The following is a 144,179-nucleotide window of genomic DNA, read 5'->3' as shown; positions in this document are numbered from 1 at the left end:
ATCTGATTACCAAGGATTGATCCCAAGGTATTCAGCAGGTGATAAGGGCACTCTTCAGATTGTTCTTTAAGTCTACAGATATTTTTTCCTTTCTCTTTATTAACACTTGTGGGAAAAAAAGTATAGTATTTCTCAGAACTATTTAGGAAACAGTCTAGGTCATAGCAAGCCAAGCCATTCTAACGACTCACTGGTCACCTGCTCTTCTCTTCTCTTGGATATCAGTGCACTTTCATGTCATCAGTAGCCACAAGTCGTTAGTGACTTGTGGGTTGTCACTATTTTACCTGCTATTTCTATTTACCTGCTATTGTAATTTCTAATTTTGTTAAGTCATAGAATTCAGACCTTAAGACTAAATCCACTTTTGGAACTGGCTATCTTGGCACATCCTTTTCTCTGTAAAAAGGACAAACCCAACACATCACACTTTGAAAAGATTCAAAGAAACAGAACCTTAGATTCATCTCCAGTTAAGACACTCAGGCTGTGCATGAAGTAAATGGACAGATTTTAAAAATAGTAAAGGCAGAACAAAAGAGCCTTTCACTAAAATTTTCTGTAACTAACTCTCTTATCACAGAAGGATACTGTCACTTCATTACACTCAGAATAGGATTTAAATTGAATCATCAAATAAACTGCTTATCCTGATAGTGTAAGATTGATCTAGGGCACAGAACAAAGTAAGAAGCAGTGCTGTCTCACCTTTAGCTCTATCAACTCATACATTTAAGCAGAGATTGAAATCCAACTTGGTGCACTGTTTGCTTAAAATGCCTGTTTTATGAACATCTCAAAATTATCTGGCCAATGCTTTGGGAAAATTAAACAACAAATTATAAAACACAAGAAGCATGTAGTGACTCTGTGGTTGCATCCTGCAAACAAACACAGAAAAGAGAGTAAGTTTACTACAGCCCTGTATGAAGTGCTGAAAATACCTAAACGGCTATGTATTTTATTTGTTTTTTTCTTACAGGCACTCTGTATTTGATCCTATAATAAATGCTGTAGCTCTGCTGATGTTACTGCAACTCCACAAATGGTAAGTTAAGGCAAAGAAAGAAAATTGCAGACAGGAGATTTAAAATGTATGAACATACTATTCATGAGGATTTATTAATTTTAAGAAGTTATTGCAATTTCAAAAATGTTGTTACAATTGAGAAGACTATTTGCCCTGTAGTACAGGTCAGGCCCTGACACAGAAGGTGGCCCTTCAATTTTACTGCAAAACAGGTTGTTAGATTCACTGTTATATGATGCTAAGACTGCTGAAGACAATTTGTAAACATTGGGCTCTTGCAAATTGTAGTGCTAATAATTCTGGGTCATAAATGCATTAAGAGAAGAGTCACACACAGTTGACCCACATCAAAAAATTATCATCTCTGTGTGTGGTGACTTGTGTGGCTGCCACAAACTGACCTCAGGTATTGCATCTCTTTGTAATGATGAAGACTGTCTAGATAGTTCTTTGTATGAGTTTCTGAGAAGACTGACACATCGGGCTCTCTTACACTGCACTTTTCAAAGTCACCCTGCTTTGCAGGGGTATTTGTTTATGTTCTGAAAGATTTAATACTGTCTATAAGCCACTAACACATGACTATTGCCTTCTGGTACGGGCTGTTACTGAGTTAGTCCTCTGTATTCACAGAAATAAGCTACAGTAGGGCTTTTGTCCTGTCTTTCTGGGATGCACATCACTCTGAGCCAATCTTCTTCTTTCACTGATGGTATCTGGACTGTTCTGAAGTCTGGGACACTGCAGTTTTGTTTCCATTTCTCTGACTATATGCTTTGTGATGCTGTTTCCTATCAGCACTGCCTTTCCATTTTGGTACACAGGAAATTGGCCCCAGCGTATCTTTCTTCAGTTGAAGGCAAATTTTTACAAAATCTGTCCTGTTGCATCACAATCTTACTGCTCTAAAAATCAAGGAAGATCACATTAGTGTTCTGCCACTCAAGGAGAAACCACTGCAGGGACAGCCCATGAAACCTGGTTCACTGTCCCCCATCCTGTAGCAGGAATTATTTCTAACATTACATATACAGTGTTATTAAGGACAACTAAAACTTCCCCTTCTGATAGTCAACAAACTGTATGTCAACAAACTATGTCACTTACTAGAACAGAAAGTATATTGCAAAGATAATTTTCGCTAAAAGGTCCTGATCAGGGCTGAGCAAAGGATCTCCTAGGAGTCATCTGCTGTTTCCTAGCTGGTCCTGCCTTGTAATGATGGCCACATACCTGTGAAGGGCTTGTAATTCAGAGCTTGGGTGTATCACCATTACTTATTTTGATAAGCATTTCATTTTGATCACCAAAACAATTTGCTCAGTTAACAAAATAATTATAACAATTAAAATGACAAACCATGATTAGGAGGGATTCCAGCAATTCCCAATATGGCTGCAATATGAGTAATCTCCTGTAATTTCTAGGAAGTTACCTAGTTGATGAATCCAGTAAAGGCAGGATGTTTTAGCGTGTAGCTCAGTAGCTTAGCAAGTACCTAAAGGCATTAAAATTATCAAAGAACTGTCTTTATGTGAGGAAGTTCAATGCTAATTTCTACACATATCATGTAATTGTAATCATGACCCTTCATGGAGATTACAGTACAAATACACATCTTTTTGTCACTTTATGCACTGCAAAGATTTACATACACTACTAACCCATTTCTAAATAATCTATAGGACCGTATATGATTAAGTTAAAATATAAGCAATTGTCTGACAGCTGTAGCTACAGGACTTGACAGATGTTCTGCACATCAGATTTACAATTTAAGATGACAATGTCTGAACAGTAAAACCATCCAGAAAGTTCTCTCTTGCTCTAACCTATCTTGACAGACAAACAATAACATTAAAATAGTAAGTCTGGTTACCACCCTCAGAGTGAACAGGTGAATTTGCAATTGTATCTCCTCAGTGGCAACATGTTTTCCTTTCAACATTATTGTACATATCTAACACCTATTAGGCTCTTTCAGAAAAAACAAAAACAAAAGCAAAAAAACAAAACAACAAAACAAAACAACAAAACCTAGCAACCAACCAAAAGCAAACAAACCAAAAAACCCAAACAGCCAAAGCCCCCACCTCTTTTCATTTAATTGGAATTTTTGCATATTGTACACATAGAGAAAGTTTTCATTATCAGTCTCCACAAACAACAAACCTCTGATTTTGACCATATATTTCCAATCCATCAGTTTCCTTCCATAACCATTAAAAAAATCCCCAATATAGCCCTGCATAAAGTGACTTTCTTTGATAACCTCAATGCTGCAAAACTACATGACACTACACCAAATACTTTTTACTGTAATAAACATTTCTATAATTAACTGACTCACCTTTTGTTTCTTATAGTGATAACCCCAGTTCTCTCAGCCCTTAACCACTTCAGTATAAACAGCGGTTATTCGGGTACTCATTTTAAATGTCTCTTTTTCCTTTTTTGCCGCTGGTTGCTGTGCTGTCGATGTACATACTCCTCTCAGATCTCATTCATGCATGTGCTCACATATTTAATTGAAAACACATTCCTGGTTTTCATAATGCTACTATCATTAAGCTGGAATTATTTTTTAATTGTGATATTTCTTAGATTTGCTCACTTTAAATCCCTTATTTAAATTGGCTTAAATTTGCTAACAATTTGGAACTTTTTTGCTTTTTCTTTCATCCAAAACTTTTTGAAAGCCATGTTAGAGATTCCATGAATGAAAAATAAATCAGCAAATGAAAAGATATTAAAAAAAAAAAAAACAACCAAAAAAACAAGTGGTTTGTTCTTTCTTATACCTCAATTTTTTTTCAAAATTCAGAGTGGGTATCTTGTATCAGACTTCTTCATCAAGCTGCTGGATAGGTTATTATCTGGCAGCTAATATCAAGCAATATCCTAATATCCAGCAGCTTCCAAGGACTTGCTTGTTCATTTTTCCCCCCGTAATTCCAGTAGAATTGTGAGAGTGAGCCTTTCACAGTGGTCACACTGTAAATTTATGTGAAACCCTCAGGAAGACCCATTGCATAAATTCTAAATAATTCCTTTCTCTAGAGGTTTTCTTTTACTTGGTCATCCTTCTCCAGACTGGTATAGCTTTTCATATTTCTGTTAATAGTTTCTCCCACAGTTTCTCTCTTGTGCCTTTTACCCTAAGCATAGAGAGTAGAAAATTTATTTTCTTCTCTTGAGAGGTCTGTGTGTTTAACAGAAGACAGCAGCCTGGTCAGCACAGGAACAAGCCCGATCTTTCATGTGATTTACGTGTAGCTGATTGCTACTTAGCTGTTATGTGGCAAGTCAGAGTTACTAGTTTATTCCAGCTGCAGCAGCAAGTTCAGCATTCCAGTAAGACTGGAAATCTTAATTTTTCAATTATAAAATATATATACAAAAATGAGATGTGCCTAAATTTGAAAAACCCCAAACCCTGTGTTTTGGCTTTTGAAGGTAATTCTATCCCCATCCAATTAGGCTATTTTATTATTCATTGTCTCGCTCTCAAACCTTCAAATACACATTCAGAATTATTATGGTGCCAGGACTTTACTGGCTTGGCAAGAACAGGAACTCTCCCCAGTTCAGAGCTAAATGCCTCCTCTGCTCTCTGGACAGCATCTGGCAATCTTCTTTGAATAAGTCTTTCTCTTCTATCTTGTTGTCATAAAGAACACTGTTTACAACAAATGAGAAACATATGATATAATTTTTGTTGATACCCCTCCAGTTTGAAAAGTTCTGATCGTAGGCATAGCTGTGAAACTTTTCTCTGAAAATAAATTTCACAGCATGAAACTGTTTCCTGGAAATAGTTTCTGATTGATAAATTAATTAAGATTTCCAGTCTTACTGGAATGTTGAGCATCACTTCAGGGGGAAAAAAAAAGAAAATAAAAGGGATTTACAACCAGGTTTAAAAACAAAAAACAAAGTCAGGGCCTGTTTTTGTTTAGTGAACAGTTCCAGGTCTGGATTAAAGCAATTCTAGATACTGATGTTGGAGTTATGAGAAGACCTGTCCATGCAACATTATCCAGTCATGACTATAGGTTATTTATCCTTTTAAAGAGATACAGATAAAATACATCTTAGACAAACCAACTGGATGAAAACATAACTAATTTAAATGCTCTAATGTGGTGGTTCTTCTGGTTTTATTTGGAAATATGCCATGAACTGTGCTTCTGTGATCAGAGATCACTTTGGTCCCCGGCAGTCTTCATTGCAAAGTCACAGAGGTAAATCTGCACGCAAAGACTGAGGCCTGTTTCTGCTGTGTGTTACCAGCAATACCTGAGTGGGCTTGACTTGTTGTCCATCCTGGGGAGCACAACTGGAAGGACTCCTGGTGGGCTATGTGGCCTGGAGAGACATAGTCTGCCAGGATCGTATTTCTCTGGATACCCATTTACCTCCAGAGCTTCCATCTAAACCCTCCAAGACAGAACAGCTTGTGCCTCAAGACTTAAAATGCCATCCAGGAAGTACCTGATGACAGAGGACTCTGCTGAAAGACGAGAAGAATGGAGAGTCATCATCTCAAACCAGATGGCTACCAACAAGCGTACCAAGGCCTGGCAGAAAAAATTACTGTAGTCACTCTGGAAATTAAAATCACAGTGTCAAACAATGCTGTTAGATGCTATTTCAATTAGTTCTTATTGACACAGCACTGGGACAGACAAATGAACCTCAAGGCAGATATTTGTGGTGGAAGATGAAGGACAAGAGATCCCTGCCCAGATCCAGAAACCTCTTCAGACAGATGTATCCTCTGTACAACTGGACTAGCCAAATCCTGCAGCCCACAAGGAAAGATGAACCCTTAAAGCTCATCTTCCTTTTCCTTACTAAAGTGCTCAGATATCTGGTAAATGGTGCATTTAAGTCAGGAAAAGCTCTGCAATTGGCTCCAGTTGAAAATATCATGTACTTACAGTTAAAAATCTCAAATCCATTATGAGAGGGAAAAAATACAGTGAAGAGGATTCTTTTGTGGATGCCATATAGAAAATTAATTGCTTCCCATAATTTAGCAAACCACATTATTGGACTGTAATAACCCCTGTAAAAAGTAGAAAATCTGGCAGGTGGCAAGGACTCAACCTTTTAATGAAGTTTCCAGTTCACCTCTATTTTCAGATCAGTGAGGAGCTGCATCTCTTCCAAAAGCTACCGGTTTCAAGTCTTTAACTTTCAGCAGCTCACCTTCTGGAATCATGAGAATTACTTCTATTTTCAGTAAGATATCATAAAAAACTGTTAAGTGATATCTTCAGTAGTCAACATAGTGCAAGAAGAGATCAGCACACAATAATTCACACCGTCTGTGTGATCACCCACTAACCTGTTCCCATTCTTCAACTGCCTGTACCCTTCCTATCTCCCCTTCCTTCCTCCCTTCTTTCTTCCTACCCTCTTTTCCTTCCCACGGTTTCCATCACCCTATCCTCCCTGTGGTTTAATCCCTTATTCTCTATGCCCCTTTGCTCAGTTTTGCACACCACATAAATCCAGACTTCCCATGCATGAAGCTGGAGTGAAAAGCCTTAATAAAGAGCCAGTCATTTGTCTTAATTGTCTGTGCTTTTTGCTGCAAAAGTTTACAATTTGTTTCAGCAGTTAGGTTTTTCCCCTGATATTGAACCTTTGTTTTCATGGGAGAAGAAAAGGGGCTGCTTGCTTATGAAGAATGGTGAAGGAGGACTCCGCTGAACTCCCCCATTCCCCCAGCAAATAACATCTCACTGAGAACACAAAGATGTTGATGAGGGTATCAATGTGGCAAAGGATAAACCACAGTGGTAGCATAATAGGCAGACAGATTTTCAGTTAAGGAGCACATTGATGAGTGTGAATCTGCTTGCACAACATGCTCACTACTCAAGTGCTCAGCACCCAGCAGTGCAGGAAATATCTGTGGGCAGCAAAAATGACAGTGAGTGCTGCTCAAGTGGGCATCCATCTCAGGTCTAGTAGCTGCTCCAAGAAAGATGTTTCTGGTTTAATCAGTGCCATACTTAAATGACTTTCACTGATACTGTCTTCTTTGACATGCACATGTCTGTCCTTCCTCCCTACCCAAGTCCAGCCACACTGTTGGTGTGTGTCATAGAGATTGCAAGGAGCAGAGGATGGGGAGGAAGGTGGGCACACTCATACCTCAGATATGCCGTCTCCTTATATCTCCTTCCACTTACTTCTAGTTGCAGCTGGTTCCTGCCCTGCCACCTTCCTCAGTAGCCTTCTTCCCAGCTTTCTCCACCTGTCCCACTGCTGTCAGTAGCAAGTCTCAGCCACTGTCTGGAGAAACAGCATCCAGAGGTCTGGCCTCTTTCTAGTATGATAAAAGTCACTCTAGGGCAGGTTACCTTTCCATACTGGCTTGTATTTGCTCATGTACAGCCAAAAGACCAGTTGCATCCTGCCCACAAAGCCAGACTCTGGGTATCCTTTCCAGCATCAGAAATTGTTAATTCTTTTATCCCCAGGTGCAGAGATTCAACTGGAAGGTGAAGTAAGTCACAGACTAATGGTTAGTCCAGTCTCCAAAAGAGATGGGAGATGTGAAATGGAGGTTGTTAATGCTCCCAGGCAAAGAGAACTGCAACTCTGGGGCAAAAGTAGTCATGGTGTCAAACCACCCTGAGTGTGATTAAGTAGAATTCGTAGCCAAGACTGTGCCTAGTGGTGCATGAGAGACCTCCTGAAGCAAACCACAAAGACACCTCAACAGGGAAATGCTTGTTTCTGAATTCTGGTGAGGTACAAGCAGTTCATGCATGAGACAGAAAACAATTTGCTGAGCCATGTTGAAACTGAAGTGCTTCTGCAAACATCCAGAGGCTGAACCATCTGAACCTTTGAAAAGCCAAGGATTTTATATGCCTCCCAGCTGAGGTCATATCCAAGCCCTGGTCTGAAGGGTAACAATTTCAGGTGCAGGTGTTCATGGTCCACTATGAATATCAAAGTTATTCACATGATCTGGTCTTTTAGCCTTAGGAACAGATGTAACCATCAATATATGATGTTTCATATTTGAAAATTCCAGGCCAAATTACAACAGTACGTTTGAATCCAAATCAATTATCATTGAAAGAATATGTCCCTGCTACAGAAATCAGGCACCATTTTGGACATATTTTGGCTTTGTTCCTGGGTTCTATCTTGTAAATCTGCTTCTGTGAATAATAGTGGAATTGCTTAAGAGCTTTGGACACTCTTTGGAGTGTATGGCATTTAGCAACATACAGTACCTGCAGACTTTAGGTTTGCTTTTGAAACTGCTATTCAAAAATAAGCAATACTAATAAGGGCAATTACAGAGTTAGAGCATAAGCTTATTGGCACCTGGGGTTGGATATGCCAGCAAGAAATTTAGCACAATGATTTAAACAGCATCTTATATAATAAATACATTAACACACAGTTTGTTCCTCACACATAGCCAAGCCTATATCCAGCTTTAATTACTCAATTGTAGCCAACATGGACAAAGATGAGGTTAGTTCTGACAAAAAGTACACGTACTCTCTGCTGTCACGACACTTTCTGGCTTCACCTAATTTTAAACTCATAGCTATGCTGTGATCCCCACCAAAGCCCTGAAATTCATTATAGGTTCTGCCTTTATCTCCCTTTGTAGTGGAAAAATTGGTAGTACGTTATTTCAATGACTTCATATCTGTATTCTAATTGAGTGTTCAAGAGATTGGCTTAAACACACATTCACTGTTCCCCAAATTCACTTCTTTTTACATGAACTGCCAGCAGCAATCACTTGATGTGCTGTAATTCCCTTTTCTTCTTTGTCTGTTGGAAACAATAATCCACAAGACTGAATTTGTATTTTTGTGGATTTGGGAATCCAATGAACTATACAAAGATTTGTGTTTTACCCCATCATCCATACATACTGGTGTTTCAATTCCACCTTTCTGCCATAAAAGATGAACTTCGGAGGGAATGCAGAAAGAAAACAAGGACTGATGTCCAAAGGTTACTGGATCAGATAACAGACACAGAGACCGCTATCACCAGTGAACTCTTACCTACCCAAGCAAGTTCAGTATGGGACAAGGTATGCACTTCAACAAATGCAGCACATGGAAATAATTACTTTTCTTTAAAAATTGTAGTTCCTTTAAAATTTGTGTTTGAGTCATACTAAACTTAGCCTAAATACATCTACTTGTCTATTCTGGTGCTCTTAGAATAGTGTGATAAGTAATATTTTTACACTTTAGCAATGTTTATTATTTTCCAAAGGCTGAGTAAATAAAAAGGAGAACTTGAACCCAAGACACTAGGTCTGTATGTAGGATTAATAGATTTACAAGTAAATGGGACTTTCTAATATTTCACATATAGTCGTTATAATCACAGTAAATATAGATGTGTAACTGAAATATTCCCACGTATTTCTAGTAAAATAAATGGTTAAAAATTGGAGTGTTTGGGTGTATTGAGACTCAGTGATGAACATTTCCCACACCTATACAATTTTGGAGTTTATAAACAGCTATGTTAAATTATTGGACTTCCATTTTCCACACAGGCTGACAAGGTTGCCAGAGTTTCCAAGGTTTAAATGCAGCACATGTACGCTTAAAACATCTCTATGGGTCTATCAAAAATCATCAGTCACCAAATCACTTAATTTAGTTCTGAAAACACAGTCAGTAGATAAAGAGCTATAGAGGTTTGTTATTGCATGCAGGTTTGGCGAGGGAAGGCAAATTAGGGGTGTGGAAATGGTGAACGCTGGTTTTTAGGGAACAATGCAGTGCACTTGGACACGGATGGGATTTTTCCAATGACTCCTTTGCTCTTGGCTGCCCTCAGGGAGATGTTAAGGAAGGACTGTGACTCTGACTGCACCAACAGACCTGCACTTTTAGGTGTTCTGGACTCTGTTTTACTCCCCTTTCACAAGGACAATCTTATCAGTAAGAGCAAAATACAGTCAAAATTTTGGTGCCAGTTGTTTTCTCTAAACAAAAGAATCCAAGAAATAGAGCTGAAAATTGTGCTGAACTTTTGCTCCATTCAAAAATAAGATGCATGGATGGTTGCATGGATGGATGGGTGGGTGGGTAGAGATGCACTAACCATTTCACCCCGTACTGGAAAGCTAATGAAAAGCACATTTTATGGCTTTGACAAATTAACAGAGCAGAGCAACCTAGTTTTATATTTTCTTATTTCCTGTTTTTCTAGTGAGTTTTGGCCTGGAAAACAAATGGACTACTTGTGCACAGATGAGTAACGTGTTTAGCTTTAGATTTGGCCAGAACAGGAAATCACGGACGATCTTTTCACTTGGATGGAAATAATGTATATTACTCTGATGTTTCTCTATGGGATTCAGTTCTGTTGCTGCTTTTATAGCTGATTGCAATGTGCTAATGTGCTAGGGCCAAATCTCAAATGACTTAGTGAAGTCAGTGGGAGTTCTGACAGAGTCAAATTTAAACGATATCTGAAGAAGGTTGTTAGGACTTGCTTTGTCACCGATTTTCACTGGCACCTTAAACCCCTTACATCCAGAAAAAAAAAAAAAGGAAAAAAAAGAAAGGTTTTTTGGAAGAGTCTTAAACACTCTGTAACTGAGATGGTTTCTAGAACACAGACAGGCACTCAGGAAAACAGCTGTAGGACTGTTTTCCAGTAACCAAGTCACAGTGCAAAGGGCATTAGAAGGACAGAGTAGAGTTGTAGCACACAGCACTGATGTCAGGCAAGCTCTCAGGGTGAGCAGGGGAGCATGCAGAAGGCAGTCAATGTCAGACCCATCCATCCTCTGATGACTTAGGAAAGAGGGATGGTCTATAGAGCAGGATCAGGAATTCACTGTTTCAGAAGAGAGCAGCAGCTTTATTCTCTCTTGAAATTTCTGTTAGTAAAAAGCAGAAACTCATGTCTTAGGTTTTGTGGGTTTAACTATCATCCTCCTGTAGAAGGTATTGATCTGAGTGGACTAAAACTCCTGAGACTGACTCTTACCAGGTCCCTTTTGCAGTGTCAAAGCTCTATTCATCATTATAAACCCAAGTTCATAGTTTCATTGGATTATACAATGGCCTCAGTTGCTAACACCTTTCCCCAACTCTTCCCGCCTTCCAGAGCTCAACTTCACTCCTAAGTTTTTACCTCTGCCCCACCAGCAGTGCAAGCAGATGGGGAATGGGGGCTGTGGTCAGTTCATCACATGTTGTCTCTCTGCTGCTCCTTTCTCCTCAGGGGAAAGGCTTCTCATGCTGTTTCCTTACCCTTATGGGAGGTCCTTCATGCAGGAGGCAGTCCTAGGCAACATTCTTTACCATAAGTCCTTCCTACAGGCTGCAGTTCTTCATTAACTGCTCCGGGGTGGTTCCTTCAGGAACAAACTGCTCCAGTGCAGGCCCCCACAGGGCCACAGGTCCTTCCAGGATACTGTTCCAACCTGAGATTCCCACAAGGTGACAGCTTCCTTCTGGCGTCCACCTGCTCCAGTGTGGGGACCTCCACGGGCTGTAGGGCCACAGCCTGCCTCACCATGGTCTTCACTACAGGCTGCAGAGGAATCTGCTTCAGCACTTGGGCTTCCTCCTCCCCCTTCTTCACTGATCTTGGTGCCTGCAGAGCTCTTTCTCTCATGTATTTTGACTCCTCTATACTCTGACTGCAATTGCTCCTGTGCAGTAACTTCTTTCCCCTTCCCAAATACATTATCTCCAAGGCACTTCCAGTTGCCGAGGTGCTCAGCCTTGGTCAGCAGCAGGTCCATCTTGGAGCCAGCTGGCATTGGCTCTGTCAGACATGGGGAAAGCTTCTGGCAGCTTCTCAAAGCTGCCAAAACATTGCCACACAACCCAAATAAATGCCAGCATATGCACATGCATTTTTCACATTGAGGAGTCAAACTGGAACAGGTTTTCCAGAGATGCTGTGCAGCCTCATCTTTGGAAGTTTTCAAAACTCAATGGAACAAGCCTTGCATAACCTGGTCTGAACTCACAGCTGGCACTGCTTGCAGCAGCAGGCTGGGCTGCACACTTCCTGACATCCCTTCCAGTTTCAGTTACTGTGGAATCCTATGATACTAGGAATAGGTAGTAGATAGACAGAGATATATTTTTTTTTCCAGTGGCTTTGGAGAAAAAAATGAAGTAATCTACACGCTATTACATTGTAAGTCCTGGCTGTGTAAACCAATGAAATCAATACAATAGTCTTGTTTTCCTTAAGTTACAGTATTTGTGCTAATTTTAACCATTCCAACTAACAATGCAGAGAGTGTAAATATGTAAATATTTTTACAAAATATGTTTAAAAATGCACATGAAAGTTATCTTTCCCCTCCCATCTTGAAATGCTTATGGAAAACATTTCAGTCTTTCCAGTTACTGTATTTGCAAGTTCCCTCTATATATGACTAAGGATGTTTTTAGAGTAGAGTTCACACATGGAAGGGTAAAAGTAGGGAGTATAAACCAGAGATAAATAAGAACAAAAGAATGATGAATGTATAAGAGAAGAAACAACATCTGGTGATATCCTTCCTCAGTTCAATATTTCCCATTTCTGTTCTGAGAGTGTCTGTTGATGGCTATAGGCACAAACAGCATACAACTCCCACAGATTCCCTTACAAAAGCATTCCATGCCTATTGTAACGTTTGCTGCATTTCCCACTGTTCTCAGGTTAATATTCCTTCCTTTTTTGTTCCTTTCCACCACTCTACAAGAATTTCTCTACCCCCTTGCTTTACAGCTGCTCAGAGTTCACACTCTTTTCATCCTCTCCCTCTAGAGTTTTTGCAGTGGCCTTTCCAGAGAAAACAAAATTTTAGCTTGTACAGTGATTAGAGAGATTACCCACATTAATCATTCCTCTTGCGAGCACAACAAAAGCTCATTTAAGAAATTCAAGGACTCTGCCGTACCCAGGAGAGGTATCGCCTACTGTCTAAAAAAGTGGCCCTTTTATATCTCTATTAGATTTAATCAACCATCTGTGTCTGTCATCTCACCAAGAAGCTCCAGAAATCACCAGAACAATTATATTAGTTACTAGGTTTTTTTTTTTGAAGATTCCCTATCTTCTTACCTGATGCTTAGCCTATTCTGAGATCTAACTAAAAATTAAAAGGTCACACCTATTCTTTTAAGTCAGAAAACCATAATCTAAAATATCTGAAAGCAAACAGAAAAGTCTGCTATTTCTTCAGAATACTTCTCCCTCATGTTTCCCATCTTCATCACCACAGGCACTAAAATGACACGGTGTTAAGATAGAACCAGAAGAATTGTTCACTTACTTGGAGGTTTGACTCCAGTGCAGAGACCCAAGTCATATGTCTTTTTTACATAATCACCCCCCTTTTTCAGCCAAGTTTCCTGTTGTCCCAACCAATTATGTATAGGGCACAGTTGGTCCAATATTTTGTTTCTAAGATAAATATTTTGATATTTTTCCTCCTTTCAGAAAATACAAGCAGCAAGTTGTTTTCAATTAAGGCTAAAGAGTTTGCTCGGGGTTTGGGAGATGCTTTTGAAGTTGGAGAAAAAAAAACAGTTGACAACTCTGATGGCTTTGGCACACCACCATGAATTACAAATGCAAGAAACCATGTGATTGTCCATTACTGCTGTCTCCAAATGAAAGTGTCACGCTAAAGTCTTCCCTCTGTTCCTTTTAATTTCTTCAGCTTTTCTGTTAAGTGAATGTACTTCATTTGGCCTATAGCTGTTAAATTCATCATAGCAAGTACAATAACAGCATGCCTACAAGAAAACAGTCACCTACCATATACTTGAATTTCCCTTAAAGAAAAATTAACACAAAAGCCTAATAATTCCCAAGACAGTCGTGGTCAATACGGTCACATATCAGGTCATATGTGAGATAAAAGAATTATTATAAACTTACTGTTTATGGTAAGTGCACAAAATGTAAGGTAAGACATTTAGAATTTCTTTTACTTTACAAAAAAAGTAATTCTATATTAAGATATATCTTTTACTGCATGCAAAAATGTGTTTGCTCTCGATAATAGGAAGTATAACTGTTTTTATTTTGATCTATGGGCCACATTTTCCTGATCATAAAGGTAGAACATTTCACCTATAACCAGATTAAAATGGAATCAGAGTGTATAGTAGCTTTGTACACAAATTCAGCATTTAGCCAACATTTTAAATCATAAGGCCTCAATTTAATATAAGTTTTGCATAAGTGCTACATTCCTGCAAAAGGAGTAAAAAGGGCAAAATTTTTCCAGCCCTAGATGATGAGAAAGCTTAAGAAGTGAGTGAGGATCAGGGATAGGCACTGTCTTGATAAACAGCAATGCAAGTTCTGAGGAGTTAGAAAGAATATGTGCAAAACATGTGTTTAAAAAAATTATATAAGTATTTTAAGATGAACATTCCCATAAGCATTTATTTGTCTGAGTCATCCCAGAAATCTCAAGGGGTCAAAAGCAGAGAGTTACTCTGCCTACTCATACGGAGTTCGTAGTGAATAATTTTTTCCAAGTTGTTTTATAGCCTCACAGTACCTGTGGAAGAAACGAAGGACTTTATATAAATTCTGGCAAAGTAGCACCAAACAGTAGATTAAGTACATATATGACAAACTTATTTTAATTTTCAAATTGGTTATGGGTAGATTAAAATAATAATTTTGCCTATAAAATTAATATAACCACTATTATAACAACATATTTGCATTGTAATTTTTTATTTTAAAATAGTCCTTGGTAGCTGCTCTTTTTGGAAAAAAACCCCATGCCTGTGGTTTGCACTTACTTGTTTAGGTTCACTCTTTTACTGTTCAACTATTTATCTTACTCAGGCCCAGTTTTTTACTGTGCCAGATTATGTCTTGACTAGCTGCTCATTTGAGGTTTCCTACATGGTTGTTTATATGTCAAGGTAAGAAAAGAAAATTAGCCTTATGAAAAAAATACATTATGAGTATGAGTAGCAGTTCTGAGGATTTTCCTTGTTTGCACTTGCTTTTATTCTGGCAATCTAGTGTGCCCTAGTGCATACTTGAATCACAAAATTTAGTGTTTGGGAAGCCTTTGTGAGCTCTTCATCAAATTAATAGTACTCCTAAGGCAGCAATATCTTGTTTCCCCCAACTTTCAGATTCAGCTAATGATGTCTTTAAATTCTTTCTTTTATACTGGAAAACTATGAGACTATGTCCTTGTATCAGAGGAAGTATTACCAGCAGCATAATTGGCCTGATGGAACACAAACATATAGACACTACTGAAATATAATGAAAAATACCAGAGTCCTTTCTGCATTTCTTTTTGAACACTAAAAAAAGGAACCTTACCTCAAGATCTCATTTTATCCTGTTTGTGTATTACTGAAGAAAAAAAAGTACACACCTATCGAAAATTATCTTGAAGGAAGCGATGACCCTGATGGAATGCAGTAGCTGCCACAGCTGTATTTCTGTACACAGTGGACAATAAAATGACACATAAGAGGAAGGTTTACATCTTGATGCTTTTCTGTGGAATTACTTCTTTCTCTCCTTCTTGGAGAGATTCAACTTGTCTTTTAAATACCTTATCAGACCAGAGAATGGATTTATTTACAGTTCTGTGAATTTTGTCAGTACAGCAGTAAGAAGTTTAATAAAAGGAAAGAGGTTTAGTGACAGCTAAAAATGCTTTAGGTTTGTCTAAAGTAATCATCTTTATTTTGGCTACCCAGTATTTAGGACCTGTTCCAAAGCATATATGGCTTAAGAGCAAGACTTGCTTCAGACTAAGCCTTTGTTCTGCAAAACACCAGAATAACCAAAATACCAGCCTAGAGGAATGTGAACTATTTACTTCAAAGGGGATACACAGAACAAAAATGTGCTCTATGTATACCTGGGATATAAATACACTCCATATATAATGCAAGTCTCCATTCTAACACAGTCCCCATGTGAATGTGGTGAGGTTACTTGTCTCTCTGCTCTTTGATTTTATATTTAGAAATATCACTAACATTTCTGTCCTACCTCCTGGAATATTATGAAAGCACAATCAGTAAATCATTTTGGGGTGCTCTAATATTGGGGATACAGAGTGAGATACACAATTCCAGCTCAGATATGTCATATTAATATGCAAACACCAAGTACATGCAGTATCATTCAAGGATGTTATCCTGACAATTTATATCAAGATGTGATTGTTGCAGTTACTAATAACAAAATAGCAATTTCAGATTATTATGTCCTATGTTGCTGATAGCAATCAAAGGTTGTAACAGAAACTAATAAAGAAAAAAAGATGTATGTGTTTTCAGGTGAAATGTTAAAAGGTACAAAAAATCTTCTCTGAGTGGAGAAATGCAAGCAGAAGAGGGAGAAACTACTATGTGGATGATTCAGAGTTTTTCTAAGGAAACAATTTGACCTGAAAAATCTAAAACTGGAATTTGGCCACAACACAGATGCATGGCAAAGGCCTGATTCTTAAGTAGTTTGTTGGAATGTTCTATAAAATTGCACAAAGGATCCTATTTAGAGGCTTGCAAGATCCGCAGTTCAGCTGACTTGCTCATTGAATTAAGTTATAGTGCCATCTACTGTAGTAATAGCCACAGAGAGTCCAAATTATTAGGAAATTTCCCTCTTCTGAGTTTATTTTTCAACTATATTTCACCGTAACTGTAATCAAATCAAGCTATGAGTTTAAAAGCACTCAAAATTGTATCAGATATGAATATAAATGGAAGGGACATTCAGGATAAAACAGTAAAGTTAGAATATACTTTTAGGAAACCAGACAGACCTACAAGCTACAATGAAGACTTTTTGAGGGTGTATAACTCTTGCTTCAGAGTTCAGGACAGTCAAAAAAGCCTGTCTTTAGATACTGAAGTTGGAAGGAAATTTTCCTGTTGTTGGGTTTTCCACTACATGCCATGTTTGGAGCTTTCACAGTTTCTTTTAGAACTTTTAAGAGTGCAGATGCTGAAGAAGACAACCAAGAGATGAACCCATTCTGGTGCAGGAAGGATTTTTTTCTGTACTCTGCTCTATTAAATGTGAATTCTGCTAATCTTTACTACCTCCCTCTCCACAAAAATGCTACAGAGCTAAATTTTGTGTGCATCTGATAGAGCAGGGATGCAAAGATGTAGATTTCCAGACGTGCAAATCCCAATGCCTCAGTACAATGAGCATATATAAAAAGTAATTCTGCTCCAGAGACTCTATGATGCAAATATATAACTACATCACATATCACTATGAAGTACAAATTGCTAGCACTATTTCTGTATCAGGCTTTAGGTTTCCAAATGCAAAGAAAGAAACCATTACCCTGAAAAGTCAGTGAACTTTTGTAGTCTATGATTTCTGTTCATACTCCAGACCATACCCACTAATTTACTGAACCTGCAGGTTTTCCTCAAAACCTTGGCTTACAAGTAAACTCAGGAGAATTCACATCTAAAATGCACCTGATTGAATCACTGAACATGAAATTAAATACATCAATATACTGCTTTGTGTCTTAGACTGACAGGGCTCTCTTTTTTTGCTACCTGTTTTTCAAATGAGCCTGCCCTTTCTGCTTGTTCCTCAGACCTTTTTGCAGCTGGGGGTTGCACTGCAAAGGCAGCAGAGATTTATAGCTGGTTAATTCCCTCTTTCCAGTGACCTGCATTTTACACCCTGCTCCTTTTTGCTTGTATTGTAAATAATTCCCCTGTTGAAATTTTTATTGAGCAATGGAAAACAAACCTAAACAAAACATATGATACTGTATTTCACTGAGAGGTCATCTCATATAAAGACGGGTGAAAGTAATTTATGTCCCAGATGGGGCTTCCTAAGGATTTAATTCCATATCAGCCAATTGAGTTTGACAATGGGCATTTTAGTAAGCCAGTGTGAAAATATCTTACTGCTTGAAGGTGCTCCTCTTCACAAGTCCTTTGCTCAATACATTCATAGCACATATTAAAGTAAATAAAGTGGAGGATCAAAGGACATCACATGACGAACCATTATGGTTTTAGGTAGAATGCCCTTTATTGATACACTGCGAGTGGTTTATATAGGGTCAGAGCTACATGCTAATTTGCTATAGTAATTGTCACAACACAAAGCAACATCTCTTATTGGTTATATTCCATAGTTCATGAGTGTAATGTTTGTTAAATCCCCTAAAGCATTCAGAAGTTGTTTATTTTAATACTGTTCTTTCCCATCACAAACTGCAGGTGTCCTGCTTCAGTTTATCTCTTCACCAGTTTCAGAGAATGCAAACAGGCAGGATTGCTCACATCTCCATTCTCTGTAAGAAATTCTTCCCTACAACATATAACTGGGGAAAAAAAATAAAAAAAAAAAAAAAGGGAAAGCTGTTTTTCACTGGATATAGCACCAGAACTTTTTTTGGGGGAAAAAACCCAAACAACAACAAAACTTTAATAAAATAGAAGACAAGCTAAGGTATTCACCAAGGCCTTATTTTCACAGTTGTTTGGAACTGGCATAAACCAGAATTACCACTGAAAGGAGTCACCCTGTCCTTCCCCAACCATGGCATGTGCAGTCCTATCAGTCCCATCTGCTCACACAAAGGCTCCTACAGCTTCATGGCAGATTTATTCTCATTTACCATGGTCATTTTTAGCCAGACCACTGCTCTGATCCAGTTCACCATGGTTTACACAAGTTATGGCTTTATTGCTAATTAAAGCAGTGCAGAGGGACTTGAAGTGACTTTCTTTACAGCCCACCACCTCTGGAGAATGGCTTCTTCCTCTCCACAGAACATCGGCCCTTGGTCTTATGCAGGTGACACACAGCACTATTGTGGACCCAAGCCATAATTACTCTTTTCTCTGCTTTTTCTCAGTTCAAAGAGTCTGAAAGATTGGGGTGGCCACGTTGCATCTTACCAGGAGAGGTTTTTAATTGCATGAGATAGAGAACATGTGTTGCATGCACTGTGATAACATGGGCAGGAAGAGCATTGATGCGTGGAGATTGTGTGTAGAACAGGGGAACCTAGAATGTGCAGAGTCTTGTCCATCCCACTCAGTCAGGGACATTCTGGACTGAACAGTATCATGAACCTGCCAATGCACACAGAGAAGGCAGTCAGAAGGAGGGGCTTCAGAAGCACAGCTTCCCATCCTTCAGTGCCAGTCTCCACTTGAGTGCTTAGAGGATTTCAACTCATCTTGGAAGTACATTGTTGTCGCAGGTTTGGCCCAGCTGTTGCCAACCCTGGACTGGCTCCCCCTTTCCCCCTCCCAGAACCTTCCCAGCAAAGGAAAGGAAAAAAAATTGAAAAGAAACGCACTTTAAAGAAACTGAACTGAATAAGAAGAATAAATTATATTTACCAACATTTACAAACCACACTGTATACACAATACACAGGATCCCACCCCCCAGGGGAGAGGGGAAGGGAGAAAAGGGGATTGATTAGCCGGAAAATAGGGAAGACACCAACCCAACCCAGAGAAACCGAATGAATCAAAACAAATACAATTAAAAAACTCAAGGAAGGGGAACAAGAATGAAACAATCTCACCCAGGACAGGAGAAACACCAGGGACCAGAGGGACCAGACTTCCACCACCTCCCTCCAGCTCCTCAGCCAAGGAAGGGAAGAAAGAAAAACCAAACCACTCCCCCACTGCTACGTGGAAGACACGTGTGGAATACTTGTAACTTCCTTAGATACAATGGTTACTGAGGAAGCCATGGGTCAAACCATTACAATTGTGACTCTCATAACAATGATGTACAATAAACTTCTCTTAATAAAAGAGTATGTGATTCCAAAGAGGTAAAAACTGTTAAGTTGGCTTTGGCATAGGTAAAAGATGGGTGAACGCTGGTTGGCTTCTGTTCAGAAAATAAATGGATCAGGGCTTGGATTTACTGCTCAGGGCAGAGCAGTTGAGACTCTATCTGGGACCCAGTTCCTGTCATTAAAAGTTGTTGCAGTTCATCTGTGTGAACTTCTGTGATGGTGATACTGAATCTTTGCATGGTCGAGTTTGGGGCAGAGACCACTATTAGTAGCGTGTGCCAGTAGATAGCAAGGCTGTCTCTTCTAAAAAAACCGCTACAACTCAGTTTAGCTGCACAGCCATTAATTTTTAGTTGCCATAGAAACAGCCATTAGAGCCATTTTATATCTTGCTGACAAACCCCATATTTTCTTATCTCTCTTGTGCTTCTTTCTCTCTTTTTTATTATTTTATATCTGATTTTTAATTCTATGCAAAATGTCTGACAGAGACATAACTTCTACCTGAAACACAGATACAATATTTTTAAATTTTTATTTGTGAAATTCTCCATTGTTCCTCATATGTGTGTCCTCAGTTGATAATAAAAATACATATTTCTATTTGAAAACAAGCAAAAGGAATAAAGACACACATAAAAAACAAAGTTAGTTATAGATACTGTTCCTTTTCCTCTTGCAATACAGTGAGTGTCACATTAGCATTAGCATGAGATATTTCTTCTAATGATTGTAATAGATTCCCATCAGTTCTTCTAGTTTGCTCATCTTCAGTTGTCCCAAATGGATTCCAAGTACATAACAGGAGTTTATACTTAGTTACTTCCAATCTAAATTAGTCGAATTACATGTAGGTTTTTGTGATTGTTATAACTGATTGAGGTGTTCTTCCAAGACTTCTGAAATTTTGCAGGGGTTTTTTTATGTTAATGGTGATTACTTATGACCTCACATCCGCAGGAAGGGAAAATCAATGGGTTTTTAAATGTCCATTCATCCAGGGCAACTCAAATACATAGATAAGCTAAATTTCACCAATGTTTACTGACTACTGCTAATGTTGCAGTGACTGGCACTCTAGATGTCACATGATCACGAATTCAATGGATGCTTTTGCAAAATTGAGCCCAAATGTCTCCTTTTGATTAAAATAAACGCTATGACTAACTTACAGAGAGAGAGTTCATGAATACATTATAACATTTGTAAATTATATAATAAACTTAGATTTAAAGTGTTGGGAAAATGTAAATATTTATGAGTGTTTTGTGGATTTTCTGTAACACAAAATGAGGTTGGGCTAGAATTAATTCAGAATGAGACCTTACAAACCAGAAGTTAATTATTACATATGAACAGTATTTATTCCTAAGAGAGCCTTAAATTTCTAAAGAAATTACCTTGTTGAGAATAAGGAAAACTTTTCTGTCAATAAGCTGTTAACATCAAAAGCATGTTCTATTTAGACCCACGAAAACAACTCTGAAGGAACTCCTTGAGAATGGCCTTGGAAGTCACAACTTTGCTGTATGACAGACAAGTATTGTGACAGTAAGCCTGGTGGTGTCAGCTCGCCAGTGCACATGCCTTTCAGCAATTCACTTTCTGCTTATTTGCTTCCCTTTGCAGTGTTTAAATCTAAACCTCTGTCCTGTAACAGCTGTAATCAGTGCATACGTAATTGTGATTTAGGGTGTGAACCACAGCTGATGGCTCCTCCTCTGGAGCTGCCCCAGGACTTATTTATTCTACAGTGTCCTCAGGACCAAACCTGCTGGTTATCTGTGCAGTCTCATGCCCTGGGCATTCTCAGGGATTGTTGGAAGGAAACCCTGAGCCTCCATTCCTCTCTACTGTTTTTGCAGGCAGGATGGTTCCTAGGAGGGCTGCAGGTGAGAGTGATCCCTGTTCCCCACTGCAATTCTGAAAAGGTGCCTCGTGCAGCCTGTCCCAAAGTACCTTCCTGCTGTACCCCAGCACAGCCACTCCTGAAAATCTGAGTGGTACAAATGGGACACTCTCTCCTCAAAATCTCAGTGATACAAGTGAGACACCCAGCCCATCTATTGCAATCCAAGTGTGTTGGATAGTGGTTGGGACTTGCCACAACATCCAATCTTAAGGGTAAAAATGAAATTTTGAGATAGGTTTTAAACAAGGGGAAGAGAAGCTATCAAAAAAAAAAGGATGTGGTATAACGCTGAAAATTCAATTTCATACTTTTTCTGAAGGTAACTGAACCTTCTGATTAGCAACTCATATGAGAGTGGATTCAAATGGGGCAATTGAATTTATTATCAGCTCTTGTACTATATTTTCCTTTAATACACCTTCCTGCTTGAGGGTTAGAATATCCATGCCATTTGCAAATCATATCCTGATTAACCATAATTTTCAACTTGGCTCTGAACCAGAGTGTGAACAGCTGAACCAAGTGAATGAGCACCCTGACAGGCAGCTAAGGCTCACATGTATGAGCCCAGAATGACTGAATACCTATAAAAAGACAACTCTGGACAAGTGATGAATAATGCCAGCTATTTTCCTACAATAGCTATGTCAGTAGGAGTTCTTGTAGATGCCCTTTGGATGCAGTTTCATGTTACACTTAATCCAATCTAACTCTGAGCAGCAACCAAAAGATGAGGTAATATTCCCTCTTTCCCAGCACAGACTGTTGCTACCCCTGTCAGGGAATGGCAACATGATTGCCTCTTTTCTTGTCAGCTTGCAGTTATACTAGAGTTAATAAAACTTGAAATTTTGGCCTCTGAAAGCAATTATGCACATCTGTGCCTATTTGCCACCTCATTTAGAATATATTTATTTTCACTTGTTATCTGTGCAATTTTATAAACTGAGGCATTCCAGTGAAGAAGACAATTTCTTACAGTGTAGAGTGTACAGACTTTTATAATTTAGATTACTTTACTGAGAGAAAAACAATAAAAGAGCATGCAGAGTGGTTCCAGGCAGCTTGGGAAAGATCAAAAGCTTCAAAATTACAACTAAACAAACAAAACATATTCAATGTATTTGGATTAACATAGCTAGGACATAAGTTCATATAACAAAACATACATTGCAGTTCTCAACTCAGCTGAGGCCATTTCTGATTTTGAGTACTATCCTGATTAACACAGCATCTTTTTATCTTTTCACTTAGTTGTCTATAGCATTACTGCATGAATAGTTTACTCTGATACTGAAATAAAAAGTCCATTTGAAAATTCCTTTACCATTCTCAGCCTTGAGTTCTTAGGGAAATTCTATGTAATTAAAAAATGTAGTACCGTAAATCATAATTGCAACCAACACTAAAAGTTAAATTAAGACTTTTTGTTTGTTCCTAACTATCATCTCTAAAATGTTAGGGTTTTTTTTAGGTGATACTCTGAACTTTTCCAAAGCACTCACAACATCCTCTAACAGGAGACTTTAACAGAGTTGAAAGAAACCTCAATTACAGTGTTTCTGTCTTTCAGAATTAACAACAGGAATGACAAAAGAGATCTGCACCTAATAACTTTAATAGGTCAAAAGTTGGATAAGAACTCCTGGAATAACTCAAGTGTCTCATATCTGAAATATATCTAGACTGTCAGCAGGTGTACTTCACAACATAACCCTTGTTGGGGATCTCTGATTTTTAGCTGTTTTCTGGTTTCTTTTCTTTTTAATGGAAACTTCAGTGTAGGGGGAGCAAGACAGACAGGGATGGTCTGCACTCCAGCTTGGATCCCACATGAAGTCAGGAGTTTGGATGCTGACTCAGGAACTGTGAACTATTCCCAGTCATAAAAATAGAAATTTTGAGCCAAGCTAACAGCATATTTATTCATTGTAGTGATGTTTTTACATTATTTTAATTCAGTCTGAGAAACACAATCTTCACATTGACAGCTTTATTTGTGGACGTGCACCATCACGTACAAAGTGCAACGTAATCTGTTACGCAGAGCATTACATACACTGCACTTCAGGTACCAGGAGATGCCGTTTTTGTAAAATGACCTGGAGCTTAAACAAATATCTGGGTAACACGCACACTCACTTAGAATTAATTTGAAGCTGCCTTTGCAACCCTGGCAGTTCCGAATGCATTACAAAAAATACACACAAAAAATCAAAACCCAGTCAACCAACCAACCAAGAACCCCCGCCCCAAAAAAACCCCTAACACTGAAAGAAAAGAGTAACTCCAGATTTGACACTAATTATCTTCACTTCTGCTGTTAAGAAGTGTCCCATGGAGCAGCCCAGTACTAGTCTGGCTAAACGCAGCGCGGCGTGTGCGGTGCCTCCTCCCTTCCCTCGCGTCCCGCCGAGCCCGCGGTGCGCGGCCCCGGTCCGAACGCGCGGCCCCGGTCCGAACGCGCGGCCCCGGTCCGAACGCGCCGCGCTCCGCTGCATGCTCCGGCGTTAGCTGCAGCCCTCGGGCAGTGCGCAGCCATTCCCTCCCCCGGTGCGGTGCTCCTGGGATCCGCGGCACGGCGGAGCAAGGCGGTGCGGCCGGAGGAGCCGCGCCCCGGGGAGCAGCTGACCCTGCGAGCGGGCGAGCACTGCGCTCCGGTGGAGGGAAGCCCAGCCCGGCCCCCGCAGTGCCGGCGCCGGCGGAAGCGCAGCCGCGCCGCCGAGGAAGTGACGGCCCGCCCCGCCCCTCTCCGGCCCGCCTCCCGCTCCCTCCCCTCCCGCGGCGCTCGGGAGCCGGGCGCGGCTGGCGGCGGCCCCGGGCAGGACCATGGCGGACGGCGTGGACCACATCGACATCTACGCCGACGTGGGCGAGGAGTTTAACCAGGTACGCGCGGCTGGCAGGCGCGGCCCCTCCGCACCTCTCCCTTCCCTCGCCCGCCCTCGCCGCCGCGCCGCCTGCAGGGCCCTCAGCGCCTCGGCCGCGCCGCCGCCATTGTTCGGGCGCTCCCGCCGCCGCCGCCGACCGCGGGCACGGGCCGGGCGCGGCCTCCCCGCGAGGCCGAAGGTGCCGCTGGCGGGGCGGGAAGCGCGCCCGGTCGCGCTGGGGTTGCTCTTGGCGGGCTGCGAGGGCCAAGGTTGAGTGCCTGCCTTCCCTCCCTCCCTGCTTTTCTCCCTCCCTTCCCTTCCTGCCTCGCTCCCTCCCGGCCCAGGGGCCGCTCTCACACCGCATCCGGGAGGGTCCCGTCCGCCGAGCCGGCGCGGGAGAGCGCTGTGGGGCGGCCCCTTCCCGGCGGCGGCAGACGAGGGGAAGCGCTGCCATTGTTCGCAGATGAATCAAAAGGCCGCCGAGCGGTGGCTGTTTCTCGGCCGCGCTTTGCGGGGGAGGCGGAACTGGAGCGGCTTTATTCTGCAGCACTGGAGCAACTATCTTGCTTTCTATATTTTGGGAAGGGAGGGCGTTAGTGTTTTGTTTTATTGTTTTCTTTTTTTCCCATTTCGTTATTATCTTACAGTTTAAAAAGTTGCACAAGCCATTTTTAGAGCACGAGCTCGTATTTTGTTGAGGAAGTGTGCATGAAATAAACAACTTCCTTGCAGTATAAGTAGTACACTTTTCTAGTCCTTTTTTTTAACCCCTCATCTTTCCTAAAAAGCCGTGTGCCAACTTTCCTACTGAATCCTGATGTTTATATCAGTTTTGCATACCATCTGTCCTGTTAGCAAGTCCTGCACTTCTCCAGATTGTGTTGCCCTAGATTGCTTTGTTCCTGCCCTAAAGCATAAATAACCGGGAATAACTGCACTTTCACGCACTTAGTGCACAGCTATATGCCTGTCTGCCCTACGAAGGACTGGGAAATAGTTCATAGGCTGTGGAATCCACAGGTGACTTGAATAGTAACTTGTAGCTCTCTCAGAACACTTTAATTCTTTAGGATTTATTGATACAGTAATTCGAACTATTAGTAATCGCATAAAGGTTTGCCGTAAAAGAATACCATACTTAAGAGGAAATGATGAAGAGAACTGATTTGCTCTTGGTGTGTCTGCATGTGAAGATTTCTCCCTTAAAACTGAAGACCCGTTATTTGAATTTAAGTGGGAATGAGCCCTAGGTCAAATACTGTTCAGCAAAAGAATAAATCTCTTGAGATTCTGTAATAACTCTGGTTTGTTTACGTCAATTCTTGGTAAAACTGACACAAAAACAAATCAAGTTTTTCAGAGAGAAAAACCTCATTTAAATCTGGTAGTGTTTGTATAAATTCATATGTGCAGAAGCCCTCAGAGTAGAATGCTTGTGTGCTTTAAATATGGTGCAGACAGACACTGCCAGAACAGAAGTAATGGGGGTGATTAGTTTCCCTCACGCAGGCCTAATCTGCTGAGGTTTTCCTTAATATTGATATTCTCTATAGCCACGATTGCACAGACGAAGAGAGTCGTGAGATAATTTAGTTTAGCTTATTCTAGGAGGCAGGAAACCCTTTTGCTTTTTTCACTGTACTTGCCCTAGTCGCTCTCCTGCTGGGTTTGCATTTCTGCAATTTGTTGCTACAGTTTGTGAACCTTCCAAACTGCAGGGCCGAAGGTGAGAAAAGGCTGGTGCCCCTTTTCCATCAGCTTGCCTTTGGGGGGTTTCTTGTGTGTTTTTGTTTGTTTCACACCCCCCAAAAATTGCTGTTTGTTCTTTTCCAAAATTCATTTTCGTGACTTCCTATAAAGTAATATTGTTGAAATGAGAAGGTCCTGAGACAAAAGTTTTGCTGTGAGAGTTTGACACCTCTGCTCTTTCCCATTTCCTTCTGTCAAATATGAAAGAAGGCGAGTTGTTGCTGTATTAATTACCACCCCTGAGTTCTGACAACATTGCAATAGGTCCTCTAGAAACTTCATGAATTACTGCTACTAATTGGAAGCTGACAACTTAAGTTGTTAAGCTGGAACATAGTTCTGTGTACCTGTGGATAGGTGAAGATGGCAGTAAAGAAAGGGAGAAAGTGATTTGCATTATTGTTTATGTAGGGGACATTTTACAGAACACTATTTGTAAAGGAAAATTGGCTTTATATGTAAAGCAGTAAACTATTGGTTTTTGATTGTGTTGCACTACCTTAATGTGACTTACTAATGCTTGTTTGAGTTGGACCTGCAGGAACTCTTTCCACTGGTTTTGGTGGTAGCAGGAACTGGAAAATATGCTGTGTAGCTTTGCTGTTGTTCTGGATGCAGTATAGAACTACTTACACCCAAGCTGGGAAAAACTTTCATTGCCTTCTGTAGTAAATGCTTCATTTAGGACTTGTGACCGGATAAACTTCCCTTGGTTGTTTTGTTCTGGGCCTCAAGGTACTTATCCAGGCTATTCTGGGATATTTTAGTGCCTTTTTTCCAGGAGGAGGGGAGAGATGTTCTGCTTGATTAGTGCTAAATGAACCACAGGTTAAAAGGGTGAAATAAAGACCACAGAGCCGTGGGGTTACAAGCTGGGTAAGATGGATGACAAATGAACTGCCCTGAGTTGTATTTAGTGTTGGTTGCAACGAGCTGACTGACTTGACATCGGATCTTTTTCGTGAAAATGCATCTTTTGTATTCCATCTGGAGCTCATCAAAGCTGTGCCTGGCAGTGTTTCCTCTTACTCTTTTATTAACTTATTGTTCATCATAATCATATTCTTTGCGCTTACAGCTTTAGTCAGTTTGGCTCTGACCAGTTGTATTTGGTTTTTTAAAAACTGTTCTTTTTTTTTCTTTTTCTTTAAGAACTTTGTTGAATAATTTTTCACTTTGTTCTTCTAACCGGCCTTCTCTGCCCAGCAGTCTTTATTTATTTAAAGTGTTATTTTTAGGTGATAGTCTCGTAAATGTACTACTTCCTGCATACATTGCTTGTGACCTGTAAGAAGTAGGTATTGCTGGCATGGCACGCTTTACTTTGAGCAAACAAAAAGAGACAACCTGCCCCCCACCCAAGCGATCAAGAAGAAGATGGTAGCAGTTAACTACTTCTTTTGTTAACTAATGGCATGGCTAGTTAGTGGCAGGGGAGAGAATTTACATAGTAATTCCAAACTACAACATTTGGTTGCAGAGGGGACTAGGACAGCACTGTTCATTTTGCTTCTTAGCATGTTTATCTGCAAGATTGTGAATTACTATTAGTGAGCAGAAATAATTCATCTTCAGGCTTGATGTCCTTCTTGCAACTAAGGAAGTCAGAAGAGGTCAAAACTGGTTCCTGGTACAGGCAGAGCATTTGTCTGAATAGCTGAGACTAGAGAAGTAACACTTCCTGTATTTTTTTTCCTTTTCTGCATCTAGGAAGGAAAGGTGAGCTTATTAGGTAAATTTCCATGGAACGTGTATGAAGGAGGAGGGGTTGTTGGGTTTTGTGCAACATCGGTCAAGACACCTCTCTTCATCTGCTCTTGCAGTTTCTGGTTCAGATCATTCTTAATCATCTAAGCACATCCTGTTGACAGACTGGTAAATGAATGAATTCCTCGCTGGCTGCAAAACCAGCAGGATGTGAAAAGAGATTATAGTGAACAACATGAGGTTTTCTGTTGTGCCTTTATTGGTCTAGGTTAAGACAGTGATGGTGCTGGGCACTTTTTCTGCCCTGTCTGCCCTTCTCCCCACCTCAGTTACATTCAGACTGTGCTGCCCTAGTAATTCTCTCCCTCTGTTGGTGGTGACTTGAGAGCCTGTGTGATACAAACTTGATGTGTTTCAGAGGAGCTTCTTCCTGCTAGGGAAATGCAGTAGAGCTGTGGCCTGCTGCCTACTTTGGTATTTTGGAAGTGCTGACATCAGAGAGATAAGTTAGCATACACACATCTGCTGTAAGACTGGTGGTTGCCTGTTTGGATCTGTCAACAAAGACTGAATTATACTTCCCTGAAGTCATCATTCATACACACAGATGACTGGAATTACATTTTTTGTGACATCAACCTTTATCTTACTGTAAGATGTCGTGTTCAGGCCTGTCCCAAGTAGTTCTATGAACCTGCTTTCATTAGCTGTGGTGATAGGAGGAATCAGACTGAGAACTGGAGAGACCAGGTGAAATATGAAACCCCTACTTAATGTAATGGTGATAAGCTTACCTTAAGAATGAGAGATTTTCTATTGAAGTTCAGAGTGAATTGAGAGCACAGTTTACTGAGGATTAAATCTACTTGATTGCTAAAACTTAACTTACCTGTTTGTTGGGGTATTTTGTTTGTTAGTATTATTTAATTTAGTTATACTCCTCTGTGTGAGCAGCAGTTGACAATATTTTCATATTTTCAAGACAGTGGATCATCTGATGATGGTTGTGGATATTTTGGATTTAAAACAAAGATTGCTGGCTTTGCAGCCTGTTTCTTGTGGAATCTAGCTTGGGTCTCTCTAGCTGCTGTACTGGTACTTTGAACTATTCTGTGTAGGATGCTTGTGTAGGTTTCTAGGTACAAGTTAATAGTGGATGCTGAAATATCTCTGATAAACCTGGTGAGGCAATTTCTGTTCTGGAGCAGTGTATAAGAGTCCAGGAATCCTCTGCAGACTTTGTATGTTGGCATAGCAAACTGTGAAAGTAAATACAAAAGCTGAAGGTGAACACTGCAGGCTCTCTTAAGCCTTCTCAGACCACTATTTTACACTGAGAAGTTATTTCCTTCCTGCCATTAGACATCTAGATGGGGCCTCTGTCTCAGAGGTTGGGTTGCTCTAGTGATTGCTAGAATAGTTAAAAAGATTAGCAGTGTTCTGTTGTGGGATTTATCATGATTAAATATGATGAGTGACTGTAAGATGAAAAATTACAAGTATCAAAAAGTATTTGTTTTAAAAATAGCTCCTTAATATAAATGTACAATACCTAGCTTCATTCATGTTTGGAATTAAATAATTGGACTGATTAACGTTATGTTATGTTTTTAAAAAAATGTTCTTACATGTTTCCATGAAGGAGTTTATTATCATTTACAGTCAGTGTTTTACTTTTCTCTTAATTGTCTGTCTTTGGTGATGGCAGAACAGCTGTCTCTATAATAAAGAAGTAATACAGCTTTTTAGTAGTACATCAGCATATTGAGACAGTGGAAGCTCCAGCGACCTAACACACTGGTTTTATGGTCTACTTCAGACTTAATTTAGTCTGGCCTGTTGGACCAAATATTCCTACCACACTTAGAATTCAAAGCTGACTGGAGGACCACAGATTAATCTTGACATGTCTGTTCCCATTTAGCAGATAGAATGCAGTTGTTGAAGACACGAAGCAGAGCTTCTTGAAAGAAATTCTCATTTTCATTGCCTCTGAAAGGAATCTATTTCAGTTGGCCAGAACTGTGCTGGAACGTGTACCAGTCCATGGGAAAAGGTGATGATTCACTCCAAACCCCCAAATGCTTTTCTGAACCAAAATTTTCCAGGGGCAGCAGTGATGCTATAGAATAGTCCCTCTGTAGCCCATGAATAAATAAATGTTTAACAAACACAAACCCCTGGGTTTATTATATTTAATGAAGAACCAGAATTCTCTCCCCGTCTGCCCCTCTGTGAATAAGGAGATAAAAATGAAGTTAGGAATAACCAGCAGAAGTCTGAAAGTTAGTTTTGTTTGTCCGTAGAAGCTCACTCAGTCCATTCATGCTACCAAACGTTTCAGTGGAAAAAAAAATGTTTGTTTTGATTGGTAGCCTTACTTTGCACCTGGCATATGGGATAGGGTTAATTTTCTTCTTAATGGCTGATACAGTGCTGCATTTTTGATTTAGTCTGAGAATAACCTTAACACACTGTTATTGCCGCCAAGTAGTGTTCACTCTATATCAGGGACTTTTCAGTATCTCGTGCTCAGTCAGTGAGGACGTGCACAAGAAGCCAGCAGGGAGCATGGCCAGGAGAGCTGGCCTGAACGGGCTGAGGGGATATTCCTTACCATTGATGCCTGGGGACTGGTTGAGCATTGGTCAGCAGGTGGTGAGCAATTGTATTGTGCATCACTTCTCTCTCTTGCGCTTTATTCCTCTCTTTTTGTCTCCCTTTTCATCATCACCTTTATTATTTTTATATTTTACTTTGGTTCAGTTATTTAACTGTTTTTGTCTCAACCTACAGGTTGTACCTTTGTACAGATTCTCCTCCCCTGTTCATAGGGGTTGAGGGAGGAGTGAGCGAATGTCTGTGTGGGTACTTAGTTGCCAACTGGGGTTAAATCGTTACAGTCCTTTTTTGTCACCCATGGTGGGGCTTGACAGGTTGAGATAACAAAAAATCTGGCTAGATGTGTAAAATAAATTGCTGTAAGAATTCATTATATTAGTTTAATAGTCACTGTCACAGTGTTGATTTCATGCTCTCAGAGCTCTTCTGCTTGTTCTCAGTTTCATCATACAACATGTTACTTGCAGCTTGTGCTCCCTGTTGTGTTGTTTATCGCCTGTGGGAACTGGTCTAAGGTTATCATGTTGTACTTTAACATGGGTAGCCTGGTCTAGCAGAAGGTGTTCTGTCCATAGCAGGGGCATTGGAACTAGATGATCATTAAGGTGCCTTCCAACCCAAACCATTCAATGATTCTTTGAACACTGGCTTATGATATGACAGAATTGCTGGTCATGAAACTAGTCTGGTATGTGTACTCAGCAATGCTGTGATATTCATACATTGTGAGCCATCTTTTGGAAAGTATTAATAATTAGACCTTTTCCATGTCATCCTCTAAGAGTTAACTCCTGCTATGGAGGAGACATGATTCCACATTTCACCTTCTCTGCCAGGCTAATAACAGTAGCTCTTGAAAATTTTGAATGTCCTTGGGATGTGGAAACCAGCATTGCTCTATTGCCAGGAGCCATGAATGTGTGCCAGGTCTTGTTTAGGGTTAAGCAACTATTTGCAGCTACTCAAACAGGCACTGTGGCTACTCAAACCTTGGTGACAGGTGCTGCAGCTCCTTCGACCCTGGCGATTGGTGGTGCAGCTGAACCAGAGAACCAACATCGTGCCAGTGTCAGTCATCCCTTTTCACCAGAAGAACTAGACATGAAAGAGCTCGTTTGGTAAGGGAGGGCAAAGCAGGGCCATCAAGAACAGAAGGAAGAGGCAGAACAAGAGGGAACCACTCAATCCCTGTCCCTGAGTGAGCTGGAGGATATGCAAAAATACTTCAGCTGCTGCCCAGGTGAGCACGTTACCACCTGACTGCTCTGCCTCTCGGGTTACAGAGCCTGGAATTAGAGGGTAGGCAAACCAAGCAGCTGGGATTACCTTCTAGGGAAGAGGGCATTGACAAGGTGAATGGCAAAGGGCCACAAGTCCTCAGCCTCTGGAGGCAACTACTGTGGAGTGTGAAGGAAAGGCATCCCTTCAAGTAAGATGCTCTATGTCACCCGGGCAAGTGAGCTACCACAGAGACAAGTATCCAGTACCTGAGGGGAATGAGCTGTGCTGGAGATGATTTATTGTGACCCAGATAATGCACAGGCACCCACAGATCTAGAAGGAGTCCGGCGCACATGACCTACTGTCTAGGTTTGAGGGGAAAAAACCAAAATGTTTTACCCACAATCAGGGGAGGGGCCTCCTCCACGATAATCACACCACTCTTTATCAAATTTAAGAAAAGGAATTTTAATACAAGAAGGATAACTGCTATATATATATATATGTAAACAGACTAGTGCAACCCACTTCCCCAACACCACAAGAGAGGGAAAAAAAACCCAAAAGAAACAAAACAACAACAAAACCCAGCAGGTTTTTTCTCCGGGAGAAAAGGTTATACTTAAGTGTCCTTGTCACAGCCCGGCTGGCTGCAGAGTGAGTTTCAATCCCTCTCCAGCGAGACAGACGAGCAGTGAGCTTTCAGATGGACTCAGTCTCTTCCCCCTGTGTTCCCCGTCCAAGAAGCAGAAAGGTACGGGCAACCAGTAGCAAATCCAAGGCAGGTAGCAGCATCAGCACGGCACGAAAAGTAGTCCGAGGTGGGCAGCGGCCAGACACTCAGAAAAAAACCCCAGCAGTAACCAGCAGGGCAGCCTGCCTCCTTCGAGCCCCCACTCCCCCGTTCCGCCGAGCCAAGACTCCGGAGAATATCCAAAAAAAACCCAAAAGAGACAAACCTGCCCCCACCCCAGCGATCAACAGTTAACTGCTTCTTTTGTTAACCGCTGTTCTGGGCAGTTAAGTGGCAGGGGAGAGAATTTACATAATAATCCCAAACTACAACACCTACGTGGCAGAAATTTGTACAAAGCGCACCCTTCATTGTATGCCAGGTTTAGTGGAAGATACGCATCCTGTGCTCACAGGAGAATAAGCTTCTAGGAGCCACCAGTGCACCGTGTATCCTAATGCCATTCGGCTGTGCAGGGGCAGAACCTATTCCTGTTTCTGGAGTGAGAGGGGGATCCCAAGAACTGTCTGTACTGTGCATCCTTGGCATAGACTGTCTCAGGAGATTATGTCTCAAGGACCCCAAATGGTACTGGTGGCTGTTGAGTACAGCTGCCTTGGAGGCAGAGGAACTTAAGCAGCTGCCTGCTTTGCCTGGTCTCTTGGAGGACCCTTCTGTTATGGGTTGCTGAAGGTCGAAGAACAGCTACTGATGGCTACCGCAATGTTGCACTGGCAGCAACATCTCACCAATTGAGACTCCTGTGATTCAACTGGAGAGTCAAGGGGTGATCAGCAAAACCCACTCACACTTTAATAGCCCCACGTGGTCAGTGTGAAAGTATAAAGGAGAGTGGAGACTAAGGGTGGACTATTGTGGCCTGAATGAAGTCACACCTTGGCTGAATGTTGCCATACTGGATGTGCTGGAATTCCAGTACGAACTGGAGTCAAGGACCACCAAGTGGTTTGCCACAACTGATACCACTAGTGCATTTCTCTCAATCCCTTGGGCAGCCCACAACTTACTTTTTACTTTGATGTCCAGTACACCTGGAATTGACTTTCCCAGGTGTGGAAACACAGCCCTCTCTCTCATCTGCCGTGGACAGATCCAGATTGCACTGGAATAGGTTGAAGCTCTGGAACACCTGCAGTACACTGATGATAGCATCATGTGGGGCAATACAGCAGTAGAAATTTTTGAGAAAGGGAAGAAAATAGTTCAAATCCTTCTGAAATCTAATTTTGTCATAAAACAAAGTGAGGTCAGGGAACCTGTATGGGAGATTCAGTTTTTAGGAATAAAATGGCAAGATGGATATTGGCAAATCCCAGTGGATGTAGTCAACAAAATAGCAGCAATATCTCCACCAACCAGTAAGAAACAAACACAAGCTTTCTTATGCATTGTGAGTTTTTGAAGAATGCGTGTTTCAAATTGCAATCTGATTGTAAGCCCTCTGTCAGGTGAAGAAGAGTGATTTCAAATGGTGCCCTGACGAACAAAAAGCTTTTGAACAAATCAAACATGACATAGTTCACCCTTGGGCCAGTCTGGGCAGGGCAAGATGTAAATATATGCTCTATCCTGCAGCCAGGGCGAATGGCCCTACCTGCAGGTTCTGGCAAAAAGCACCAGGGGAGACTCGAGTTAACTCCCAGGCTTTTTGGATTGGGGATTTAGAGGATCTGAGGCCTGCTATATTTACTCCAGCTAGAAAAGAAGTACTAGCAGCTAGTCAAGGGGCTTGAGCCACTTTGGAAGTTATTGGTGCTGAAGCACAAGCTTCTCCTGGCACCCTGACTTCCAGTGCTGATGTTCAAAGGGAAGGTCTTCTCTACGTTATGCACCAGATGCTACATAGAGTAAGTGGGCTGCAGTCATCACACAGTGAGTTCATATAGGAAATCCCAGTTGTCCAGGAGTCTTGGAATTGCTCATGGAGTGGCCAGAAGACAAAGATTTCAGAATGTCACCAGAGAAGGACATTCCTGGAGATGTCCTGGAACATGTCCTGGAGATGCCCCACCATATAATAAACTACCAGGAAATGGTATGCAGTGTACCTTGTTTATTGATGGGTTGTGCTGTGTTACAGGAAAGCATCAGAGATGACAGAACATCATTTGCAGTTTATAAAGTGGTGGGATCTGCCTGGAAGGGGTTGATCACTGCTTGAGGACTGGCTGGGCATCAGTCAGTGGATGGTGAAGCAGTTGTATTTTCACTCTTGAATTTCATTCCTCTCTCTTTGTTATCTCCTTTCCCATTACAGTAATAACAGTAATTATAATATTTCACTTATTAAACTATTCTTATCTCACAGGTTTTACTGTTTTCTGATTCTCTTCCCCATCCCGCAGAGGGGTTGGGGAGGAGGGAGTGAGTGAGTGAGCACTTGTGTGGTATTTAGTTGCCAGCTGCGGTAAACCCATGGCACTTGTGTTGTCTGATGTTTTTAATTCTGGAAGTAGGGCTTGTGGATTTTTGGATTCTGCTTTTATTATGAGGGCAAAAGTATTGCAATGGAAGAGGGGCCAGAAATATTTTCTTTCCCCTGGCAGTTAAGAGTATAATGAAAGTTGTAAGAATTTTTATGTTTTAATGTGTATGAAACTTGAGGTTTAGCTTTTCAGCACGGATGTTTTGCAAGTGTTGGATCAGACTTACCACGTCTGTGGAATGTGGGAGTTATCACAGCTTTTTTGTTTCAAATAAGTTTAAGAGTGTTTAATATTAAATATAATCAAGGTGTCTTTTTTATTTTAGGAGGCTGAATATGGTGGACATGATCAGATTGATTTATATGATGATGTAATTTCTCCATCTGCAAATAATGGAGATGCCCCAGAGGATCGTGATTACATGGATTCTCTCCCACCATCTGTTGGGGATGATGTAGGTAAAGGAGCTGCACCAAATGTTGTCTATACATATACTGGAAAGAGAATTGCCTTGTACATTGGAAATCTTACTTGGGTAAGTCTTACTGTTATTTAGTTGTAGACAGGAGTTTTAATTATGGACAATAACTATTTGTAAATTTTTTTTGCTTTACAATGTTTTATATGAAATACTCCGAGTACAAAAAGCAAGGCGATTTGCTTTTTTGTTATTGCATTGGAGTGTTTTGGGTTTTTCATTTATGGTTGTGGGGTTTTATCCTTTTATCTGAAATTTAGTGAGCCTCTCTGGAGCTATTCTGATGTCTTAAAAATCGAGAAAGTCTTCAGTAAATATAAACTTTAAAGTTTCTGTCATGTTTGAAGTGTTATGAAGGGGTATTTGTGCTACTATCTTAGGTTTCCAGATAACTGAATGAAAGAAGAGAGCGAGTTTAAACTAGGAAATACTTTATGCCTGTAGATACTTTAAAGTTACTGAACAAATCCAGGTTTTAGTAAACTCTTGCTGAAGGTTTTAGTTTAAAAGAAACTGAAAGGGTTTTTTGTATTTTCTTGAAATTGCGTTTCACATTTTTCCGTGAGTTTTTTTGCTGGCAGTGACTCTCATTACATGACCGTTTTCAAGGTATTTGTTTTGAGGCTTATTTCTTCTACCAAGAAATACAGGTTTACAATAACTCACCGAACTGCAGTTGCTCTTAAGACAATTACCTTTGTTAGCATTAAAGCACTTTAAAATCAATTGCAGTTAAGCAAACAAAGTGCAGGAGCTGATCAGTGGCTGAATTAAGTGGAGCTTTTATCTGTTTACATGAAATCAAATTCTTCCAGGTCCACATGCAGAATTCTTATTTGTTTTTTTTCCTTTCTGATCAATTTCTCACTAGTGCTAAACTTGAAACAGAATGGGTGTTTTTTCATTAGTTATTACAGTATTTCGGGAGCTAATGGGTAAGTAAAGGAGCTGTTGCTTTAACAGTTGTCCCATTGTGAAATACATGAATGGAATCAGTAAAATGCACACAAATTAGCTGAACTTGGACAACTCAAATGTTTGAATTTCTAAAGCAGCTAAGGCAATATTCAGCAATATGTACCTGTTATTCTTTGGCTTCACAAATTAAATTATTCAAAGAAAATGCATTTGTTTAGTGTTGCCATTATGTTTTCTTTCTGTTTAGCTTTTAGGAAAATAATTTGTTAAATTTTTAAAAGAAGCTTTGAGGGAAACAGGATAAGTAGTTCAGAACCTTGAAAGCCTGTCTTGCACTTCTCATAAGAAATTTAAAGGAGTGATGGAGTTACAGAAGTAGGAAGAAAACCATAAGTATTTAGTGTATGTATGTATCTTTGGACATGAGTGGAATTGTTAAACATTACGTAGTAATTAATAGCAAGTTGCAGCAAGTAGGTTTGGTTAAGTGGAAGCAGATGTTTCTAACCATAGTTTTATATACTAGTTTCTATTCTTTTGTCTGTAGATCCTGCAAATATTATGTAGTTCACTAAACTCTCTTTAGTCAAAGCTGTCGCAAAGAACACCTGGTTAATAAGATGTTTAAAATTGTCATTTGTGTGTAAAAAATAGAATCAGTGGGAGAAAATATGGATTGGGTGTGGAGAAAGTAGCAGTATTTCAGTACTGTTATATTCAATACTCTTTCCTTAGCCCAGTTTGAGCATTGGACTTTCCAAAGACAAAAGTTACTGAGTTACAAACTTTTGGCATACAATAACTGATACACTGTGTGAATGGGGTTGTTGCAATGTAGCATATAGGGAAGCACATATATTAAAAAATCGATTTTCTGAGAATTGTAAAATAAAAATCACTACTCTGCAAAGGTCAGAATATATTGAGAGCCTGAATAAAATATTCCTCTGGATCAATTTCACAGAGACCATCACCCCCCACGCCCCCCAAAAAAATCCATAGAAAACTGTGCCTGCTGTTTTAGATAAGCTTTTATAGTTGAATATTAAAAATATTTTTCAGTGGACAACAGATGAAGACTTAACTGAAGCAGTCCATTCACTGGGGGTAAATGATATTTTGGAAATAAAATTTTTTGAAAATCGTGCTAATGGCCAGTCTAAAGGGTAAGAACTTGTCACTTGTTTTTTCTGTATGTGTACATGGAGTGAAGTTTGGGAGTGTGGAAATGGGAAAGGAGTTCTCAATTTTCATAACTATCAGTCTATAAACTGGTAATCTTTGCTTACTGATCCAGCAATGATTGGACATATAATTTCATACTAATGATTTAAATTTCAGGCATAAATTTTTATGATGGTTTTGTGTGTCTCATTATTTTGTGAGGTAAAGCTTGTTGACTGTCCTTAAGACCATTCCTAGATTTCGGTTAGTGTGGTAGTGATGGTTGTTCCGCATAATGTCAATACTATCCCCCCAGTCTTTGTTATTAAATCTGTGCATCTTTATTTTCTATTAGTTATTGAAAGCGAGTGCTTGAGCCCATTTTTCAGTGTCAACCTAAACTTTATTGCATGAATGTACCTTTTTGTCTCCTTGGTAGTAATGAGCACACAGTCTATACTTGATAATAACTTGGTCATAGGGATTTATTATGTGCTGTATTGATACTGTACCAAAACGCTGCCTTTATTGTGATATACTTTGATGCATCTTGTACTTCTAGTTTTTTCTTTTATGTCCTAGAATAAATTGTTTTGTCTGTTATGAAAACTGGACTAAGGCCTGTGAGACAGTTTCTGTATCTAGTTTTCAAGTATTCTTTTGCTTACTATGTGTAATCTTTTTCATGAGGCATCAGGATGTCCAGCAAATGGGAAAATTATGGTGTAATTTTTTTGTTTCCTTTCAGGTTTGCCCTTGTGGGTGTGGGATCAGAAGCATCCTCCAAAAAGTTGATGGATTTGTTGCCTAAAAGAGAATTGCATGGGCAGAATCCTGTTGTAACTCCATGTAATAAACAGTTTCTGAGTCAATTTGAAATGCAGTCAAGGAAAAGTAAGCTTTTCTTATGTTCTGTCTTGGAAAAGCAGAAAAAGTAGTATGGCAGGGATTTTTCTCAGCATCTGGTAACTTGTACACAGTTTAAAATAGGTATAAAATACTTAGAGTCCAGTTGCATCTTTGTTTAAAGAAATCACTTAATACACCAAAGAGCTGGTGCAGTCTGAAAAAAGGTTGAGCTTTATGCAGGTCTTGTCTTAACAGCTGGAGATACTTTTTCAATTTCTTGTAATTTCTTGTAATTTTAAAAAAAACGCAAGAGCATTTAAATTAACATTTGTAGACAAACTGGACTAAATTCCAAAGTCTGGGCTGTCTGTGTTTATTATAGAATGCAGAGAGGTTCTGTGTTGTGCTTCAGCACCATGTCTTGTGGTGCCCAGTCCTAATCCTTTGTGGCCTTGGGCTGCACTGAAGGAAGGACTGGCAGTCTCTGCAGCTGCTCTTCTGTTAGGATGGGGCATAGTGTAATGCTGTTGTATTTTAACAAAGCACATTTTCCTCCCCAAATGCAATGGGCTTACATAGAAGGAGCAAGTTGGTGCTCATAGGGGCTGCTTTAGCACTGCATAAAACTTTAGACCAAGTGCAAAAATTCTTTAACCTATTTTGATGTAGTGACACTTCTGCTTTTCTGTCGCAGCCACACAGTCTGGCCAGATGTCTGGGGAAGGTAAAGCTGGTCCCCCAGGAGGAAGCTCAAGAGCAGCATTTCCACCTAGTAATAGAGGTCGAGGCCGTTTTCCAGGTGCCATTCCAGGTGGAGACAGATTCCCTGGACCAGCAGGGCCAGGAGGGCCACCACCACCTTTCCCAGGTAAAATCATTCATATATCAAGTTTTTAGTTTTATTTGTGTTTTCTTATTTTAATGTGGGATACTTATTTGGGAAATGAAAAAGATCAAGGCAGTTTAGTCATGAGCCATTATCAGTGTTCACAGCTAGACTGTAGGATTTGACTGTTTGTTGATATTTAACAGAGAGTTGTACTTACTAAATTTAACAAGACAGCAATTTTAGATACAATATAATATGTTGATATACTTATTTTTTAAGTATGAAAAAATTAGATCATGTTAGCAAGTAGATGTGGCTTTAGAGCAATGTAGTTCAGATTTTTCTGATTGGCTGTGTTGAGGGAGAATGCCTTTGTTGCAGACCATAAAGTAACTGATGTCCTTACAGTATGACAATTCTGCATATGATCAAAAATTCAGCTTTGATTCATGTCCACTGACCTGGTCAGTTAGTTGGCACTTAAAATACCAGAAATTTGAAGAGGAGGTGTTCATGTTTAGTCAGGTGTCTGATAAGGAAGAAATTTGCTAAACAATTAGGTTTGCACTTCAATGAAGTTCTTTTTTTTGGCTGAAGTATTTTTAGTAAATGTCAGTCAGTAGTAGATTGTTTATCAACAGTCAAAGGGACATAGTCAAATTGAAAGACTGCTATTGAGAACCTGAAAATAGGTTTGGATACTGCCTTTATATTACCTTCTCCAATATAGCTCTTTTAATATATATCTTGAGCCCCATATGAAAGACTAGCTGCAGGTGCAAGTAGGAGCAATGTTTTTTAGCTTTTGTAAGCTTTTGGGTGTTTTGGTAATAACAGTAAGTTTTGATTTGGTCTGGATGGGGGTAGTTGTCAGTTTTCAAGATAATGTTATTCTCTTTAGATATCTCTAGATATATAGTATCAATACATACAGATAAGTTAAAAATGTTCCAAGCTACTGGACCCAAAGTAGAACTATTCATGTCTTGTCTATATAGCACAGTGTTCAGTGAGGGGCACTTTTGGTTTTTTTGTTGCTTTTAAGAATTAAAAAAAAAGAGTGTTGAAGTATTTTATTTCTTTGTACTTATTCACTCAATTTTGTTTGTTTGTTTTTATTTTTATTTTTTTTATTTCTTTATTTTAGCTGGACAAACTCCCCCACGTCCACCTTTAGGTCCTCCTGGCCCACCAGGCCCACCAGGCCCTCCACCTCCTGGTCAGGTCCTCCCACCTCCATTAGCTGGACCTCCTAATCGTGGTGACCGTCCACCACCACCAGTTCTGTTTCCAGGACAGCCTTTTGGTCAGCCTCCACTTGGGCCGCTTCCTCCAGGCCCTCCACCACCAGTTCCAGGCTATGGGCCACCACCAGGTCCACCACCACCTCAGCAGGGTCCACCTCCACCTCCGGGTCCATTTCCCCCTCGTCCGCCTGGCCCTCTTGGGCCACCCCTGACTCTTGCTCCTCCTCCACATCTCCCTGGGCCACCTCCAGGTGCTCCACCACCAGCACCACATGTGAATCCAGCTTTCTTCCCCCCACCTGCCAATAGTGGCATACCTACTTCAGACAGCCGTGGCCCACCTCCAACAGATCCATATGGCCGACCTCCACCATATGACAGAGGTGACTATGGGCCACCTGGAAGGTGAGTTCTTCTGTTCTAATGTGCTTGGGTAGCAGATTTTACTCCTCTTGTAGGAAGCATTTGTTTTTTCCCTTTTAATTCAAATGTTAGAAGCAATTAGAAGTAGGGCCAGAAGGGATCCCAACAGCCTTGTAGTTTGCCCCTTTTAACTTCTCCAGGGAAATATATCTGAGAAACATGTTTGCAGCAGTAAGAAAATCCTGAAATGCAATACGAGTAATCTCACTTTACCTTTTCAGCTCTGAGCTGTTTGTCTTCACTGTATTTGGCAGTGTCATCATTCCATGTGTTCTACATGTAAACTTATATATCGCTTCTGATGCAGCAGCTTCTGGTTGTGCTTCTGTCTTAGCTTGAAATTCTGACTTTTGCTTATATCATCATGCTTTGCAGGCTGCCTTTTGAGAATGCTCTGGAGTTTTCCTTTTCAAATATGTGTATATGTTAAGATCATACCAAGCTCATACCATTTTCGTCTTTAAGTAGCATTGCTTGTCCTTTTTCACTTCAGGATTCAAAGTTGGTATTTGTCTCAAAAGCCAGATGTGAATTTACTGCAAGACTTTTATCTTCCTTTCCTATCAAGATGTTTCTGCTTATTTGGTGCAATCTTGCTGTATTTGTAGCAGTGGCTTTTTCTATGATTAATCCTTTATGGGACAGAGTTTTTAAGTCTCTGACTCAATTTGTCAAGTGTTTCATACCTTGTTTGAAACATCTTTTTCATCTGTGATTTCAAGCATCTCTGTCTTGCTGCTGTTTCTTAATTTTCACCATATTTGTATTTGTCACAGAAAATTTTTATATAAATTGTAAGAAGGCCCTTTTTATAATTAGATTTGAATTTTTCAGTAGTAATTTTCCTCCTAGCATGAGACACACTTCTCTGGCTTGAAATGTTTTCTGAAAGATGCTTTGCTTTGATTCTTTTATCAGAAAGTTTAAAAAAAACCAAGCATGTGTACATACTATGTTCATAGAAAAAAACTTTTGAAATTCAAGCATTTGGCTTAGTTGCCTGAATTATCAGAAGACTATAAGGTGTTGGGTGTTTTTTGATGGACAAAATCAAGGTTATCTGCAGTTTATAGAATGTTTGGGGAGGGAAGGAGTGGGAATAGGACAGTATAACTTACTGTCCAGTATTTTCATTAATAATGTTAAAGCTATCATCCATAACTATTTAAATTGTCATTAATTATATATCATAGGCGTTTCACTGGAAATAACATGTCCATAAGAGAAAAATTACATATTCCATTCTATGGGAGGCACACGAAAAATAATACTCAAAACTCAGGGAGGTATGAATTTTTAGACATTTCCTCTTATGCTAAACTGGCTATAGGATCTTGTTCCACTTCTTGCAATTAAGAGGATAGCATTGCTTATTATTCTGCATTTTCTTTCTACCAGAAGAACTAACACTGTTCTAGAAATATCAAGCAGTGGGCCAGTTTGACAGTCTCAGCATTTGTCTCTAACACATTTCTCCAAATTTTCTATATGACACAGAGACTGGCTAATAGGACACTGCAAAACTTTTGGGAAAATTTAGGTTTACTTCTGTGACTTTGTAAATCCTGTATAGGTAGCTGATAATTAAAGTGTAATGAGTATGAGGATTCTGCTTTATTGCTTCCTCCTTATTGTGACTGGTTTGGAGATCAAATTGGAGCACCTTGAACTTGACCAGAAATTAAAAAAAAATAAATTTTGCTGTAAAATGTTGGCATAGCATTCAGAAAATTGAGTGTTTTAAAGATGATCACTGTATTTGTTTTTCAAAATTTACAGCATTCTGGTCTTAGTTGAGATCTGGGAAACAGGATCATATAGTTCTGATTCCAGTATTGTTATAAAAATTATCTCTAATTTTGCTCAAAGTTGCATTGCCTATGTACATGTATTTCCACATTCATTCAGTTGGGAATATCTATTTACATAGCTTCAAGAATTTTATGGAAATTGTAAATATTTGTCAAGCACAGTATTAAGTGCTGCTGAATGTTTGAAATCGATGGGATGAACAAAAAATAAGTCTATTTATACAACAATGTATTAATTGGTTTTTGGGGGTTTTTGTTCGGGTTTTTTGGTTTTTTTTTTTAGCTGTCAGGATTTTATTCTGTAACAATGGTCCTTAACAAAAACCAAAACCAAACCCAGATCCTGCTTTCTTTTCTGTTTGTCACTGCTTAAAGTTGCAAACTCGGATTGTTGAAATTGCAATGATAGCTTCTGAAGTTCTCCTTAACATTTTAAATACTAGTTTTATTGCTTGCAGAGAAATGGATGCTGCAAGGACACCTCTAAGTGAAGCAGAATTTGAAGAAATCATGAATAGAAATAGGGCGATCTCAAGCAGTGCCATTTCGAGAGCTGTATCAGATGCCAGTGCTGGTTAGTAAAACTCAGTATGTTTGCTGTTCTTCTCAGCTGAAAAGAATTTATAGAGTTCTCTTATTAGGAATCTGGAAGACTTGATGCCACATTGTCCTAATAGAATGCTGAATTTAGGTACATCTTACAACTGATTTTGTACTGTGCTTCAGTTAGTTTCTGAGAATGCCTTCTGAGTACTGATCTGGACAGTATTTTACTATTTGGTTCTACATTAAATAATCTAGATGACTGTTGAAGAGAAGATACTCAAAATTATAATACTGTTACAGATAAAAACCTGTGTTTTAATTTGCATAGTTTTCTGATCCTGATCTTACATCATTTTCAGGGGACTATGGAAGTGCTATAGAGACCTTGGTAACTGCGATTTCCTTAATTAAACAGTCCAAAGTATCTGCAGATGATCGCTGTAAAGTACTTATTAGCTCTCTTCAGGACTGCCTCCATGGAATTGAGTCCAAGTCTTATGGGTCTGGATCCAGGTAAAACTTTCCTCTTCCATGCACTCTTACTTACGAAAGAGAAAGTGTGGTGCACGACTAGTTCACAGAGAAGAAACTGAAAATAAGTCTTGTTAGAAGCTTAGTGATTTGCTGAGATGCACAAGAAATGTGTGAAAGAACCAAATAAGTGTTTGCTGAACTTAGAAAAGGTGCCTTTTAACTAGCCCTCTTTTCAAAATTGATCTGGCTAGCTTAAATTTAGGTCTGTTCTATTTAGTGGGTTTGGCACATACTTTCTTTACACAAATTAGCAGCCAATGCTGTAGTGATCATTTGAGTTATGGTGCATTTCCCCCAGCTGGTTTCAGTCATCTCATCCTCCATTCTGAGCATGTGCTTTCTGACTTTGCAAGATTAGAAAATGGGCACTCCCATTTGCAAGATTAGAAAATGGGAACTCCCTGTAACTGAGTTCTTAGCCACCACTGTTTATATCAGCTGTCTGTAATGTCATACACTAAAACTTACCTGCCTTACAGTGAACAGATATTTCTCTCCATCTGCTTTTGGTCAAATTCATACTCATAAGTGCTGTGGGGATGATTGGTATTTTGAAGAAAAATTTAATGAAGTAATTTCTTTTAGAAGACGTGAACGATCCAGAGAGAGGGACCACAGTAGGTCACGAGAAAAAAGTAGGCGCCACAAATCGCGTAGTAGAGATCGTCATGATGATTATTACCGGGAAAGAAGCCGTGAAAGAGAGAGACATCGTGATCGCGACAGAGATCGCGACAGAGAACGAGACAGAGAGAGAGAATACCGTCACCGTTAAAGAAGGTGAGCATTTGTTTCACATTCCTCAACTTTACTGTTCCTGACTTAATAAAAGTAACCGCTCTAGGTTTGAGATGATTTGCACCATTCATGTCTGCATTTAAATGATCCTGCAGTATGTACTGAATCACTTTTTTTTTGCAGCACCTGACATGAACATAGGTAAGTAATGACAGGTAACTGGTCTTGGGAGGGAGGAAGTCTTTGTGCATTATGTTCTGCATTCTGCATGCCACTTGTTTTATTTTAGCTGGTAGCAGTGTTCCCAGTTTTTATGAAATGTGGTTGAACCAGTTCTTAAAAAAGCAGTAAGCCAGACTGTTCTCTTTGTAATCGTAGAAGATTATATGAAATTTACAGGTTTATTTCTTGGTTGTATTTAAAAATACTAGATTTTAAAATCTGCTTGTGTAAGGATTGAAGTATTTAGCACTTCACAGATCATGTGTGGATTATTTCAGTGTACATCCAGTTGTTGTCCTTGCACACGTACAGTGGTGATTTACTGGGATTTTGGTATTTGTGGGGTTTGGTTTTTTTTGTTTTGTGTTGTTTTTCTTTTGTTTTTCCTGGTGAGTTTTAGTCAAATTCAGGAAATAAGCTAGATTTTGCTCGTTATTTTATCATGTGACCTGTCAGTATCTTTTGCCTTCTAGTTAAATTTGAGTGTTAACCTTCAGTAAAATTTATGATCAGTTGTTCTCAGCCACCCTGATTTTTCAATCCCTTCCACCTCTGATAGTAAAGTAATTTTCTGAAGACTAGTAAAAATGTATAACACAAGGTTTGATTCTTTTCTGGTTGTTCACAAACTAATGTGGTATTTCATATATCTGGAATCTTGCATGCATCAGATGTAGACAGCTAGAGTAGCATGCTGAGCAATGCTTTTTTTCAATGTACTGCTGAGTGCTTTAAGATACATAGAAATATATTATAAAATGTACCATTTTGAGGATTGGGAATTGAAACTGCCCATGATTGCTTATTTTCGACAATTAGGGAAAAACCCTACTTAACAGTTACTCTGTAACGATATTTTCCCTTTTTATAAGAACTTCCCACTCCATCTACACTGAAATTGAAGCTTGCAGATTGCCTGTCTGCCCAGCTTCCATTTCTTACTTTTAACCTCAGATTTAGTTTCCAGATTTGCATGTGTTGTTTATTCATGAAAGTTCATTTACAGAAGTTACAGAGCAAAACCTTTTGGAAATCATACAAAATCTAGTATACTCCTAAGTAAATATACAATTTTGTAAGAGTTAAATGTCAATTTTTCAGTCAGACTTTTGTGTCACTTTCTGACTCCTTTGGGAGAGAATGAAATCAGATGCTGAATGCTGTAATGTGTTGAGAATTGAGTGGGGTGTTGTCTTGGGTTCATATACTAATGGGACACACGAAGAAGGAACCAACGTAGAGAAAGGGAGTCATAGGCTTAAATAGGAAGGTGAAACATGGCAAATGAAATTGGCAGTGTATTTCTGTTAATGCCACTTTTTGCCATTAAAATATGGATTTGTAGAAATAATTCTGGAATTTAATAGAAATAGTAACTATAGCTTTTAATAACATAAAAATACATATATAACAAAAGTAAATGTAGTTTTTTAATTGAACTGGATTTTACCTTTTATAATAACTGCATATTTTTGATATTTGCAAATAGTTCTTTACTAATAAAGGTAACCACTGAGCTGAGTAATGGATGCATTTCCAGAGTGTTTTCCTTCTGGTGGAGATGAGGAAGCCATACTAAAAATTGTTAATAGCCTGGAATTGAAGTTAATTTTTTAACCCTTGGCATACTTCATTAATCTAACTTTAATTTTTATGTATTTAGTGTTGTGCCTGTAGATAATGGACTTACTGTGCCAAGTGTAGATTCCCTACCATGTTACCTCAAGAAAATATACCAAACAGCATTAGATTGCATTTTATGATTTCCAAAGAACAATTTTAAAATGATGCTGTGGTTTCAGTGTCTGTTCAGGTGGCTTTTACATTTGCAACATCCTTCAACTTTGTTATGTGCGGGGACTTCTCTTTTCTTTCAAAGGGGTATGTTGGTAAAATTCCTTTGTGTGAAGAAAATAAAAATAGGTCCTAAGAACTCAATTTAAAGGACCAATTTAGTATACTACATGTAAATGGAGGTATTTGGTATTTTTTTAAGTTAAGTTGTAAACATTTTGTCTTGTTGCTGTCTTAATGAAGAAGAGCTTTATTGAGTTTTGGTTTTATATATTTATACACAGACACATATAAAAGAAATACAGTTATCTTCTGGTTTGTATGTTTCATTTTCACTAAGATGTATGTTGCCATACATTTTTTGTTTCATTTTTTTACATTGAATACTATTCATAAGCGGATTTAACACTCAGTCATTTAATAAATATCTGCAGTGCTGAAAAGAGTTATTTCCCATATTACTGTGTTTTGCCAGACAACATGAAGTTACCTCTGTGCCTGCAGGCTATGAATGGTACCTATACTTCTAATTGTGTACCGATAGTCATAACTGTGATATTGTACTGGCATTTTTTCCAAAGTGTTACCACATCTAGTTTAGAAGGATTTTAAAGGTCCAATGTGAACATTTTTGTAAACAGTGAAATTCGGTTTGTACTGTATTACATTTATAGAGATGGGTTAAATTGGAATAACTTACAAAATGTGTTTATAACAATAAAATTCTACAAAATTTTAGTTGTACCATAGCAAGTGTTTACACTTCTGTTTGTACACTTGATGATTTCAAATTAAATTCTTGCATGATTTTTGTGCCTTTACCCTGAGTAAGGCCTCATGTACATTGTTAATCCATTCACCTGAATTACTATAAGCTGAATGTTTCCTTGGAACGTCTTGCCTTTGGTTATAGAAAGGCTGTATATATATTAAAGAGAGAAATAGATTTAACACAAATGTTTAAACTGTATTAGTCAAAAAAACTAAGAAACCAGTAGAATGACATTTAGAAGGATTAACAGCAAAATTAATGTGTACAAACAGAATAGTAATGTAACTTCATCAGCATCAGTCCTGACTTTTTTTTTCAGGCAGAAATTTTTTTTTATTTAACTGATACTCAATGATGTATTTCTAGCTGGTACATTGTCCCAATCTTAATCTGTCTGAATTTCTATAACTGCTGAATGTTAAATTTTTCATTTTATGTTTTTGTTACTGAGATGATTGATTATTTCCTATTTAAACTGGATTTGGATTGAATTGCAAAGACAAAACCACAACATTGTAACAGTTGATATGTATGTAGACTTTGTACTCCATAATTCATGCTTATTCTCTGATTTTTCTGCTCTCAAACCACTGTAAGCAAAATAATTTGATATCTGAGGCTCATATGCTTCTTCAGAAACTGCTCTCAGTTCTCTCTGAACTAGTTTCAGCTTTGGAGTGATCCAAGAAGTAAAATGGTTGGAATTTTTTTGGTGTCAGTAGGATGGGAAATGGTACTGGGTAGTTAATGTAGCATCATTACGTATTTGCTTCTATAAGTAGTAACAGTCCTGTAACAGTGTGTTAACAACCACTTAAACATCAAGTGAAGTGTGACATTAGCCTTTTAAGAAACCTTGTAAATGCGTAGGAAAATGCCCATTTTTATAGGCTAATAAGCTTCTAGTTAATACTAAGTGAATTGTGTGGCAGCATTGTTAAAGACCCGAGTGTATGTCCCTGTCTAGAATCATATCACACCTTAGTATTAAGCTATTACAAACGGTTTCTACCTAGTTCCGCTTTCTTTAAAATGTGTTTTTGAGGAAGCACATACGTAGAGCTGGCACTATTCTTCTGCATTTAGAATTCATCAGAGAAATAATGCTTTGTGCATCTGATTCAGTGTTTGGAATCCAGCACGAGGTGAGCAGTGCCACTGCTTTATGTGCTTCTTGAAGCCTATTTTATCACTACTCTGGTGCTTTACAGAAGCAGTTTGTTTTTTAATGTTCAGTGATTTATCTTGTCTTCTTGAGGGTGAAATGATGATTTAAAAAATGAAATTAATATCTTGTGCTACTTATTTTCAAAATAATAACTTCTATTGCTTTTATCTCCATGAATATTTTGCTGTAATTTTACTGACTGCTAAGGTGTCTTTAGACACACACATATTTTTGTGTTCCCAGTGTCCTCTGCTTTTTTACTTTATTTGTGAAGTCATTAGTTTTGGCAAATTTGGTCTGCGTGAAAGTTCTCCAAGAAACTTTAAGCCTTCATAATATATGAGGCAAAGAAGTAAAAATGTTGATTTGATGCAGTGTTCTCCAAAAATGAACAAATTCGTATTTTTCCTTTTGCTCATTGTGGTTTGAGAACTATGATTTCTTTTTACCAAAAAAAAAGAAAGGAGACACATGAGAGAGATATATCTTCATTTTTATGTTTTTCTGTGGCAGCCTGATCTACCTTTTTGTCTCTTTCATATATTAATGTGAATTTAACTTGACAGTAATTCATATCCTTTTATTTTGTAAACTAAAGATTGAATTTTCTGAACATAACTCACTGTTCATCAGTTATTTTTGGTGAATAGACAGGCTGGGGTAGTAGGAGAAAGATACATGATGAATGAAACTATTTGGGAGTTTTTCTGCCCATGTAAAATTATTTATAAAATCATGAAACTTGTATTATACACTAAGATTGAGCAAAAGTAGCAGGTAAGTACATGAGTAATGGAGCAGGGGAAATAGGCAGCAAATGTGAGAAGGTGCCAGTGGTGGTAAAGTAAGTCTGTATGTGTACAATGAACAGAATCACGTGTGTATCTCAGTTTATATGCAGAAAGACAAAATAGAAGGCCAAGCTTGAAATTCCTTCCTCCTTACTGTGTTATAGCTAAAGCATCAGAGTCTTTGGAGCGTTGTGATGTTCTGGAATGTAGGATAAATTAAAAGAAATTTGGGATTTCAAGTTGATACTTTGTGTGGGACTTTTGGTTTGTGTATTTCTTTATGTATAGAATAAAATAAAGGAGAATTACATGAAGTAATTCATAGGAGCTTTTAGGATATACTAACAAATGTATGTCATGCATTTTGCCGAAGTGTGAACATGTGAGATTGAAAATCAGTCTCTGAGAAGATCAGAAATTAAACTTATAACAAAACTTGATGGGTGTATGCACATACAGCTTTAAAACTGTTGTAGAATTTTCACAATTTTAAAAGATAGTTAAAGCTTTTATATGCTTATTTGGATAATTGGAATTAAAGGGAAAAAAATCAGAGTTGCTACTGCAAGATGCTGTTGATATATATAAGCAGTCTGTTGGGTTCTGTTGTAAGTGTGTGTCTTTGTGGGTGAAAAAATGCTCTAGTTGCATCTTGCATAAATATGAAAATGTTTCGTCACTCAAGTTCTGGGATTTCATTTGTGAAATGTTCTGCCATAAACTCCTAACTTTTAAACCACAAAATATCTGTTTAACAGCTAAGTCTAAAATTTGGGTTTTATTAGTAGAAATGCTGAGAAACTGATTGCTGTGTGGTGTTTAATTGTATAAACTTAACACATGCTTGGGACAGATAGCTTATATAGGATTTTAAGGAAGACAGAAAACAGTATTGCCATGAAATACTGACTAGAGATTTAATTATGTTTTTTAAAGTTATTTGTTGGTTCAATATTCTACTTACTTGTAGAATACTGAAAAGGGCTGGGCATGAAGGTATAATCCATACAGATTTAATTTCTTTTTGGAACCACATGGGTTTCCAGTTTTGACAAGATATAGTGGCAGAATACTTGGAACCAAAATGAACACCACTTTGGATTTTAGTTGGTTGTGTTTTTAAAAATGAAGGTTCAGTGTGGTGCTGACCATCTTAAAAGCCCTCTAATGAAAAGCATTAATCCTAAGTTCATTTTATTGTGCATTCTTTAGAGTTCCTGTAGTTCCATAAGAACCCTTACGAATCTAGCAAATTATTCCCAGGAACTTAAGCTTTCATATGCTAGTATTATAAATCATATATATGGTGCTTTGGATCTGTGAACTGTCGCCACAGAAGTGATAAAGATCCATAATTTTGGCTGCAGCAATTGTATTATGAGAGCAGCAAATTCTGACATGCAGTCTCACAGCTGTCAGGTGCTTACTTTCCCACTAGAAAACTGAGATTCTCTCCTGTCCATTGTGCTAACTTAGCTCACAACTCCAAACACATTTTTCTTGTGGAGGCAGTACTTTGTCACTTGGCTACTAATTAATGTCAAAAGTACGTAACACCTGTGGAAATATTGGCCTCTGGGGAAGGAAATTCCTCAAAAGTTGATACATTCATAACTTGGGAACAAAGTCTGTGAATAACAAAAGAAATTTCAGTCACTATTTTGGATTTGCATTAGTTTATGTGTATAATGTAGCATACAGAGCTTACTTGTTTATACTTTGGGATTTTTTAAGCTATTATTGACAGTCACTTTGAGGAAGGGAAGAAAAAAACAAGTACTTGGTTTTGAAATTATTGTACTAGCAGAGGAATATTTGACAGCTGTGTACTGTTGCATGTTTGTGAAGTTGCTTCTCTAAATGTCTTGTTTTTCAAATAAACAATTTAATGTGTTGGGGTTTTTGACAATTTGATTTTAAGTATTTTGAAATTATTGAATGTTGAAATTGTGAATTATTAATGAATTAAGACAGCTATTGTTTTGTAATGGAATTCAACTGAAATCTAGTGTATGGAATTATACCATCCCCAAGTATTTTGTGAACCCTTACAGTACTTAACTCTGAATTGTGTGGTTCCTTAATTTGCCAAAATAGAGTAAGAAGTAGGGCTTGGGTTTTTTCTTAGGGCAAGTAGGTGATGAAACCTGCAAATCTACATTGTATTATTTGACAAGTGGGTTCTTGTGCTTAAACTGCAAGCATGTATTTTTAGATGTGAACCCCATCCAGCTTGCTGCTAGTCTGAAAATTTTGATTATACTGGTGTCAGATTCTGTGCACTTTTGAATGTTACTGAGCTGTGAGCCATTCATTTCATTATACAATCAGCACATTACTTAAATGTCAAACCAGCTGAAAACTTCTGTAAGTGGGCAGGTAAAAATGTAAAGATCTAATTGTGGCAAAATTACCTTAAATTTTGTTCAGTTCCTCTTGCATATTTAGGAAATATTCTATATAAATGTTGCCATCAGTCACAGGAGCAATAGCTATTTCTTTCTTTATCGTTAATACTTTAACTGTGGAATTTATATTTTTTCAACTTTATTGTACAACAACATTAATCTTATTTTTAACTGTTGTGTTAGAGAACAACACACAAACAAGTAGCTACTGCTTCTGAGTATTTTGTGTTAGTTTACATTATGATGAAGTAGATGCACGACTTGTGTATGTATAGATAAGCCAACAATTTTCTGTGTATTATGGGGACTAGCAAAATCTACATCACAAATTTTGACACATTACAGCTGAAGGAAGAGGAACAGCGTGCAAGACAAGACACACTCTTCAAGGAAAGATGCTTGTCGAGCAGTTTGCTTCATGTGATTGAACTGAGCCTGTAAGGATTCATGGATAAAATGAACAGGAATAGATCTGAATAAAGCAAATCTGCATACATGGTAACCAGTAGCTCTTTTACTTTTTTATGTTGCTTAACTGTTTTATTTGAGGGAAACCTGTGTGATTTAAACCTTATAGCTTTTGCAACTTTATTACTGGTTATATACCTTTGGCAATTATAATGTGCAAGCAGTTGGAAAAAGTCAAGTAAATGCTTGTTTTTATAGTAGTTTGTTCATGTTAAACTGTTCATATGATAATGTCTGTACACAGCACCACTGATTACAGTAGATGTAGTGTTGTAATAAACTGTTTAATGGGGCTGATGTGTAAAGCTGTTCAAGTTATTTGATGTTTACACCTCAGGGAAAGTCTTGTGTTCAGCAATATTTAAAGATAATGTTACAATGAAAACATTGATGCTGTCTTCAAAAACATTGCAATAGTTTTTGCATATGCCTCAACCTAATCTTGCATTCAGCGAGTTAAACATACTAATGTTGTGCTCTCACACTCAATTTTGATATAAAAGTAGGTGGTTACATAAAACCTTTAATGCTATTTTGCTTTCTAGCAGTGTTTACCTAGGTGGCTTGTGAATTTGCTAATTGACACATAAAACTGTAAAAACTGCAGCTCTCTGTGGTCAGTTGTTTTGAGGAGAGATGGCCCCAGGTCTGTGATTTTTAGCAGGCTGAAAATTTTATCTCTCATACAGCCTTGGTCCTGATTGACAGTACAATTAATATGAACTTAAACTGTTCATATAAACTGCCCATAATAAGGAGTAGAAAGGTTAGGTTGAAAAAAGCAAAACAAACCCCTGCAGTTGTTTACAGTTTTATAATAATAGTGCTTGTGTGTGTTCCCTCTCTACCCCCAAGGCCATAGCAGTCTGTACATAGTTGTATATTAGAAATGTGCCAGAAGAAACAAGATGTTACCATTTTTATGACTTTATGGGTTTGGTATTTTCTTAGTACTTTGGGGTTTATTCACACATGCATATAAAACAGAGGGTACACTTGTATGTCCTTGTTCACCGATGGGCAATATTTAAATGTTTTAGCTAAAAATGGCACTGATTAAATTTGTCAGATGAGGTTTTGTAAATTTACCTAAAAACAAATTAATGGAGTGAAAGTTGGCTTCAAATTCAAGGATTTGTTTAAAATTTCATCAAGTGTGAAATGCAAGTGAATAGAAAGTTCATATAAGCTGCAAAAGCTTAGTTTCTGGCAGCCTTGTACAAAGGCTCACTTTTAGTCTATTGAAAATTGTTACATAATGGACATACTCTTGGAGTTTTCATGTATTCAAGTAACTGCACTTAATGTTTTAAGTTAAGTTTCAAGACCTCAGATGGCTTTAAGAGGCAACTCTTAGAAAACTCTTGATTGCTTTTTTTTACCAATTTTGAAGATTTTAGAGCCAACTAAAATGTTACCCTGTTCAGAAGCACATAAATCCATTTGATTTTCCAGAGCATATAAAGCATGTGCTTACATTCTGTAGGTTTCAAGGAATGTAAATATGTGCTTTAAGTATCTTATTTGGATACGTGAGTGATTTTCATGCTTTGAGTTGGGACCAGTAGCTTGTGCAACTGCCAGAGTTTTGCATAAGTCTGAAATGCTCTGATATTTTTGGCACCTATTATTCAGCCAGTTTTTCCTGCAGCCAGGTTGATGCTGTTGGACTTGGCTACAGCTTCAGACTCCTCCCCCCCTTTTTTCCCTCAAGTTGTGTACCTCAGTTCCTCGTGCACGGGGTCACTGGTGTTTATTGAACTCTTTGCTACTGAGAAGATATTTGACGTGTTTGTTTAATCCTGTTTGAAAATGAAAACTGCTTTTAAAAGTTTTGTAAAACTGAAAGTTGTATCCAGTCATGAATCACTTCCTGCTTTGTTTGTGAATAGGTGATTGTTACAAACAGTACTGTGTTTCTTTACTTAAAAACACTAATTACTACTGTGTGTAATAAGTTTAAGGAAGAAATAACCTGCCTGTAGCTGTTACATGGGGAATAGCTAAAACTGGAAAGGCAGCAGGTAAGTAATGTTCCATTGCATAGAGATATTAAATTTTAAAATAAAAAAAGTAAATTTACAAGCATTTTATGCAGGAACTGATATTTTACTCCACATTAAAATAGATTTAAGGATACTGTTGCTTTTTTTTACATAAATTGTAATTTCTCACACAGATTTCCGTTGCGGGCAATGGAAATAACAGGGAGGGGATAGCAGGGAGTAAATAACATGAGTTAAACTGAATGATCATTGTGACTTGAGAGATGAGATCCCTATAGGAAGCGCATTATTTCTACCTGTTCTCCAAATACTTAGTTTTAACTGATAAATGTATTGGGTTGCAATTTAGATAATACTATCTTGTTATTGTGAGTTTCCTGTGTTAGATTTTTTTTTCTTTATATAACAAAAAAGAAATGTACAGAAAAAAAATCCAAAGACCCTGATAGACACCAAAAAGGAATATACCTAATGTACATCATGTAAAACTGGATTTGTAGTAGAATTTTTACTGAGTTTTGGGTTATTAAATGTTCCTGGCAATTTCCTGTACATGCTCAGGAAATGGCAGTTTGGAAAATTACTGACTGGTGATGATGCTGTGATGGCTACTGCTCTTCTCTTTGATATTCATTCAGTCCTATTTCATCTCCTTTTGGTGAAGAAATGATGAAATACTCTGTGAGGAAATACTTTATTTCTTTCAATATTGATTTTATAAGTAACATTGAAAATATCGTAAGACTGTGTCCTTTATCTAGAAAGACAAAATCAACAAGTAGTGACTTAGGGGTGGTGGTGCTTTAGCAACAGTTGTTTTATTAGTGGTTTGTTTTTTAGAAGTAGAGGCTGGGTTTTTTTGGTTTTTTTAAGTAAAATTTTTACTGGACTATATGTTTTGACAGGTCAAAAGTACTTCAGAAGTAGAACATAGCATTTTGGAAACTGTACAGTCTTTTTTTCTCTCATTCTCTTTTCCTTTCTGTGCCAATAATTTTTGTTCTGATTACATTTTGAAAAATGATTGTCAGAACTTCAGATTTTGTGACTTACAAGCTTGGGTAATTGTTGTTTTTGTGTTAAACAAGATATTTTTATTAAATTTAGACATTAGCTTTTTTTTTAATGGACCGAGTGCATTCTGGTTCTGTTCCTTTGAAACTGGTGAGGCTTAGTTTTTTTAAGTGTATTTTTTTTACCTGATTGTTTAGTTGCACATGCAAGCCCTTGTAAATGTTTTCCTAGTTGTACGTGGATAATTGGAGATTTAAATGTTGTATATACTTGTCATCTGTGTTTCTAGTAAAATACATGGCATTCTTTATAGAAGTACTTAATTCCTGATTTTCTTTTCTTATCCACTTGCCCTCTTGTGTACAGGTTAAACAGACTTTGTTCCTATTTTTATTTATAGAATTTTATACATCCCCTGTTAAAGTTTTCCTTGGTTCTTGTGTAAACTGAGATACAGCCTTACATTTCCTAATCCAACGCTCGTTCAGATACTGTCAGTCCTGTAGATTCAAATATAAAACATGCATGTTTAAGACTGGTACTCTTCAAAGATCCAAGACACTAAATTCCTTCCGCGTTGAAATACAAGTCCTTCAAGATTTTAGGGAAGGAGAGTGCAGGTCAGTGTCCATATACTTGAAGAAATCTGAATTCTTTCTAAAATAACAATTTTGACAGGAAAGAAGCAACGTGGATTCACTTAGTATTTCATTTGGTAATTGACTGCACAGGTCTTGAACATAATAGTTACAGCATGCTAATGAATCGTGATGTTTATGCAGAAATACTGTCTCTTGTAATTATGATGCCTTGCAATTAACATTTCAGACTGCTTTGGGGTGGGTGGGATGTTGAGGTGTTTTTTTGGTTTTGTAGTTGTTTCCCCTTCTTCCCCTTTACACCACCCCCACCTTCCCCACCCCCTTTCAGGTCTGACATCCTGTGTATTTTTAGATTCATTTCAGCTTTAGAGGACAAATTTACTAGGGAGCAGTTTGAAGCATGGGTTGTAAATTTGATGTTCTTGAGGGATTTGTCTTCCTCGTGTTGGACAAAGTACAATGAAGCTCCTCATTCTGTTTGTGTATGATATGCTTTTTAGTTCCTGAACCCTTTCCATAGCCCCAGTGGGTTCTGGGTTCTGGTATGACCTATGCCTGTGCTTAAATCTTTTAAAACCTCTTTGGAAATACACTAGTTTTACTGAAGTCTATTAAAAATAGCAAACAATATACCTTTGATCCCAGTGGAATAGAGCATTTAAGTTGTAAAAATTCCCATCTATTTATACCATGTAATGTGATTTTTTACATAATTTCAGTATACACTTTGGAGTATATTCAGCTAATAGACTTTGGCCTCACCCTCTTGTACACAGTATTTTGTAATAGAAAATATTTTAAACTGTGCATATTATTACATTACGAAACAGACATTCCCTTGATCTTCAGTTGGAAGAAAATGAGGAATGTGTGTGCTTTTATAAATGCAAGTGATTGCAAATTCAATTTCCTTACTACTGCAGTTGTCCTTTTTTAAAATAATAAAGAAAGGGGAAAAAAGCCAAATGTTTTAGAGGTGAAGTACATTCCTATTTGGTAAACCTTAATAGTTTTATGCCTATTACCAGCACTGCTGACTTTCTAAACAAAAGGCTGTATTGTCTTCCTGTACCATTCCATTTCCTGGTTCCTGCTTTGCACACAGATGTATGAGTAAACTGTTCAAGGAATGGTTCGAAATACAGGAGGGGGGTTGTCTAAGTTGGAATGCAGAATTGCAATGCAAAGTGTAAGGAAATGGATGCCTGTCAGAATGCCTGACTCCAAAGGATTTTATACATATAATAAACAGTTTACTGATGCCGGCAGGCCAAAGAGTCTGTTGAATACTGAAGTTTTTGGAGACCTATATTTCTCCACAAGGTAAGATGGTATGCTAGCAAATGTGGATTTTAATACATTTTCAGCAGAGGTACTTAATCTGTAAGTTTAGGGATCATTTCATCTTTTTTAGATGTTATACTTGAAATATTGCACTTTTAGCTTTCATGGGTTTCTTTTTTTCCAGCCCTTAGGAGACTGTTAAGCAATTTGCTGTCCAACTTTTGTGTTGGTCTTAAACTGCAATAGTAGTTTACCTTGTATTGAAGAAATAAAGACCATTTTTATATTAAAAAATACTTTTGTCTGTCTTCATTTCAACTTGTCTAATGTTTTTGCACTTTTCATTATTGTCAGTCTTCAAATTTTCAGACATTAAAACTTAGAGTGTGGACATTCTAACAAAGTGATAGCTAGATTCTGTAGTGCATTTTCTGAATCTAGAAATAGTTTTATTCATTGCTCTTGTCTTTATCTGATCTTTGCAGAATTTACAGTCACTGAGAAGTGCTGCAGACTTTTTTTGTAAGCCAGGTTTTTTTCTTTAAAATACAGTGACCCACAAGAAATTTGTTAACTAAGGGGGAAAAAAATAAGCATGTCGCGTAAAGCAATTTCAGTCTCTTAAAATGACATTTTCAGAATCAAATATCAGTGTAGGAATGTTTGGAGCTGTGGGCTTGCTCTATAGGAGGCGTTAAGCCACTGATGATAAAATTTTTTATTTTAAAAACTTTTTATTTTAACCTGGTTTCTTGAGTTGATGAAATCTGACAAATATTAATCAGTGCAAAGCATGTGGCGTTGAACAACACAGCAGTTGTAAAACAGCTGTATGACAGGTTGAACTTTCAGCTCATCTCATGCAAACAATTGGTGCCAATGGCAGTATCCATGTTCTGATGGTTTAAAACTCCTTTGAGTACTGGGGTTTCATGGGCAAATGTTTTTGCTGTTAAAGCAGAGCTTTGTGTTATATAAAACACACATCTGTTTTAAACAAAAAGCCATTAGCACTGTCACGCTGTGCCATCCTAGTGGCAAACTTTTCGTAATTCCTAATACTTGCCAAAGTTCATTTACTGTGGCACGAAATAAGCTATATCCATTCTACCATCTTAGATTAATGGTAGTATTTTGCAGTACTGTCAGCTCCAACTTGGGTCTGCGATGAGCCTCTAGCATTTGACAGTAGTAAGATTATGTGAGAAATACTGGTTTGGGAAAAAAAATTACTTTTATTGCTTCACAAAGAAATCTGAAATGTAATCTGATTTCCATGGAAGAACATAACACTCATGATTGTATTTAAATCTGATGAGGAGTTGTACAGGTCTCTGTAGAGGAAACCAAATGCTCATCAGAAAATGAACCTAAATTTCTTTGAGTAGTGCTCCAAACCTGCAATAATGAAAATAACATTCACTTACTCTGAAGGGCTCAGACATTAATTACTCAAAATAGCAAGCAAAGGGATAGCAAAGTCAACTTGACCACTGAGTTGCACTGTGTCTGAGTTTCACCATTGTAACTTGAGTGTTTAGCAACATGAGTGTGTGTTGTAGCCTGGCTTTATTGATCAAGTGAAGGTTCGGACAGAGCCTGAGGCAGTGTTGGGCTGCAGCTAGTGGGGCTTAGGGGACTTCAGTCTTCCTTCTGGGTTAAGAACACTGGGGCAAATCATTGTGAACTCTTGATTTTGAAAGTATTTTATTGCAGTTTTCCTCCAGGTTAGGGTGTTCAGCAGTTCCAACTGCTGAATGGGAGAGAAGTGTATAGCATCCTGCCCCCCCAAACAAGGGCTGTATGCTCTAAGATAAACACAGTGAGGATTCAGTCATGCATGGATGAATTCATTGTGGAGGTGTTAAAGCATAGGTGAACTAACCAGGATGCAAGACAATCAAGATTCAGTTTGAATTATATCGGAGAATGAGGAAGATAAGCACTTTGCCTATGGGCTTTGTTTTCTGCCTTGTAAGTTGCCTGGGGAAAACAACTATCCCTTGAGTTTGAGACAAGGAAATAGTTTGATAATGCTTATTAGGAAATTTTTTTTGCTTAATTCTGCTTGCAAGAACCTTGCCTCCAACCTTTGTCAGTGTTTTCTTCATAGCTGCTGTGGATTGAAGGGCCCAGATTCTGAGGTGAGTTGGAGGGAGAGATCCTGTTGGAATCCAAGCTTCAGCAGAAGATTATTGTCCTTTCTTGTTTCTCTCTCCAGTGTGTAGTGACATGGAAGCTGGCACAGAAGCTTCCTCTCTGCCACCTCAGCTGCAGGCTGACTGGCCTCAGCAAAGAGAGCTAACTTTTCCCATCTACCCTATCCTCTTAGGTCTGCAAAAAAGATAAAAATACCAAAACCAAGAATTACCCACACCAGGATAAATCTGTTCCTGAACACTGCTGTACTTGGATGAGTAAAATCACTGTTTGTCTCGTACTATTGACTCTCATGTTTTTGGGAGTGGAGAGAGGTGGAAGGCATTTGTGAGGTTTAGTAGGGGAGCCTAAAATAGTCACTTCTGTGAGCCTTATGTTCTTGTGCCAGCTGCAGTTGAAGGGAGATTCCTGGACTTTAGGAACTGTTTCTGTGAGGGTGGCTCTGAAGATCTTGCGCACATCTGCTGTGGGTTTTGCAACCCAGGCAGCAGGACAGCTGAGTCCCCCTAGTCTTTACAGGAAGAAGTCATCACTTCAGCTGCTGCACCTCTTCAGAGCCAGCAGCACTGAAGGCTCTACTGAAGTTTTCTCCTCTTACAAAGCTGGCATTTTTGTTCATTTTCTGTCGATATAGGAATTACTGATCAGTTTTGGAAATTTGTCTCTATAGAAATGAAAGCCATCTTAAGTACTTGCTGGGAAGCAGGCATTGAGTGAGGAGTTGAAGTGTCCTTTTTTTGACCTTCGGTAGTATGAACTGAGAAGAGACACTCAGATTTGGAGTATTAGTGCCTTTTAATTTCCCCATGGTTCATCCTTCAAACAGTTTCATGACACAGCAACTTGTCCAGGAGAGATGGTAAGCTGCAAAAGAGGAGCAGCAGAAAGCAAATTAAGCAATAAAATCAGCAGAGCAAAGTCTGTATGAAGCTGTGAAAGGTAAGCTTGTCCAGTGCAAGCTGAGTAAAGGAAGACAACCAATGTAGTTTATGATCTTAAAGATACCTTACTACATGAAATTCAGGTGCATGCACCAGAGTGTCTGCACCCTGAAATGCTGGACTGTAACAAATGGTGACATGCTAGGCAAGGAAACACTGTTTTAATCATTTTGGGGCCAGGACCTCTGTTTTGCATTAGGAATTAGCTGAATACCCTTGAGATCCTGTAACATCACACTTTCAGAAATAGCCAGCTGAGAAAGGAGTTTTGCCCCACATTATTCTCTGCATTTTTCCAAAGATAACCACATGGTTAGCATAGCATATTTGTTACAGGAACATAATCTGCACACTTAACACTTCTGACAGTGGGTTTAGCATATCCTAAAGTACTTAAAGCATGACACTACTTGAATTTCTGAGTGCATCTTGACTAACAACAGAGATTACTCCAGACACAGTGAAGAATTTAGTTGCGAGTTGGATGTTCATGTTCTATGAGTGCAGGTAAGGCCACTGCTACTCAAGAGACTTTGTTGTGTAATAGATGGACAGATTAAGTGAAACTGCAAGAGGAAGAAAATGTATCCATCACATTGAATTTTTATTTATTTTACGTCTTGGAAGATACAAAAGCAAGTGATTACATCTGAAAAATGTGAGTAAATAACTGGAAATGGGGAGACAATAAACCTGCTCTGTGTCCAGGAAAAGTAATTTGTTGAGAGATGTAGAGGAAAGCCTTACAGAGAAGCAACAGAAAGAGACCAAAGTGAGAGTGAGGTGGGAATCTATTTCCTTTCTTTTCCTGGAGATGAAAGGAGGTGAAATGTGCAGAAGTGCTGTGATGGAGTGGCAGCTGGGGAGTCAGCATGTTTATTTTCAAGGGTGCTTAGAGGTGCTGTGCTGCCTGTGGACTGAGGGAGGGAGAGGAGCTGGTGCATTTGAGATTTTTGCTTGCCAGACTTTTGATGCTGAAGTTTGAGCTGGAAGTGAGTCAGAGAAGTAACATAGTATAACATAATGTGTAATATAGAAAACGGTGAGATGCTTATCAGTTCACGCTTTAATGCTGAGACACCGAGTATGTATTGACTTTTACTCCAGTATTTTCCTGCTCTTGGAGAGGCTGTGAAAAGCAGTTGCAGCCCAGTAGAAATAGAATTCTCTTTGCTGTGGATAGAAGATAGCTATTCCTTTTCATTAGCTGAGTCTGTTTATGCATCTCTTCTGAACAATTTGCAGAAAATTGTTAGCACTTTGCTTCCCATCAGACTGCTGGAAGTTTTGTAAACCTTGTGGCCTTTGTAAAACTGGGAAGTAGAATTAATTTATTTTTGTACAGGGCTTCCCAGTTTTACAGAAATGAACAAGTGTAAACAGATGGTTTTTAAAAATTACATATTGCTGAACATTTCTTCAAAACTACTTGAATCTACTTAGCACTGGCACCCATTGAGTAGATTTTTCTCGTTTTATCCTATATGTTAATGGTGACATTCGGCCTCTAGGTGTTCTGTCACACCCAACAAGGAGTGATACGTTCAAAATGGTGTAGATGTGCACATAGAGTGTAAAATGGCTCTTGCTGCCATCTAGCGGCATCAAAAACCCTCTCCACTCCTCTGCTTAATTTGTAGTTGAGTTATTGGATCTGCATTGTCAGCAGAACTAAGTGTGATAATCCTGAGCTGTCCTAAATTTAAGGAAATAGCAGTCACTTTTTCCCTCCCACTTTTCTACAAAATAAGCAAGCTGTATTTTCTTTGCCTTGACACCTCGTGAAAAAGCTCATGAAAAAGCCTAGTGAATAAACCTTGTTTATTGCCTTATTTTCTGCATAGTACTTTGAATGCCTTTTGAGTGCACTAATCTTAAAATTCCTGTGTGTGTTTTCCTCTATAATACATTTGGAGTGAAAGAAATACTTTAATGCTCAGAGACCTTTCTTTGACACTAAGAAGACTGGGAAAAGATCCTGTCCAGACAGGCAGATAAAATGTTGCCTGTAGTGGAATGCATCTTTAAAACTCCTCAGAAGAAGGGTGGGTTCCTCTGTGGAACAGTCAGCGTTCGCCTCTGAAGGAGCAGCAACCTCCATGGAGTTACTGCATTTCAGAATGGTTACACTCTGATGCTTAAAACTGATTGAGGCTTGCTGGTATCCACTTTCCCTGTTAGCCATCTACTTCTTTTTCACAGGCAGCTACCCATGCCACCTTTTACAAACTGCAGACTGTGCTTCACTTAAAAAATACATGGCTGTGCCTGGGTGTGTTACAACTCCACAGTGGTAGAAGGGGATGAAAACAGAGACCATTCATGCCAAACAGGATCCTCATTCATGGGTCAAGTTGTAAGGGACTTCGGCTCTCATCTCAAAAAGTTAATTGGAGCCCATAGGTAATTAAAACTGCAGTTCTCACTTTCCTGACAGGCATTTAGCCTGGAATCTTTGCAAGATGCAGTTTCACTGCTCCCACTTTCTCAAAGACCTGCAGTGTAAGGGTAATGAAATTGGTGAATGGTGTAGAATGGCCAACAGAACCCTGCAGAAGAAACTGTTGAAAATAATGTCTAAATTGTGTGGTGGGTTCTTTTTGAATACATAAAATACATTGAATGAAAAGGGTCAGAGAAGGCCAATGTTTTATTAGCAGCTATAAAAAGCTGTATTTTGAGCTTCTCTGGGGAAGTATAAGCTCTCTATAGTGATTAAACCTATCTGCTGGCTCGCTTCCATCTCAGCAGGAGTCCGGGAAAACTGATCTAGTGTTTCTTTCACAGTGGTAACAGTATGATACTTCATAATTTTTTTTAAGAGGAAGCCCTACGGTGCTCTCCTAATTTCAAGTTAGCCCCTGCCTGTTCCATTGAGCTAAGTAATTTATCGTATTTTAAAATTAATTTTATGCCTTTTACTCAAAATTAATTTAGAAATCTAACTTTTTTTTTTTGTAGTTATAATTACAGCAATAGCTAGCTCAGATTTTTAACTGTGAGGAGCTTGGGTGCATTACTGAAGCAGGGAAGGTTTCTGAAAATTCAGATCTTTATTTGGGAAAAAAGTAGCAGGTTGCCGAAACTGCATTACTGCCAAATTAAGTTCATAGCCTGTTAAAACAGGCAGGGCTGATGAGAGTAATGGTGGCATATACAATTCATTGCTGGAGCCAGATTTGTGCTACCTCCAGCTGCACCTGATCCTTGAAGCAGGTGGCCTCTCGATCACTCAGTTTGTCCTTTTCAGGACTTGGAAGAAGTTTGAGGAAGGTCTTTCGTGACACTTCTGCAAGGTCAGCTCCTGTGAGATTGTATGTAATCTCCTTCCAAAGAATAAAAATGTTCCCATCTCTTTTTAACTTGGAGAGGGGGGAAAAAGGAAATAAAAAAAAAGGAAAGCCTAAACCCCCCCAGTTTTAGTATTAAATCTTGGAGTGACCTAACCTGGGTAAGGATGCTGAGGAACCTGGTAATTTTGCTGAGAGCCTGGAGGTGGCAGTTATTCTTTATTTGTTGAATGTGCCAGTATCAGTGTGCCATCTGAGGGCAGCTGCCAGGTGAAGGGCTCAGCTCTGAGGAGCAGTCAGCTCCCTGTATGTGAGTCATTTCTTTCACAACAGTGGCTTATGATAAACTTGCCTAAACTGCACACTTGGACAGAGCCTGGGCTCAACAGTTACAGCATGGTGGTACATCATGTGCAGCAGCTGCCAAAGGTTGTTGGAAGCAGGTTCAGCACCTATGTTCTTTGGGGCCCTCCCAGCCCTTTGCCATAGATAGGAATGTGGCTAACATAGTCTAGTTGAAACAATCTGGGCAGTTTCCAATCTCTCCCCCGTCATTTTGTTATGCAGATTTTTTTTTCATTCCACAGATTGCTACAAAAGTTTTCCTACTATAGCCACAACCTGCTTGTGACTCTGAAATTCAGTGGCTGCTTTGAAAATTGCTCCATTTGAGATTATTTCTTTTGTTTTCAGTAGGAACCAGAGCATGTGTCCACTGCCAGTTTCTCACTTCTTAAGCGTGCTTCCATCCTAGTAACAACATTCAAGCCTGTGAACATTTGGATAATAAATCCAGTAATGATTCTTGTGGTGAGCAAATCTTTGTATGAGGTTTAAAAAAATGGAATTTATTTCTTTTTCATTCAGCTATATCTCTCTTCTCTGTGGTTAGCTATGCTTGGAGGTAAAATGGGTTAGGAGTGGTGTGGGTGCCTTTTAGCCTTCCATACTTCATTGCAAGATCACATGAGAAAGCAAAGTAGTAAAAAAGACTGGAAAATGCTGCCTGAGGTAGGAAGCTCCATCCCATTCTGGTGCAGCCAACTGCATTTTTTAACTTCCCCCATGATTTATCTTACAACCTCATAGGGTCTGTCTGGGGTGTTTGCTTCTGTACTTCCTACAGGAAGTCTATTCCACTCCTCCTATGCTCTGGGGGTTACGAATCAGAGTCACTGTCTGAATTTCTTCTTGGCTAGATTATATTAATTTGATTTTTGTGCTGATATTGCTCTCTATCTAGTTATGTCTCTTCTCATAGTACTTAATCCCTGGAGGCATTCACAACAGCTAGTTATTAATTCTTCTGCCTTTATTTTGGCAAATTTGTTTAAGGAGTCTCTGGCCTTCTTTAGGATATACAGTGTTTGCACCCACTTGCCCTGTTCTTGCATATTTGTTTTTCTGCTAGTTTTTCCTACAGAAGGAGATAATACACTAGATATGAAGAAGAAATTTCCCCCTGTGAGAGTGGTGAGACACTGAAACAGGTTGCCCAGAGAAGTCCTGGATATCCCATCCCTGGAAATGTTTGAGGCCAGGTTGGGGGGAGGTTTGAGCAAACTGGTCTAGCAGAAGGTGTCCTTGTCCATTGCAAGGGGATTGGAACTTGGTGGTCACTAAGGTTCCTCCCAGCCCAAGCCATTTTATTATATGTTCTTTTAACAGAAAGAAGCACGCTTTTCCACATGGGGGTCTTAGCAGGGTTTGTATGATAGATGTAGCATTTAGCCCATTTGCTGAAATTCCATTCCCTGCTGCAGCCTCCTGTAGATCTTGTCATCAGCTGAGGTGTATAGATATTTCCAATACAGAAGTTTTTGATGCTCTTAAATCCTGTTCCATTTCTGCTATGCCATTTTCTAGATCATTAAGTTGCTCCTGTATTAAATCCTTGTTGATAGTACTGAAGAACACCCTTGTCATGGAGTTTGTACATTTTATTGGTCCTACTATGTAGTTTCTTTGAAGTAATCCATAGACATTCTTAATAAATTTTGTTGGGTTTCCAGCATGTCTTTATCTTTCACAAGGCTTGGTTAAAGCATTATCCTATTTTCATAATCTTGGCAAACTGTTCAGCTGTTCATCACAAACCAAACAGGAATGTTGGAGGCAGGCTGACATTACATAAGAGATGAAGTGGTCATCTAGCTTAACAGAACTAAGAAATAATAAAAGTTGCAGTGAACAATAATGCAGGTTTGATATAGGCACATTCTAATGCAGTTTGTCAAAGTCACTCCACAGCACGAAACATGTGAAATAAGTAAGTAATTAACCTTCCTCATGAATTGCATGCAGCATTGTCATGGCATTTCCTGCTGCTTTACAACAGTGAAAGGGTAAAATTGGAGACAGCAGAGTAACACAGAGTACAGCAGGTATTCTGCCATCCAAGCAGTGATTGCACTTGCATCTGCACACTCAAAATGACGGATGCTCTCTGCTGATAAGTAGCACAGTGGTGATGTTTGGTTATTTCCTGCCTGTTCATTACCATCACCTAGACATGCATCAGCCTATCCAAAGATCATGTCCAAGCTGAAGCAAAGCTGCTTATTTTCCATACAGGATTGAGCCTTTGTTACTGGTCTGACTGGTACCTCCCAGGCCTTTACATGTAGTTCATTACATCTTTATGAATCAGATTAGAAGGGAATATGTAGTTGTCCTCACTACAGAGCAGAGGAACCAGAAGGGAGTGGGAGAAGGTGGACAGAGGAGGCAAGCACAGGACTACCTTGACAACGCCAAGTGTTGGGTAATCCTTGCATTTTGCCTCTTACCCTTGGCTTCTCTGAGGAAGATTTGTGAGGTGTAAGCTGGCAGCAGCAATGAACGTTCTGGACCAAACTTTTGGGAACACAGCCTAGGGCTCTGTAAGTCCAGAGGGGACATGGGGTGATTATTTCCATTTAACAAGCTTTGTTAAAGTGTGCAGGTCCATGTGAATGCCAGAGTTTAGAGGTTAGGATAACCATGGTCATGTGTCAAAGCCTCTTCTCCTTTGGTGAGCAGGTATTTGTGCAGCGAAAAGCTCCACGTGAGCATGCCTGGCAGCAGGGGTAAGGTGAGCAGGACACTTTGGATATGTCTGCAGCGGCCAGAAGCACCTTCAGGCCACCTGTGGGAGCAGCTTTGCCCGCTGCTGCTGCTGCAGAGCACACCCTGCCTACCACGGCCCACCCACTGGTCTCCCTCCCAAGAGACGCGTGTGCAGCTGGGCCACCTGCACCCATATGGGTATGAGCCAGAAAAGAAACAAGGTCATCTTTAGCAGAGTTTTGTTTTTGGCTATTTCCAGTATCTGCATTTTCACCCCTAGGACAGTAACAGTGGAGAGGGGCCCCTAACGCTGTGCTCGTTTCCCAAGTTTCCTCTGTGAAAGCTACTTGCACTTTGTTTCTGTTCAGGAGAAGGTCACCATTGATTAACTATGGTCAGAACGATGGAATAAATTGGACACGGTTATATTTTCCTCTGTCATTTTTGTGGAAATATATGTTCAGCTTGATTTATGCTTCTATATATAGAGAACAATGCGCAGAAGCATACTGGAACTTATTTCTAAGAGTAGAAATACTGTGCTGGATTTTCCAAGCACATTTTTAAAGTTTAAACATATTGCATGTGTTTTTCATATTTTGTTCAATTAAAGAAGAGAAGGACCACTCCCTATCATGTGCATTCTCTATACAATCATCTTTTTTTACTTTCTGTATCAGAATCATGGCTCTTACAGACCAACAGCTGCTGGTGGCACAGTGGTGGCAGGACGCTGAGGGCCATGCACGTGTGCAATAGCCCCTGCTCAGGTGAGCTTGTTTTCTTCTTGTGTTCAGATGGGCTGCCCTCTCATACTCCAGTCACAAATAGATGAGCAAAGGTTGCTTGCACCTCTATCTTTAAAAACTAAAGAGAACAAAATACAAAGCAGAATGTCCCCACCCTTCCCAAAGGAAAATCAGTAGGGCAGTAGGAACTTTATTGTTCATCTTGTTACTGGAAGAAAGGGTTTTCTACAGAAGCCATTTATTAATTAGAAGTTAGGTTAACCTCAGAAAAGTTTTCTTTGAAGACAGTAAGAGCTTGACCACTTCAGAAGACTGGCCAGCTGCCAGTCTTGCCAGCTTGCTTAATTTTAACAAGAGCTGTAACACTTCAGAGCTGAGCAGCACTGTCCACGTGAGGTATAGTTCATGCAAGGTACAGGATAGGGAATTTTTGCTTCCATGTTAGGTATGAGGGTTAGGCTTGAAGTTCACTGTCTTTTTGTCTGTCAGGAGCCCCAGCACAGGCTGTGGAGGCCCATGGGAGAGGGATGCTCTAGACAGTGGTTTGCAGGCAGGGTCTGGTTGCAGCTCCTCAGAGGAGTCCTCTGGTCCATGATAGGGGCAGACAGAGCTGGGCTGACCAGAGGGTGCAGCTGGGGCATGGAGCAACTCTGCAAATCAACAACCCCCTCCTTCTCATCTCCTCCTGAAATGGAGAAATTAATTACCTTTGGGATAGCACCACCCCCAGTCTGTGACTCTGCTTAGGCAGAGGAGCTTGGTTGCAGGTCAGCCATACAAGGGGGTGGCAGAAACTATTTTGTTGTTACACTGGAACCTTATTCTGTATTTTATCTTGCAATGATAGATACATATGAAATACATGAGAATATATATCTTCAAATATATATATATGAATATATATCAGCAAATATCTGAAATACAACATCGTCTTGCAGCCTAGTTCATTTTGTATCATTTGTGGGCTTGCTTCACTGGACTTATTACTCTGCTCACTCTGTAACTGAAAGCTGACAGAGGAAATTGCATTTTTCTTCAGAAACTAAAAAGAAGCCCACAGAAATTGCCACACATCTCCAGCTCTTGGTTCTTGTAAACAACAGGATGATGTCCTACCAAAGAAGGTGATACCATATATTTCCCAGATATGTACAGAGGTTTCTGGAGCAGACAGCCCACAGATTAAATATTTTGAAGTTCAGAGCAGCTGCACAACTATTAGTTTACTTGCCACCATTCTTTCCCACCTTTTTAGTGACTTCCATAGGCATTTCCCTCTTGCTGTACCTGTCTTACCAGCACATACTGTACCCTTGCTGGGACTGCTTTTTTCAGGATGTCACTTAACCAGGCAGTGTGTTGGTCCTTGGGAATGACACAGTAAAATGGTGAACACTAACACATAGTAGCAAAGGGTGTGAAGACAGTTAAAGTAAAAATACGAGAAGAAGAAAAAGAGTTTATCTCATTCCCTTCTTCATTCTTTACTACTGAGCTCAAACAGAACAGATGTGACCTGCAGGCAGAGGACTGAGTGATGGAAGTGGCATGAGTGTCTGGTGGGTGCTGCACTCGTAGCACACGGGCCCCCAAGAGAGGGAACACTGGGGGATGGTGGTGGATGAGAGTTTTGGCATGGCACAAGAAAGCTGTGTCATGGTCTGCACCAAAAGAGTGCGGCCAGCAGGTCCAGGAGGTGATTCTGTCCCTCTGCTCCGCTCTCCAGAGAACAGCCCTGAGTACTGTGTCCAGCTCTGGGGTCCCCAGCGAAGGACACGGACCTGTTGGAGCAAGGAAGGCCATGGAGATGGTCAGAGCAGCTCTCGGTGCAGACAGGCTGACAGCTGGGGCTGTTCAGCCTCGGGAAGGCTCCGAGGAGACTTAGAGCAGCTTTTCAGGGCCTAAAGGGGCCTCCAAGAGAGCTGGAGAGGGGCATTATTACAAGGGCATGTAGTGACAGGACGAGGGATAATGGCTTTAAAGTATGAATGTATGTATGGCTCGGCTTCGAGAATGAAGATTTTGGGAAGGGCTCTCCCCACGTGGGTGGTGCCCTTCCAGCCTGTGCAGTGGATTTTTTAGGTGAGGCACAGAGTGTGCAGAACTGGCCCCACCCTTTAAGTCCTAAGCGTCCATTTGCCACGGCCAAGCGAGCTTGGACGGTGTCAGTGAAGTCCTCAGGACTAGAACCTACAGCCCCCGGTATTGCCAGGAGGTCTCCCATCCAAGTACTAACCAGGGCTGACCCCGCTGAACTTCCAAGATCTGACGGGATCAGATGTCAGGGTGGCATTTAATTGCCTTAAACTGAAAGTACGCAGACTGAAATCAGCTGTAAGAAAGTAATTATTTATGCGGGCAGCGAGGCACCAGGACAGGTTGCACAAAGAAGCCGTGGATCCCCCGTCCCTGGAAGTGTTCCAGGCCGGGCTGGCTGTGGCTCGGAGCATCCCGGAGCAGCGGGCGGTGTCCCCGTCCCCGTCCCCGTCCCCGCCCAAGGCGGGGCGGGCCCGGGACGACCCTTCCGGCGGCCGCCGCTCGGCGAGGCCGCGCCCCGGAAGACGCGGGGCATGGCGGGGGCGGGCGCGGGCCCGGGCGGGGCGGCAGCGGCGCGGGCGGGCGGCGAGCGGCGCCCCCCGGCAATATGTTCAAGAGAATGGCAGAGTTCGGGCCTGACTCCGGCGGCAGGGTGAAGGTGCGGCGGGGTGCAGGTGCGGCCGGCCGGGCCCGCAGCCAGCGGCGGGGCACGGGGCAGCGCAGGGAGGGACGTGCTCGCTCTATTCCTTTCGTTCAAGGGCGTGACCATCGTGAAGCCCATCGTGTACGGGAACGTGGCGCGGTACTTCGGGAAGAAGCGGGAAGAGGACGGGCACACGCACCAGTGGACGGTGTACGTGAAGCCGTACCGGAACGAGGTACGGCCGGCGGGAATGCGGGAAGCGCCGGCCCGGGAAGCCAAAGCGCGCGTGGATGTGGCACCTCGGGACGGAGTGTGGGGCGGCCCTGGCAGCGCTGGGTTCGGAGCTGGACCCGCGGGGTGGGGGACTCTGCCAGGCCAAGAGGCCCCCGTGGCTGCCGGGGACCGGGAATGCCAAGCGGGCAGCGCTGGGGTAAGATTGGACCCTGCGGTGTGGGGGGCTCTGCCCGTCCAAGCCATGCCCGGGATTGCCTTGGGAGCAGCGCTGGGATAAAGTTGGACCCCGCGGTGTGGGGGGGCTCTGCCAGGCCAAGCTGTGCCCGAGAATGCCGGGGCCCGGGAATGGCGGAGGAGCAGCGCTGGAACGGGGTTGGGAAAGTTGGGGTTGAGAAAAGCGCGGAAAGGCCTTTCGGCATAAGCAGGGGAAACACACAGGCTGCCGGGTTTCCAGAAGGGGAAAAGATGGGGATTACACAATTCCTTTCATGTTTTGGAGTAATCTTTCCGGGTTAGGGGGAACACTGAAGACCATTCATGGGGACAAAATACGGACAGACCTCTGTGCCAGTAGTAGTTTTTGGATTCACCACTGTGCTTTACTTCTGTGTGTACAGTCCTAAGAAATGCTGTGCTTATGTCAGCAGGAATGACAGGCATGTAGGATCGGTGACTGAAGAGTGCCCTGGTACGCTGTGTGAATAATCACAGAAAACAATGTTTCTGTTCTAGGATATGTCTGCCTATGTGAAAAAAATTCAATTCAAGTTGCATGAAAGCTATGGTAATCCTTTAAGAGGTGGGTCTTGCATTTTGGCATTTGTTCCTAGAACTGGGGTTTTGTTCCAGTTTTTTATCTCTTTTTTGTTCCACTGAGGCTTTATCATTGGTTTAACACTTCTGTGTTTCCTACTGCAGTTGTTACCAAACCACCATATGAAATCACTGAGACAGGCTGGGGTGAATTCGAAATAATCATCAAGATATTTTTCATTGATCCAAATGAAAGACCTGTAAGTACACCCAATTTTTAACAGTGCTTAAGGAATTAATTATGGTGGCCTAAAGCTGTGCTCTAGAATATTTCTGGTCAAAATAAGTCCCATTGGCCATAGAAGTAATAAAGCTTGTTCTTGAAGAAAATTAATTTAATGATTGGCCACATTTTCCTGTTTTTGTGCTTTACTACTGGCATTCATGACTTCTTTTCCTGCGCTTGGCTTCTCTGACATTAACTAATATGTGACCACATGTTGCACCTTACTTGATTTGAGCACATGCTAAGGCTTTCTCTTCTGTGTAGCTTCCTAGTTCTGGAATATTGGAGTATTTTTGTCTGTCAGATCAAAATCAATCAAAAAGCCGTAAAGGTACTATGCTAGCATTAGTTTCAGCCCCTCAAAAAACTTGTTAAGAAATTCCTGTAGTTGCACTGGAATTAATTTCTTTCTTCCCTTCCGGTGTTTTAGACATATCTTGTAGGTTTGTTTATCTTGTTTAGGTAGGAAACTCTCATTTACCCTATTTTAGGGGAAGAGGATGTTTATTTCTGAAGGACTGAGTTACTTGGGTCGCATGAGCTACAATCCTTTTCTTTATCCATTTGTTGCTAAATTGGAGGGAAAACGAATTTTAGGTTTTTCTGGAATACATGACAGTTGATAGAAAGGGCTTCCTGTGCTGTTGTGTTCAGTAGCATCCTGACGTGTCGTACAAAATCCATTCACAGCTTGACCAAGCTGTCCTAAAGTTTATTGGGTGTTTTTTCCTTTGCTGCTGCTCTTGGAAGGCTGTTTCAGAGCTTTGTCTACTTCCTTTTGAGGAAGAACCAAGTGGAGTAAAGTATTGCTCTGTTGCATGATCACTCTTGGGCCTGTTCGTGGAAGGGCGGAACTGTGAGCTGTGTGTCCTCTACCCAGGCCATGGTTGAAGGGGTTAGTCGTTCCTTAGGGCTGGAAAAAGGGCTTCCATTCCTCTCCCCTCTCTGCCTTCTTCAGTGCAGTAATGGAAGAGTAACTCCATCAGTAAGAAGCTATTCACAGCCCCCTGGTGTTTCACAAGAAGGGATGATAAGGTCATGGAAAGCATTTTCTGACTGATGAATTGGGAAAGCCAGTTTGAATTAATTCACCTATTTGGAAATGTTTGACAGAAGGTGGTATTAGTGGTTTTTATACAACAGGCCTAAGCCACTTGCCCAGACACTTTTGAAATACCAAGAAGCCTTTGACTAGTTGACATGTTTTAACATTTAATACTGAATTTAAGTAATTCTGCTGAAGCTATATGACATTTCTTTTTGTATTCCTAAAATATATTTAAATCCTGTACAACTGTTTTGTAGGAACAAATGTTTTGTTGCTATCTAGAAAAAGATTTCTATTTCCCTACAATTGCCAAACTAATAGAATTCTGTTTTTGCATAGGTAACCTTGTATCACTTGCTGAAGCTTTTTCAGTCAGATACGAATGCCATCCTGGGGAAGAAAACCGTAGTTTCTGAATTCTATGATGAAATGGTATGAAAATTTTTAATGTAATTCTCACTTATTTTGAAGAGTATTAGTAATACCATGTATTTCTCTCCTTCATTAGATATTTCAAGACCCGACTGCAATGATGCAGCAGCTGTTAACAACATCTCGTCAACTAACACTAGGTGCTTATAAGCATGAAACAGAGTGTAAGTTGAAAATTAAAATATTTTAACTTAAACAATAAACAATATTTGGTTTTGCTTTTATTGCTTTTCTTTTCCTGGGCTGTAACAAAACTATGGATTTGGATGCTGATAAAAAGTGATATTTTTACATTAAATTTAACCTTACCTTTTACAAAGATATTAATACTTATTTGAAAACTTTTAAGATTTTCTGATCTGTACATGTGCTGAAAAAAAGGAATTAGGAATTGCTCAGTAGCAAGAGTGATGGCATGATCTACACCTAGTTTGACATCGTTGAGATGAGTTAAAATAGAGAATAAATGAAGGCCACTTGTGGTACAGTTTTGTTCAGCACTTCAAGCAAAGGTCGCAGTTGAAGCACTGAAATAAGAATGGTATGTGATGTTTAAGTTAAAGCAGCAGCCCTTTGGGAATAAAGAGTAGTGTCTGAAAGCTCTGTCTTTTTCCCTTCTAGTTCTTTAGCTGTGCATAGTTTCATAACGTATTTCTTCAGTACAGCATAAAGTTTTTTGTGTCCTTTTTATCTAATTCGTTTCCAATAATAAACAAAAATATTAAGGGAATTAAGAAAATTATATAAAGATCCATTGGTTCATAAATTGTAATGCATTTAGTGATGATTTCTGTTCTGATCTTTTGTGTTTCATCTCTTTTCCTCTCAGAAAAGTGTAGTATTTATTAAGCCCAAATCCTGCTCTGTTAGTTGCAAACTCTAGTGCCATCGTAGTCCAGCTCAACTGGCCTTATTTTCACCTGACAACAGATAGCAAGTATATTTTGGACAGCAAATACCTAGAGCTAAAGGGTGGAGAGTGATTATGAGTTTCAAACTCTTCAGAGTTAAGGTTTTGTTTGCCTTGCGTCTCCTTGGCCATGTGGATGTGTGAGCTCCATGCATCTTCTGCCTCAGTTCAGCCAGTCTTGAGGTGCGTGTTGTTATGGTTTTAATTTAGAAAATCTTTAATAATACAATTAATAAATCAGTCTTGTCCAAATTTAAACTTTTCTCACTTAAAATTTTCGTGTGTTTTGAGAGAGTAGGTAGAAATTTTTAGTATGTTTTTTATGTGTACTTCCTTAAAATGTGCTACTAAAGTAGAAGAAATTGGCCACTGCCCACCATTACGTAATGATGGGATATGAAGGGATCTCCGTGGCCTTCATAGTTTTGTTGGCTTTACCATCTTTACCCAAAAATTTGTATGTGAAAAGTAACAAAAAGAGATACTTGATGTCAGGGACTTGTAAAAGCAAAGGTAGCACCACTAAAACATTTAGATGTGTAGAATTAAACTCCAGTGAGACAAAGAGCTGAAGGTGGTTACGGTACATGGAAAAGGAACCACAAAATGGTGGAGACTGAAGGGACCTCTGAATGCCATCTTGTGCACCCTGTGCTCCAGCAGGGCCACTGAGCTGATTGCTCAGGACTAGGTCCAGACAGCTTCTAAATGTCTCCAAGAGTGGAGATTCCACACAACCTCTTTCGACAACCTGTGCCAGCATTGGGTCACTTCTACAGTAAAAGTTTCTGGATGTTCAGAGGAGCCTCCCATGTTTCACTTTGTGCCTGTGGCCTCAAGTGCCATCACTAGGCACCACATATTCATAGTTCTCTCTAACTGACCATTTGCTGTCACCATGTCAGGTTTTATTTAATCTTTAAAAAAGTCTCTAGAAAATTATTTCATGACTTGTATAGTTCCATCCACAAAACTGATGGGGTGAGCACTGAATGAGGCCTCAAAACAAGCTTTTCTGTTTGGTTTTTTTAAATCCAGGTTTGTATTTGGATACAAATTTGATTGAATTTCTACAGCTAACAGTAATAGATTTCTTTTCCAGGACACATGACATCCAAATTATTGTTTAAATTTTACAAAAATAGTTAGAACTTTTCATGGTACTTAACAATATTTGTTTTTCTTTATGACAACCATAGTTGCAGATCTTGAAGTGAAAACCAGGGATAAGCTGGAAGCTGCCAAAAAGAAGACTAGTTTTGAAATTGCTGAGCTTAAAGAAAGACTAAAAGCAAGTCGTGAAACCATCAACTGTTTAAAGAATGAAATCAGAAAACTTGAAGAAGATGATCAGTCTAAAGATATGTGATAAGTGTTGACTTGATCAAGAGCCTGTACTGAAAACAGAAGGCTTCAATCATGAGTTCAGTTCTGTAACTCAGACTATGAGAATTTCATTGGCAAGTGATTGAAGTTTGTGGCAATCAACTTCATAAATGGAAGAAAAAATAAAGAATGTATCCTTGTTTTATAGTTAAAATCTGTGGATATTTAACAACTTATGTTGAGTAGAAAGTGTTTCAGAGACCAGACTTTTTTTTTAAGCTGCATTTGAGTTGTATATGAAAACTTTGTATTAAGTCTTGTGTTAGTTCAATGTGGTTTTACAAAATGCTGGTATTTACTTTTTTACTTGTTTTTTTTCTACAGATTGTTTAGAGATGCATCTTTAGAGCTAAAAATAAAATGCAGTTTTTTATTTTAATACTTTGGGGCTCCATGCAGCTGTGGAATTGTAAGGAAAAATTGTAAATAGCATACCCTGGTTTAAGGTGGAGGTTGAAATACAATGGTATGCAAGTTGCTTAAGTCTGGTTACAGTGATTTCAGCATGTCTGTTACCAGCACAGTGAAAACACTTTCTGAAAACAGGATTTTAAATAATTTTTATACCTACAGGTAAGAGTTTCTAGCCCTAAAGCTGCTTTAACACTTATAAGTGCATCAGTTTTACAAGTTGTGTGCAGGAGATTATTCCAGTCTGGATTTGTTGGATTTTGTTTAATACTTTTACTCTACTACAGTCACTTCTCAAACATTGTTTCTGCTGCTCCTTCTACCACTCTTCTGCTCCAGTGTGGGTGCCTCCCACAGAAGACAGTCCTCCATAAACTTCTCCAGTGTCAGTCCTTGCGGTGGACTACAGCTCTTCATCAACTGCTCCAGTGTGGGTCCCCTGCAGGGGCCCAAGTCCTGCCAGCAAACCCGTTCCAGCATGGGCCCCTCTCTCCACAGGGGGCTGCACGTTCTGACAGCAGGACCCTGCTCCTGTGTGGGCTGCCCACAGGGTCCCAGCCTCCTTTGGGCATCCATCTGCTTTGGCATGGGGTCCTCCACAGGCTGCAGGTGAATTGCTCCCCCGTGGACATCTGTGTGCTGCAGGGGAACAGCTGCCATACCGTGGTCTTCACCACAGGCCACAGGGGAGTCTCAGCTCCAGTGCCTGGAGCAGCTCCTCCCCTTCTTCCTCCACTGACCTCAGTCTCTGAACAAGTGTTCCTCTCACATGTTATCACTCCTCTTTCCACTCCTGTTTCGCCCCCAGCAGTTAGGATTTTTCCCCCCTCTTCTTAAATTTGTTGCCTCAGAAGTGTTACCACTGTGGCTGATGGGCTCAGCTTTGGCCAGCAGCAGGTCTGTCCTGGACATGGGGGAAGCTTTGGGCAGCTTCCCACAGAAGCCACCTCTGTAGCCCCCCCACTACCTACTTGCCATTCCAGTACCTATTTTTGCGTCACTAGCACATGTTACCCCTGAAAAATCAGTACATGATCGTATCAATGCTTTGAGAACAAAGCAGTCATTTCTTCATATTTGATACAAGTGATGATTGGCTTTTACTGTGGCTTGGTAAAGATTTAGAACTTAAACCAGTTTCATCACTCAATATGTAGACTGACGCTTTTCATTACGAATAGTAACTCAAAACTTGGCATATTCGGTTTATGGTATGTACACATATAGGTTAAGGAACAGCTGGTACCATCAGTGTCCACACAGATCCTTCCTAGCACTGAGGTTATCCAAATGTTTCTGGCTTAGCTAAGTGGTTTGGTTTATTGGTTTAGTAGCCAATTTCCTCTTAAGCAGCGGCTGAAGAACTGTAGTGAGAATTTCAGTTCAGTACAATGCCATTTTCAGAGCTGTGCTTTGAAAAGAAGACTTGCATGGGCCAAAGTATATTGTGCATACTGAAACAAACATGGTAATGGAAAGCACAATTTGGTGATACTAGGTTTGTATGCAACATTATCTTCATATTCATCTGTTAAATTACTACTAACGAGGACTAACTCAGATGGAATATTAAAGAGGTTCTGCAAGAACTGTGACTAACATGAACAGGTCTGCTGAAAGACTTGAACACACAAAAAAAGAATAGAGATGTACCTTTTTTGTAGAAACCTGCAGTATTCTTTTTGTTTACATCTTTAATAACAGCCTTGTATCCAACTTTACAGAAGTAATGTTAGTAGCCATCAGCATGATGGACCAGTGATGTAATTTTTAGTGGGTTTTTTCCTCGGTTTTTCTTTCAACTTTTTGTATTTTTCCTCTCCTTTGTACTGTCTGCAAAGATCGCAGAAGAATCATTAGGCTCCTCTGTCAATAGTAAGGCAAGAAAATGGTCCTGTTGCTTGTTGCCTGAATTTCTGAATAGACACTCAGAAACATTATTAATTGAGAAAGATAGATGGAATACCTTTATTGAAAGCTTTCAAGGTGCACACCAGAAGGTCTGCGACCCCATGACCAGGAATGTTACAACTTTTATAACTTCTCTAGCAATTTACATATGAGATATTGACAACCAACTATGATCATTATTTCCTTCAGTGCCCCACCCATGGGGGTCTTCAGGACTGCCCCCTGGAGATCTTCCAGGACCTCTAGGCCGCCTTCTTATGTTTTGTCTTGCTATCTACAGGTGGCTTCTCACAAACACTGTGGCCTTGGCAGGGCATGAGAAAGCTTACAATTTTGTGGGAAAGAACTTTAGTAACTGACTTTAGGATGTGAGCAACCTAGAAGAATCTATGCAACTTCTGTGGTTCTAAAAATCTACAAAAACCACACTAAATCCTTAGGCATCTGTCGAAACAGCTGTCTGTGCTGGAGCAGTTAGTGTTTACAGACAACAGGGAAACTACGTTCTGCTTTACCAAGTTCCTTCTTACGTTGTGTTTTCATTAGAAAATATTTTCTTTAGAGTCTGAGAAAGCAATTAAGCCCTGTATTAGACCATAATTAAATTCTGGGAAAAGTTAATGAGAATTAATCATAGAACCATAGAGTCATGAATATCCTGAGTTTGATGGGACCCACAAAGATCATTGAGTCCAACCCCTGGCCCTGCACAGGTCACCCTAAGAGCTGCATGGATCTCGGCTAATAGATAGGCCCAAACATGACCTATGCGCTCTGCCATACAAGAGTTGTTGATGCAAACATCTGAGAGACTGTAGAGACACAGTAAGTTCACAGCAATTGCTGCCCTAGTGTATCAAGTTCAAAGTTACTAAAATATAGTGGGGCACCTAAGGACACAGTTGCATTTGACTTCCATTGCCTTGAAAAAAAGGAAAAACCCAAATGCTACATTCTGCCTTACCATTGGCAGTTCTATGAAGATGTGATTCCAGACAAATAGTTATGGTTTGTGCTTGCCAGGGTACTAACTTAAATGCTAGCTATTTATATTGCTGAGACTGACTTCAGACTGTGGTTTCATCCCGAGTTAAAATTGTGAAACACAGATGTATTTAAATCTTGCTTTGCAAAGGAGGGGTAAAAAATTCACTGTGCTGTAGGTACACTTTGATATTGCTGAATCACACAGTAATTTGTTCAATTTTGTACACTGAAGTTTTAGCCTCCACTTGAAGTAACCCTTTGGTAGGTATAAAAAAATGTGGTTTATCTCAGAGATAAGCATTGTTTATATGCTTACTGTTACAAATTTTACCAATGAGGAATGTTTACTTTAGGCATCAAATATGCAAAACTAATAGTGTCATTGCCATTTCCACTATAGAGACTTTGAATGTTTTAGCTAAGACAAATTAATACACAGTAATTTCAGACACTGACTGGTTACTCACTAGCCAGTTATGTATCACTAGTCTTTTTCTTAGCCATCTCCATCTTGTATAATTTAGTTCTTTCCTTTGGGTTTGGCACACTGTAGTTTACAGTAAGACTGTGAAGTTGTATAAGGCTGTTGCCCAGGAGGTTTCTTATGAAAAGTGTCATTATCTGACAGGAGATGCACAGATCCAGTTAAGTCAAAGATTTACTTGAGAATTTTTGTAGTTAGTAGAGATGGGGCTAGAAAGAACATTTACGTCACTGTGTTTTCTTTCTAGACAGATGCTGGTAATAACACCAACCCTTTGTTGCTTATGCATTTAATTAATAATAAAAATATCAGTGTTTGTTTGCTTCTTAATGGGGATACATATTTAAGAAAATTTCAGGTTGTTTTCAGACATAAGGTTGTTTTCCAAACACCAGGTGGCGGGTATGTCCAAAATATTCTCCAATCTCAACAGCAGTTTAGTTCTGGGATTTTGGCAGATCTGTGATACCTTTGGTTGATCTCATTTGCTCTGAGACTTGATAATCTGACTAGACAATTCGTATTTGTTTCCGTGGAGATGACCAAATTATCATTTGCATGTTATGCAACTGTTCAGCAGCCTTGTCAGCAAACTGAATGTGCTGTGCCAGGGAGCACAAAAAAAGTGTGAATGTTTGATAAACTATTTTTGTTCATTTGTCATGGAAAGCAGCTTTCAAAATACAAATCTTAGGGGTTGTTTTTAGATTTGGGGTATTTTTTCTTATTGAGGCCAAGATTGTGTGACAATATGAATTGCACAAAATATAATTTAGGCAAGATTGTGTACTTTGCTTGCATTCCATTGCTTGCACTTCAATTCCAGGTCCAAAATGGCAGGAATTTCCAAAAGTAAAAGTAATTAATTTTTAAACTTAATGTTGATAGAGGTAATAAGCTTCTTTGACTACTTAATGCTTCTTTTCCTGAATATAGCAGGGAAGGATAGCTTAGCTTAAATAAGGGAAAGAAAAGAGAATTGGGATGGTAGAAAAGAATAGCAACAGTGAAAAATTCCTGTTATATATTTGGTTGTGATATATTTAACATTCCTTTATGATATATTTATACTATTTCCATTTTAAAATGTTTTAAGCGGAAACATGAAATCAATTTCTTGTGAAACAGTCTTGCCTATGCAATGGCTCATACACATCCAAAATTAAAATGTAGATTTATATATTCATAGGGAAACCATCAAGAATGCCAGGTGATTAGGCCAGAAAAAGAATTCGTTAGCATTGCAATATGCAGTAGTTGTCCTACTACCCCCTGAATAATTGCTATACTTTTTAAGGTGTTATTTTGTTAAGGGAGAGGCTGGCCCTTTTTATTCCCTCTGTTATGGAGAATTATGTACTTCAGGACAGAAAAAAATTCATGTTATCTACTATTGGCTTCTGCTTTGCTAACACTTTCACCTGAAGTGATCAACAGGTTTTTTTCTTCATGTCTTAATTGTGCAATGTCTGGCAAATTTCACATTTTTTTCAGTATACATATCAGCCTTATTTCAAATAGCACATTTTATTTAACCTCTGATCTAGAATGTTAATAAATGCATGGGTTTTATTTAGACATGCTTCTAAATTTCTCAGTGAAACATTCTGTTATCTTTATTCTTAAGATCAAGAAACAGGACATATTAGTAAAAAAAGTCTTCACCTGCTGCATTGATCAGACAGAACTGCACCTCAGTTTAAAAGACTAAAAGAACAAAAGATCATAAAACCACTTCACAGTAAATCATAGTTTCTAAGCTTGTATCTTAAGAGGACTGGCATGCTGGATAAATAGAGGTGTTTAGATCTGGCAAAACCAACAAGGTTTATGTCTCTTATGCGTGTAATAAGAGTGACTCCTTTTGAACTCAAAATGGATAGTGGTGCACCACTGTATTGTTCCATGCACCAAGTCTGTTGAATGTAGCAGGGCCAGCATGTGGTTCCTTTTTCCTCTCTATGCTTATTAAAGCAAGAATTCATCCAGGTAATTTTTGTTTTAATCATTGTCCCGATTAGAGTGGTAAGTGTGTCCCACTTAAAGCTCCATTCAGGTCCTAAGCCACCTGAACTCTGAGTAGGTGATAAGGAAAATGTTGACAAGTTAGGTTTGAGGAGCTTGCAGTTAATTTTTGGTGTTATTTCCTGGTTTCTATATGGAAGGTTATGTAGCAGTTTAACCATTTATTTGGTAAGATAAATATCCCAAGGAAAACTGAATCTGCATCACATAGTTTTAGAAGTTCTTAACCATGAGATCATGGGAGTACTCCAGCCATGCTGCCCACAGTGAGCTGCAAGACTCCTCTAGGACTGGACAGGGAACACACAAAGGAAAACCATAACCTCTGTTAGTGATTAGGGAATTGGAAAAAAACAAATGGAGTGCTTTTTTCAACCTGAATAAAGCCACTGTGTCAGAAAATGGTTACATCCTTAGTAAATAAAATGTATAAATTAGATAGAATTATTTTCCTATTGCCTTTAGAAGTTACACAACTTTGTAGTGATTGTAGAATAAATGTATTATGTTGGACAAATTGGAACTTTTTTCCTTCTTGCTACAGATTAAGCACATTTGCATGGTGAGGCAGGACATGGGATTAAACTAGACAGACTGAATTCCAGCACCCTACTACATAGTGCTTAAAGGGATCGAAGCATCTGCTGCTTTGTAATGCTTTGTGGTTGCTCTGAATCTTCCTTTTGTAGTCCTTATCAGCAATAGCCAGGAGTTGCAGTATTAGGTGAGCATGGACATTGCCCTGGATTATGCAAAACATTGTGGGCAATATCAGGAAGGCAACACTGATTTGACATGCACTCGACTGCCAGGCCTGCAAGTCACCACTTGGCTCCTCCCCTCAGGTAGGAGTTTGTACTCTTTGAGCATCTCAGCATGGATCAGTCTGCTAGTCCTGTGTCCCAGTAGATTCATTCTACATTATTTAACAGCCAGGAGTCTACAATTTCAAATAGTGAACACAGTCTAGCTGAATTTAAAATAAACTGTATTTGTGTATTGTGTATTTTTTATTAATAAACAAGAAATGATTCCCAGTCCTTGTGCATTTGCTGAGAATAGAGAAGATACATTTCTAAGACTGATTATTTCTCGTATCCTTTTCCCCTCAAGAATAAAAGGCAGAAACAAAGAAATTACTTTTTTGGAACAGGCTGGCACAGTATGAGTATTTTAAAATGGAAAAGCAGTAAAACTTTTCATGGATTCATTGTTTGAAAAGAGTTTCCTCATAGTTTAATCTGACCTCATATGGTACTAAATGCTTGCAAGTGCCCTGCCTCTGCATTTGGAGCTGGACATGCTCAGTACTTCACTAAATAAACCTTACCTTCAATCCTTGTGAAGAGAGTGGGTTTCCATCCAACCTCTGGTGAATGACGGTAATAAATCAGTACATGAAGAAGCCACATTTTAATACTAAAAGGACAACTCAGTAAAGTTTTACATTTTGTTATAGTTAAGACTTTACAGCATCCCTTTACAGCTAAGGCTTTTGGAAGTCTGACAATACCCTAGACAGAAATTTAAACAAACCCCTCCTTCAATCTGTCACCCAGCCATTACTACTGCACGCCCTCTTGTTGACTTTGCAGTAGAATTATTTTCTTGTAGCTTATTTTGTACATTTCCCCAAAGATTTGTCCATCATATGTTCCATCACTCTCCTCAGTTCCATGCTGCATCTCCTGCACCACTAAACAAAAACTAGAGAGAAATGACCTGTAAGACAAAAAGCAACTTATAACTTGTTTTTGCTGCTACTGCTACTTCCCAAGCCTTATCTGAGACTGATGCTGTACAGTGCAAGCTTCAGACTCCTACCTAAATTAAGAGACAATTTGTGTAGCAACTCTGAATATATTTTGTGGTCATCTAACAACTGTCCACACTCAAGCATGTTGAATTTGGTTAGCGACCATTGCATATCTGTGTCACTTCTCTGTGGGCTTGTGTAAAATACCTCAAAAACCCAAAACCCAGTGGCTGAACCTCTATCATAGTGCCCCTTATACAAAAAATTAAATTTGCTGATTTACCGTATTTAATAATAACAACATTTTGTAAACATCTAATGCTAAATTGTTGATGTTCTGCATCAGATGCTTGTTATCATTACAGCTTTGGTTGGAATTTCTGTCTAAAAAACCACCACCACATAAATCAACTCAGGTACCTGGGTTCATTCTGATCTCTTTACTGCTCCGTAGTCATACCTGTTTTTCTGAATACTGACTGTGGTTTACTCTACTTGGATTAGAATTGCATCCAAACTAACTTCAGTAAGGACACTTTGTAATTGCGAAGCAGAACTGGATTTGAAATAACATTCTCATGATCAAAGATTCCAAGAAGCTTTTGTAGTAATTGGAGAATAACAACTATATAAAATATGTTTGCTTCTCATATTTAAATGAAGCATAAAGATAAAATGCATGAGAGGTATATTAAATGAACACACAGATACTTAATAAGACCAAAGCAATTGAGTGGGATTTTAATTTAGGCATTTGACTGACTTTAAAAAAAAAGTTTTTGAAGTAGTGCTGGCTTTTTTCCATAATATCTGAGAGGTTTACTCAGTTGTGGATTGCTCCACTGGGCTATTCCCTTCACTGATGATATATTATTATTTATATTGTATCCTGAGAATACTGCACATATAAAATCCACAGGCAGAGTTCCAGGCCTGAAGGCCTGCAATCTGAACAGGCAATATAGGATGGGTGGTATAATAAATTGCAGATCTTCAACTGTAAGCAATGTCTGTAAGCTCTAAAATTATACCCTTCATCCACTTTGATCTGAAGAACCATTCAGTGCAGTTTTCATCCTGTGGCAACACAACTCCTTGAGACTGGAGTAGGTAAGTGAAGCAACTGCTGTCTGTGAGTCTCACTATCTTTAACAAACTAGACTTACATAAAAAAATTAGTATTCCAGGAAGTCACTTGCAATGGTTCTTACAATTCTAAAAAAAGGAGAGATGGAAATAAGACTTGAAGAAAAAATTATGAAAATCTGTCATTTGTAGCAAAGAGGCTTTGATTTGAGGGTTAGAGTGGGCATGCATTTGTTTGGTACAGAACTCAGTAGCCTTAGGAAGAAAGCTTAAAAGCTGTAAGCATCTCGCCTCATTACTTTGAAAAAATAAGCCTGTATCTCCTGTTTTTGAATGCAGAATATAAACCCCAGATACTTCCTTCAGGCTACTTCACAGAAGTTTGCACTGACAAGTGGTCTGATTTAAGACCAGGATATGCAGCCTGCCCTGAGCTCTGACACAAAGAGCAACTATTTGAACATCTCAGGAAAGGCTGAGAGTACAACAGAGAGACGGAACAAAATATCAAAGATCATCTGTGGTCCACAGTAACCAGTTTAGTTCTGCCATAAAGAAGCTCTCTGCCACAAGGGGACTGAAACTTTCTTGGCAATGGAATGAACTTCCCCAAGTCAGAGTCATAAACTTCAGCTTTTCTCTCTTCATCTTGAAGGTCTGTTTCTTTGGGATTCTTTTATGTAAACACGGGCTGTTATTAAAAAAAGGCTTCATTAGAGCAAAAACTGTTCTGTCATCTTTCCTTCCTCCTGTTAAGAAGCAATATGGAATAACAAATACATTTGGGAAAAAATCTCTCTCTGTAATAGAGTTAGCTAGTCCCAATTGAATCCAGCTGCTTTGGGAAAAATTCTATGAGCAGAACTTCCTTGATCTCTATCCTTCAGACTCTTCCCCATAATTCTTTCTGCATGAGGGAATAATGTTGAACTATATTTTGATTTTGTCCCTAAATTATCTTGAAATATATGCTATTATATGCTACTGAAGGAAATATAATTATTTCTGCTTAAAATAATTGTTGGTTAAAATATCATTACATTAACAAGTCTGCTTTTATTTCCCTTGTTTGAAGCAATTAAGTAGTTTGCTTCTACTTGCCTTATGTGTGAATTCAGGCAGTCCTGAAAGTGAGCTGCAAAATGAGGCAGTGTAAAAGCAGCTTTACATTCCATTACCAATAATTCTGCTTTGCCATATTTCATCTTTTCTTCTTCTATGCCTCCTCTGAGGGAACATTCCCAAAGTTATCTCACAGACTTTTTTGTTGTCTGTCTCAAATAACTTCAAAAGTTATTTTTCCAAGGGCTGGAGTGGTTGCTCGCTGTGGATGGCCAGTTACCCTCATTTGGTGGTTTCTACCCAAATGGTAATAAAGTTCTTGCTTTCCTGAAGAAGCCCATTCATGAAATACTGGGGGAAAAAAGTAAAAAACCCCTTGGCACTTAGGCGTTTCTTCTCTTAAAATGGTAGGTTATTATGAGTACTTCATCAGCAGCTTCATAAACTGAGACTTCCCCCAAGAAGCAGTGAGTTCCTTCAAGAAAAGGGTAGATGATATTTTTCACAGTCCTCCAATTTTCATCTGTCTGTATAAATCACAATGCTCAGTTATCCACTCATGTTCAGATGTGATTTTGGAGTATGTGGTTCAAAAGCACATGAATGAAAGAGAGCAGAGCCCGCTCTACCAGTGTTCAGAACAGCTGATCCTGCACTTTCTTTGACCACTGCTTTCACTAACAAATATGATTAAGAGGCAGAAGAGTAATCCTGCCAGTGTGAGCATGAGCTTGGGTTCCCTCTGCAGATTTACTGCTGAGCAGGCAGAGTGGTTTTGGACTACAGAAAAAGAATGTACTTTATTGTTTCTCAATGTGACAATTTCACTTCTTCAGAGAAGCTTTATTTCTTGCATGGAGCAATACATCCACTGCAGTGAAACTGCACGATGTCACTGTGAGTTCAATTTACCTCACAATTTACATCAATATGAAGTAATGTATTTTATCTTTTGTACTCCAGATAGCAAAACACTGGATTAAACCAAACACCATTACATCTGATTTTGCTAAATCAGGTTGATCTTTGCTAGGGGGAAAAATCCAGGTTGCAATTTTAAATGTTCCTTTAAATATTCTTCCTGAGTGTACCAAAAGGCAATTTTCTAGAAAAAACCAGGGTATCACTCCCATTTCACAGGACACGGTAGCTTGTGTGTAAGATAAAGGAGTTTCAGAAAGGTAGATACATAACTCTGGTATGTAATGTAGATTAGAATTTGACATTGAAAGCCATTTTCCAAAGACAATTCAGTTATTCTCCCAATCACAATGTCCCTTTGTTATGCAAATGACAATGTAGAGCAATGATTATCAGCCTGTGACAGTGGGATTTTCCACTACTGCTAACTTACATTTTTGAGAAGGTACCTGCTGCCCCTGTAGGTTCAGGGTCATTTTAACAATGTTTGTGCATGAAAAAGAAGTTTATTTAAAGGTAGTCTGGGAACCTGGAATGATTAATTCATTAATTCATGAACAGCATTCTGTAAGCTGATGGCAAAATACAGAGGAACAGCTGTTCTAGTAAAGTTTACATCAATTTGTCATTTTTCTTCCCTCACTGTCTCAGATCCTACATGTTGCCAGACTATCACCAGACATTCTGCTACTGCCACGCTTTTCCTGACCGGAACATATTCTTGCAAGGATGAAGCCCAAAGGAAAAAGTAGTGTCATATTTAACATTTTCTCTCTAGTAGTCACTATTCATAACTTACAACATACATTGTGAAAAGACTGAGAAAACCATTGATTGATTTAAATCTGCCTAGATTTTTTTACTAAAGGCAAAAACTCTGAACACTGGTGCTTAATCATACTTTGCATCATGTACAAGCATGCAGTTTTTCATACAAATTCCATAAGGTGTTTAATCTGCTATTGCAAAAATACTTATTTGCATACAATCACACCCTGCTGTGGTTTTAAATGTTTTCTGAGAATACATTTTGAACCTATTATCTTAACCTCACTGCCTTTCTACCCACATACACAGTAACAGACATGCAAACCCTTTAATTTTTATTCAGGCCTGACTGTAATTAAGTTGAAGTGCATTCGTTCTTTAAAACTATAGGACTCAGCTTATGCCATTAAGTGTTGCTGGTGAATACACTGTTGGTAAGTTGCTTAGCTGTTGCAGGGTCTTCAGCTTACAAATAAAAGTTCTTATTACAGGAGTAAACAGTGATGGGCAGCTGTGGGTGTTTCTGTAGTCTGAATTGTTTGTTAATGCCATGCATGCCAGGTGTTCAACAGAAGCAGTCAGCCACAAACAACACTATCTTATCTTTCAAAAATCTTAACCCAAGTACTAAGAAGGACTGACCCTAGTTAGAGACATCAGGGTGAAGAACATCTCTTTACTTTCTTGCTGGAGACAAGTCTGACACAGAGAATATGTACCTACACAATCACATCATGTGACATGGCAGAACACGCTACGCTAGGTATACTCTTCCCCATCATTTAGTGTCTGACAAATGAATTATATGTCATTTGTTTAAAGAAGACATTGGAAATAAAAAAACCTAAAAACTGTGAGCATGGATGACAGTACCATTTACTGACTCCTGCTATAGCTGCACCCTGACGATCAACTCCTCTTCTTGACATATTTTTACAAAGTGTTTTAATGACTACTGTCAAGACACTAGACAGAAAGTACCATAGCTGATTCTTGCTTTCTTTATGCCAAATTAAAAGTGTCTTATTCCCACTGTGTTCTTGCACTGAGTTTTAATATGTAACAGTTAACCCAAATACATTTCACTTCTGTCATCAATATGCCATAGGAAATAACATACAGTTAGGGCACAAGCACATGGTAACAACCCATCTTAAGAAGCCAGAACCACATGGGTTGCAATGGGTCTCAGGAAGCCACCTGGGGCAGCCTACTGTTCAAAGTAGGACCAGTCAGCAGAGACTGCTCAGGATCCTGTCTAGTCAAACTTTGAGTGTCTCCCTGAGAGGAGGTCCTGCCTCTCTAAGCAACTTCTTACGCTACTTGACCATCTTCATGATAGAAAGACAGAAAGAAAGACTGAAAGAGTGAAAGAAAGAAATCTCTGTATCTAAGCAGAATTTACCATGTTTCAACACGTGTCCTTTCTCTCTCAGCCTGTCACTGTGCACCTCTGAGAATAATCTGGCTCTGTTTACCATGCTGACAACAGCAGTAAGATCTTCCCTTATCACCTCCTTAAGGCTGAATAACAGCCTTCTCCAATATACCACTTTTCCAGTCCCCTGACCACCTTGGTCTCTCTCCTATACTAGCTACAAAATGGCCATACTGTGTCCGACTACACAAGTATCCCTAACTCTCTTACTCTGAATGTAATGACCAGGACTAAACAGTCAGGAAGAGAATATAAAGAACAGGTCAGGTATAGCACAATCCTTCTTCGGATATACTCAGTTTTCAGTTAATCACTGACTAGGCAAAACCAGAACCAAAGGCCACTGTATTGCGTTCAATTTATTAGCTGCCAATGCACTGCTTCCCTTTTGAGTTTGTTTCCTTTTTAAAAGCAATTGACAGTTTCATCTTTCACATTTCTGGAAGCAGTGAGGTTCATATTTTAGTTCTGTAACATCTGAAAAAAAGAGTACCCTTTGATTGTTTTAAACCTCCCCTCCATTATTTCTCCTGTATGCTCACTTACTACAAAAAAAGTGAATTAGAGTTCCTTACCTTCCTTCCACAAGACAGCATTTTATGTAGTTGAGTCTTCTTTCAGTCACCAAGCATTGTCACTTTTGTCTTTTTCAAACTGAAAAGTCCAAGTGTTGGTGGGCATGTTTTAAACAGAAATCATTCTCTATGTTTTTTATTTTCTACCTTTACCTTCTTTCTGACCTGGGAAACCAGAGCTTAGTACTATTCACAAAGTTGTCACAACATTTTTTGCTCCATTTTTCTTTTCTAATAATTTCTGGTATTTTTGAGTTGGAACTGAATTACACATAGAGACTCTAAGAACTCATTCTTCAGCAATAACAGCATAGGTAGAACTCAGTAGGCACATATAATTAAGATTAGTCTTGCCTTTATGCACTACTTTGTAGTTATGGAGACTGAATTTCCACTTCTAGTTTAACAGCCATGCTGTTCAGCAGAATGAGATGCTTTTGAAACTTCCTGCTGTCAACTTCATAAGGCACTCCTGCGCAGGATTTTGCACAAGCAGCAAACTGTGCTGCTTCCCTTACTCAGTCTCTTTCCAAGACCATTTCCAAGCCTAGTATGCTAACTAGTGCAGGTCCCAGCATGAATCCTTGTGGGAGTCCAATCTAACTCTCCCACAGTGTGAAAAATGACTGTTCATTTCTATCCCATTAACCCTTCTCTTTCAGCTAGTTAGTAATTCACTAGACAGGCTTCCTTCCTAACGTATGACACCATGATTTAGCAGCACTGTCGAGGGACTGTGCCAAAGGCTCTTTTGAAATCACTGCAATGAAGGTATCACCCTGTTTTATCAGTTTGTTGATTTCAGCAAAGAACTTCATAATTATGACAAAGCTTCTCTATCTACAAAACCCCATGTTGATTTTTCCACAGTCTGACGTATTTGTCTGTATGCTGAAGCCTCACCCCAGCTCTGTCACTGATTTGCTTTTGTGACCTGAGACAAGTCTTAGTGACTACACCAATAAGAGGACTCAGATGCTGAAAATGAACACTTGTGAGTCTTAAATCCAAAATTACTGGCTTAAAAATTCTCATCCAGTTGCTTTCCATCTATGGAGTTGCCTACATTCCATAAATCCTTATTTCAGTAAGGTTCCTAAAACATCTCTGACCACTTTCAAATGCTCCTCCCACCAGGCAAATTCTACTCCTAAAAGTCCAGCCCAGACAATCAATAAAACTATTTCAGTGGATAGGATTAATGAAGCTGTAATGACTGTATGACGGTTATAGCGCACTTCGAGTGTGTGGGGAAAATACTAATTTATAAGTTCACACACTGAGGATGAAATGAAATCAAGGTCCCCTACATGGTGAAATTTGGGGATTCTAATCACCGAACTATAGGAAGAGGACAGGGTGGTTTCTCCTAGTCTGAAACATGCACATCCTGGATAAAGGGGGCCCCCTTGGGCATCTAACAAAAAAGAGTTCACTGGCATGAATTCCAAGTGGAGCAGGCAGCTCCTTCCAACTCTGTTAGTTTTGAGGATGTTGAGAGACACACTTTTAAGTTTTGTGGCTGTACTTGCCTGCATGTTCTGCCTCTGCACTGAAACGCCTCTCATGTAGCTGTGTTGGCAAAATGGTCTATTTGTCAGTGTCCTGGCTATGAACTCACAGTGTGGACTCAACTGAACATTCCTAAAGTAGCACTGTCATGGCTGAGGCAAAGGTTCATAGTCCATCTGCAAGTTTTCCAATAGCAATCATAATACCAATACACAGAACACAACTGACACAAGGCCAGCATCCAACAACACTATTTAGCAGTAGCCCCCAGTTACTGTGACTTCAGTCATATAAATGTCCTTTCACACTGAGAAGTTTAGCCAGCTTCTTCTTCAGAGTGGATCCCAAGTCATCCCATTCCTCCACTTCCTTCTGCCACACACCATGTAGGAAACCTGGACAGAAAACTAGTTGAGACTGATTTCACCCACCACCAAGGTTCTTCAGTATTAACTGCCACAAATACAAGCAGTGCAGTTGCAAGACCCTCCACACTCCCTCAGACATAAAATGAAATGCTATTTCTTTTCTTGAAAAAGAAGCATGGAAAAACATTCTACTAATGCTAATGAAGTATCAACCGACACAATGACAAATGCACTAAGAATACCTAAGTAGTTATTCACTAAATGAATAAGGCAAAGGGCACTTGCTGCATGCAGAGATGTAAAATAACCAGCTGCTTTCTCCTGTGAGAGGTATCTATTCCATGTCCTGAAGGCACAAAATAGCAAAATGGTAGGCTATGACAGGCTACTTAATTCTCTCATACTTGGTGCCCACAAGGGACTCAAAACCACAGCTGCACAAGTTGCCTAATTTTTAAGTTTGCTATTGTGACAATGCTCTTTGGACACTGTTTTGTACATAGCACATAGTCAAGTGTGCACAGTTCTGAAGCCCTGAAACTCTGAAATACAAAGGGGTGAAGTAAGATCATAGCAATCTTCATTTGGAAAAAAAATGCTTTTGTCAGCTGCAGTCAGATCTACAATGTTACTGCAACACACTGTATTTTTTTGCATTTAATTAGATCTATGTCCCACTTGGTTATTATAGGTTAGTTGGAAACAGACATGTGTACATTCTACAGTCAACCTATTGATGCTTCTCCAGGGAAACTATCAACAAGAAGTTACAGAAACTGCCTTTGTTAGGAAAATGAAACCATCTCAATTTGTTTAAGTAGAACACAGATTGAGATGAACAACTGAATCTGAACAGACTTTAAGGCCAGTCCTGTGACCTGAAGGTCACAAAGAATCCTGCAGATGTTTGTGTTAAGGGCAGCTTATTGCTTTGTAGCCCATAGGTGAATTTTATCTATGAGCACATGTGTGTTGGATGACAGAATCTGCTATACAACCTCACCTATTAAATGATTCAGCTATAGGAAAATCCCATTTTCTCTGCTTTATCCATCCAGCTCTCTGACTGCTGACTCACATGCACAAAAGCCAACAGCTGCAATCAAATGCTAAACCACAGTTGTGCCCGTTCTCACAGAATCACAGAACCTGCTGAGCTGGAAGGGATGCACGATTACCAAGTCCAGCTCCTGGCCCTGCACAGGATCATTCCCAAGAGTCACACCATGTGCTTGAGAGTATCATCCAAATGCTTCTTGAACTCTGACAGGCTTGGTGCTGTGACCACTTCCTTGGGGAGCCTGGTCCAGTGCCCAACCACCCTCTGGGTGAAGAATGTTTTTCTAATATCCAAACTAAACCTACTCTGACACAACTTCAGGCCATTCCCTGGGGTTCTGTCACTGATCGCCACAGAGAAGAGACCAGTGCGTATCTCTCCTTCTCCCCTCACAAGGAAGTTGTAGATTGCAATGTCTCGTCTTAGGCTCCCTTTCTTCAGGCTGAACAGACCAAGTGACCTCAGACCCTTCTTCCTTCCAGATATTAGCACCTTTCTGGCATGTACATCTGAAGAAAATCTGCATGGACTTCAGCACTTCCAACTCTCACAAAACTTATAGATTGAATGAGTGTTGTGGAGTACTGTCATCTACTTGCTTCTGACACTTCTGCTACAAAGCAGTAACCGTCCAGGGAAGGGAAAAAAGTGAGCAACCGTGAGAGCAAGATTCTCCATTCTCCCTTTTATGAGATAACTGATATCAGTCAAAACAGGAGTTACACAACCCTTGAGAAAGTCAGATACATAAACAGACCCGCTCTGTTAAGCAATTTGGTGCAAGATATTGTTTGGCAAAGAGGTCAGAAGGTAGATCAAGGCCAAAGAAGCTGGACAACAAGAGGGGTAATATAATCTGAGACGAAGCTGAGAGTTTTGTGCAGGGTGCTGGCTGTTTTAACTGTGGGCAATGTTTGTGCATGTGAAGCAGGACAAAAACTACACATTCCAGAATAACTGCAGATCATGCTGTCTCCTGGCCCACGACCTGTCATAGGTATTGGTCTGTGAACAGGGAACAGACCCGGTGATGTGCAGGTAAGCAACAGGAAGAACAAACGTGTAGGGGTTTTTTGCACTGGCTTACAGGAGTGTTAAGCGTTTCCACAAACCTGCACAACAGGCAGGTGTGGCACCTCCTCTAGTCCTTGTTTCCCACAGTAATTCCGCTGTATCTTTGTTTTTAATGCACAGAGCCCACCGCTGCGTTCACTCGCACGCAGTGCAGCCTTGCGAACCAGTGCAGCTCCGACGGCTCTGGGTGAGGCATTGCCGGGCGGTGCCCAAGAAACGCTGGGGACACCGAGTACAGCAAAACTCATATCGAACCAAGCCAGTCCGAGCCCGCGCAACTACAGCCTTAATGCTTTATTTTAACCTGGAGAACCAGCAACACTCGCTCCGTGTCCGCCTCCGTCCGCTCCGGCTCCGGCGCCTCTCCGGGCGCAGCCCCGCGGCCAGCCCCCAGCCCGGGCCGTGCCGTGCCGGCGCCGGTGCCGGTGCGTGTGCCGGTGTCTGTGCATGTGCATGTGCGTGTGCCTGTCCCGGTGCCCTTCCCGATGCCTGTGCCGGTGCCTGGGCGTGTGCCTGTCCCTGTACCGATGCCGATGCCTGTCCCGGCGCCGGTGCCCGTGCCTGTCCCGGAGCCTGTGCCTGTCCCGGCCCCGGTGATTGTGCCTATCCCGGTGCTTGTGCCTGTCCCGGTGCCTGTGCCCGTCCCGGCCCCGGTGTCTGTCCCGGTGCTTGTGCCCGTTCCAGCCCCGGTGGCAGTCCCGGCCCCGCCCGCCCCGCGGCCCCGCAGGCGCTGCCCCGGAAGGCGATCGCAGGCGCTCCGGAAGCGCAGCCGGGCAGGTCCGGCCCAGAGCGCGGCCCTGTCGCTGCCGCGGTCGGAGGCGCAGCCGTGCCCCGGCCCGACGCGGGGCCGCCGTCTCGCCCGACACAGGCGGCCCGGCCCGGCGGCCGGCGCGGGGCTCATGGCCAAGGTGGGTGCTGGCGCTCGCCCCTCCCGCGGCTCCTTCCCGCGGGGTGCCCGGCCGGCTCCGCTGGGAGGGGGCGGCAGCGGAGCCTCCCGGGCCCAGGAGCGGCTCCTTGTCTCGCGTCCTCCCGTGGGAACCAGGGCTGGGATATGCCCAGCGGTAGGACCCGTGGGCCCGGGTGACAGAGCGGTCCCCCGGGCTGCGGCGGGGGTTGTTTGTGGGCGGGGAAGGCCGGGGGCGGAGGGGCGGCCGCCGCTTCGCCGTGGGGCTGGGGCGGGAGCGGCGGGGGCGAGCGGGCTGCGAGTTTAAAAACAAAAGAGAGGCGCAAGAGCTGTCCCGGCTGCGGCTGTGCTGGAGGCTGGGCTGGCGTGGGGAGCCGTCCCGGCCGCGCTCGGCCTGGCTGGTGGTCGGGGCTCATCTTCTGTGACCTGTCAAGCGCTCGCACCTCCCGCAGGGTCAGCCGCGCCTGGCACAGACCTCCCTTCCGACACAGGGGCGTGCGCTTTTCCGAGTCGCCGAGCAAACCCAGGGGCTTCAGAGGTGCGAGCCCCGAGACTGATTGAGAGCTCTGTCGGGTCAGTGGGTCGGGACCAGCAGACAGAGCCTGCCCAAGGAAGGGGGCTCTCCCTGCGGGCTCTCCAAAGTGATGCTTTGTGTATGGATGAGTGATACCTAGCTGATTGCCGTGTCATTTTAAACTTCCCTTTCTGACATATCCCTACTCGTGAAGGTACCAAGGATAGATCTGAAGAGTCGCAGAGGTCGAAAGGTGACTCAGTACTCGTTTGACTCGATTCTCCATCTCAACTTGTTTTTTGTAAAACAAAAGCATATTTTCTTATCTTCCTGGTCACTGCATCTTGTTCAGAGTTAGGGCATAAGATGTGATAATTGTGATTAGAAATCCCTAAGAATGTTGTTGAACTGTGAGTTGGAAATAATACTGTTATTGCAATGAATATATACTGTAGAAATCAGGGTTGATTTTAGTAAATGTTGAAAAAGTTGCCAAGTGTGGTTTGATATTAGTAATATTTTTAACAAGTGTTTTATTTGTGACTTTTTTGAATAGTCCTTGATTTTTTTTTTACTTAAAGACATAGTGACAAAGTGACATTTAGTGTAATGAGCAAAAAAGTTCTCTGAATATGTATTCTTTTCCTTTTAGTGGTGTTAATGTTAGCAGTTTTTCCATATTATGAACCTGTCATTAAATCTGCTGTGCTAGTTCTATAATATATTTATATTAGGAAAATGAAAAGCTAAGTTTTTTAAGATTCATTGCTCTGTTAAAAGTGGTTCGGTATTGAGATATACGTGTTCAGATCCAATAAGCATCTTTTTTTCCTATGAAAGTCAGCAGAACTGCCAAGGAAATTAATTATCTGTTTTCCTTGGTTAGCAAGTGCATTTGAATAGCACACTCATCTATGCATGCTTGAAAAAAACCCCCTGTATCAAGTCAGGTCCAAAAACTGTTAACTCCATTCCAAAAGGAAAAAATTAAGAACTTTATATCTTGACTGAGATTCTCTGAGTTTATTTACTTCTGTGTCAAGAATACTTTGAAAACGCTTGTTGAAACAACACACCAGCAGTTGTATGAATATCTGCTTAAAGGGCTTTCCAGGGTTTTGCTCACTTTCCAGTTTAGTGTCTCGTCTCAAATGCTGGTGGTGAATTGTAGTCAAACTGTTCTCACTTCTGTGTAATTTTTACAGGCAGAGTACTTTGAAACAGTTTTTCATCATACAAGAAATTTCTGTTAAAGAGAAGACCAATTGTCTTAAATTGCTGCAATGGGCAAGTGGTAGTTTGTGGGAGAATCTAGCTTTGTGAGAAAATGAGAGTTTCATTAACTGGAAAAATACATGGCACTGGGGAAGGCTGGTTTGCAGGTAAATGCATCTGAATCTGCACTTCAGTTCTTCAACTGTAATGCTGATATGTCTTATCAATTGATTTGGTATAATTATATTTCTTCATCAAGTGGATGAACATAAATAGATGTATTTATTGCCCGTGAAAATAGTTCCCTGCTAAATCTAACAATCCAATAATAAATTACATTGTTTGGAAGTTAGCAGGGTTATTGCTAATGGTCTGTACTCCTACTTACAGTAATGCACTGTTAAAACATTAGCTTGAAGGTGGCTACATCCATATTTTATTAGGTGATTGATTCTGAATGCATTGAAATGAAGTTTGTTCACTTCTGTGACCACTGGGACTTGTAGTTTAAGCAAAACAACTTTTCAAATAATGGATAAAACTGAGTAGAGAGGTTAGTAGGATCACTTTAGTCACCAGAACCATTGTTTAAATTCCTTGTAAATAGTAAAATATGGTGAAGAGAATGCCTAACATGTCTGCAGGGGTTTTATTTTGTATGTGTTCTTCCAGTGCAAATATCTGAGGTGATTTAATCGGTGATGTTTAAAAGAATATCTGGTGAAACTATCATTAAGTTAGAATAACTAATGTTCTATTTTTGTTTTGTTAAACATGAAGGGTGAAGGTGTTAGTGTAGTGAACTGGCCTCTCTTCCTGCAGCTTCTGCCCAAGTAGACTATGACTGCCTAGGTTTCTGAGAAAATTGGAATAATCTTTGGAATAAATTGATTAAAATAATCACATTCAAATGCACAGGCAAGTTTAGATTTAACACCTGGCAGTGTATGAGTGTGTTTCCACAGCATCACAAGCTAATCAAAATTGGACCTCCCACCTTCCCAGCCTCTTTCCTTCTTTTCCTTCCTTGTGCTCGTAAGGATTGTGCTGGGAGCTGGTTCAGGAAGCTGAACTGGATGAAAATGAGCAACCTGCTCCTTTTTCTTGGTAGAATTAATTTTCAGTAGAATTTCACTTTTCAGTTGACTCAGCACCCTGAACCGACTCACCTGCAGTCACTCACCTGTCAGTGGCCGTGTGAGTGCAGAGGTGGGACCCCAGAGGGGAAGGGCAAGAGTGGCACTCCATAGGCCTGCATCTGTCAGGGTGATGTTGTGGGACTCCAGCCTGTGACCAGCTCCCGCTTTGGATCAGTGTACAGCTGGTGTAGACCAGCTCCACCATTGAAAAACATGGTCCTGTTTGCTTCCACCCTGTTCTGCTGCTTCCTCCTTTGTGCAGGCAAATACTTGTATGCTTATGTGGTGAGCTGGGCTGAGGATTGAACTAACCTGGGGGAGGGGCAGGGAGGGGAGCGCTTGGTTTGAGCTGGATCAGTTTGCTGCACAAACATTTGTGCTGGCTCAAAGATGGGGGTGGAAGCAAGCAGTAAGGGGAGCAGGGTGTGTCTGTTTCTTCTGGTGACAGTGACATATTATGGCAGTTTAAAATACATTTGATACTGGCCTAATTCTGTGAGGTTAAGCTGGTGCTGCGTTGAGAATTTGGAGACATCTTTTGGTTTTGGTTCATGAGCACATTTTGCGTTTAAGACCCCTTAAACCACCAGTAGTGTGTATCTGATGTCACTGTGTACTTTGAAGCGATTTTGAGGGAAGAGTCTGGCCTTTCGTATAGTAACTAATTTTAAAGAATATTTTTATCTGGTACCTGTTGTTTCATTTAGAGTTTCTTAAAGGAAAATACGCTCCTGTTTGTAACTGCGGTTCATTCATCAAATTACTGGAACAAATTTATTCAGCATCCGTATGGAGTTTCTAAGTTTAAAAGACTTAAAGAAGAAAAGATAGCAATCAGAGTGTCCACTAAGAAAACTGCGAGGCATTTTGCAGTAATTGGTAGATAAAGAAACAAAACAAATCAATGAAAATTACAGGTCTGCCCTAAGACATACATTATAGCTTCAGACAGTTTCTAGGGAGGCTGTCTGTGACTGCTCTTCTTAAGTAACTATAAGGGTTAGTGGTTTTCAAAATCTGTCTTAAGGCTCTCAGCCTATCACAGAAGTTGTACTTAATGTTTCGGGATATAGATAGGAACTGGTTTTTATCTTTTTTTTTTCCTTCTAACATCTGTGGAAAAATTGTAGATAATGTGTCCCCCAGCCATTTGTCTCTCCTCCTCTGTCACAGATTACCATGCTCAGTGATCCTTTCCAGGGAAGCCATATGCAGTGTTGTGTGTTTTGGTCACAGTCAGCAGTTAAATGGACAGTATTAGCTCAGCCTGCCTTCATTGGTCAGTTACCTCCATTAATTTTTCCCAAAGTGGATTAGTGTGCTCTTACATGATTCACTCTGTTTGAAGTCTGTATGGGTGGTAGTCTCCTTTGCTGGGTGGTGGTAAGTAACTCTGGGCAGCAGCTACTGCTGGAAGACATGACCTATCTGCAGCTCTTAAGTGATGTATTCTGTAACAAGTGGTAATGGGTTTTATTTTTGTCTGCCACTGAATAACCGAAGCTGTTGGCTGAAAAGTGCTGCCCAGAGATGTGTAATTTCACACAGTACATGCAGATAATATTTTGGTTGTGTAGAAGTTGTAGACTAGCAGTTCTAATAGACTACCAGTTTTATGCTCTTAAACATCATCTTTGGCACTTCTTTGTCACCAGTGTGAGATGTGAAGATTCTTTTTGAACTTGTATTGGTGATAAACAGGTGTGTGGTGCTTTCTCATATAAGCATGTATGAATATAAATGTCTGTGTGTGTATCACGTGTTCTCCAAGTATAGTGTAATTCTCAAAGCTTTCTCTTCACTGTATCTGACAGGATGGCAACAGTCATGGCAGCCAATTTAGTTCACTTTTTATTGAGTTCCATCTTCCTGCAGGCATGTGATTCTCTGGAATTTAAGTTTCCCCCTCAAGCTTGAAATGACAATGGAAATTATTATCTCTTGACTTAAAAAAGAGAACTAATAACTTAGTTCTGATGTTTATACAATAAAAAAATCATTATTATTGCATGTTTGGGACTGACTATATGCATTCTTTTCTAATTAGTGCAAATGGCATTATGATTACTGTTTCCTCCTCATGTCTTAGTACTTTGATTTTGTGTCTTGTTTGTTCTTTTTCTAAGAGTCTTCCAGATCGATGTGTGGGGTAATGAGATGAGCAGCTTCCCGTCACATGAGTGATACATAATCTGTCACTGAGTTCTCAGGCATTCCAGGGTATTCCCTAAACTTTTTGCCTGAATCTGTCAACAAAGTAATACTGGTATCTGAGTTAGGCAGTGTGTTCCTCTGAATTATTGCAAGTGTGAGATAATTTTGTTGCATATTGTTGCTATCATACCTGCTGGTGCTGCATGACCACGTTTATTTACTTCAGCTTCCAGAATCAGCCACAGTTACTAGACCTGCCACTTCTCACCGAATTGTTTTGTTTTTATATAAAGATTCAGGTTCAGTTTGGGCTGGTAGAAGCACCTCTGTGTTGGGATTGTTTCGAACTGGGATTTAAAAAAAAATCCCAAATGTACATTTTAGAATTACCCTTTATTTATCATAGATGTGTCTCTTATGGCAAGGGCACTCAAGTATATCTTGCTATTCAGCTTTTTCTTGGACGATGTCTGTTACTTTTCTGTTGAGGAAAATGTGATTCAGAAATACTGTATGAATTATCTGTGCTTGTAGCAAAAGCTGTGGACAGTTGGTGCACCTGAGATAGTGATAGTTTTCCTGTGCTGTGTGCCCAGCTCAGGAGAGATTGGGGCACCTCTGTTTTCTGTCTGAAGAACTGACTTCTTGTCCTTGACTTTTCTTCACAGTGATTTTGGTCCTGGCAGGGTTGAGATGCTGCTGCCGCCATTCACACAGTGCTGGCAGTTACTGTAAACCCCTGATCCAGTACTGGGTGCTACTGACTCAGTGGTGAAAAGTTGCTTTAATTTCCTGCCTTTCCAAGGGTAAAATAAACTCTCTATCCCACATGCTGGTACCTGGATTCCTGCTAGAATCCTGCTGGATTCTACTGTGAGATGCAGATCGTTGATCTCTCACGGGAGCTGCAGTTAAAACTAGTGTGGTGGTATTTTCACTGTTTTCCTGTTGTTGCTACCAAAGAAGTTAAACTACTTAATAGTTCCTGTCTGCTCTGATTGGCACCGTGACACAACTGAAACATTTGACTTTCAAGAAGATTTTCTTCAATGCTTTGCACAGGGATATTGTTACCTTCTTGTGTGCTGGTATGACAGCTGGCACGATAGGCAGGTTGGGGGCATTTCGTTCTTACCATCATTTAGTGGGTAATTGTGATTGCAGTAATAGTGCTTGTTTATAATCATAGAATATTGTTAGTTGGAAGGGACCCATTCTGTGAACACTGGAAAGATACCCATCAGCACAATACCAGATGTATTTCTGAGATTTCATGTCTTTATTTTGTGGGTAGAGAGTTGACTGGGTTTACCATGTCTTAGGACAACAGGACGTATTTTTTCCCAAATGGAGATGTTGAAGCAGTTGCTTTGAAGGGGAAATTACCACTATTCTTTTTCTCCTGCAGAAATGCATATTTTACTTTATATATGAAATTGCAGTGAAAATGAACGATCTAGTGCTGTGTTCGATCTTGGTAGCAACGTGTCTTATGCTTCTCTTTTCTGAACTGGCAGCAGTAGTTTCTGCTTAGCAGTACAGCAGAGCAAAACAGAGCTGACTGTGCAGCAGTTATCCTTCAGACATGGCTAATTTTTCAGTCTATTTATGAGTATCAACAAACACTTTGTGCATACTTTTGCCATGCGTTGAATGCTTCTATTTTCCTTTAATTTAGCTTAAAACTAGTAATGGAATTCCTGAGGTTTTGAGAGGAATAGTTCTTGGCAAGCCCAGCGTTTCGAAACCAAAGGCAAATTAAGATACCAAGCAAACAGAGGGAGGGCTACTTCTTCAGGGAAGTATGTTAATATTCTTCTGAAATATTAGCATTTGTTGTACTTTGGTTTTTTGTTTGTTTTTCTCTTTTAATATCTTTGAGTTACTCATTTAAAGCACAGTTGTTATTTTTCTCCTAAAAATCTTACTGGAACACAAGGGGTCTTTTTTCCCCCCCTTGATGTCACTTAACAAGTTTAGCCTTTTCAGGCAACCATTACAAGTAGAGGGTGTAATGCTACTTTCTTTCTAGCTCTTTGTATTTTTCAGTAACTCAAGCACTTACTGAAGCATGTAGTTTTAGTTTAAATAAAATATGCTCTTGCTTTTAAATCACCGCCATAATTGTAATTGAAAGTAGTTTTTACTGTGCATCTCTCAGGTGGTACGATAATACTATTAAAAATGATTTAGATTTTTAAAGTGTAGTTGGGCTGTTTGTCAGACATGTAGGTAAGTTGCTTTAGCTTTGTGGGAATAAGAAGAAATATGATGTAGGGAAACTTGCCTTGCTGTCACAGCCTTGACCCTCTTCTGCATCTGTGGTGCTTCTTGCTGCAAACATCTTCCCTGTTTTGTACCCTCTTCCCACTAATCCCGAGGGGTTCAGCATTCTTAGGAATCTTGCGTGCCATCTCCTTAATTTGTGTTCCTGCATTTCTTTGTGGAGTTTCATGGCTCTTTATGTGCCTTCATTGAGCTCTTCATTTCCTTGCAGTGTTTCTTATTATTATAATAATTTTGTCTTCTTTCTCGGACTTATTTGCTTGACGTTTGCGATGCTGCTGACAGCAGTAGAATCCTTTCTCGCCCGGGAAGAGCAGTTGTTTGGGAGTAGCCCTCTCTTTTTCCTCTTCTCCTTGAGTCCACGGTCATGTTTTATTCATATCCTCCTTCTTCCTTGTCCAAACAACATTTTCAAGACCACATTGTCTTTTTCTGTCTTTGCAAATGAAGTTGCTGTCATCTGGAGTACTTCAAGTACCTTCTCCCTCTTCTCTTGATTTTCCTATCTCTGCAATCTGTTCAAAATACAGCTGGTATGATGTTTTGGTATTCTGAGTGCTGGTTTCCTCTTCAGGCTAAAGCTTGGTCATTGTCTTTGAATTCAAAGACCCACATCTCATATTCCTGCATCATAGTCTTTTTTTTTTAGATCTTAAACAGTGATGAGTGAGCTAATATTAAATACAATATGATTCAATAAATTGTTATCTAAACTTGAACTTTGTGGTACTTATTTAGTATTATTATAACAACATCGTGGTGCCTATATTTAGAGAAATCCTGAGTGATTCATGCCAGTTGGTCAGTCCTGCAACTCCAGAGAGTGCTCCATTCCTGAAAATTGCTCGACTAGAAAAGAATGTACACAGGAAGGACAAAAGGGAAGGTGTTACACAAGCCTCAGACAAACTATTTTATTTTTTATATTCCCTACTTTTTTTGCTAGAGAGGTAGGTGGGTAAACCTTTTTTATACAGTGCTTACATTCTCCCTCACTAAGTTCCAGAACTTTCTCTGTTAACAGAGGTCAGGAGAGCATTTCCATATTGTCCTGTGGCTCTTTAGTTCTAGGGGAATGTGTGTTTTGTCTCAGAGGCACAAATATACCAGAAACTTAGATAAGCTTCTAGTTTCTGTAGGAGTCTTTGGGTTTAAGTGTACATTATGACTGTTATTTTAAGATACTTCTGGCCACTTAGGGTCTTGAAATATTTCTAGCAGTAAAGAGCAACAAAGTTCCCTTCAAAATCTAAAGTTCAAGTTATTTGTCTTGGATTTTCTCTGCCTACAGTGCTATGTGGATCATCTGACCTTCACAAATGTGTTTTCTTTTACTATGACTTTGGTCCATAAGTGTCAGTATGTTTGCTTAATAAATATTTATTTATTCCTCCCTCAGAGTTCTTTATTCGTTAAGTCCCTGTAAACTTGTCCCATAGAGCACAACTTCATGTATGTCTGCTGAATTTAAATTTACTTCCCTTGAACAGTTTGTATTTCTTATGTCGGCTGTAATATAGAATTTTATTTGTTAAATGGATGGAACTTAATAATTGTAAATGGTATAGTTTTAAAATAGTTTCCTATCAAAGTAAAAAACAGTTTGTCAGTAGCCTAACATTAAAACTACCTTTCTGGAAGTTTGATTATTCCAGTACCATATTGGTTTAGTATTTTGCTGTGAATTCTTCACTGCTGATGTTAAAATAAATCAATAATGCTTATTTATACTTAAACCTGAGCCTATTATGTTTCCCCCTGCCAAGGACTTAAGCATTGCTGATTTATGCTGAGACTCAACCTAAGGCAAGCTGTGAGTGTTTGTATCAAGGTTGAAACACTTGTTAAATGTTATGGTTCACAAGTACAAGCATGTAAAAATTAATTGGCCAGCACTTCTATGTTCACATCTCACCTCTGGTAGATCCCTGTGTTCTTATCTATTAGTAAGTAAATTGCAGCACAGTTTTGGACAGCTCTATATCTGTAGATCCTGATTCATGTAAGGTACTGCTTAGTGTTTTAGGTTCTCATTGAACTATAGGTGACCAAATTTAGTGACACATATGGGAAGGATATGGTTCAACTTAAGTCTATGCTGGTCAGTTTGGAATTTACTAGTTAGAAGCTCTCCTTAGGAAGGATGATTTCTTTGTAGTTTGGAGTAGGAAAATGTCTGAGGAGAAGGAAACCAGTTCAGCTGAGGCATTGAGGACAGACTGAAGTACCTAATGATAAGTAGTGCACTCTAGGGAAGGCTCTTAATGAAATTATTAATGTTGACTACCATGAGATACTTACTTTATGCTAATAAAGCAGAGTGTTATTAATCAGTTGTTCTGTGATGTGTCAGACTGCTCTTGCATTGGTTATAGGATGCCTGGTTGCAGTAGTTCTTTTTGATTGGTGCTGGTGCTGACTTCTAAAGTGATCAGTGCATTAAGGAGGGTATACTGAATTCTTACCAAGTGTCCTATCATGCTTATGTTAGTGAGGTTTTAAAGTAGTTAGACTTTAAATTTGTTCTGAATCAAATACTATCTCATTATTTCAAGTGTGCTATATGCACAGGGAAATGCAGCTTCAGAAAACTGTCTGTATTCTTGACTTCAAACCAAACAAGGAAATACCACAAAAAATGCTCGTGATGATGGAAGAATAAAGTCTAGCAGTGGTGAACAGTAGAAGTGTTTTATGTAGTACTTTGAATAGTAAATATTGTGGTCTGATAGTGATTTGTGAGATCTTGGTTTGCATTTGTTGTGAAGACTTTCTGTGAATTGATTTCAATACTGAACACAATTTCACTGAAGCCACATCACTGATTACCTTGCAGTATGAATGGACTATTTTGAGATGGGGACTTGTTGGAAATTTTGTTACTACATAGGGGCATGTAGAACTAGAAAGAATAAGGGGATGTTGTCTTCAAAATACAAGTCTAGAGTTGCGAGTAAAATGCCATTAAAATTGTCACCAAAAAGTGTAATAAAAATGTTTGATGTTAAATTTTGTTTGTTAAAAGCTCTTTGCTGAGTTACTGATCGTCTAATCCTAATAACAGGGCGGTCCTGTGGTGTAAAGGAGAGCACTCTGGAGTCTGAATCCCAAGGACCTGAGTTCAAGTCTCAGTGCGGACCGTCCTCTGGCAGTTCAATGCCTCCCTGCCATCCCATCCTGTCAGATCTCAGATGCTCAGCAGGGTCAGCCCCGGTTAGTACCGGGTGCTGTGACAGTCCCGAGGACTTCACTGTCACTGTCCAAGCTCGCTCGGCTGTGGCAGATGGACCTCAGGACTGAAACGGTGGGGCCAGTTCTGCGCACGCTGTGCCTCACCTAAAAAATCCACTGCACAGGCTGGAAGGGCTCACACACCCACCTGGGGAGAGAGCCCTTCCCAAATCTTGATTCGTGAAGTCTGGCCGTAAATCCTAATAACAAACTTTAAACTTCCTTTAGGCTTCAAATCCATATTTGTGAATACATTGCTTTGATGCTACTGGTGAGAGTAAAACTGTTGTTAAATGGAAATTCAGTAACAATCTCAGAAATCTAGAAGCTGAATTTCCTTTCTTCTGTGCTAAAAGCCCCTCACAGCGAGTAGCTGATTCTCAGTTCCTCTGAATATATTTTTAGTTTGTTTGAAGGGTGCAGCTCTGCCCACCTGCTGCACATTTGGGTGGAGTGTTAACAGTTAAACTGGATGTCAGTAGGTTTGCGGTTTTTAAGTCAAAAATAGTGACAGCCTATCTTGAGTCGGGTAGTGCACTTTTTTCTATAGTTTGTTTTGCACGTCTTGCAAATGCATGTTTAAACTATTTGTAAATGAGTTTACAGTATGCCTTGTAGCATTTTTGTTTGTTTGCTTTAAGAGATGATGGGAAATGCAGAGTTTCGCAGCTGATTTGGGGGTGGTTCAGTGTGTGTCTCCTCAGTAAGGTCGGGATTTTGATGGGGGGCTGACACTTCGTGAGTGCAGTGAATTCATCGACTGGCTTCTGGGTGGTGGTGGTTGCTGCTTTCCAGAACTTTTTATTTCCAAGAAAACTGTAAATGCTTACCTGTGAAGTGAGTGAATTCATAGGCTGACATTAGACCTGTGCCTAATGTAATTAATTGTATCAGTAGGTTTTATTGTGCCCTGCATTTTTTCATGTAGATTTTAAGGCATTATTTATACCTCTGTTTTAGTACTTTTTTCTTTTTAACCAACAAAGCTACTAGATGTGCTTCAACCAGGGTTATATTTCACTATTGATGGCATTCTATAGTGGTGACTTGGCAGAGATTTTAAACACTTGCAAGTGTAATTAACCTTCTGAGAAGTGTCTACTGTAGCAGATTCTCTGCGTAGACTCTGGGATGAGTCATGTGCAGTACCACACAAGTAGCAGACTGACTTCTGACGCTGCTCTGATTACTTCTTGTTCCCCGGGCTACCTGATGGCCATCGAGGAAGCCTGGATGAGCCAGAGACAAAGAGCTCAGGTCTTGCTTCAGTACACAGTAAGTTAGGAAAATGACTAAAATTAACATACCCATACCAATCAGGCGGGGCTAAGTGGCTCCCCTGCTTTTGGGTGTTTTCCAGTGTATACAGAGGGGTTGCAATAAATGGATAGTGTATCTGGGATTAAAGTGTGCTGTAAGTAGCATAATGATTGTTTAGCAGTGCTTCTATGACTGCATCTAAACTTTCTTTGGTTTTGTTCTTTTCTGTTACAGAAAATAATTAACTTTTGCAGATTCTGTTGTTGGATTGCAGTTTCTGTAACATACTCTTGCTGACTAATTCACTTATTGCTGGATGTAAGGTGTTGCTTTGACAGAAACTTGTGTTTTGTTTACTTGTGCAGAATGAGACACACCATGTTCATTTGCTTTTGAATTTTTATATTAGCTGCAAAAGTACAGAGAGAAAGAATAGGAATCATGGTTTATCTTGGATATCCAAACTTGCTTTGGAACATTATTGCCAAAGGCTATTACGCTTAGTGATTATTATGTTTACAAAGTTGTTTTATTTTCTCAAACCACAGTTCTTGTAAAAGGATAATTAAGTTAAAGCTTGGGCTATTCTTTGCAGATGCTGTGCCAGGGCCAAAATATTTTCAGACAATATGTAGTTATAATTTCAAAGATACCCTTTCAACTTGAAATACTAAGTAATATAGCAAGTTTTTAAAACATAATATTCAGTAAACTAGGACAGTCATAAGTTTAAAGTTAAAGCAAGTAGTTTTTCTTGCCATTAGGAATCAGATGTGAAATGTGCTACTTAATGTGGAGGCTTAAAGTTTATGTTCTTGCTCTTAATTAATTTTACACTATTGATCTTTTGCAGAGGGGAGGACAAAAATCTCCATTTGTGTCTGTTGTTGCTGAACACTTTAGTGGTCAGGTTGAGCAAATCACAAACTTCCAAAGGTTTCATGCTGTGTGTTTATATAATTTAATGCTGACTTGGATAATGCTTGGGGTGGAGTGGGTAAGGTTTTGATATCTGTAACTGACTTTCTGAAAAATTATGTGACTTCTACCAGTCAGCAATAACAGCTCAACTGTCAGGAGCTTAATTTTAATTTGCACACTTAAGTGAAGTTTTGTGCTCTTACTTTAAGGAAAATGCAAATTAAGTGGACTTCTTTAAAAAACAAAATCTGTACTGGCTGAGTGGTCACTAATTCTGTTCTTAAGCATTTGGGAACTTTTGAAGCTGTATTTGTGCAGAATTTTTGACACACTGCAGTATAAATGGAAGTTAGAAATAACACTGTTCAAAGTTGTAAAATGCCAACAAGCTGCTTGAATAAGTCCAAGTTTAATATGCCTTATCAATACCATTCTTGATGTTGTTACTGAAATACTGTGCTTTGTACGTCTGAAACTCTTTTCTCAGCTTTTAAATACATTTTGATATCTTCTTGAAATTACACTTTGCACACATGCACACAGTGCTTTCCATGAACTTCGCTTGGCATAAAGTACGTTGAAAGAAAGCAGTTTTCAGAGGCTACAGACTGGTTGCTTTCCCCCTAGGTGTTCTGTAGGTTCTGTAGAAGCGACACACAGGTGATTTATTTTAGCAGGTTTTTGTAGTATCTTCTTACATTGTAATGGAGCTGTATTTATGATCAGTTTAAAATGGTCAAAGTACGAGCTGTTGCAAAAAAAGAAGAGTATGATTTCTCCTTAGGCAACATGGTCCAGCCTTCTCTTTGTTGGCATGAGTCACACTGTGGTCACTGGGTCGGCACGATGAGTGCAGCAGTTTGGATTGAAGCTTGTCTGGTAATTAGAAGGTGGCCAGGGCAGTAAAGACCATGTCTTTGAGCTGCAGTCACCCTTAGACCAGCTGAAGGTAACACACAATAGGATTTTGAGGAAGAAAAGCAATTAATTTAAAATAGCCCACCTCACAATGACTCTAATTTATAAAAGGAAAACATCACAGTACTTGCTAACCATGCAGCTATTTTTTGTACATGGCAGAAAACAATATGTCTTTGCTATAAACTGAATTTGTATTATATCAGAAACACAGGCTTGGTTTTGAAAAAGGTGGAATTTTTGTTACCTTTTAACTCCTCTTATGTCAATTCTGATAGACATAATACTAGTAGAGGAAATTAAAACTTTTAAAAATAATTATTAATTTTTTTGCATTTTTGAGTTTCAGTGTGAGCATATAAAGGAGAACAAGTTGAGTGGGACATAGGTATGTAAATATTAGTATTGAGACATTTGGATTTCTCTCTCATTTCACAACAGTAGTAAGAAATTATTTTAGGGTTTTTTTCCAGGGAAGCAAGCAGGGCTTGGCAGTTTAAAAGTTTATGCAGTGGCCTAATATTTAATCTTTAGTGAGTGTTACACAACTGTTTTGATTACCAATATTCAGTATTTTGTTGATGGTTTTTTTTTTTAAAAGCTGTACAGTCATCTCAGTTGCTCCCTTTATGTAACTGATATCACTCTGGTTGAAGGACGTAGATACTTCTCATAATGAAAATTATCTATAATAGAATATAACTGAATTTCTTCTATATATTGAATTTTTTTTACATCCTTCCCCCCACCTCCATTCATTCCTGTCTCACATGTACTTAAATACGGCTACTGGGACACAATTAATGTAATGGGTTTTTTAGAAAATTATGCAAAAGAATATTTCAAAGAAACTTAAAACTTTTGGAAGTTGAGCTTTAGTCTTGAGAATAAGGTTAAAAGAGCTTTTACAATTCCAACTGTTTTGAAAGCTGTCTGCCTGTAATGGCGTAAGTCTTTGAGGTAAACCATGGCCCTTACTCACATGAGCATCTGCTTATAAGAGTAGGAAAAGTACCACTTTCTTTTAACCTTAGTATTTTCTTTTTAGTATAAATACTTGTTGCTATCTACAAAATAATTGAGCTTTTGGTTACATTCTGCCTAGATTAATGTTGTTCCTTTGATGTGCAGAATAAATTAAAATGCAAAATTTTTTTTGATTTTTCCTCACTGTTAAATTCAGAATGATCGGAAGATTACTACATAAAACTGAAATTCTCATTGTGGACTTGTGGCTTTACTGACTGTGAGGGGTGTTCTTAGACACAGCTGTTCACAGGACTCTGTTCTCTGAAGAAACACCATATCTGTCCCCATTGCACGAAGACAACAGAGACCCCTGGTTTGTGAGGTTGCACTGAATCAGTGGGAACCTCATGATGTTAATGAGATATTATGAACAGCATCTGTTTGCTATGTCATACTACTGTCATTTTCTGGATAGACAACATAAGCAAGAGCACTTCAGTATTTTGAATTTGAAAGCATTAATTTCTAGTAATAGAAGATGTGGCTTTTAGGGAATGAGTGGGAAAATACATTCATATTTTAATGGCGTCCTTTAATGGTTTATATTGTGTATATATGTACATCTCTATGGGAAAATGTGCACAGAGTATGAAACACATGCCTGTGCTATTGTTAATTTGTTTGACTGTTTTTAGTGGTGGTTTGAGAGGGCTGTCTGTTAACTCATTGTGAAATTATAATCTTTGTGTTAGTTCTCACAGATCTGGTACAGTTTTTTGAGAATTCGTGTTTGTTTTTGCAGACAGAAGGATTTATCTAGCTAGCACAGCCAGCAGTAGCTCTGGTGAGATGGAGGCACAGGCAGGCACTTGGTGCCTTGAAGTTTCTAGAAAGCTCAGAGGCTATTCCCTTTTATGAAGTGAAGACCAGTAAGCTATTACAGAGTTAGTGGAGCAAATGCTGAATTTGTGTATGGTGAGACCACATGTAAAATCTGTCCTGCTTAAAACCAGTCACAGTAGGTAGCTGTGGGTTCTTGGGTGTATTAAAGCTTTGGAAAGGAGAAACGATATGCTCAGGAACCCTCTGCATCTTGTATTACCAATGCCAGTTGTTACAAATGATCATGCCTTTCTGCCACTTGATTGTGCAGCTTTGGCAAAGATTGAATTTTTGCTTTAGAGACAGTTAACTTGGATAATTCTGTGTATTTTGACACTAAGTAATTAATGGGAGTTTCAGTACAATTAATGAGCAAAGTTCTTTGAACCAGTCAAGCATAAGTGCCAGCGTGTTTCCAAAATGTGCCAATATCCAAATTAGAAGTTTGTTGGGCCACTTGGGCAGATTGATAAGATAGTTTTTGAGTATTTGGTAGAGATAAGTTGTATCATCCTAATGTCTATTTATTCATTAAAGTTCTCACTGGTTATTTACAGTGTAATCTGTAGTGATTAGTGCTCAACTTCATTTGCCGTACAGGAGGTTTTTTGAAATGCTTGATGTTCTCTTGCCTCATCTTTTCTCTTTGCCATGTTGACTTTCTATTTCGTAGCCTTCATATTGTAAGGGAATGGTGAGAGACTTTTTGACAAGGTACCTCATTTGCCTTAGAAAATATTTTAATCTCACATAGTTGAATCTCCTATATATGCACCTTTGGCTTGCTAGTTATATTAACTTCTAAGAATATCATTCCAGTAGGAAAAGTAAACTACTTTTAGTACAGCATGTCTTGAGGATGTCTTTGTTTTGAGGTCTTCCACCATTATTTTTCCTTTCCTTGTCTCTTAAACTATTGCAGACAAAGGTTTTAAACATAAAAATGAAGAAGTGTATTTGTCAGCTGACTGTAAGTAAAGTATAGCTGGAGTTTCTTAGGAACCTTTGTCTAAGTGAAGTTTAGTGACAAAGTGTACACTTTCTCCTTTCCAAGCCTGTACCCATCAGCTGTGTTTGTGTTTTTACAGTTGAGGGTCTGAAGGGGCATAAGCAGTACAGTATCAAGGAATACCTCTGTAAGTATAGAACTGCACTTTAAAAAAACCTCGTAACTTGTACTCAAATTAAGAGTGAAGTGCAAGGCACTTAAATTGTATTATAAGCATAACAGTGTTTAAACATAGTTGAAATGAGTCTGCTCATTGCTAGTTCTTGGAGAGAGAGTATTTTCATTGCCTGGGAACAGACAAAAGCAACAAAATGGCTGTTCCAAAAAATGGGGATACCAGTTTAGACTGGTAGAGATGTTCCTGCCAAGGAATTGTGGCTGGACTTAGGATTTTCATGTCTATTATAGTGTGTGTAATGGTCAGCTGAAATTACATCTCTTGTGGTAGCTGCAGTATAACTATTAGGGCAGGTATTACTAACTGATTTTTAGAGTTTATAGTCTAAATGGGTGAGATAGGCATGCAAAAAACCCCAAACACATATTATGTGAGTGATTGTATGTTGGCAGCAGTGGCGGTAGCAAGTTCCTGGGTATGAGCTAGGGATGAGCTGAACAAAGAAAATGGAATAAGAGGCAGGTAAGTGAGATGAGGTGGGGTGACAGGAGGAGGTGCAAGGAAGTGAGATGGGGACTGTAACAGAAAGAAAATGTTGCCAACGTAGGAAAGATAGTTGGTGGGTTATACAGGGATTCTTCCCAGTGTCCTGAAAACCAAAGGTCCTGGTCTTACTTGCCTCTGGTCCTGGCCCCAGGAGTACTTGTCTGGCTTTATTTGACCAGCTGTCTCCACTGGACAGAATAATTGGCAGGTGATTGTTCCTGATCACCCAAATGATTCACTAAACCCCAAAGTTGCTATGAAAGGGTCAGTTATTTTCAGCCCATGTCCCAACAGAGGTCTCTGTAATGGGAGATAGAACACTATAGGAAAGACAGGAAAAAGTAATAAAGGTAGGCAGAAAAGGAAGGAACAATGTGTTCAGTAATCATGCTTTACAAATCAGTTGTCACATAAAATTGTTACCTGAACTGTGTTCTTCTGAAAAACCTCCTCTTATACTACAATGAGGTTTTTCTCCTTTATTGAATAGGTGGAAGTCATCATCAAAGTTTAGATCAAAAGTACCAGTTAGATTCATGAAACCTTAAACTTCAGACTTTGCAGATTCATTACATAGCAAACATTTTGATTTCTCTATCCAAAGATCCACATTACTTTCAAACAGTTTGTGTTCATTGGTGTTGTTTCCATAGTTTCAGTCTTTATGATATTCAGTAATCACTTCTGTAATCTGTGTCAATCTTGTATGTAAGGTGTTGATATGCTAAAATGTGGTCCTTGCCAGGAATATATTTCACCACCAAGTTCAAAGGTAGTTTTTATTCTAAAACTGCTTCTGAAAATCCTCAAATATTGGAGAAGGGAGTTGTTTATTCTTACTCATAAGTTTCTTAAGGTTGTGTGGACGAACCTAGCCTGGCTCCTTTGTGTTCTGGTCAGGTACTACATCTCTCACATTTATTGCAAGTATTCCAGAAAGTTTTCTGACCTTGATTTTGTCTTCAGGACATCAAAGCTCCACCAGTTTTCTTGTCAGCTTATTACAGACATTAATTACCATGTATTTATTCTATGTTTATTATTTGGTGGGTTTTATACTTAATGATTTTTAAAAGCTTTTTTTTCTAATTCTCAAAGGTTCTATTGAGTTATCTCATCTTCAAGTGTAAAGTTTTTTTTTTTCCATTTGACCAACAATTTTTCTGTATAAATATTTATTTAACTTCTAAACCTGGAATTTACTTGCTTGGGATAAAACGGCTCAGGTATTTGGCAATATTCCACATCTCATACAGAAGAGAGCACCTCAAAAATCATTACTGCATTTCTTCACAAAGTAAAACACAGAGGTCTTGGATGGCAAAGTGTTCAGAAGAAATTAGTTTTAAATAACTATTTTTTTGTCATAACTAGTAAAAACCAGTCCTCTCTGTGGACAATGTTCAATTTAGCTGGTTTGGAGTTTTTGTATATCATTCCCTGGACTTTCCTAAGCAGTTGAAATGTGTTATAGGAAGTAAGCGCTTTATATGAGTTTTAACCTTAGCAGTGGTAACAAGCAATTTCCTTAACTTCAAAAAAACCTGTTAAAATGTATTGTTCATTGCAGAAATGCTAATAAGCTGGAGTTGAGTAACACGACAAGGGAAATCAGTACATCAGATATTTTACTGCTTTGAGTTTTCATCTAGAGAGTAAATCTTGAAAGGACTTAGTAAATCAGTTCTCTGTTGGAATTGGCTCTTAACTTCTGATCATCTGTACTTGAAGCCCAGTTTAAGATCTTGAATCATGTATAAATACTAAATTTAAAATAAAAATTTAGTTCTTGGAATTGAGCAAATTAGAATAGATTTTTGTTTTCTTTCTAATCTTGTCTAAGTAAGTGCCAACAAGCCTTATGAGCTTGTTATTTAAATGGGATTTTTGCCAAATCATATTACATTTCGTGTTTATAAACAAATGGTACTAGAGACTGCTGAGTTGTCACCCATAAGGGGCTATACTTTTAGAATCTGCACATGATAGGGTTTTGTATCCTTTTTGGGTAGATTTCTAATGTTCCAAAGCAGCAAATTGGCTGATTGCACTGTGTAATAAACGTACCCGTTCCCTTCTTGAAAATTTTTATATTGGAGTGATACCAGTATTGCTTGTTGTAACTCCTTCAAAAGTAAGCTGTAAGTCCCATGGATGGGTTAGAATCATAACTTTTAAAGTTATTTTTTTAAAAAGAATCTGCCTAAATTTTGAATTCTATGTTCTGTCCTTTTTTTCCCCCAGGATTTCTGTGACTTTTCATTGACAGTAAGGTGTGACTGATTATTTAACTGCAACATGGAATAGAATAACAACGAAGGTCTACCTGTTGGCATAGTTTCAAAGAACATTTCTCTTTGTGGTGCTGTTAGTATAAAAATAGTACCACCCCCTTACTTGTGTTTGGGTATTCATGTGGTGAAGCTGATCCAGATTAAAAAATATCTGAGGCAAAGAAAATAATGATTATTTTTATCCCAGATCTATTATGAGTGATCTACTGATGTTTGGAAATGATGAGTAACTGAAGAAACATTTCTAGGAAGTGAAACCTGAGATATTCACCTGAATTTTGGCTATGGGGTTTTCTTACTAGTTTTGTTTGTATTTTGTTTCTTAGCTACAACAAATTGTATTTACATACATTTAGTGTAGACACATTAGATGGAGGAGGAACATAAGTCAGTTTCTCTCTGGTCAGGTTGGACTAAGAAAGCTGATCTAGGTATGGCTTGAATGCCAGCTGAGTCACGCATGAAGCGAACTGTAGTCCTGCTCCCTCCTGCACATCCCTCCTGCTCTCTGTTGTGCCCTGTCAACTGTATATGTGTGTATGGCCAGACTTCGTGAACGAAGATTTGGGAAGGGCTCTCTCCCCACGTGGGTGTGCCCTTCGAGCCTGTGCAGTGGATTTTTTAGGTGGGGCACAGCGTGTGCAGAACTGGCCCCACCATTTCAGTCCTGAGGTCCATCTGCCATGGCCGAGCGAGCTTGGACAGTGACAGTGAAGTCCTCGGGACTGTCACAGCACCTGGTACTAACCGGGGCTGACCCTGCTGAGCATCCGAGATGTGACAGGATGGGATGGCAGGGAGGCATTGAACTGCCAGGGGACGGTCCCACTGAGACTCGAACTCAGGCCCTTGGGATTCGGAGTCCAGAGTGCTTCCTTTATGCCACGGGACCACCATCCCTGTCAACTAGGGCAGCAGAAATGCAGCTCAGAATGCTAACCTGCTTGAAACATAACCTTCCAAATAAGTTTTTTCTACTGGCCTTGCTCCATGAGGCAGCTCACTATGGAAACTGATGACAGTCAGAGCCAGAAGCGGCCAAGAGCCCATCGCTGTAGGTCTAACGTGTGTTATTGTGTAGCCTCCAGACACTACAAGTGTGACCTGAAAGGCAGCTGCATATATTTCTAAGCGGTCCTGCTGCTCTTCTGCTCCTGCTCTGTGCACTGCCTGCCTGTCCCTCCACACTGCTGCTGCATTACCCCTGCCTGGTGTAGGAAATCACCTCCCCCCTCTGCTCCCTGGCACCCTTGCAATTCTCCATTGCCTCCTGCAAAGTGCTGCTTGAACTGCAGGGGAAAGTAGGAGAGATGTGAAAGTGTCTCATTTTGAGGCAATTTGGAGGAGTGGAGACCTTGGACAGAAGTCTCTTCCCTTGGATTCAATACCCCTGGCTTCTCCAATATAGAGGGAGACCAAATACGCCTGGATGTAAGTGAAAAATAACTCTTTACCATGAAGAAAGCCAGTAACAATACTGATAAAACTGGGTTAAACCAATCGATGAGGAGAAACTTCCCAAGCCCCACCCATCAGACTAAACTGAGAAGGTGGCCCAGCCTCCCCCACCCGGAAAAACACACATGGCTACAGAACGGAGACAAGATTGACACCCTTCCATGTGGTTCACCTCCCCCCACCTGGAAAACCTGTCAGGAATGGTTGGAGAGTCAGTGGTGGAACGAGGCTGCAGTGCTGGTACAGGCAGTCTGAGCAGGGCTGTGGGACCCCCAGCCAACTGGAACTACCTGCGAGACACCTGTTGGATCCAGTGATGAGACTTGTTTGTTGCAAATTCAGTGTTCATTGATCAAAGTGGTGGTGGCAGTCTGAATCTGTCAAGGTGTTGCTAAGGAAAGTTCCATGTGATGAGGAAAGAAAACCCTGTGTTGAGTGGAGTCCAAGTGTGGTCTTTTACTGAGCTTAGGGTAGGTGGGAACGTCCTCAGTACCTCCCCTAGGGCAGGGAGTTCTACACTGGATGATGTAATACTGTATCGGGGGACATTTCAAGAGTCTTTGACACCTTCTAAGATGTGACAGCTGCCTGTTATGTCAGCACACCTGGATCCCTTATGGCTCATCAGTAGAGATGAGTGTCTTCAGACAGTGAATTGTCCTGGTGTTTTCCCAGAGGGGAGTTACCACAGCTGAGTCCTTTGTGCCTTACAGGATTTTGCCTCTCTCCTTTTCTTGTTTGACACCCAGCTTGTAGCCTGAGGTGCCAGGTGTGCCAGGTGTGCTTGCTCCGGGGTTACCTGGCCATGGTCAACTTGGACCTGATTGCTGAGTCTTTCAAAAGTGATGGAAAGAGTTCTTTGCATAAAATCGAAAAATGGTAAATACAGCAGGCAAACTATTTTTTTAAAGAACACAGATTTAATGAGTTATTGGAAGAATGCAAATATCAGTTTTCCAAGACATAAAAGCCATGTATAAAAGTTTGATGCTCAGACAATGCTGGGTTCCTTACCAGGTATCCAAGTGCTCAGAATTTGCTGATAGTGAAAGAGGAACCAATGGATGGATGAAGGAGGGCACAATACTGACAATACATACTGAAATTATATACATACTGTGTTCATTTATTTATTTATTTTTATAAAACACAGTGTCATGGTCTTCGTTTGGATAACATCTTACTTAGTCTGCTTAACATTTCAGTAAGAAAGACTGTAGCCTTTCCAGCATTGTTTCTATTAGTGTATTAGAAGACTGTGTGCAAAACGTGTCAAAAACATGAAAGCAGAAAGTAACCTTTCCTTAAATGTTTGAACTAACAATGTTTCAGAGATTAAAATATTACAAAATACAAGCTCAAATGCCATTGACTTAATTACAAAATTTGGCACTTTACTGGCTTTGAAAACTTGGCAAGAGCTGTGGGCCTCATGTTTTAGGAGACATTTGTGGTTAAATATTGGAGAGCTGACTCACTATTTAAACAATTTCAAGCCAGGCTTCCTTTTCAAAGTATTAAGATAGATTCTCCTTTTTTGACCCCATTACTTGACTTCATTATTGTAGCCTTCCTCTTTATTTTCCCATCTCCTTGCCTTTCTCCTCGATGTGCAAAACCCCTTTCCATAGCACTGCTCTTAAAACTTCAGTCCCATTTCTTCTGGTTTATTGTAGTGTACAAGTGATGCTTTCTGTGTATGCTGTTCCTCAGAGGACATTTTAAAAAAGATTCAGAATTTCCAAGAATAAAATAATTTAGGAGTGCTTGCTTGTTTAACATAATGTTGTGGTTTGGAGTGTGATGTTCTGGCTGTTTCTTTTAAAAGGATGTAGTTAATTTGGCAGACATTCACAGAAAACAACATGGTGGTGTGGATCTGGAGAAATTGTTTTACAAAGAAATTGAAAAATATTTGCATGTGTGTAAGTTGTTTTAAAAATGATACCAAATAAAACATAAGTCTTGTTTCTCCTGAAGCTTAGAGCAAGAGGATCATTTTTTGGAGAGCAATTAAAGAGTAGAACAAGGAACGATGTCCCACATCCTCCGAAGGATTAGTGGGGGTGGTGAAGCAAACAGCTTTTGCACTCCTGTTCAAGATGCATGTTATTAAAGACCTAGAGTCTTCAAAATGCACTGAGGTGAAAATTTAAAACTCCTTTTAGTGCTCTGTGTGTGTGTGTATATATATATGCACACGTATATGTATATATGTGTATATATATGTGTAGGGCGGTCATGTGGTGTAATGGTGAGCACTCCGGACACTGATCACAAGATCGTGAGTACCAGTCTCAGTGGAGACCGTACCGGGCAGTTCAAGGCCTCCCTGCCATCCGATCCTGTCAGATCTTGGATGCTCAGCAGGGTCATCCCCAGTTAGTACCGGGCGCTGTAGACAGTCCTGAGGACTTCACTGTCACTGTCCAAGCTCGCTCGGCCGTGGCAGATGGACCTTGGGACTTAAACGGTGGGGCCAGTTCTGCGCACGCTGTGCCTCACCTAAAAAATCCACTGCGCAGGCTGGAAAGGCACCACCCACCTGGGGAGAGCCCTTCCCAAATCTTCGTTTGCGAAGTTTGGCCATACATACACATATATGTGTGTGTTATATATATGTATATATATTATGTGTGTGTCACCTGTTGAACAGAACAGTTGTACCAACCTAGTACTTGAATGAAATGTGTGATTACCCTTTACATGGCATTGGGATGGAACAAAACACACAGAGTGCCACACCTCAGATGAGGGAGTGCAGTTCTTAGAATGTCATGCTAGAGGAAAGCAGAGAGGTGTACGATCAGTGTTACATAAATCAGTGTTAAACACCACAAAATGTTTGCCGTTGGCGCAGCTTTGCTGCCTGCTGCAGTTCTCTCTGTCTTAGCTGTTTGAGCTGGACTTTAATCTTCAGTTCTACTGTAATGAGGGTGAATATAAGAGCTTTTTTGTCAGAATGAGTATGGTTTTTTTAAGGAATTACTGATGAACTCTTCCTACAAATGTTAAACCAACTCGCCTAAATTTGAGCATTTTGCTAAGGTGATCACTTTCAAGGAGAACTGCAGACAATTAATTTAGCAGTAGCATATCATTTCAAAATTTTGCTTAATGACTCTTCAAGATCAGTTGGTAGTGCTGAATTTAAACAATCAACAAGGCTCGTAATTTCTTTTTTAATGTTATGTTTTATTTTTATTAAATAGTATTGGGTATTTTTATATGGCAGTAAAGCGAGGTGGGGTGAGGGGAAGATACAAGAAGTTGCTATTCATTTTGATTCCAAATATACAGAAACATAAACAGTGAAACAGATTGAGTTGTGAGGTGATCTGTGTTGAAAAGGAGGAGTAAGGAAAAAAAAAAGCCTCCTGTGAGTTTGAGAAGCAGGCAGTTGGCAGCAGCAGAAGGTGCCAGCAAAGGAATGCTGCCGAGAGGGCGAGTGCTCGGTGCAGTCCTGCATCAGCCTCCTTGCCGCGTGTTCAAAGAGGGCTGTGCAGGCAGCGTGCCGGCACGGCAGGCTTGTATGCTGAAGCTTGTGTGTGGTTGCAATAATTTTGTTTTCATTGGAGCTAGAAGGCTTTACAGTGTAACTTGGGTTTTGCCAGGTTTGTTTTTTTGGTTTTGTTTTTTTTCCCTTTGGAAAGAGCTAAAGAAAGAAAAGGAGTTTACTTTTATTACTGTGTTTTAATCATAAGTCTGACAACATGCTCATTTAATAAAAATCTTGAGGTAAAACTCCACCTGTAACATAAGCAAAGTTATAAACTAGATTCTGCAACTTCACCTCTACCATTATAGTTTGTTTTCCATAGTAGCAGCCAGCGGCACCAAACTCTTTCTCAGCATGTTTAGTTTCTTCTTGGGTCTCCTTCATTGTAATTTTTAACTCTGTTATGGTCTGCTAGTACTGCTGCTTTAGTCCTTCTAGTACCTAATTAGGCACCTGTGATAGTAATTTTCTTAGTAATTGTTGCAAAGTGGATGAAGGGCAAGGTCTGTATCTGACTTTAGTTCATTTTGCTTTACTATTTAAAATGCCTTCTTCCCAAAACACATTTGCTGTTTGGGGTGAATTGTTGCTATGTCGTTTGTCAGGCTGTGCAAGGCCAGGGCCTTCCAGGATACCTGAGAGAAGGTGAGTTGCTGTGAGTGAGGGCAGGCGTGGGCAGGCAAGGAGAGCGCTTCATGCGCCCTTTGCTGTGTATCTTCATGGGTTTCTTGCTGCTTTACTGAGCACTCCTATCCCTTTAAACCCCTGTGTTTCCACGGGAGAACGTTCTGGCTTTGGCACCTCTTTCTTATGTCTATTCTGTCTCCAAACATTAAAGTCTATGCCGATGTACAGATTTTTTTTCCTCCTGGAATAATTATAAAGCAAAGAAGTCCTTTTTGTGACCATTGGGGAAATAAGGCTCTTGGATCTGACCACACTCAATAATTAGTAGTTCAGGGGTTATGCTTTAATTTGGTGCTGCATCTCTTGTGTGCATGTGAGGTCTGGTACGTGGGAGTCCCGTGTTCCAGAAACCTACGTTTTGTTTTCCATGTGAAAGAACTTGGCTTTGTGGCAATGAAGATACACAAGCCAAAATAAACAGAAGGTCAAAGGATGGGTTATTTTAAGTCCTGAGTAGGACACCAGGATTCTTAAATTATATAGAATTTGCCACTGTGGATTACATTGTGACTCTGAAGATGCAGGATATGCCACATCAGATAAGTAGGTTATCCATTTAATCTGCTGTATTATGGGCAGTATTCTGGCTACCAGCAAAACTCAAAGGACTGATTGCAGTACCATCCCAGTCTCCTTCACCTATCTTCTGGAAGGAATAACATGCCAATAAAAAAAATCATTATTTTACTGCATAACTATTTTCTTACGTGGCAAGTTGGTTTCTCTTATTTGTCTGTTTGCTGTCTTCCACTTTCATCCAAGATTTGTTTTGTGTGCAAAAAGATTAAAGCTGCTTTGTTGCAGTGACAATTCCAGTTAATGAGCAGAGGGTGTAATGAGTTACCTAGAAATTGTCTGTATAACCTGAAATGTTCAAATTTGTACTGTCAGTTTCTATTTATTTTCTGAGGTAACCGTCTCCAGGTGAAATTATTCCCTGCTGTAGAAGGATCACTGACATCCCTAAGTGCTCAAAACCTCTGAGCTGAGAAAATTAGTTATAATGTATCTGCAGGGATTTGGCTGTGTTTTCTTCAAGTATTTCCAATTGTCAGACTGTAAACGAGGAGAAAGATACACCGGAATGAGCTTCAGGGAGGGGCAGGCTCTGTGCTGTGTGGCTCATCATTGGGAAACAGCAAAACAAAACCAGTGGAGTTGCTGGTGTTCAAAGCAACTGAGTGTGCAAGCTTCGGGTTCTGTCCTGAAAAGGTCTGGGGTTGGTAAAGGTAATGCAAGTTTTGGCATTGGTTGGGGTGAATTTTTAAATAGTAGATTTAATTCCCAATTCATGCAATATCTCTGAAAACGTGTTTTCTCATTGACATATTATGTTCTCAGTATTCTTCATGAAGGGTCTAGAAAAATAGGCTACTTTATGAATTGTGTCCCATCCTTGCTGCTTATATTTTTGCAGAGTGAAAATTCACTGTTAAAAAATCTGAATGCCCTAGTTTTAAACAAAAATCAAGCAATATTTATTATGGTATGCAAGGGTGGAAATGATAAAACATGAAGGATTTATTTAAATAAATTTAGTTTTACTCTGTATAAGATTTATAAGGAAAAATAGGTCCTTAAGGGAAAAATGAGGGACAGAGAGAGATAACAAGTTGCAGAGGAGTATCTGTAAATATCTGACTAGTTTTATTTTCATATACTGAAAGCCATAAAAAAGATTATACATAACTTCTGTTTTAAAAGACATCAGTATTAAAACTTCTGTAACATTCCTCTAAGAAGCCACTCATCCAATTGTAATGAAATCAGGTTTCCTGTTTTGAATAGGTTGTCTGTGTCACCCAGTAGTCGCGTGCTGGGCAGCTGCACTGACAGTCACTGCCACACTGAACTGGGGCAGTCTGCTCTGCATCCTGCCATAACTGTGAACAACCAAACACTCGAGGGCCACACATTCTGTACTTTGGGAGGAAGTTATCAAAGTTAGTTTTTCCTGTTTCAGTGTGTTCAGTTGTCTAGCACATTATTTGTGATATTTACTCCTCATGTCTAGGCTAGAGGCAATTTAGACAACCAAAATTTGGACTCTTGTTACACACTAAATGGAAAGACTTCAGTCTCTGTGGGGCGCAGGCACTGATTGACAGTGTTCAGGTTAGTGACCTAAGATACAGTATGCATCTGGTGTCTGGTTACATAATAAAAAGCTTTTCTCCATGTTGTTTAGTTCTTTCCTTTACATATTTTCACTTGAAGTAAAGAATTCACTTATTTTTTTTATCTAATCCCAGGGAGGTAGGAAAAAGATGTGTCTCCAAGAAACAAGATCTAGAAATGGGATGGATCTGTTCCTGCATGAAGTATTTTAGGTGCCAGCTATCTTATGTAGTACTCTGGAAGTAAATAATGTGTAATTTTAGGGAGTTTATAAGAGATTGAAGGAAGGGATAAGAGGGAGTTTTACTTATAACTGAGCAATTTGTGCATATTTTTATATGAATACAAATGATTTGCCATACCTGTCACTTCTGATAATGCCTGAATTCCAAGGCATCAGGAGAACAAGCTCTTTCTAGGCTTGAGATGATTCTTTGTGGAGAGTTAGTTCTGCCTTTAAGCTGCAAATATGATAGATCTCATGTCTCTCAGTGGAGACTCTGGGTTTTCAGAAAAATAAAAATGAATTGTTGTCTCCCACTTGCTTCTGTCGTTTGTCGTTTGAGGCTGCATCCTCTTCCCTGAGAGGATGCTAAGGAGGGACACCCTCAAGCTCACCTTGTTTCAAACAGGCTCACAAAACAGGTGTCAAGGAACAAAAAATCTGCTCACAGCTGCCTCTTGCACTATGGTTTGTGTGGAGAGGTTGAGAGGGGAAAACGTAACTCCAATCTGACATACAGGTTGGATCTGAAACAGCACAGTTGCAAAGGCTTCATGAAGGCTTCCCAGAAGCCTTAGGATTTTCTGAGGAGGTCTGGTCTCTACTGCTCTTACAGACATCAAACAGAAGGATGAAATTTGACTCTCAGCAAAAAGGGCTCTGCTTTACACAGTTTATTACATCTGGAAGATCACGCTTTTTATGAAAGGTACCATTTTGTTAGGTATTCAAGTAAATTTCTGTATTGCTGTTGTGGGTTCTTGGCAGTTGTTCTGTAGATGAGAATACTTTGTGATGAAAAGTGCCCACAGTTGATGACCCTCAGATGGAGAGTCATGTGCAAATTAAAAATTTTTCCTTCTTTGGTAAAATGCCTTTTACATGATACATGTGATATGAAACATGTCACAATTTGAGTTTGAAATAGCTTGTAGAGTCCATCCTTTCAAAGTTTTAATTACTTAGGAAGGATACATGAAAACCACTTCAAAATCTTACTCCCACAAGCACTGGCTTCAGCAGAATATTTATTGTTTTAAGTAACAGTTTTCTTTTCCCACATGTATCTCTTTTCCCAAAATAACTTTAACTGTTAAATAGGACCCAAAATGGGAAGGAAAGGAAGGGATTAGTATCCTCCTTTGTCACTATTTTGATCAGGTAACATTAAACTAAGAGCTAGCAAACAAAAATCTACAGCTAAAAGGACAAATTGTAATAGTGAATGTGAACATACCCGAGAACTTGGTTTTTTAAATAAATAAATGTTTGTCATCCTGACTGTCCCCTAGGCAATAACTTGAATTTATTTTACAAAAGGCAGCTATGACATTGGAGCCTACCTAACCTTGGGACATACGACAATGATATGTCTGTTCTCTCCACTCTCAAGTCTTGTTTTTTTCCCCTTTATAAAACTTAAGGATTTCTCCTGAAGCTGTCAAGTACAACCTATTCCCATTTCCTTTTTTTTTTTAATTTCATTGATCTGAACATTAATTATGAAGTGAAGAAAGAAGCAGATGTTGAAACCTTTTGTACACCTTGCAGTTAAAGAGTGTGTTAATAATACTTCAAATTGAACACAGTCTCTGTTTATTCTTTGATAGTAAACAGCTCTGAGAACCCAGTTCTGTAGTCCTGAAATAGTAAAGTATAATGGTGCTGGTACAGCTGGAAGAAAAATACTTAACTGGACTTAATTTTTGAGCTTTCTGAATTGTAATGATTTATTTCAGTGTTGATACAAAGCATAGTGGCTAATATGTTTCAAGTTGTGTTAAACCCTGGTTAATACTTTACAAAGGCTATGGAACCCATTTTGAGAAATACATTATAGGTAGTGGCAGAGTTGAAACTACAAGGGTTAGATCCTTTCACTGGTATTGAAGAAAAAAGAAATATGAAGTGTCAGGCAGTATCAAGTTTTAGAAATAATTAATTTGAAAAATATTATTCTACTCACTGCTAAATAGAATAATTTAAAGACATTAATATAATGGTGAAATAGCCTTGATTTTGAGATATCTGTCTGTCAATGAGTTTGCAATTTTAATATACCTCCCAAACCTGCATAATTTGGTTTGTTTTTCATCATAACCACTTTATTGCCACAGAAAATTATGTTAAATGTAGAGGGTTTGATGATAACTGTTTGTTACCATACTTTTTTAAGCAAATATTTTAAATAAGAGTAGGAAGTAAAAGTGCAGAGGATTTCAGTGCTCTGGTGGTTGGGATTATGTCCTTTTATTTTTATTCATTTTTTTAATAGTATAAGCCAAACAAGAAACAGTCGTTGAAAATGGCTGATGCTTCACTTCAAAAGTAAATGTTGTATTCTGAATTGGGTGACTTAAATAGTTATAGGCAAAAATGACAGTATAAGTGTGGATTTATCTCACTTAGATGTGATAAATATTATCAAGTGCTTGATAATACATGAATTAATAGGTTCAGGTTCTTGACAACCTGTACACAAGAACTCCATGCAGTTACTCCATTGTACTCACTGGGGTTTCTAGACATTAAAATTTCTGCGTGAGGAAAAAGCTTTAATAACTTTCTTTTTTACTACATCTTTGTGGTATAAAATGACTTAAAATTATGCTACTTTAGTTATTTTTTCTGCTCTCTACCTGTAGATCTGAGACTAAGACATAACAGAGGACCTAGCAAAGTGGCAGCTGGTGCTTTGAAAGGCCATAGAAAAGACTCTGTGCTCAGGATGGGCTTACAGGCAAGTCACCATTGCTTCTCCATGTCTCTTGCAAGGGGTGCTGTGGTTTGAAAAGGTTTTCTTCCTTCCCTGATTTTTAGGAGGTGTGGAGAGGAATTAATCTCTACAGAAAATACCCACCACAGTTAATGTTTGAGCCTGCAACCAGAGCATGCAGAACTAAGTTAAAGTCAGCTTTTAAATCAGCTTAGCAGCTATGAACTGACTTGAAAGAGCAAAAGGAGGAGTATGATTGCAGCGTGCTGGAGTGGCCTTTCTTATGCCAGGGGAGTGCACACCTTGTCAGACCATTCCTAGGCTGGGGACACTGCAGCATTTCGTATGTGAGAATTTCGACAAGTTTTTGACTGTGTCTTTTATTATATTTTAATTTAAGTATCTACTCTGTTTACAGTGATGCCTTGTCTTCTTGACTTCTGAGAGATTAGATAACTTGTTGCCTCTGCTTAGTCTACGAAGGAAAGAGGTGTGCTTTACTGTCCAAAGCCCAGGAATAAGTCTTAGTGAAGTTACAGCAGTTCCTAACTTTCACTGCCATTAACAAGGTATTTAGATAAGTGCTGGTCCTGGCTTGTCTTGCCTGGGATTTTTACCTTGCAGTACAGTAATGAATGTGTTGGGGAGAAGCAGAAATTGCTCTCTGTCCCCTTCCCCCTCCTTGTATGACTGCACCCAACCACCACTGATGCTTCTTGAATGGGAAATCACAGCTCCTAAATTTGATGCTATAGACATAACTGAAAAGATTAAGTTTTATGGTTGTAATTGTGAAAATGTCTACTTCTCCTTATATGTTTAAGTTTGGGTAAATATTTTGAAATCTGGGAATATTTAAGAAAATCCCCAACAGAGTAAATAGCCAACTTTTAATTGGAAGCAACTGGTTGGAGAATTTTGTTACTGCTTTGCATTTTAAAAAAAGTTAGGTGCTGTACAATTGTGAAGAAAAAAAAAAGAGTGCTTTCTTTTATCCATTAAAAACTCTGCTTAGATTGTTTAAGAATCATTCTTAGGGAACTGAAACAGGCTTGGCTGCTTTAGGAAGCCAAACCATGTGAAAGCTTTAAAACTTTGCTGGGTAAAGACCAGTGCAGACAACCTGCAATAGGGTATGTTACCTGTGAAAATTTGTAATTTATTTTTGTAATGACTACGTGTAAGATTCCACCAGAGTGGGTGGGTCAGGCTTTATGCTCCCTCTTCCATTTTCCTGTCATGAAGATTTTAGCAGGGAATTTGTAAAATTAAAGCCCAGTAATCAATGAAGGGGCTCATTTTTCTGAAAGCTGGGCTGAGATGACTGAGGCTGAGATTCTGTCACCTGGTGGCTCTGGCGCTTGCCAGACTCTCTGCTGAGCTGGTTTGGTACACTAAGCAAGCAAAAATCTAACCCTGAGCCAAATCATAGTTTTCCAGCTGGACGGGGAGGGCCATCAAAGAACCAGAGACTGGACGTGTTGCAGAGGGGTAGGTTCTAAATACAACTATATGCAAAAGTACATATCTTGTTGAACAGGCAGTTCAGTAAAGTTTATCTTTCTGTACCTTTGTGAAACCTAGGTTTTAGTTTCATGTTAAGTACAAATTGTTAATTATTGCCTTTTTTAGTGACTTATGGCAATGCACTCAAAAAATTATGCTGAGTTGATGCCGTCCATTTACATGAATTAGAATGACGTTACTGTGTCACACTTGAAGTATCAGTTTGTCCAGTATCCTGTTCTGACAGTGTCACGGGTTTGGCCTAGCTGTTGCCAACCCTGGACTGGCCCCCCTTCCCCCTCCCAGAACTTTCCCAGCAAAGAAAAGAGAAAAAACTACTGAAAAGAAATACACTCTAAAGAAGCAACTGAATAGAAAGAATAAATTATATTTTCTAACATTCACAAACCACACTGTATATACAGTACATAGGATCTCACCCCCAGGGGAGAGGGGAAGGGAAAAAAAAGGGATTGATTAGCCAGAAAATAGGGAAGACACCAACCCAACCTAAAGAAATCAAATGAATCAAAACAAACACAATTAAAAACCTCAAGGAAGGGGAACAAGAATGAAACAATCTCACCCAGGACAGGAGAACCACTAACAACCGGAGGGACCAAACTCCAACCACCTCCCACCAGCTCCTCGGCCAAGAGAGAAGAAAAAATAAAACCACTCCCCTCCCTGCTACGTGGAAGACACATGTGGAATACTTGTAACTTCCTTAGATACAATGGTTACTGAGGAAGCCGTGGGTCAAAATATTACAGACAGTAAATACTAAATTCTGAGATCAAATAATAAATATTATGGGGAAGGGAATAGTAAGAAGGAAGGTTTTATGATCAATCCTTTGACACTTCTAAGTATGTGCAACTTAGAGACTTTTGAGCCAGTTGTGACATCCTTGAGGTTAAAAACTCTTCATGGAGCTTGCATTTTTACAATTACTTTCTGAATCTTTAAAGTTTTGGAACTCATTCCCACAAGACATTGTGGATCACAAAATTTAACTAAATACCATTTGCAAAAAGTACTTCTGGGTGGCTCTTTGAACCTGCCCCTCAATAATGTCAATTGCTGTTCCCTAGTGCTTCCACTTGGAAAGTAGTTGTGCTTTATTTGTTTTCTCCATGTCACCTGTAATTCTGTACGTAATTTTTCTGCCCTGTGTGCTCCCCCTTTTGAGGCTGAGCCTTCCAAGTAGCATATTTCTAGTTTTACTCTGTCTTTCTCAACAGGGGAGGCTCAGTTGCAGACATTACTACATCTGTGGGTATACTGTGGACTTGCACAATCAGTTGTGGATTTGGTTTTGCTCTTTTAGTTCATTCCAAACAGTTACGTTTCATTTTCTTTATGATAACTGTTGAACAGGCTTTTCTTTGAACTGCATGACTATGTGACTGATCTTTCCAAACAGCTCCTTTGTTAGGTGTGTTATTTTGCATTTGCCAATATTGAACTTCTGCTGTTCTCTTGCACAATCCCTTCACAGTAAAAGTGTTTTGCAACTGTTACAGGGATGTCTAGGACCTGGTATGAATTTGGGACTCCATTGCTCTTGATATTATGCAAAAGAGAAGAGTACTTGGGTTTCCCAAGATGATTTTAATCCAGATGCAAGGCAGAGGACAGCAGATGAATATAAAGAATTGCAGCAAAAAATTTAGAAGCAAAGCTTCAGTGGTCTCAAAGAAGTTTGCATAGACATCCTAAAAGACTGATAAGAAAGACTAATAATAAAGCATTTTTCTGAGAAATTAGCCCTTCTGTTGAGTTTAATAAGCAGCAACAAAGGGAACATCAAGTGCTTAGAGAGCAGAGGCTGCCAGCTGTTAGTGTGATGGAAGCAGCAGTTGAGTTTTCGGAGTTAAATGTGAATGGATAGCTCGTGTGAGAATAATCTGGGAGGTGGGGGAAATAAAAGCAAGCAATTTATGGTTGATATCATGGAGCAAGCATCATGAGGCAAGCAGAGAAAGGGTGATGTGTTAGCCATACAAGTCAGCATTTGTGCATGTTCGCTAGGAGAAGCAAGAGGGAGTTACACAAAGTAAGTTGTGTGTGTGCTTCTGTTTGTCTGCTGTGGTTGGGTTTGGTATGTACCAAGGATAACGGGCGCTTCGCATCCATCATTTCCACACACTAAACTGGGTAAGCAGTGAGTGGAGAATGAGTGGAGTCTGCAGTGTGACAAGCTATGCTGCAGAAAGGAATGCGGAATTGCTTTCTTCCAAGGCACTGAAATGCTGAGGAAGCTCTAAGAGATCATTCTTGTCTAAAACATCACATCAGATGCCTCCTAGTCACAAAGATCTCACTTGACATAACACTGACAAAGTAATAATAAACAAAAGTCTGTATTTTTGTTAGTTTGGTAACTGGCATCTTAAAACAAGAAAAGTGACATTTATTTACTCTTCTAGTTCTAGGTCAAATGATTAGTTCTGTGATAAGACAGCATGACACTTTGAGTATGACAGAAGCCCTGATGCTGCAGCAGAGGCTGGGAATATTAATGGCCAAATCTAGGTGAGTGGTTTTTAATTCTGCCAGTTCCCTAGCTGTTTAATTTCTTCCTCATAGCCTTGATTCATCTCTCCTTTGAAGCAGGATTGCAGTTCTTGGTTTTCTGAGATACTAATATTTGAGACAAAATAATGAGCTTGTATGATTATTGGTTATGTACCCTTCCTTTGTCGTTCTTGAGATACAGAAGCTGTACTTCATATGCTACAGCAGTCTTCTTGCAACTCGAGTGATTTTTTTTTTTCCCCAAATGGCTTTGCAGTTAGGTTTTGGGGGTTTTTTTAAAGCTTTCAGTCACCTGCCTTCAGCAGATTTGGTCAGTTATTTTATGCTGAATGCGCAGAAAGTTATGATACTGACTGCACGTAGCTGTCTAGTTCTGTTTACACTTTGTCAAAACATTTCAGGAGGTCTGAGGTTTATTAAGTGCATGCATCTGCCTGAAGGCTGCTGGAGGCTAGTGCAGCTGTTGTATGGACCAGAGTTTGAAAACCTTTGCTGCAAATTTATATGTTCACTGTTAATCTGTGTTGCAGCTATTGTCATCTGCTGCTCTTCATAGCACCAAATAGGGCAGTGGCAGCAGGCTAACAAGAATATCTGAACATTACTGTAGTGAGGCACTGTGGGGTACCAGGGCAGGATAACAGGAGTTACCCTGTATCTCCCTTTCTAAACAGAACAGGAAAGAAATAATAATAAATCGAATAGTTCAAATAGCAATGGGATGTATGTGTGAAGACTATTTAAAGTGGTTGAGAGAATGATTGGACTGATTTCAGAACTTCTCTTCACTGGGCTGAGTTCCATTTAGTATCTTTATTGATGATCTGGATGAGGGGATCGAGTTTACCATTAGCAGATTTGTAGATGACAAAAAGTGAAGGCAGGAGGGCTCTGCAGAGGGACCTGGGCAGGCTGGATAGATGGGCCAAATCCAATGAGATGAGGTTTAACAAGACCAAGTGCTGGGTCCTGCGCTTTGGCAACAACAACCCCATGCAGCGCTACAGGCTGGGCACAGAGTGGCTGGAGAGCAGCCAGGCAGAAAGGGACCTTGGGGTTCTGATTGGCAGGAAACAACATGAGCCAACAGTGTGCCCAGGTGGCCAAGAAGGCCAATGGCATCCTGGCCTGTGTCAGGAATAGTGTGGTCAGCAGAACCAGGGAGATGATTCTTCCCCCATACTCAGCACTGGTGAGGCTGCACCTTGAGTATTGTGTCCAGTTCTGGGCCCCTCAGTTTAGGAAGTGTATTGCAGCACAAGTCCTGTGAGGAGAAGCTGAGGGAGCTGCGGTTGTTTTAGTCTGGAGAAGAGGAGGCTCAGGGTAGAACTTAACGCTCTGTACAGCTGCCTCAGAGGAGGTTGTAGCAAGGTGGGTATCAGTCAACTAGTGACAGGACAAGAGGGCACAGTCTTAAGCTGCACCAGGGAAGATTTAGGTTGGACATGAGCAAGATGTTCTTCATGGCAAGCATGATTGAGCATTGGAATGGGCTGCCCAGGGAAGTGGTGCAGTCACTGTCCCTGGAGGTGTTTAAGAAAAGACTGGATGTGGCACTCAGTGACATGGTCTAGTAGACAAGGGCATAGGTTGGACTCGATGATCTCAGACATCTTTGCCAACCACAGATCTTTGATTCTGTGATTCACTAGTAAAAAGAAAAAAAATTGTTCCGTGTACCATGGCATCCCTGCAGCAGTACAAGGAAACAAGCAACAATCCAGTTTCATCTTGGATTTGAAAAAAAAGCTCTGTCAAATAAATGCATATTTTCATGTTATGACCAGAAATGACTAAAGAATCCATGATTTTGACTACGTGTCTGGCATTCTGCCTCCTTCTGACTGATCACTCCAAGCCATGTTGTTACACTTTCTGTTAAGTTCTTGCTTCACCTCTGCAAGGGGTTGGTTGCAGATTTGTACAGATTTATACAGTCTCTAAGGTAGAAGCATCTGTTTTAAGTGACTTCTCTGATCAAAAAGAAAGGCAATGTTAGATGCTCTGCATTGTATTCCTTGCACCTTATTTCCCAGCAGACTAAAGTGCTACATGGGTACTACTCCTGCATGTTAATACAAATGCCCATCTAGAAAACAAGTCATGGTTTTCTTAAGGCGACATCGGATTTTCTTCCCTCTTTTTTTAGTCTACAAAATTTATCAACCCATTCTGTCCTATTTCCTCTTGATTCCTAATGTCATATCTCTTGTTGACTTAATAGCTCTCTTCCAGGATTTTGCCCCATTTCCCATTTGTGTAGTGGAAATTTTAGGTTTTATCCTATATAAAGATAATATAAATGGGTTAAGTTTTAGTCTGTGACTTTTTTGTATTTAAGAAATGTTCAAGGCTTATCCTCCCTCTGCACAGTGCTAGAGGGAGAAGCAGCAAGTTGTGAGTCTTGGTTCTGTGAACACCTTATCACACTGTTTTATGAAAGTTTGCCATCCATATAAAAATCTTTAAATGAAAATAGCAAAAATACCAAATTTTTTTTTGTTTCATTTATTTAGCCATGCTCTTCTGTGTTGGTTGAGTATTGTACTATTGTATAGCAAATGTTCAGCACAATTTAATTAAAATGATACTTAATAGAAATACCGCCCCGGCCCCAGGTTTTAAAATACTTGTGTTGAATGGGAGTTTTTCCCCTTCCCTTGACTTTGATTACATAATTTGATGCACATTGTTACATGAGAAATACTCCAAAGTGGAAGCACAGAGCCTCACTGCATGGCTGCCAGCACAGGGCTGCCTCCAGGCCTGGAATGCCTCCACCCCTGGAGCTGCCAAAGCCAAGGCAGTCTTTCAGGATTGCCGTGTGGGCTCTGTGTGTTGCCTGTGCCTGGTAACCTCCTGCAGCCCAGGGCTTGTAGGGGCGTCACTAGAACTGGGAAGCCTGAGCCAGGGAGTGTCCATTGAGATGGAACTGGAATCCATATGGTTGCCTTGTGTAACAGCCCTGTTTAGGAGATGAGAATTGCACTCAGTAACTTGGGTTTTGTTTTCTCCCAAGCTGCTGCCATGGGAATTTAGGTGACAAATCAATTGAGTCTGTTTGGTAGTAACCTGTAGTCGAATTCCTGGTAGGAATTCAGCAGCTCAGTGTTGGCACTCCTTAATGCCAAATCTATCTTAACTACTATATTTGTAGTATCTTTGTTAACTTTTTTATTACTTATGATTGCAAAATTCATCATGAAGAATTTTAATTTCAGAGAGTAATTTGCAGTGGGTTGTTTTGTTGATGTTACTCTGTTTTTACTTCAAGGTAATTATCATTTTGTTGTTTGGTTATTTTTTCCCTTTAGAGATCAGATGGTCTTCTAACGAAGTCATGGGTAGCTGTTGTAGCTGTCCAGATAAAGAAACTGTCCCAGATAACCACCGAAACAAGTTTAAGGTACGCAACTTCCATAGTATGCTGTGAATTATTTTGTTGCTTTCTTGCAGAGCGGGTCTGTGATTGAAAAAAATGAAATGAAAATAGAGTGCAAATTTCTGAACAGTTGAAATATTGCAGAGTTGCAGCAGGTGTCTGTGGCTACAGGTTTCTCCTGCCCCTTTGAGGAATCCTCTCTTATCAGCAGTGACAGGAATTCTCTAGATAGGGTAGGCTTTTTAGGACAGTTTTGATCTTCAGGAAGGAGGAGCAGCCCTGTGCTTTGATCCCTCTCCATTTCAGTTGGTAGGGGCCAAGTGAGTGTTGTCTCAAGGAGGTTACAGAAGTTAGGAAAATTGTAAGCATAAGGGAAGAGCTGTTGGAGAGGTGTGATTATGAATCTGAATGCAGGGTCAGCAATAGAAAAATTTCAGGATTGCTGATTTTATTGGAAGGTCATTACTAATTAAGGCAGTTAAATGCCCCCCTGACACCCGATCCCGTCAGATCTCAGAAGCTCAGCAGGGTCAGCCCCGGTTAGTACTTGAATGGGAGACCTCCTGGCAATACCGGGGGCTGTAGGTTCTAGTCCTAAGGACTTCACTGTCACTGTCCAAGCTCGCTTGGCCGTGGCAGATGAACCTGAGTTAAAGGGTGGGGCCAGTCCTGTGCATGCTGTGCCTCACCTAAAAAATCCACTGCGCAGACTGGAAGGGCACACCCATGTGGGGAGAGCCCTTCCCAAAATCTTCATTTGTGAAGCCTGGCCATGACTGACTGACTACAGGAATGACCACATTACTGATTTTGAGAACTTTACTCCTTTACTTGAAGAAATTTATTTCTACTGTGCTTTTGTCCCATATATCTCTGGAATTTATAAGCTTGTGAACACTTGTTCATGTGTTTAACAGGCTAAACATGAAGCTGCTGAAGTCAGTGACTTTTAAGTAAACATTCCTTTGCATAGTCACACAAGTCAGATTTGCTTCTGTGCTCCAAACTCTCAGTGAGCTGACAAAGGAATGCTTCCATAGTGAAAAATGATTCATGTGTTGACTTAGGGAAATGTTTATTGTCAGTAAAGAAAGCTGAAAGATAAAATATTTTTCTGCTTTCTTACTCTTCATGCATTTGACATCACTTTTGTAACTAGTTCCTATTTTTCTCCTCAGAATTTCTCTATTGTTTGCATCACTGATTTAGCAGTGGGGGTGGGGGGAGATGAAAGAATGTAATTTGCAAAATGAGAAAAAATCACATAAGCCTCAGTAGCAGATGAAAATATTCCTCATTCTTTTCAGTTGAGTAGATTCAAGTTGAAAATGGCTCTTTAAGGAGTAACATTAATTCCATAGGGGAAAATTTTTGGTAGCTTTTTATTGAGTAAGAAAGAATCCCACTAAAAGCAGCACTGTGAGATAAAATACATGCAGGGGAAAATATATATTGTCCAAATTCCATAAAGGTTGCAGATGACCTCAAAACTGGTTTAAAAGCAGAAAGAATAAGAGTTCAAGCTTTATACACATGTTTTCACACAGGATAACTATAGGGTATTTCAATTATTTGTTGACTTTAAAAAGGCAGCGATCTAAAATTGATGAGTGATTCAGCACAGTGCAAGGCTATACATGTATGTGAAGGAAGCTTTATCATGGAGTCACTTACCCTTCTTCATTCCTTGTCCCAACTGTAAGTGGGGTTATATGACAAAGTAAATAATTTTTTTTAGAAATGGGGCTCTGAAAGATTCCATTATTATCTGAGGTATGCTTTATGCATGTGGAAATACTAGAATCTGTACATAAAGCCAGTTTAAAAAGAAGTATTTGACTTATGAATCTCTTCTACTTTACATTTCTCATCAGATTATACAGTAATATTTGGCAGGCTCATTTGTGTTGCTTTTTACATAAGTATTATTTTAACTTTTTAATTCTGGGTTGACGGAGTGAAGGAACTTGTTTGGTGAGTTGTTCTTTTTGTTTGTTTGTTTTTAAAACTTCAAAGATCTTAACTGGTATGATAGCACAGGTGGAATTTATCAATGAAACATTAAGATTATCAGAAGTGGTATAGTTTCTCAACAGAGTACTTACTAATGCTTTTTAATTTCTTTTTTAAGGTTATTAATGTGGATGATGATGGTAATGAACTGGGTTCTGGCATAATGGAACTTACAGATACAGAACTAATTTTGTACACCCGTAAAAGGGACTCTGTAAAATGGCACTACCTCTGTCTCCGTCGCTATGGCTATGACTCAAATCTTTTCTCTTTTGAAAGTGGTCGAAGGTGTCAAACTGGACAAGGTATGTGGAAATTTTGTGTATAAAGATTTTGGAAATTTATTTGATATTGGAAGATACTTCCCAGTCCTTTGGCAAGAGTTATAAGTTTTATATGTGAGTGTGGTTTCTGGAAATTACCTTATGAGGAATGTTCTTCTTGTACAGTGAGGATTTGAGTTGCACATTGTGTTAGGCATTGTAGGTCTGGTGCGCTTCAAGCTTCTGTGTGGATACTTTTGGTCAATTAAGAGGTTGTTTTGGCAGGGAAATTTTGCCTCATAGGTTGACTTGACTTTCAGGAGGAGGCAGTGGAATCTGGAACTGTGGAGGAATCTCCTCAGAATTTAAAGAATTCTCTGGTTTTAGATTTTAAAAGACTAGAGTGCTGATACGAACTGGATTTTCCCACCTTATTATCTTCAGTAACATATTTGTTTTTCATTCTCTTCCTAAAGCAAATGCCACTTTCATTTATATCAATACATAATTCTCAAATTCTGACAAGTTTTTGCATGAAGTGTGCTCAGCTGTGCTCAGTTATTTTCTGTATGGCTTTCATTGGAAGATAGTTACCTTTCCAGTTCCCAGACCATGCCTGTCTTGGCCAGGGTTGGCTCCCCCTGGGAAGATTCTCTCTTCACTGCAGCAGTCCCTGAGGGATTCTGTTTCAGTTCAGGTCTTGGCCTCATTTTGAATCTTTCTGCTGTGAAGTAGCTCTGTGTAGATCAAATGCTTATGTATTCATATATTGTGAAATTAAGTAGCAATTTTTTTACAGATTTTTAGCATTTGCTAGTGGTTTTTATAGTAATGATATGTAGAAACTGCAGTTTTTGCTGTTTAATTTCACTGTAAAAAAATCAGGAAGATGAAAAACTTGATGATAAATAAACCTGGTCAATCTTCATTGTCCAAGCAGTTGTAAGGGCAGACAAATTCTTTTTTATAAAACTTTAGAAGGCATTCTCAGTTCATCTCCTAATGAGAAATGGGGATGTTTTCAAATGTTTATACTACAATAAATTTTCAGAATTCTAAATAGAAAGTAATAAACATTGTTTTGAAGATAATCACTGTAATTGGTTTTGCAGGTTTAATTTACTGCTTCTTTTAAACATTGAAAAGATACAAATAATAATTAATTCAAAATACTAATTTGAAGGTTCTTTTCCACAGTGTTTTTAGCACGTGTGCAAAATTTTCCAGCAAGTCTAATGGACTTCTCTGCTTTCCTCCCAATTTTGCTTTTCTTTCTTTTGGTTTTTTTTTAATAGAGAAGATTAAGCACGCTATGTAAGCAGCAACCCTTTCCTCCCTCTTTTGTTTCTTGACTTCCTTATGTAATATTGCAATACTGTGAATATTGAGAAAAAAGAAGTCTGGCAGAGAATGTTCTCTGCTGCCCTTTTTGCAGTGGAGCATTGTTCCTGAGACCTACACTGGGTTTTGTGAGCACAGTTGCAAAACCTCATCTTCACTTTGTGTCTTGACTGAAAAGGTTTTGGTTTGAGAATTCACTGAATACTGCCCAGCAACTTCTTGCATTATCAGTATTCTTGTTTGTGTTTTCCCTTTAATCTCAAATTACATCTTTTGATAAGGTTGTGAGAGTGCACCATGGTGAAACATTGAGTTTGTGCTAGGTATTAAAAATCTTGAAGACATGTTTTAGGAGCACAGCTGATAGATAATTCATGATAGAAAACTTAGAGAAGCTGGCATGTCACTATGTTGAGTGACAGATCACATTGTATTTAATGTGAATATATTTAAAGGCAGTTGAATTTCTCAGAAACATACAGGGAGCTTTTTAAAGCTTGTGAACCTAGCTTTTTAAAAAATTCTGTTTGTTTTCTGTTAAGATTTAAGCATCCAGTGTGAATTTTCAGAAGACATTAATTATTAAACGTGGACTGTTGTACTTGAGCTGGATCATGGGTCAGTGAAAATAGAGTTGGAGAAGCTCTGCAGCTCCAGTAAAGCAAGCATGAAGCTTATTCAGTGCACCAGCTGAATTAGTCATTGAGTGTCATTCCTCTTTTGGTATATTCCCAGCTGAGTTTTTGTGAACCTCTGCAAAGTGGAGCATTTCTGGTAGTTCTGATCTGTCACAGTTCTGCGTCCCTAAATAACTACCTGATGGCAGTATTTGCCAGCATATTCATAGAACTGCACTTACAGGACTAGCTATATGGATAGGTAGTTTTTAGTAAAGAGTGTTTTAAGATTGTAATACTCACTTTGAAAAATGAGCACCTGCACCCGCGTTTAACAAGCATGTCAACTTTAACTTCATGCTTTCAATGGAAGAATAATCCAAAGCTGCGACTTTGCTGGTGAGGGTAAGTTGGGACACTCCCTGCTGTTCAAAGGCAAAGTGGCACAATACACACACAAAATACCTGGTATTGCTGCTAACTTTGTGTTCCGTGTCTATTAGCCTAAAGCAATTAGTTTGTTCCTGTCTGTTTCAAACAGTTTGTCTTACTAGCTTTTCATTTTAATCTTCTTAAAGAAACTAAACTTTTACCCAGTGTTTAAATATTTTCTGTTGTGCAGGTATCTTATTTTTATGGTAATTTAATAGAAATCCAGTTTAGAAAATATGACCTTGTAGCACCACTGTCGTTTCATTTAATATTTTTTTATATTGTATTTATTTAGTAGATAACCTTTTTCTGAGTTTAAAAGAAAAACTATTGGGGGGGTTTCCTTATTTAGCACTCAAAACTTAGTTTTGCTCTTAACTGAATCAGTTTTCTGTTCTAATTTAACTTTTGGTGCATGGGAATCTTCTATGAGATAACCACTTTAAAGGTTCTCACAGTATCTCCGTGTGTTTTGGTACAAAGAAAATTTCCTAACATTTTTGCTTCTTTAACAGGTATTCGTTATGTGGATTCCAGTTCTATTTGTTGAAAGTTATATGTATTGTAAGGCATGTTTCTTAGTTAAGGGATTTTGATTTTTTGTGTGTGTGTGTATTTGTAGGAATCTTTGCCTTTAAATGTGCACGGGCAGAAGAGCTATTTAACATGTTACAAGAGATAATGCAGAATAACAGCATAAACGTGGTAGAAGAACCAGTAGTGGAAAGGAATAATCATCAAACTGAGCTGGAAGTTCCAAGAACCCCTCGAACACCTACCAGTAAGTATGGTTCTACTGTCAGATGACAGACCTAAATGTAATGTGTTCAGTGAAAATAAGACTTGATTTGCATTTAATCTGTCATTAAAAAGAAAGCTAATTTAAAGCTAAGATGCTAACTACCAGTGATGCATTCTCATGAGGTACTTGCTGAGGATTCTTTTTCAAGAACCCTAAGTCTTGGAAGGAGAACTGCCTTAATAAAGTTCTCCTCCTTTAAGAAATAATTTTGAGAACTTAGTTGTTGCATAAGAACACTTACGAATACATCTATTGAATTGCTTTATAATATATCAACATGTTTTACCCGTAGCATTTCTGAGAAATGTTGATGCTGGGCAATGTTCCAGCCTTTTTATTAGTGGGAGAAAGTACTAGTAAAATCACATGTGCAGTGGCTTTCAATCTTTCTTTTGCTCTGAGTAGATGGATGGGTAGAGTGGAGTCCTTTCAAAAATACCAGAAGATTTTAGGTAATCTCAGGTAGATGGCTTGATATTTAAAACTAGAAATTCCAGGTTATTGTTAATTTCAGAGAAATGGAAGCTTAGTTAAATAAGTCTCTGTTTGTCATGGAGACATGTTAATGCTAGAAAGAGAAGTTGGATAGGGAGTTTACTGGGAGGACTGTGGTGTGTAATACGTCCAGATTTCAGTGGTTGCTTCAGACATGTTTCTCAGTAAATACGAAGATGCTAATGTCTGCTTTCTGTTTCCTTCCTCCAAGCAAAATTGAGCCTTGTGAATATTTAATACTGTTCTACATATTCTGTTTTCTCTTTTGAGAATTGAAAATTAAGATATAAAACATCTTACTCATATACAGTAAAATGTTCTATTTTAATATGGTCTTGCTTGTTTTCAAATTCAATAAGCTCCTGGGTTCAATGCACAAAGTTTACCCAACGGCTATCCCAGATACCCATCTTTTGGAGATGCTTCATCACATCCTTCCAGCAGACATCCTTCTGTTGGAAGTGCACGCCTCCCCTCTGTTGGTGAAGAATCAACACATCCTTTACTTGTAGCAGAAGAGCAAGTGAGTGGTTTTTTTCCCCTCATACATCTTAGGTTCTACATTACTTCAGATTTTTCTAATGATTGTTCTGTAGGCTTTCACTTGTGTTTTTCCGTATCAGGTGTAATGTATTTCTACCATTTTTTAGCTACCTCAGAAAAGTGTTTGTTTTGGCTCTGTAGGAATTCATATTTATATATAAATAAAGATACAGAAAGTATGTATTTGCATTATACTATTTTCAAAAATTTCAGTAATTATTTTTAAACACATTGTATGTTATAATGAGAGGTCAAAAAGCTTCTTTATATATATGTCTTCTATTTGGCAAATAGAAATGATGTAGTAATTTGGGTTAGAAGGGACCTCTAATCCTCTAGATCAAATTTTTAAGTTAGGGACAGCTCCACAGAGCCTTGTCCTGGTCATGTTTTGAATACTGCAAACAGTTCCACAGAACCTGAGCCCTGTGTTCCAGTGTTTTACCACCTTTGTTATGAAAGCATTTCTCCCTAATATGTAATCAGATTTTTTCCTATTACAGCTGGTGTCCACGGCCCCTTAGGCTTTTGCTGAACATGTCTGAAAAGGGTCTGGCTCTGTCTTCTTTATATGTTAGTTGAAAACAGGGTTCCCTGGCCCTCTCTTTAAGATGGAGCAAGGATGGTGCTTTCAGCTTCTCCGTGTACGTCACATGCTCTAGCCCTGAACTAGACTTGCTTCAATGTGGTGATGTCTGTCTTGTACTGGGAGCTCAGGTTCAGTCTCCAAAGAGCTGAATTGATGATAATAATCTTGTTGCGTAACCTACTGGCTGTGCTATTGCTGACATAAACCAGTGCAAATTTGGTTTTCATGCTGCCAGAGCACCCTGCTGACTCACATTTGACTTAGCATCTGCATGGACCCCCAGTGCTTCACTGCAAGGCTACTTTTCAAGTCAGTTGCTGTCCAGCCTGTTGGTGTGGTTCCCTACCAGGCACTGGACTTGGCATTTGCTGTTGCTGAGGTTTCTGTGAGGTCAGTTCTCCAGGCTGCTGAGATCCCTCTCAGTGGAAACAATACCAGTCTGAGATAGATTGAAAACTTTCAGCAGATGTGTTCTCTCTCCTCATTCAGGTTGCTGATGAAAATGTTAGTCAAGCTTAATAATGCCATGTGATTTAGGAAGATTTTTGCATGTGACAAGAAGCAGTGTTGGAACCAGAGAGGGTAACCAGAGCAGAATGCAGTGAACTATCTTGTGGGAAAGGATTTATTAGGAGCACCACAGAGGAGTTCAGGTGTTATTGTTGGAATTACTGAAGAGTAAAATGAGTTTGAAGTATCAGTGTAGGAGTCAAGTGAGCTGTAAATAACACTTTAGCTTGTAGGGCTTGACAGGGAGGTTTGGAAGGCTTACATGACTGCTGCTTTAAAATAGTACTTTTGCTGTTTGGGTATCCAGACATGGACTTAAAATTTAGAAAAAGAATCCAGTCTTTCCCATTCAGCCTCATGTTGATTCTCTGTGGGAAATTGGAGGGATAACCTCATAGTGTATTTCTGCCTTCCTTAGTGGCATATGGTGCCAACTCTTGCTTCTTTTTAATTCTTAGTGCCACTTTTCATATGGAATTGTGTATTTTTCTACTTTAGTTTCTGTTACTAGGAGGCTGTTTGCTCTTGATGAAAGAGTGGACTATTCTTCCAGTGGACTCTAACTTCTGGTTTTTGTTGCTGGAGTACTACACAAGGCAAGAGCGTGAAGGGGTCTTTTTAGGTCTCTCTGTGGTTTTGGTGTTGTTTTGGTTTTTTTTCTTTTATGGGCAGTGAATTTCCTTTGCACTGGGGATATTACAAAGACAAATTTAGCCAAAGTAACTGTTGGTCACTGTCACAGTAAGAGACGACAAAGTAGAGCTCTCACTGATCTGTCTGTGTGCCACAATGAGCTAAGTGGGGGCAGCCCAAAGTTCCTTTCATCAGAGCAGAGCTCTATATTAGAACCTGAAAAGTGAGAACTAGAGCACAACTGAGATAAAACATCAAATAAAAATAATTAATGTAAGATATAAATTTGTTAGAGTAACATTAACAAAACCAACAACAAAATTTCAGGGAACAAACCCAAAACTGACCACACTTCAGCAAAATGTGAGAGGGCACCTTTGCTTGTAAACACCTGCCATAACAAGATTTTCTTCTCAGGTACTTTGATTAGAAAAGTGCAGAGTTAAGAAGGAAAGAAATTTGGAGTGGGGAAAAAGACACAAATAACATCTGAGTTTCCTCTGTTTTCTTCTTCTTTTAGGTGCACACTTATGTCAACACTACTGGAGTACAAGAGGAAAGAAAAAATCGATCAAGTGTGCATGTGCCACTGGAATCAAAGCTTTCAAACACTGAAGTAACTAAGGTGAAAGAAGATCAGATGTGTACTGATGACAGAGATGCTCAGGTTCTTCTGGAGCCTGAAGGAGTCAAGTTTGTTTTAGGACCAACACCTGTTCAAAGGCAGTTAATGGAAAGACAGAAACTGGAACAACTCGGGAGAGATCAAGTTAGTGGCAGCAGCACAAACAACACTGAATGGGACACTGGGTACGACAGTGATGAACGTAGAGAAACACCATCTGGTAATAAAATGGTGTACGAAAATATCAATAGGTTATCAATCCCTAGTGCCTCAGGGGTCAGGAGAGGTCGCTTGACATCAACCAGTACCTCAGACACCCAGAACATTAACAACTCTGCTCAGAGGAGAACTGCGCTGTTGAACTATGAGAATTTGCCATCCTTGCCTCCTGTTTGGGAAGCCCGCAAGCTGAGTAGAGATGAAGATGACAGTTTAGGACCAAAGACCCCATCTCTGAATGGCTACCACAATAACCTAGATCTAATGCATAATTATGTCAATACAGAGAATGTAACAGTACCAGCAAGTGCTCATAAAGTAGAATTTACACGACGTCGGGACTGCACCCCAACAGTCTTTAACTTTGACATTAGGCGTCCAAGTTTAGAACACAGGCAGCTCAACTATATACAGGTTGACTTGGAAGGTGGCAGTGACTCTGACAACCCTCAGACTCCAAAAACCCCCACCACTCCACTTCCGCAGACTCCAACCAGGCGCACAGAGCTGTATGCTGTGATAGACATTGAAAGAACTGCTGCTATGTCAAGCTTGCAAAAAGCACTGCCCCGAGATGATGGTACTTCTAGGAAAACTAGACATAACAGTACTGACCTGCCTATGTGAGCCTGGGAAGCATTGAATCATTTGCACCTTTTGTGAAGTTTATAAAATTGAAGATGCGAGTACTTTGCATTTCTTAACACTAACGCCTTTTATAGACTATTAGAACTTTTTCTGCATACTTCATGTACTTGTCTAACTAAAGGGAATTAATGTAGAGCAAGTATTCATCTAGGTAACACTATTTCACTCTACAGTAGAAGTAATTACTGCATAGCAGCATCACCACCTTTCACAGTGCCTCGTTAATTGATTAGAGTCTGAGTGACATGCCGGTTTTGAATTTATAAATATTCTGGTCTGGTGCCTATACTCATTAATGGCATTTATAACACTTTTTAAAGCCTCTTGATATGTGCATTATTAGCAGGTAAACGTAATCTTTCAGTATACATATCTTACGTTCATTTCTCATTGAAGTGATTCCTCCAGAATGAAATGTATGTAATGCATTAATTCACTCAGTTTGACACACACAGGATACATTGGTTCATCTCAAGGAATATAAACACCACACCTTTTTTGTACGTAGGCAAAAAGGCCTTATAATTCCTCACAGTTTTCTCAACTTGTGTGATGTTTGAGAGCTCACGTTGATGTTCATTGATCAGAGCTATAAACACATCTAAATCCAGCCTTAAGCTCCTTCCACTAAAATAGAATTCCAACTGGCATATCAAATTCCCTGTGAAATCTGACAAAATTTGAATCCCATTAGAATTTTGGGATTTTTTTTTGTGAAGGAATTCACAGGTGGGCTGCATGAATTAAGGCTCTCTTGTCATTTCTTAGTTCAGTGTCCTTTTCTTTCTTTGCATTTGTATGTTTGTTTTTTATTTGTTCCATAATGTCTTGTTTTAAAAGTCAAAATTTTGTACCTAGCTTTAATTATTGTTCAGGGTCGTGTATGTGTTTGTCTTACTCTCTGCATTTGACAAAGAAAGACTCCTGAAGGTCAAATAGTTGTCTTTGTCCAGTGTTCCACTTGTTTATGCCTGAGAGAAATATCCCAGCTCTCCAGCAGCATGCATTATTGCACAACTGGAAAGGTTTATATGCAGTTATTGTCTTCCTCTAAAGCATCAAACACAGGTTACGCGGGAGGCAGGGTACTGGACTTGATAGTTCTTTATAGAAGGTTGTACATTCTAGCAGTGTGCATCCCTAGGTGATAGGATACTTTAATTTAGATCTGTAGTAAATTATCTGAAGGTAGTATTACCTACAAGCATACTTCCTTTCCTTTTGCAATTGGTGAACTTGGTTACAGTGATGGCTGCTCAATGTTAACAGGTACATCCAAGGAGACTTTTCTTTGTGGAATATGCCAGATGCACCCTTAGAAGTTTTTATTTTGCTTTGTTTATTAAAACTCTGAATAATCTTAGTATTCTGGCAGGATTGCAGGCGCACCTTGGTACTAGCAGCAGAAAGGATTGCTCTTGAGCCTGTGATTGCAAAGGAACTGACTTGTGTGTGAACTGGTATGATGTAAAATAACCCTTGAACTGTGAGGAAAAACATGCAAGAAAAGCCATTTGAAGATCTGAAAAAGCACTAAGGGTCTTCATGCAATATTTGAATTGAAGTTTTTTAAAAACAAACTACAATTATTTTAAGTCTTTTAAATTGGTGTGTATTTCTGTTCCTCTAACTTTTTCCTTTAGTCTTCTCTCATTTAGTAGTGGCAGCAGTAGTAGCACCTGAAATACATGTTTGCCACACCATTACATGGTATCAGGCAACCTTTTCACTCTGACTTTCGTTACTCTTTACAGACTGTATGGTACTGAAATACCAGATGCATAATGCAAAGAGCATAATTTGCAGAAGTAAAACCTGGGAGTCATTGAGACCATTATGAGGAACTTAAATAACATTTAATAAAAAAAGCCCTCATTAATGATTTCATGCTCTGCCTCTGCAGATTCTTGTGATAGACTTGTTGACTTGCAGGGAGAGCTTGGTACTCAAGAAGGTAACGACTGCCTAGAGCCAGGAATTTTACGTATCTGCAGCCTCTTGAAAGGAGGGTGTAGCCAGGTGGGGGTCAGCCTTTTCTCCCAGACAATTAGCTATGGGACAAGAGGACACAGTCTTAAGCAGCACCAGGGAAGGTTTAGGTTAGACATTATCAAGAAATTCTTCACAGAAGGGGTGATTAGGCATTGGAAGGAACTGCCCAGGGAGGTGGTGGAGTCACTGTCCCTGGATGGGTTTAAGGAAAGACTGAATGTGCACTTACTGCCACAGTCTGGTGGACAAAATGGTGTTCAGTCATAGGTTGGACTCAATAATCTCAGAGATCTTTTCCAGCCTAATTGATTCTGTAAGTGCTCTCTCACAGTTTTGCCATTGCCTCACCTTATGCTTTGGACCATCTTGGTCCATACTGGAGTGAATTTACCATGCATTGCAAAATACTTCTTGGTTAATAATACTGGTGTGACTCTTGTTCTTAGTGTATAGCTCACTTAAATTTGTGAGCTGAACTAATGCTTCAGCATGTGTTTTGAGGCAAACGTGTTTGATCTAGCTAGCTGCTTACAAAGATTTGGTCCTCATCTGTATAGTTTGGACTAATTAACTGGACCCTAAAAACACACCTGTGAGGCAGGGAAGGAATATTCAAAACTGCCAAATATGTAAACAGAGGTTTCAGATAGATTGTAAGTGACCTGCTGAAATTCCAACAATCAGCCATATCCTTCCTTAGTTCCAGTGCACTGTCCTATGCTATTATTTTGAGTGGTCTCAAATAAAAAGAATGGTCTGAGCAACTTTTTAAGTTGTTGCAAGTTTTATCGTGTTTTCCTAGCTCTGGCCCCCAACTGAGAATATACTGAAATTTCAACTTTCTGTAGCCTTAATTATACTAAAAAGCCTGATGACATATTTTCCTGGACTACTTTTTTAACCTCTTACATTTTACAGGTGGGATAATGCATTCACATTCTGTGTACAGTACAAACATACGGGGTAGGCCCTGTTAGTCACACTACTCATCTTTAGCATTCCTTACTTTCTGTCCCTTGAAGTAGATGCAGTTGCAATGCACTTTACCCTTTGAGATGTGGTAAATATTTTTTTTCAATTCAGTCTCCTTTAAAGACTGTGATGTTAGATTTAGTTTCTGTAATCTAGGATTCATTTTTCAGTTGAAATCTCTCCACGGTATTTAGATCATATTTATTTTGGGCCCAAGAGTGTATAGGCTGAGAAACTACAAATATGTAACTATTTTCTCTACTAAATGAGGCATGTTAAGTTTACTTAAACTAGGTCCTATAAAAATGGTAGCATCTCCATCAGTTCTACTTTTCATCCATAACATGCTGTTGGCTGCAGCCCTTCAAGGACATTTCACAAGGGAAAGTCTTTAACTGAAGGTATTCCTTTAATGCAGTGATTTGGGAAAGACAGACATTAGTGTATCTTTTCAACAAAGAAACTGAGTTGGTAAAAAAGATTAAACAGT

General features: G+C 39.6%; 4 protein-coding genes across 12 annotated transcripts; 3 read left to right on the top strand and 1 right to left on the bottom strand.

The window, feature by feature from the left end:
• Positions 1 to 24,491: 24,491 nt before the first annotated feature.
• Positions 24,492 to 52,537, top strand: CPSF6 (cleavage and polyadenylation specific factor 6). 5 transcript variants are annotated; one of them, XM_071552245.1, is made up of 11 exons: positions 24,492 to 24,624; positions 35,410 to 35,619; positions 37,543 to 37,646; positions 38,393 to 38,538; positions 39,188 to 39,361; positions 40,470 to 40,974; positions 42,186 to 42,278; positions 43,262 to 43,377; positions 43,709 to 43,862; positions 44,472 to 44,663; positions 52,122 to 52,537. In XM_071552245.1, exons 1-10 carry the CDS (start codon positions 24,565 to 24,567, stop codon positions 44,656 to 44,658), a joined length of 1,749 nt encoding a protein of 582 aa, XP_071408346.1. In that variant the 5' UTR covers positions 24,492 to 24,564; the 3' UTR covers positions 44,659 to 44,663; positions 52,122 to 52,537. The 5 variants fall into 5 exon arrangements, with proteins under 5 accessions (XP_071408346.1, XP_071408344.1, XP_071408345.1 ...); XM_071552243.1 differs by having other exon boundaries at positions 44,469 to 44,663; XM_071552244.1 differs by lacking the exon at positions 52,122 to 52,537 and adding an exon at positions 44,805 to 52,115 and having other exon boundaries at positions 44,469 to 44,663.
• Positions 52,538 to 69,907: 17,370 nt separating this feature from the next.
• YEATS4 (YEATS domain containing 4) lies at positions 69,908 to 82,055 on the top strand. Its single transcript, XM_071552242.1, has 7 exons — positions 69,908 to 70,033; positions 70,134 to 70,253; positions 70,985 to 71,051; positions 71,171 to 71,265; positions 72,679 to 72,771; positions 72,848 to 72,935; positions 74,881 to 82,055. The coding sequence occupies exons 1-7, from the start codon at positions 69,983 to 69,985 to the stop codon at positions 75,048 to 75,050; spliced, it is 684 nt and encodes a 227-aa protein (XP_071408343.1). The 5' UTR covers positions 69,908 to 69,982; the 3' UTR covers positions 75,051 to 82,055.
• A 10,190-nt stretch (positions 82,056 to 92,245) lies between these two features.
• FRS2 (fibroblast growth factor receptor substrate 2) lies at positions 92,246 to 141,665 on the top strand. 5 transcript variants are annotated; one of them, XM_071552237.1, is made up of 9 exons: positions 92,246 to 92,469; positions 92,626 to 92,692; positions 123,496 to 123,590; positions 127,505 to 127,610; positions 130,928 to 131,019; positions 133,127 to 133,313; positions 136,284 to 136,442; positions 137,318 to 137,481; positions 139,754 to 141,665. In XM_071552237.1, the coding sequence occupies exons 5-9, from the start codon at positions 130,954 to 130,956 to the stop codon at positions 140,702 to 140,704; spliced, it is 1,527 nt and encodes a 508-aa protein (XP_071408338.1). In that variant the 5' UTR covers positions 92,246 to 92,469; positions 92,626 to 92,692; positions 123,496 to 123,590; positions 127,505 to 127,610; positions 130,928 to 130,953; the 3' UTR covers positions 140,705 to 141,665. The 5 variants fall into 5 exon arrangements, with proteins under 5 accessions (XP_071408338.1, XP_071408339.1, XP_071408337.1 ...); XM_071552238.1 differs by lacking the exon at positions 123,496 to 123,590; XM_071552236.1 differs by lacking the exons at positions 92,246 to 92,469; positions 92,626 to 92,692; positions 123,496 to 123,590 and adding an exon at positions 93,260 to 93,413.
• Positions 92,792 to 93,406, bottom strand: LOC139669583 (putative per-hexamer repeat protein 5). The gene has a single exon (XM_071550086.1). The coding sequence runs from the start codon at positions 93,404 to 93,406 to the stop codon at positions 92,792 to 92,794; it is 615 nt and encodes a 204-aa protein (XP_071406187.1).
• Positions 141,666 to 144,179: the final 2,514 nt, after the last annotated feature.

Source organism: Pithys albifrons, chromosome 3 (assembly GCF_047495875.1).
Source record: "Pithys albifrons albifrons isolate INPA30051 chromosome 3, PitAlb_v1, whole genome shotgun sequence".
Taxonomy (NCBI): Eukaryota; Metazoa; Chordata; class Aves; order Passeriformes; family Thamnophilidae; genus Pithys; species Pithys albifrons.
Note: the sequence above shows the minus strand (reverse complement) of the source record. Positions and strands in the feature narration are given on the sequence as shown.

Excerpts from the sequence above, each read along its gene's own strand:
- FRS2 (XM_071552238.1), top strand. The coding sequence starts at position 130,954 with ATGGGTAGCTGTTGTAGCTGTCCAGATAAAGAAACTGTCCCAGATAAC. Across the intron at positions 136,443-137,317 it reads AACCCCTCGAACACCTACCA|CTCCTGGGTTCAATGCACAA; the intron begins GTAAGTATGGTT and ends AAATTCAATAAG. Across the intron at positions 137,482-139,753 it reads TACTTGTAGCAGAAGAGCAA|GTGCACACTTATGTCAACAC; the intron begins GTGAGTGGTTTT and ends TTCTTCTTTTAG.
- LOC139669583 (XM_071550086.1), bottom strand. The coding sequence starts at position 93,406 with ATGAGCCCCGCGCCGGCCGCCGGGCCGGGCCGCCTGTGTCGGGCGAGA.
- YEATS4 (XM_071552242.1), top strand. The coding sequence starts at position 69,983 with ATGTTCAAGAGAATGGCAGAGTTCGGGCCTGACTCCGGCGGCAGGGTG. Across the intron at positions 70,254-70,984 it reads TGAAGCCGTACCGGAACGAG|GATATGTCTGCCTATGTGAA; the intron begins GTACGGCCGGCG and ends TTTCTGTTCTAG. Across the intron at positions 72,772-72,847 it reads CTGAATTCTATGATGAAATG|ATATTTCAAGACCCGACTGC; the intron begins GTATGAAAATTT and ends CTCCTTCATTAG.
- CPSF6 (XM_071552243.1), top strand. The coding sequence starts at position 24,565 with ATGGCGGACGGCGTGGACCACATCGACATCTACGCCGACGTGGGCGAG. Across the intron at positions 42,279-43,261 it reads AATACTCAAAACTCAGGGAG|AGAAATGGATGCTGCAAGGA; the intron begins GTATGAATTTTT and ends TATTGCTTGCAG. Across the intron at positions 43,863-44,468 it reads TCTTATGGGTCTGGATCCAG|AAGACGTGAACGATCCAGAG; the intron begins GTAAAACTTTCC and ends AATTTCTTTTAG.